General features: G+C 43.2%; 1 protein-coding gene across 2 annotated transcripts; it reads right to left on the bottom strand.

The window, feature by feature from the left end:
• Positions 1–9,579: 9,579 nt before the first annotated feature.
• On the bottom strand, positions 9,580–126,025 carry ATP11C (ATPase phospholipid transporting 11C (ATP11C blood group)). 2 transcript variants are annotated; one of them, XM_077827241.1, is made up of 30 exons: positions 125,473–126,025; positions 82,957–83,076; positions 76,894–76,983; positions 65,329–65,409; positions 64,105–64,212; positions 61,075–61,203; positions 58,639–58,742; positions 57,863–57,913; positions 55,710–55,774; positions 53,991–54,072; positions 53,273–53,423; positions 52,059–52,256; positions 48,989–49,150; positions 47,847–48,001; positions 46,876–46,947; positions 45,503–45,576; positions 42,792–42,895; positions 41,573–41,754; positions 39,854–40,117; positions 39,222–39,396; positions 37,613–37,715; positions 35,229–35,374; positions 34,681–34,740; positions 32,921–33,048; positions 29,728–29,863; positions 28,265–28,330; positions 27,117–27,220; positions 22,790–22,943; positions 16,439–16,543; positions 13,281–13,414 (listed from the first exon to the last, which is right to left on the bottom strand). In XM_077827241.1, the coding sequence occupies exons 1-29, from the start codon at positions 125,497–125,499 to the stop codon at positions 16,445–16,447; spliced, it is 3,390 nt and encodes a 1,129-aa protein (XP_077683367.1). In that variant the 5' UTR covers positions 125,500–126,025; the 3' UTR covers positions 13,281–13,414; positions 16,439–16,444. The 2 variants fall into 2 exon arrangements, with proteins under 2 accessions (XP_077683366.1, XP_077683367.1); XM_077827240.1 differs by lacking the exon at positions 16,439–16,543 and having other exon boundaries at positions 9,580–13,414.
• Between the last annotated feature and the right edge of the window lie 1,700 nt (positions 126,026–127,725).

Below are 127,725 nucleotides of genomic sequence, written 5' to 3'. Positions count from 1 at the left end.
CATCTACATTTTCAAAGCAGCATGTTCGATCTGAGCTAGAATTTTGTCCAGCTCTGTTTAAAACCAAAGTCTTTTTGTATTTGGTAGCCGGGCTCCAGCACGGTTGCCTGAAACAGAGCTGGAGCAGAATTGTTTGGTCTCAGAAACATGTTAAACCAGCAGTGTGCTTTAGCAGCTAGGGCTGACCCCTGTCAGCTTCTGTGATCAGATGTCAATGGCTAACATCCTGCCAGCTCATGCAGATCAGAGGCTACTGTGATGGGATACTCTAAAGGGAAACAGCTGTTTTAAATTATGTCGATTTCCCATAAAACCATAAAATATCAGAGTTGGAAGGGACCTCAGGAGGTCATCTAGTCTAACCTGCTGCTCAAAGCAGGACTAATCCCCAATTTTTGCCCCCATCCCTAAATAGCCCCCTCAAGGATTGAACTCACAACCCTGGGTTGAGCAGGCCAATGCTCAAACCACTGAGCTATCCCTTCCCCCTTTGGCCTAGCCCTTTGCCTTTCAGCATTCAGGGCTAGTCATTATTTAGGCAGGCTATCAGATTAGGGTGCAAACTCTGGCAAGAGTCATATTTACAGGGCTTCCATGGTTGTTTAACATTTGTCTAATTTTATAAGAAAAATTTCCCCACAAATGTCGTAGTTTAGTTACCAGTTCAACCAATGCTTTCTCCTTGTTTCTAACACAGCAGATGCCATCCTGGCTGTCTCTTCTTTCTCATTGTTCGGCTAGAGGTATCATCACTGATGTCAGGACTGTGCACAGTTCTAGCAACAGCATGAAATCATAGTTGCTGCCCAACAAGCAGAAAGAGTGCAATGCATGGAGTTTGTGTAGGACCTACCAAAATATGTTTGTAAAAAAATTAACAGGGAATTGGTCAGAGAATGATTAAGGGGAGATTCATCCATTCAAATCCTGCCTAGGCTGGTAGAGAGATAAAATGTTACCAGCTGCTGATTGGGGATAGGGTGGATCTAAGAGAGTTGATGATCTCAATACAGTTCCAAAATTGATACACATCGCATACAAAACAGTCCACTCTTATTTGACATCAATTTCCTCTTTAGTGACCGGTCTCAGCAGAGAGGCCATGAATTAAAGGAGCATGGAGATGAACCCATGTTCCCATCCTAGGGCAGTCCCTGCAGGTCAGTCTGACACTGCTTGCACAGCTGTTGTATGTTATGCAAAGAAAATGAGCATGTCAGGTTCCAGCAAGGGTTAAGTTAATACCTTGTGTAAGCATTCCATCTCTAAGGGGCTTGTGTGTGAGAGGGTGCCCTTACTTGTGAATGAAGAGTATCTAATTTAAAAGGAGAGAGATTTAGAATCCACGAGCCTTCAGGTAATACTGCGTTTGCGCTAGTCTTGGGCCTCCACTCTGGGGTTCTCATTTAAAAATATCTTTCCAACGTGCTAGGGTATTCCACACTAAGGAACGTTTCCCAGATGGGTTCAAAATGCAGATTTGCCAGGCAATCTAGCCCCTGAGTCAGATTCTCTCTCCTACAACAAGGTTATAAGACCACTGTCTTGTTAAGGATGTTTTCAGTGATGCTTTAGTGTTTTCCCTGGGAAATTAACTGCTGAGCCTTATTTCTGGGGGTTTTGTTTGCTTGTTTGTTTGTTGGGGCAGTGCAGGGGCTGATATTTCACAGTCAATCAGAACACAGGAAGCGCCCCTCTCTAGTTCAGTGTGTTGTGTAATTGTACTTAATTTTTTAACATTGACACGACTGACAGCGAACGCCAACCTAATAGTTCAGTGAATGGAGACTCCTGTCTGGCTGTGGAGTGCTGGATCTGTTTATGTTCTTCAGGGCCTTCAAGGAGAGGATACACTCACCTCTTCTAAAGCAACCCCAGCAATTGCAGAGTGGAGGGAGATTAAAAATAGTCAACGCATGCAAAGCTAGGGACTCAGACATGGTGCAGCTGTCGAATAGCCAAGGAGCTGTAGATCAATAACTTATTGCAGTAAAGCCATTGCCCCACTTCCACACCACCTCAGTTGATGCAGAGATTAGCAGCAGCCCCTTGCTGTGTGATTGGTTTCAGAGTAGCAGCCGTGTTAGTCTGTATCTGCAGAAAGAAAAGGAGGACTTGTGGCACTTTAGAGACTAACCGATTTATTTGAGCATAAGCTTTTGTAAGCTACAGCTCACTTCATTGGATGCATGCAGTGGAAAATACAGTGCGGAGATTTTATATACACAGAGAACATGAAACAATGGGTGTTACCGTACATACTGTAACAAGAGTGATCAGGAAAGGTGAGCTATTACTAGCAGGAGAGCGGGGGGAGAAAAAAATTTTGTAGTGATAATCAAGGTGGGCCATTTCCAGCAGTTGACAAGAACATGTGAGGAACAGTGGGGGGGAATAAACAAGGGGAAATAGTTTTACTTCGTGTAATGACCCATCCACTCCCAGTCTTTATTCAAGCCTAATTTAATTGTGTCCAGTTTGCAAATTAATTCCAATTCAGCAGTCTCGCGTTGGAGTCTGTTTTTGAAGTTTTTTTGTTGTAATATTGCCACTTTTAGGTCTGTAATCGAGTGACCAGAGAGATTGAATGTTATAATTCTTGACGTCTGGTTTGTGTCCATTTATTCTTTTACGTAGAGACTGTCCAGTTTGACCTTTCTCTTTCCTTTGACCAATGTACATGGCAGAGGGGCATTGCTGGCACATATCCTATGGGTAGATGTGCAAGTGAACGAGCCTCTGATAGTGTGGCTGATGTGATTAGGCCCTTTGATGGTGTCCCCTGAATAGATGTTCATTCTACTTCACCACAGAAGGTGTCTCTCTGCAAGTGGGAGCCGCAGGACATGGCTTGACTGGCTCAGCACCCGAGAGTTCTCCTGCACTGACCTCCAGTATTTTGTGAGATGCTGCAAATGTCTTGGTGTCTATGGCCAGCGTTTAGTTACACATGCCCAGGCACCTAGCGACATTGATATTGACCAGTTCTGCTGCCATCAAACCCAAATGAGAAAGCCCAGTAAGGGCAAGCTCTTCTAAGCCTGAGCCATCAGTCCCGGCTCTTTTTTATTGGATACAGATACCTTCGCGCCACCCCAGGAGACGTCAGCAGCCAGATACAACTGACAGATGCAAAGCATGTAAGAGAAAACACTGGGCACAACTTCCATTCAGTGTCCAGGGGGGTTTCTGGTGAAACAGAAGGCAAGGTTTGCCCATTAAGGATTTAGTGTTTAAGTGTTGCATGGGTAGCTAGACTGCCATGCAGCCCTAGCAATGTAGCCATGTACAGACATGATTGGCCCAAAATATCACGAGCCAGTTTCCAGGGGAAACCTCTTATGCGTAGGTCAAAGAACACACAGGTACACCTTTTCCTCAACAGTATTCCCTCACATTGCTGCATTACAGCAAAATCTTCTCTTTTACATACTGTAGTTATTTTTCAAGCCCTCCATACACTTGCCATCTCTCCAGCACGCTGCGGCAGTGATGGATTTCCAGAGGAGGCAAAGTCTGGGTTGATCCTATTTTGCACTGGCTGATGAATGGACACTTAAACAGAAGCTACCAGTCCTGTTCTTCTGGCTGAAGAGGCTCTCCATCCCAGGGAATGATCCCACAACATGCTAAGTGATATGGTGCTCAGCACCTTGCAAGATGGGACCCCTGGGATGATGTTCTTCGACTGCATTGGAAGGGAACAAGGCTCCACAGGGAGCAAGACAGATCTCATTCCCTTGGAAAGGTTATGTTAGAGTTTCCACAAGACCCCTCTACTTTCCGAGTTTTATTCCATGTGGGCTGACAGCAACAGACCATCGGGGAGTAGGAGAATTTCCCCATTAATTTAATAATTTCAGCTCATACTTCAGTAAAACCCAGTTCTGACAAAGGCCAACATAGCCTGTATGGGACTCATGCTATTTGGTGAAAAAACACAGCAGAAATCCCTGTTCAATCAAACAAGTCGCTCTTTACATGTTGCCTTTTAAACAAACCCAGACATGTAACTCCCCATGCCACTGTAAGCTCCTTCTGAGGCTGATCTGAAGAACCAGAGACCGTTCCCCAGCATAGCTCCGTTTTGGAGCAACAGCCATTCTCCCTCTTGGAAAGGCTTCAGTTTTTATCGCTCCCGCTTCTGACTGCTGCTCCTTCCAACTGTGTGGCCAGGCTGAAAAGCCAGGAACTCAGATGCAGAATTTCCTTTCAATTGCCCCAGCCCCTCTGCTCTGTCAGAAGCTGCCCTGTTAGACCCAGAGAAAAGCCTGCACCTAAGGAAGAAATCAATTGGCTGAACTCTCCGCATTGCCCTCTTCTGCAACTGGAAGCCTTAGGCTTCGCCTGGCCCAGGGAATTTTGGCATGCTTATCACTGAGTGGATTCCCCTGGCATGCTGGTAACTCACCACTGTTTCTACACACAGCACTGGTCCCAGTAGAGCACAGGCAATTGCACTGGGCTCACCACCCTCATCAGTCTCCACTAGGCCGGATTCTCTTTGTAAGGGATAGCGATAGACAACCCCTCACCCCCACGTCCTCCGAGCATCCTCCGGCTGTGCCCAAGTCCCTGTTCACAGAACTCCCCGATCCGCTATTCCCAAAGGAGCAGTCCACACCAGTTTGTTAGATTCAACTCAGAATCACCACATCACTTAACACATAGCGCTTTATAGAGACAAGAAGAAGTTGTTTATTATCAAAGAACTGAGATTCGAGTGAACAAGAGTGAGAATACTGGAAACAAGTGGTGACATATAAAACAAAATCGTAACACACTTTCTAGAGCCTACACATAAACAACAAGGCATTCCCCTATCTCCTACAAGATAGCTTACCCCTGTCATTTCCCCAGGATTTTCAACCAGTTTGGCTGCAGTCCCTTCTTATGAGATCAAGGCTGCTGGCCGCTTGTCTTGACAGATGGACGGAATGAGGGTGTGCCTCTGTATTGCTTAGTTGTACTCCCAAAAGTTCATTGTCCTTATGTAAATAGGGCTCTCTCTCTCCTGCTGGGTCACTTCTGCCTGTAAATTTCCTCTCTTTGCAGATTTCACAATCCTTCATTAGCATTTGACTCATATAGTAAATGGAGGCCCACTGTGAACCAGACAATATTTAATTTACATGGAAGCAGGCAGCTAGAAACACAATTCTTGCCTGAAAGAAAACCAACTTTTTACCCTTCAGGTGACCAATCTCGTGACAGACCTTAAGAACATATTTTTCAGTGTATACACATAACTCCTTATACAACATCCATTTTGCCATTATTATGACGACCAATGGGACAGAGGCTTTCATCAGAGCCCCTCCATGACATTCCTTTGGTGAATCCAGAGTAGCCCTCTGCCCGTTGGCATCCATGGTCTTTGGGTCACAGTGACCTATGTAGTAGTGGGGGAGACTGACGCCTCAGTCCCATCTTGTGCCCTTACTGTGACAGCTGCTGAAGTTTAGGAAGCTCCAGCTACAGTCCCTCTACCCTGGTTTCCAACTAGCAGATTCACATAATTCAGGAAATCAGTTGCTACGTTCCTGTTTATCACCCCTATCTCATCCACAACCATTGGTTCTGTACATTGGTCTCTGGCCAAACCCCAGCCCAAGGCCTTCCCCAGGTGAGCATTAGCGGGTTTAAGGCCCTGGGATGCACACATAGATGATGGCTTATTTGATGCTGGTGCTCCCTAGGAAAATATCCACAAGCACTAACGGCCCCACAGAGCAGCAGGGCAATCTAGCACTTTCACGCCCAGAGCTGGAGCGAAGAGTTTATATTTTAAGCAATCCTGGAAACTGGAAAAACAGGTTTAGCTAAATTTAGTTTGGAACTGACCCGAAGTGAAAGGGATATGTTCATTGCTGGTATAAGTATATTGACATCAAAGAGCTTATACCAGGGATGAACTACCTTTTACATACCCAGCAATTTCAGCAGAGTTTAAAGTGCATCAGATACATAAGCTCACTTGTCTACAGTTTACCAGTGTCTTAGCAATAAGTCAGGGGACAGGGACACTACCTGGTCCCCAGTGAACAAGAGGCTAGCTTCAGTTCATCTTCCCTAGAACCTACCACAGAGAAGCAAAGGTGAAATCCTGGCCCTACTGAAGTCAGTGGCAAATAACCATCTGGCCACCACACCTCACACCTTAGAATCATAGAATATTAGGGTTGGAAGGGACTTCAGGAGGTCATCTAGTCCAACCCCCTGCTCAAAGCAGGACTGATCGCCAACTAAATCATCCCAGCCAGGGCTTTGTCAAGCCTGACCTTAAAAACTTCTAGGGAAAGAGATTCCACCACCTCCCTAGGTAACACATTCCAGTGTTTCACCACCCTCCTAGTGAAAAAGTTTTTCCTAATATCCAACCTAAATCTCCCCCACTGCACCTCGAGACCATTACTCCTTGTTCTGTCATCTGCTACCACTGAGAACAGTCTAGAGCCATCCTCTTTGGAACCCCCTTTCAGGTAGTTGAAAGCAGCTATCAAATCCCCCCTCATTCTTCTCTTCTGAAGACTCAACATCCCCATTTATGAAGATATTGAACAAAACCGGCCCCAGGACCGACCCCTGGGGCACTCCACTCGATACCGGCTGCGAACTAGACATGGAGCCATTGATCACTACCCATTGAGCCCGACAATCTAGCCAGCTTTCTATCCACCTTATAGTCCATTCATCCAGCCCATACTTCTTTAACTTGCTGGCAAGAATACTGTGGGAGACAGTGTCAAAAGCTTTGCTAAAGTCAAGGAACAACATGTCCACTGCTTTCCCTTCATCCACAGAGCCAGTTATCTCATCATAGAAGGCAATTAGATTAGTCAGGCATGACTTGCCCTTGGTGAATCCATGCTGACTGTTCCTGATCACTTTCCTCTCCTCTAAGTGCTTCAGAATTGATTCCTTGAGGACCTGCTCCATGATTTTTCCAGGGACTGAGGTGAGGCTGACTGGCCTGTAGTTCCCAGGATCCTCCTTCTTCCCTTTTCTAAAGATGGGCACTACATTAGCCTTTTTTCAGTCATCTGGGACCTCTCCCGATCGCCATGCGTTTTCAAAGATAATGGCCAATGGCTCTGCAATCACATCCGCCAACTTCTTTAGTAGCTGGGGTAAAATCTTTTAAGTAGCTGGGGTAAAATCCCGGCCCTGTTGAAGTCAATGGCTAAGGCGTTCAGCTACAATCTTGGAGGTTGTAGGTTTATGCCTTATTGGATCGCATATGGAAAGGCTGCTCCAGTTCATCCAGATATAAAACTGGTACCTGGTCAATAGGATTAGGGAAGTCAAAGGCAATTGGATGTGATGCCGGCCACATCACTCCTTTGCATACCAGCGGCTATGGAAACTGCCATGCTTTAAACCGCATCAGCCATCTGTGGCTTGGGGCAGACTGACGTAAAGAGGGGAGGCTAACCCCTTTGGGAAGGTTGGACTCCATGCCCGAGGACTGAGTTGGAACCCTGCTTAGGTTCATTTACTTTACTTTCTTGTTATAAATACTAGTACATGAGGGGGGGAAATATGCTGTTGCAGTCTGCAAAGTCTTCTGCTGCAGAGTCAGCTCACCACTTTAGATCCCACTATTTCAAAAGTTTCAAAGCGAGCCTGAAATCAGAGTGTAATGTTTCCACAAGCAGCTGCAGGAAGGCCACCTTTTCTCTCTCTCACACAGATGCACACGGAGATGCAGATGGATGTTTTTGCCCTTATCACACTGAAACAAACAAATATGGAGTGAGGGGTGTGAAGGCCTGGTGTATATGCAAGCGGGCTTTGACGTTTTGAAAACTTGACCTTAAAAGTCCTTATTAAAAAAAAAAGAAAGGTCTGAACATTAGGAAATGCCCATTATGTCTCATTTCGAAAACTTCTCCAATTCACAGAGTTAGAATTTAAGGCCAGAGAGACCACTAGATCATCTGGTCTGACCTCCTGTATTGCACAACCCACCCACACCACCCAGCACCCCAACAGCAAACCCAACATCAGAAATAAGAGCAACATAAATGAGACCCACAGGAGACCAGACTATTATGTGCCCCAGGCACTGCATAGGAGGGACCAAGGTGCACCAGTGCCTGAGGCCCCCGCAATAGCAGGGAAATGATTAAATGAGATACACCCAGAGAATCCTGGCAAGTGACCTGCACCCACATAATGCAGAGGAAGGTGAACACACACCCCCGCCCCCCCCCGAGGGTACCTGTCAATCTGACCTGGAGGAAAATTCCTTCCTGACCTCACATACGGTGAGCAGTTAGACCCTGAGCATGTGAGCAAAAACCATCCAGCCAAGCACCTGAGGGGGAGAACGCTCAGTACCCCTGCCCGCCTTAGCTATTAAATAGATATTTTAAACGTTATCCCGATGGTTCAGAGTTTTCTGAAGTATTTAGCAATTCACATAAGTCTCACACCACTAACTTTACTCCCCCTCTGTTCCTGCCACTCTTTATAGCCAATTCAGATAAAAAGCCTTTGCAATTGTTCAGATCATTTTACCTATCACTCAGTACAGTATAATATACAGTACAATAGACTATTAAGATTCTCAACATGTATATTTGGTTTCCAATAGTACATGCTACTCCATAAAGGTTAACTTTAGTTTTAAATAGCTCCGCCATCTGTCCTGTGATGGTTCACAGGAGCTTAATAATTAAAGAGGCAGAAACAGAATTTCTCAAACTTTTTTTTTTTGACAAACATTTTGAGTCAGACACACTCATCTTAAAAATAAACACACACAGTGTGTGAATTGCTCCAACAATTTGTAATGACACTGAATTTCATTAGCACAAATCCTAACCTGCATTTCATCAACTCCAGGCAGTTTAGAGATCGGGCTCTGATCTTCTCTGCTGTGCTTGTAGCATGGAAGACAAGATTGCTGGGAGCTGAAAACCAGCTGATAGTTTCAGTTACTCCTTACCCAAGTCCCCAGTATATAACATTGTGCATCAAGGCCAACATTTTCACACTTGGTGCCTAGCTAAGCGGTCTGATTTGCTGAGGAGCTGAGCAGCTGCAGTTCCCACTAAGTTGGACCTTTGGGTGCTCAGCACCTCTGAAAATGAAAGTACTTGTGCATCTAAACTCAAGCACCAAGGTTTTTACATTTTGACCAAGGGCATTATTTGTGGATTGGGGATGTGTGTCCACAGCAATAGCTACAGATGTGCAGTGTTTTATTTATGGTTAGTAGAATTACTATTTAGTGGATTGACAAAAGATACAGTAAGGTAGAGGCTACCTACTCTTCCCTTGTGTGTCATTCTTGTTGACTGCAGTGGGAGTTGCCCATGGAGAATTACGTATGGCTCTGTTGACCCAATCCAGTACCCACTGAAGATAGTGGCAGTCTTTCCACTGACTCCCACAGGGGTTGGATCAGGCCCTATGTGAGGAATAAAGCACTGTGTATTACGTGTAACCGACCACACCTCTCCCCATTTACCTCCTGCATTAAGAACTGCATCTTTTGCTTCTATGATAAACCATTTACTTGCTCCTGCAAATGAGGGTTAGGAGCATCCCAGGAGACAGATGAGGCAAAAATATTAATCAGAACAACATACCAAAGTTTATTGATTACTTCAAGCAGAAGTTTCTGTAACGAAAAAGGGCAAGTTGCATTCATAAAAGATAACATTCACATTCAATATCTGTTATATAAAGCAACACATGTATAAAATTGTATTTTAAGTGGGGAGGGGAGGAAGTAAGTTTGCAGTCCCCTTTTTTTTTTTTTTTTTTTTAAAAGAAGCTGAAAAATGTTTCTTCTCATCAACTGTGTTTTAGATACACCTTTTTATATGCAACCATATTTAAAAAAAACCCCATAGCTGAGAAGTTGGATGAGTGGCACAACAGTGATATTAATTATATCTTCCACTGGTAGGTAGGTATGCAAATTTGTATTTCAATTTGTATGTAATTCCTGACAATTTATACTATCCTCATACAAAGATTAGTTTATGAAAATGTTCACTAGTACTGCGAGCGAGTCTAGTTACTTTTCTTAACTTTCTGTGTCACTAATCAGTGTGATTAATCTGCAGGGAATTGTTAGAAACACTAACCGGTTTCCTTCAAGATTTTCCATCTATAAGCTCTGACTGACCTTTTAGCTCATTACTGAAATGTGCCGTAACAATACAACTTGTATTGTTTTATATGAACAACAATCACGATATTACTGTGTTACTGACAAATTATTGCCATTCTGAGCTATCTAATCTTTGGCAGGACCTCAGCTGCAGGACCTCCCTAATTCCAGAATTAATTCTTCTGTTCTCTCTTATACCACAGGTCCCCAAGAAGCAACAGATGTGGGGTTTGCTAGTTTTGAATCCGGAGGGTCATACCTTTACCTGGTGTACATCAGCATAGCTCTACTGGAGTCCGTGGACCTACACCAATACACTAGCTAAGGCTCTTGCTCAAGATAGCCAACCTGCATTTCCAACACTCTACAGCTGGTCTTCTAGAGGTCTGGTGTTAATTCCAGCCCATCCTTGTGGATCCTCACATCAGTTTTGGTTTCAGATGTACATCTACAGTGAATGGTTCACTCTGCACCAGAATTAATTATTTGGAGATGGAAAGAGAAAAATTTGGTTCCAATCAAGCTTACTCTTAAAATGCAGGATAGTTATTCCCCCCTTCCCCTTCCATCAGTACTCCTGAGCACATGCCGCAATCCTGCTCTTGCTGAAGCCAAAAGGAAAAATTCAGCTGGCGTCAGCCGGAGCAGAATTGGATCCCAACAACGCAGAATGCTACACGAAACAAACCAGGAGGGAGGCGGTCCGCGTCGGACTTGGAATGGTCTCAGATCATTGGAAATCTGCCTTTCAGTGCCCACATTTTGAAGATTATGTAAACATACCAACAAACAGAACTGTGCATCGAAGCAGAAAGCTCAGAGTTGGCGAACAGACCATATTGTCAGTGTATCGGGTGGATGTGCCCCTCGTGCTCGAACGTGTAGGCACAACATGTTAGCCATCAACACTGGTGACCAGACAAGAGCTAAGGCTCCCTTCTGGTCCTGTGCGACGAGCCAAAGGAAAAAGGGCCTTGGTTATAGGGACTATGAAGGGGAATGCAATCCCCGCCCCTGTCCTCAGCAAGGAGGGGCTGAGCCGTGGCCACTTTTGCCGTGAATGGGGCTGAGCACTCCCCCATCCATGCTGGGTCTTGTGGGTTGGACACCCCACAGCTCCTGAGGCCTGCTCACATTTCCCCCCGCCCCATGTTGAGTAGCACAGAGCAGTCAGGACGTGCAGGGGTGGCAGAAGCCTCTCGCATGCAGTTTCCGCTCCTTCCCCTTGCTTTCCATGAATGGCAGGCTTTGTGTGACTGCTTAGATATAGATGAGGGTTTGCCTGCAATTACTGGGGTAGGGGGAGAGAACTCGATCCAGCTTCCCCTAAGGAAACGTCCCAACTACTTCAGAGGCAGCAGGAGAGAGGCCAAGAGACTGAACAGCAGGTCGGTGTTTTTTAAAACCAAGGCTATTACCAGGCATAGAATCAGGTGTGCGGCTTTCTGATCACAGAAGCGCCAACTCCTTTCCAGGTTTAGAGTTTCCAAACTTTTTGAAGGGAGGGAAGGGAAAATCATTTTTTGCAAAATTCTTTTCTGTTGTTCATCGATATTTCATGGAGATGGGAATTTTCTGTCCAGCCCTAATTTCTAGTCTCTCTGGGCATGAACAAAGCAAAGCCTAAAGGTAAAATTGTCAAAAGTGCCCAAATCCCACTGACTTGCAATAAGACTTGGGAGCCCCAGAAAATGGGACTTACATACCTTGAAAATTTTTACCCCAAGTCTTTTTTTTCCGCTTTATATGGCACAGGGACACCTGGGCCATACAGGATGATGGGGGCGTCAACCTGGTGGAAAAATATCATTCAAAAAATAAAATGCCAATTGCACTTAATCTGTGCTCACTCAGGACTTTTTATAATCATAGTAGTATTGTTTTCCTGCATAATAAAAAACAACCAGAAGTTGGTTGCCCAGCATTTTACCTTTATGCTGTGCACACGTGGCATTATTAAATCAACATCTTAACCTGCAATTTTTAAAAAAAAATCTGCGGATTTTAGAACCCAGTAAAATGTTACTCAGAGAGCCAGATGCATTTATTCACTTATTTTTAAACTGACCTCCCCTTTTGTTGATGCAGATCATGAAGATTGCAGATTTATCTGGTATTATTTGCAAGCACAATCAATGTCAATGGGTCACTTAAGGCCCGGTTGTGACTACCATTCAGGTCTTGAAGGTGTCGAAACAACTGCAATTACATTCACAGAAGTGTGAGCATAACTACAGAGGCCCAGTTAAGCTTGGGCTGAAAACCTGCCACAACAGAACTTTTATTTAAGATTCTTTCCTGACTAAGGAGATTTTCATGAGTAATAAAGAAATTCTGTGTATTTTCAATACAGAAGGGGAAAGGGTTAGTTATTATGTCTTCCTCCTGTTCCAGAAACAAATCTGGTAACGTGGAAAAGAAGTCCTGCCATATGAAAACTCTTAATTTCTGAGGAGCTGATCAAAATATTTGTTCAGGCTGACACATGCTTCTGCATTTTAATAAACAGAGAACATTTAACAGCTCTAACCCTGCTGTTCGCAACTGGACATTTCATGCCATCAACAGCTCAGTCTGTCAATATTTTCAAGTACTTCTGCTGCGTGGATTTAAATGCTGAACTTTTCTAACAATCACTTCCCGGCTTCAGCTGCTGGTGCACAACTCTCACGAGCAGCCACGGGAGCTGTGCAAGATGACAGAATACGGTTCTAATTTCGGGTCCAACCCAACTTCCATGATGGGAGCCTTTCCAATGTCTTCCACGGGAGTTGGACAAGACCGTGATTAAGCAGAAAGGCTGTGCTACTTCTTTGGTCAGGCAAAAGAATAAGACTTTAGTGGCCATTCACTGCTGTTGGATGAATCTGTAATGGAGGAACCTCCTTCTATTCAGTGGGCATAAGGAGCATCCATGTGTCTCTAAAGTTTCTATTGTTCCATTTTTATGGAATTCTAGATGTCCTTTTCTCCACTCCCGATTCCATGGACTTCTTATGTCCCAGACTTTTCTATTTTCAGACTTTGAAAAAATAAGGGCCGCAGCTGCTTGGTCAGCAAAGCTGCTTACAATACGTGTCATTTTAAAGGAGAACTGTGAGTTCAAACACACGGCTTGTCCTGCGGCACGACAAGGTGCAGTGTTTAAAGTTGTTGCATTTGAGGTACCCTGAGATGGTATTGTTGTGTCAAGTTAGTAACAGCGTCTTTGATCTTCATTTCAGAAATGTATCCATTCTCCATAGGTTTGTAGGACAATAGCATAGGCAGATTAAAGGGTACAGTCTGTAAAATTAGAAGGGAAAAGATGGTTTACTATAATCTTTACATTCCAAAAATCATAGTTGTGTTATTCTAGACAGCCAAGTATTAGAATTTGCTAGGAGAATAACAGGAATGGTGATAAAAAGACAGTGATAAAATGCCAAACTGCATTCACAGTGAAGGGGAGTGAGTAGTGTGACAAATGAATTTGCACGGTTTTGAAAACGCTACATTAGGTCAAGGATTAACTTCTGACTTGCTCTCCCCTGGGATTCTCATACTAATTCAGTCCAGCTGCACCTGGCACCACACTGATTTGTGAAGGGAACCGATCACATCTGATCTGATGTTAATGCAGGCAAATATTTACCAAGAGAAACTCCTGTAATCTAGGAAGGATGGGATCTTTCCCAACGAATAGCACTTAGTAGACTAGGGGGAATTTCCTCCCTTTTTTAAAGTTGATTTTTTTCCTGGCTGCTTCTGGTCTAACATTACACATGTGCATAGAATGCACAGCTCCAGTCGAATAGGAGGAGAAAGAGGCTGATATCCATCAAGAGGTGTAGAATAAGGCACGAAAAACTCACTGGCTAGTGTATGTGACCTGAAAAGCAGAACATTTAGGAAGCAATATGCTTCCCAGATGGAAAAAATATTGCAGCATTTAACAACTGAAGAAGTGCGTAATGTCTCTGTGGGAAGATCCTCAGTCAGATCTGAGTGATCAGATGGCTGAAGCTGGCTACAGGCATAAATATTTGACATGCATGTAACAACCCTTTTCCATAAGACTTCTCCCAAAGTAAGCAGCGTGGCACACAATTTAACAACCACAGTCTGCTGGGATTGGAAACTGGGCTTCCAAGTAGCTGACATCTTGTTAGCAGGATTCCTAGAGCAACCAACTATGCAAAACGTGAGGCTCAGATGATCAAGCCATCCTTTGGCTGCTGGGTGTCTGCAACACACTGGTGCTCTGATGGGACAGGGGCTACTGCAATATCAGGGTTGCCATCACTGCTTCGGTGCTCCTGCACTGCCCCCAGGTGAGTGGGGAGCGCAGACCTTCTGCAGAGGCTGTATGCCTCAGGGCGTCCACACAAAGATGGGCAAATTATTTGGACCAATGATGCCCTCAAACATGAAATATTTTTCATGGATTGCTGAAAATGTGGAAACAGCCTGTTTTCACTAAGAATTTTTGGAGTGGAAATAGGTGCATTTTTCTGTGCCTCAAAACCGTGATAACATTTAAAAACCTAGCCATCTCTATGGAACCTGGCGTAAAACAAAAATCTGGGTGGCAGAGAACTGCCCCAGCTGGTGACACATTTCCTGCAAAATTCAGCCAAACACAGTGTGACTTTGCCCCACTCACCACTGCAGTTCAGAGAACACTCAGGGGTGCAATGGGATTCCAACTGACTAGCAATGAGATCAGCAGACCTCCGGGCCTAGTACATGTGAAAACCTCACCCCAGAGCAGCCTATAGTCCTGTCAGAGGAGGTGTGCCATTTGCAGGTCTATTTATTTAATCTGGTATGCTGACCAGGCTGCGTGGTCTATCAAAAGAGGAAAAAAATTAAAGACAGCAACCGAGCCAAATGAATCAGACTGCTTGAAAATAACAGCATGCAGCATCCCTAAGTCCAGGAGGTTGTAGAACAAGGGTTCTCAAACTGGGGGTCAGGACCCCTCAGGGACTTGCAAGGTTATTACATGTGGGGTCGTGACCTGTCAACCTCCACCCCAAATCACACTTTGCCTCCAGCATTTATAATGGTGTTAAATATATATTTTGAAGTCTTTTTAATTTATAGGGGGGGGTTGCACTCAGAGGCTTGGTATGTGAAAGGGGTCACCAGTAAAAAAGTTTGAGAGCCACTGGTGTAGAACAATCACGGAGTTAAATGGAAGTGACATTTTTATTCTTAGGGCTCTGTTAATAAGGGCATTTATAAAGGGCAGCACCCTCCATTTTTAGCTCACTGGTAGACTTATAAGTAAGCAATCTTTCATTCGGGACAAGACCCCCTCCTTCCTCAAAGTAAGTGTCCAAGCTGGTACTGAGAACAGCAATCCTTGTTTCAGTACAGAACAGTTACACTAAGGAGCAGCAGGGTTAATACTTGGGAGTATGAACATCCAGACTAGCACAAATATTTACTAACGAAGACCAGTAAAAGTAGGCTTTTTAACCTGGAATCTATTTGCCTCAATGGCTCCCTTACTTGCAAATTTATATACAAATACCTTAGGAGGAACAAGAAGACACTTGTAGCAAGGTTGCAGCTTTGTGCTGGCACCTGGCACTGCCTGGCTATGTGACATTTCTTCTAAGTGTGAATGAAATTTGGCACTTTTATCGATTTCTACAGCTAGAGGCATAGAGAGTGATTCTAAATATGATAATTAAAAAGCCAAACATGTACTAATAGTAATTATATGTCTATACACACACACACACACACACACACAAACACAAAGTGTGCTGTACATATAATCAAATACAGTACATGTTTAGATTCAATTCTGTTCACATACATTAACATTTCTTTCTCTAATTCTGACAGAAAAGCATGCACTTACAAAAAACCAAACCCATAACCTTTGAATTGATCCAGATGCAATAATGGAATAATTTTAATCATTGGGATTTGGACATTTCATTACAAATACATGAGTATTAAAGTTTTATGATCACTGTTAACATAATTTACTGACTGTATGTTCAGTCTCAGTTGTCTCAATAATTACTGAAATAAACTTGGCTTATGCCAATTATACTGTGCATTTTAATTACATACAGTGGGAGCTTGGAACTCTAAAGAATCTGCACACATCTACTGAGGTTTAAAAAAGTTGTTTAGATAGCTCCAAAGATTAAAATGTACACCAAGCATTGCACCTTTATGTTTTGCAAAGACAGGTGCCCCACACCAACAACTGAGAAGATTATAAAACCTATATTTTAATTGATTTTTGGAACATTTGGTTAATCTGTGCCTTTAAAACCATCCCAATTCTTTTGGACAGGGTACCTGTTACTATACATTAGACTCGTCTGAGAATGTTCTTAAAAGAAGAGGTCTGACAGAAGGTCTGGACGACAGTGAATCAGATTCCTTCCTATTGCTCAGTTTTTTCTGTAATAGTGAGGCAAAAATACTTAAAGCACATGAGAAATGTTTATCTACCCAGTGGTGTAACAAATAAAAGAAGTCTTATTGAATCATTCTGTAAGAAAACTTTAAGTTAAATAATCAAAAAGACTAACCCAAGACATGATTTATAAATGCCAAGATTATGAAATATTGGCCAAATTTTTCAAGTATGAGTGCCAAAGAGTAAGGCACCTTTGGTGAATATGAGTGGTGTGTGCCACAACTTTGAAGATCACCCCCGCTTATTTAGATGCCCAGTTTTGAACATCCAAGTTTGGAAGTTTCTCAGAGAGGGAAAGAATCCATCACCCTCTGCAGTAGTATTTTTGGACACTGAGAAGTATGTGGCAAACACAGCAAGGTGAAAATGAAACCAGCTAGGAACATGCATAAAATGCTCTGGTATCTTACCATCCCCATAGAGAGCAGCTGCAATTGAGAATTGCACTCAGCGTAACTGGTACAAAATCTTTGTTTATTTTGTCGAAACTTTATAGCTTTACGAATAGCAAAATACATTCTTTACTGTCATGTGAGTAAATATTGTTTTGCTAGCCAAAGGAATGTGTTCAAGAAGTTACTGCTAGCCTACGGAATTGGCCAAGTGCGAGATGGACTGTTTGCACACAAATCAAGTAACTGGGAGCACAATCAAAATAAAGTAGATTTTTGTTCCCATGTTTCGAAGAATGCTTTATCTAACGCACTCAAACAGGCTCTATGGGGGAAAAGTGGGTATGTAAAGACAGGGAAAGATCCACAGTTATTTCTCACAACTCCATGAATTTCCATGGAGCTGCACTGGTTTACACTAGCTGACAATCTGGTCCAAAATGCAGATTGTAAGTCCCCTGAGGGTGTAACCTGTCTTATGTCTGTCTGTCTGTCAAGCACCATGCACACCTATGGGTCGTATTAAATAATGAGGATGCATGCAACAAGCACAGCTGAGCTGATGTGCAGCAAGTTGTTGTAAAGCTTTAAATAACGGGATAGCGACACCAAAGGGAAAGGGGTAGACAAAATACATTTAAATGAAAAGGTACCTTTAAAAAACCGTTTATTGCACAAGCAGATCTAAAAACCACAGGTTATCATGGTTATGCATTCGGAGAAGGAAAAAACAGCAGCACAAGCAAACCTGTACTGATTGAGAAAGGAAATCACCTTATTCATTCCAAGAAAAGCTGTGATTGCTGGAAGTTTGAGAGAGCATGAAGATAGTGGATGGTCCTGAAGAAGGAAGGCGTTTCGTTACCTAGTTCGCAACAGCACAAAAAGGTGGAAAATGGCAGCAGAGAGAGAGAGAAATGCAGAAACCAAAAGAAAACATGAATGCACTTTGCATTTCAAAACACTTGCACAGAGAAGCATTGACAAATACAGGCCGAGTGAATAGCAGTGCACTGAAGAGAAACATTACAAAATGGGATCGCTCCAGGGGAAATCCCAGCATGGATTTTGATGGGGTCAGGATTTCACCCGCCATTTTTCAAAGGAGAGACAGGAGTCACTGCTCTTGCTATTCAGACGCACTGGCTTTTGAAATCTTAGCCAGCACGTTGGAAGTTTAGGCACCTGAATAAGTGGATTTTCGACCGAAATCAGTGGAGGCTGCGGCTCCTCGACGCCTTTCAAAATCAGGCCATTTACTTAGGCGTCTAGTTACAGACACAAGCGTCTAACTTTAGACCCTCATGTCCGAAACTCTTGACTACAATTTAGTATTGCTCCTTGAAACATAATATCTTGAAACCCCCATCTTGTCTTTTTTATGTACATACACACCGGGGTGGCCAAACTTACTAACCCTCCAAGCCACATAACGACAATCTTCAGAAATTCGAGAGCCGGCACACAGCTGCCGGGGCTCGAGGCTTCAGCCCCACTCCTGCTGAAGGAGGGAACCACCGAACTACTATGTTGGATGGTAGGTGTCTTGCTTGCCTGTGTGAGCACAAGGGATGAAATCCTGTCCCCAGTGGGTACATCTACACTGCAGACGCGAAGCCTGGGCCCTGACTCAGTTTGAGACCAAGCTCCCCTGCTGTCCACACCCAAATCAGTCTGACGTGAGTCAGCGAGCAGTCAGAACCCAGGTTCTATGACCTGGCTAGGGCACTGGGTCAGTCCAAGTCCTGGTGTGATCTGGGTCCAAGCCCTGTTATTTTGCAGTGTGGACGCAAGACAAGCTGCAGACCCAAGTCGGAAGGGCTGCATGGTGCTATATGGATGTGTTAGCACAACTGTGAGACCTGGGTCCAGCAACTGTAAACCCAGGTTACAATGCAGCGTGGGTGTTAAAGCACAGGCTTGGATGCACCTAGTTCACAATCCCAGGTCCCGCAGTCCCAGGCTTAAAGTGCAGTGTAGACACACCCCAAAGAAGTCAACAACAGAACTCCCAATGACTTCAGAGGGGCCAGGATTTCACCCTTGGTGAGGAAGTTCTAGCCAAATCAACAGTGGCCCGGCCACAGCTTGGTCAAGGACGCACCTTTTACGCACAGACCAGCCAAGGGATTTTCAATGACTAACTTTTGGGACACAATGCAAAGCTGGAACACCACCCCCCCCCCACCAAACTCTACCCCAGAAGGAAATCTTGGCACCAGACTCCTGATCTACTAGATGCTGTCACCTAAGTGCCTACAAGATCCAAATCCTGCTCCCACTAAAGTCAATGGGATGAGGTTTTAGACCCGAGTGTCTTTTCAATCACCAGACTCATTATACCACATATCTCCCACCTTGAGGAAACTTCCTCACCACCACTGCTGAGATTAAACCATTCTTTTCCTTTGAAATTGGCTCGTCTAACTTCCTAGAAGTCATTAGGTTATATTTTTAGCGTCTTAAACAAAAAACGAAAAAGAAAAGAAAAATTCTAACATGGTGACTCAAGGTCTTAAGAATTGGATGTCACCTACCACCAACCAAGCTGGTTAGCCTTCCTTATAAACTGAAGGGAACACAGGATGAGGACAGATTTTTAAAGAAGAGTCAGATACTGGGTTTCTCGTCTTTGTTCTGACCCATTAATGTTCTCAGAACCAATGTAATAAAGAGTTAAAAGGAAAACAAACACAGGCTGTTGAAACCTGTCTGATAAACATAACAAAGATTCCAACAGTTTTCATTGCTTATAAAATTGAACACTAATAATTGGTTTCACAGATTTTGTTATTTCATAGGCACATGTATTGCACTATCAATATTGTGCCAAGGGAATCTAGCAAGTGTTTTAAGGAAACATCTTTAAGACTTTGATATTTTTAGATCTAGTTAAATACCAATTTTTGGTCAAAATACAGAGACGAGAGGAAAAAAATTACCCTGAAAGAAGTGCATAGAGCTTACAGTGAAGTCATACAGGATACCAGAGCACCATGAGAAAAATCTCTTCTTCCTACACTTCAGTATTTGAAAGTAATTTTACGATTTCATTGAACACAAATTCTGATGAAACTTAATGTAACCATTTATGTTTTAAATGACACTAACATTCTTTTACATTTCGGGTCATTACATTACTAATGACTGCTTAGTAACCTGCTGCTTAGAGATGTGCAAACAGAACGTTGAACCTAAATTGCTAATATACCCCCTCTGAAAATAAATACATGAGTTATGGGAGGAACACAGAATGACAGGCTAAAGTAGCTGAGCATTAGCAGGTGTTAGTAAAGGAGGAGGAGGAGGAGGAGGAAGTGGTGGAGGTGTAGAAGGACGCGGCTAAGAGCTCTGATGTGATGTTGCAGAGATGTTTTTAACGACTGCAGAAGCACATAGCAGGGAACATGAACTTTTCATTTTCGTTAACATAGAATCATATGACTGGAAGGGACCTCAAGAGGTCATCTAGTCCAGTCCCCTGCACTCATGGCAGGACTAAGTATTATCTAGACCATTCCTGATAGGTGTCTGTCTAACCTGCTCTTGAAAATCTCCAATGATGGAGATTCCACAACCTCCCTAGGCAATTTATTCCAGTGCTTAACTATCCTGACAGTTAGGAATTTTTTCCTAATGTCCAAGCTAAACCTCCCTTGCTGCAATTTAAGCCCACTGCTTCCTGTCCTATCTTCAGAGGTTAAGAAGAACAATTCTTCTCCCTCCTCCTTGTAACAACCTTTTATGTACTTGAAAACTGTTGTCATGTCCCCTCTCAGTCTTCTCTTCTGCAAACTAAACAAACCAATTTTTTTCAATCTTCCCTCATAGGTCATGTTTTCTAGACCTTTGATCATTTTTGTCGCTCTTCTCTGGACTTTCTCCAATTTGTCGACATCTTTCCTGAAATGTGGTGCCCAGAACTGGACACAATACTCCAGTTGAGACCTAATCAGCGCGGAGTAGAGTGGAAGAATTACTTCTTGTGTCTTGCTTACAACACTCCAGCTAATACATTCCAAAATGATGTTTGCTTTTTTTGCAACAGTCTTACACTGTTGACTCATGTTTAGCTTGTGGTCCACTCTGACCCCCAGATCCCTTTCCACAGTACTCCTTCCTAGGCAGTCATTTCCTGTTTTGTATGTGTACAACTGATTGTTCCTTCTTGCACCATCTTCCATGCACTTTCTAACCACAGCTGTGCTGGCTTTCAATGTTGGGGAAGTAGGCAAAGATAAACTGGTGCTTTTCACCAACATTCAAAGACAGTTACCACCTTTAAAGCTTGCAGCAGACAATTTCTATTTTACAAACAGCCCCTCCCACCACTCTTCCCCTTCTTTTAGCAGAGTGAGACTGGCCTTCAGGAAAAACTGCATCATGCATGGGAAAACCCAGTGTCTTTCTTGAAGAGACAGCAGGTAGTGATAAAGAAAGAGGACAGCCTGGTGGTTAGGGCTCTAGGCTAGGACTCTAGAAAACTGGGTTCTAATCCCAGGTCCACCACAAACTTCCTGTGTGATCTCGGGACAAATCAGTTAGCCACTGTGTCTCAGTTCCCCAGCTGTAAAACAGGCCACGGGGATTACAGTGGATGAGAAGCTGGATATGAGTCAGCAGTGTGCCCTTGTTGCCAAGACGGCCAATGGCATTTTGGGCTCTATTCGTTAGTAAGAGCATTGCCAGCAGATCGAGGGATGTGATTATTCGGCACTGGTGAGGCCACATCTGGAGAATTGTGTACAGTTTTGGTCCCCCCACTACAGAAGGGATTTGGACAAATTGGAGAGAGTCCGGTGGAGGGCAACGAAAATGATCAGGGGGCTAGAGCACATGACTTATGAGAGGTTTCAGAGTAACAGCCGTGTTAGTCTGTATTCGCAAAAAAGAAAAGGAGGACTTGTGGCACCTTAGAGACTAACCAATTTATTTGAGAATAAGCTTTCATGAGCTACAGCTCACTTCATCAGATGCATACTGTGGAAAGTACAAAAGATCTTTTTATACACACAAAGCATGAAAAAAATGGGTGTTTACCACTACAAAAGGTTTTCTCTCCCCCCACCCCACTCTCCTGCTGGTAATAGCTTATCTAAAGTGATCACTCTCCTTACAATGTGTATGATAATCAAGTTGGGCTATTTCCAGCACAAACCCAGGGGAGAAAACCAGGATTTGTGCTGGAAATGGCCCAACTTGATTATCATACACATTGTAAGGAGAGTGATCACTTTACAGAAGCTATTACCAGCAGGAGAGTGGGGTGGGAGGAAGGTATTTTTTTCATGCTTTGTGTGTATAAAAGATCTTCTACACTTTCCACAGTATGCATCCAATGAAGTGAGCTGTAGCTCACGAAAGCTTATGCTCAAATAAATTGGTTAGTCTCTAAGGTGCCACAAGTACTCCTTTTCTTTTTATGACTTATGAGGAGAGGCTGAGGGAAGTGGGGTTATGTAGTCTGCAAAAGAAAAAAGAGTGAGGGGGGATTTGATAGCTGCTTTCAACTACTTGAAAGGGGATTCCAAAGAGGATGGCGCTAGGCTGTTCTCCATGGTGGCAGATGACAGAACATAGAGCAATGGGCTCAAGTTGCAGTGGGGGAGGTCTAGGTTAGACATTAGGAAACACTATTTCACTAGTCCTGGAATGCGTTAGCTAGGGAGGTGGTGGAATGACACAATGACACAGGAGTGACACAATGAGAGACAGGGAGCCTCTCACTAGGTGCAAATGGTGCATTGCTACCCTGAAATCTCTCAGGTGTTTAGAAGAACGGACGCGCCTCTTCCAAACAAGGGAAGTGTTGTGGTATATTCTCTCATTCCTTACCTGATGGTTTTTCCTTTTCGCATTTTTAAAAACTACTAGAAGAATCTCCGGGAAAAGGCTGATAAAGATAAGGAGAATTATGGCCAGCCAGGCTGAGATGGACGTCACCATATGAGCAAATATAAAATACATTCGTTGCTGCTTCAAGAAAGGCCTGAAAGAGAAGGGATACAAACAGGTTCAGACAATACAATCAGCCACTGCAGTTTTCCAGCGAGGTGAGATTCAAATGAAGATTAGCACTTTCACGGGACACATTTTCATACGGAGGAGGAAGGGGGATGTCTACATGTGTAAAGAGGGCAGCGCTTGTGCCTGCAAAGATCCCTGTTGCCGCTGCTTTTATTTTACTCTCTCTTCTAATTCTCATCTGGCTGCTCCGCAATCTACTGAAACTACTCTAGAAGCAAATAGTAGCTCCCTCCCAGCAAAGGCTTGGAGCTTCTTTTCCAATGCCATCCTCCAAGCCGACACTATTTGTCACAGTCACTCTCCAGCTCCATCCTTGGATTCTCTCCTGATTCTTCTCCTCTTGCTTCTACATCAGCAACTCCTTCTCTGCTCTGCTGCTGTGTGTCTCTCAGACAGTCAGCTTTTGCCCCTACTTGATGTAGTTTCAATCACCATTATCCATGCTGAGGGCTCCTGAATCTCCCTCGCTATTCAGTCTCCCACCTTTGACAGTCCCACACCTCCTGCTGGCCACCCTGTGTGGACCCACAGCTTCCCCCTCCTCTTCTCAATCACAGGCAGATGCGTCACTGCCCTCCCTGGAATGTGATGTTTTAGGGCTTGTCTACACAAACACTGAGTCTGTGGCAAGCTGGGGTTTGAATCTGCTCCCACACTTCAACTGCCTATGTAGACCCTGCTGATGCACATTAACAGTTCATTCGTGCCCTTTGATCTAGTCCTCTTTGTAAGGAAAGCAGATAAAAGCTCAGTAATAAAGAGTTATTGCGCATTGCTGGTATGGGGTAGATTCACAGCCCAGCTTGCCGTGAACTAAATCTTTGGGTAGACGATCCCTTATTCAAACTCTTTCCTCTTCTCCATTCAGACAGGCCACCTAACCATGTCTGTTTTCCCCCTAAAACCACAACTCTAGGTGCAGCCCTTCCCTCTCCACTCAGCAGCTGAAGCCCTTGTCCAGGCATTCAGTATCACACCTTCCTCCTCAACTCCTGCAACGCTGGCGTCCATCGTCTCCCTGCCTTTCATCCTACTCTCCACCAAGCCAGCCAAAATGCTGCTGCCAAGTCATGCTCTCCTGCTACTCTGACCACATCACTCCAAGGCCCTTCTCAGCCCCGCTACTGTCTGCACCTCAGCTCTCATGAGTGTTACTACTCTGGCCGCCTGCTGCCTTAGATGTCCCTTCTGTAACCGTCTATGTCTCAGCTACATATGTATCCGGGCTTTGCTTGCAACACTCTGCCGTTTTTCCTGTTAGCCGCCGCCACCACCTTCTCCTTCAAAATCTCTCCTTCGTGCTCTGTTTCTACCAGTGTAAAAACAGACTAACTATTGAAATCAGTCGTTTCCCCTGATTTCAAGTGGTGAAACTCAGAAGAGAACTCAGCGAGAGGGTCTCTTTTCGTTACCTCTCATCCTTCCAACAGACAAGCTAGATCAGGTCAAACATCCGTTAAATGCACCAATGTGCGTATGTTACATTCAGATTGTGCTGGAGTCAGAACAGTATTTTTGCAGCTGGCCAGAAACTCTGGGATTATGTAAAAAAAGTTAATCCTGAATCTATTCCAACTGCTTGTTGGAAAACGCCCCCCAGGCAGGGATTACTGCTCTCTAAACACACACAGTTTCATCTTACATTGCAATCACCTCATGCATTTTCAAAACATGTTTACTTCGGCTTCTCTTTGAAGACATTCTCAATTACCTAACTAAACAGTAGCGCGTGTGTAATAATTAGACTCTTCGGAGAGCCATCGCTTGTCATTTTTCCTGCCTGTTTTTCTCTCCTACCCCTATTCCCTTATTTTCCATCTCATTTTTGACTGGGGGGAAGAATTTTCAGAAGTGCCCAAGTCTCAATTTCAAAAGTAGGCACATGGGAGCCGAAGCCCATTGGCTTTCAATTAAATGTAGAGTCTAAAGAGCCTATAGTATTTTGAAAAGGAAAACTTTGAAAATTTTATCCTGATCTCCACAAGGCCAAATCAGCTTTCACTGCTTTTAAGGCTTCCCCCATATGTCATCTCCTCACTATTTCTCGGTCATTAACATTAGCTATGATCTTAATCCCTGAATATTAAGAGCAAGGCATTTTGATGCCATCTCTAAGAAGCAAAGACAAACACTGACTTCTGAAATGAGGTTTTACCTTGTGTAGTCTGTACAGTAAAATGCACAGAACATTAATATTAAGGAAACTATTATTGAGAAAGGTTACCCAAAATACATCATTTTACCTGAAACTTGGACTCAAGAAGAGCTTTCTGGGATGGCTTTTAGTGGTGGAAGTCCAGAGACTCAAGGCCCCCAGAGGGTTAACTGTATCTTTCCACCTCTCCTGATGACAGAGGGGAACCGACAGATGCATGGGAAGGAAGCCTCATACATAAATGAGGACAAGAATTCTAAAGCATCAGTTGTTTAGCATTAGCTCAAAATATTTAGCTATGCAAAGTAAATGCTCCAGTGGAAAATTCATGAATTTCAGCGTAATGAGATAGCTGGTAAGATTACAGACAAACATCTGTTTAACATCTTAGAGTCCAGAGCAAACGATGCCCGTAGCCCTGAAAGTTACCTGAGCTTGTTTGTTAGCAGACAGAGACTGAAAAATGGACCCAGCGCCTACTGGCTTGTGGGCAAAGCCTACAACTCAGGGTGCTGTCCCTACCAAATAAAAGAATACAATGGCTGAGTGCTGTTTATTGCAGGGGGACTCAGTCTGAAGCATATTAAATAGAAAGTTGCCTAACAAGTTTAGTTTACTCTGGTTCACCTGCTTTTGTTAGACCCGTTGGGTAAAATCCTGGCCCCACTGCAGTCAATGGGAGACAGGCCTGTCTCTTCCTGGCTGCATTCCACATTTTCCCCCTTACGGGGTATCACAGAGTATCAATTCCTGCATTATTTCCGTTGTCTGCTTCCTCTGTTCTCCTTCCCCCTCTACTAGCATCTTTCCCACAGTGTGTGCTTCATCTCCATTACTTTTTCTCTCTCTCTCCCTCCATGTCACCCATCCACCCACACAGCGTTTGAAATATTTACTAGGACAAATTAAGATGATGGCCTTAACATCCAAGAATACCCCCAGGTAAGAAACCAAACCCCCTTCTTCACCAAAGCTCTTGGATTCATGCCAACGTGTCGTTTGTTTGCAAGCTCCATCTTTTGTAGACCCCAGCGAATAGGTGTCTGATCAATCCAAACTCTTCTGGCCACTGGAAGGGGAAGGCCCCCATTCCCCCACCTTCCCTACCCCACTACACATGACCCACAGCTCCCTGGTTGCTGCTCAAGTAATAGTGGTCTCCACTAACCTACCTACTAGCTTTCCCTAAGGAGTAGGGAAATTAACCGGGGTCTCTTAAGTGACCCTGTTTCCCACAGGGAACTCACAGTAGCAGCAGTGAAAACTGACAAGATTCAGCGTCAATTTCCACTTGGTTACAGCATGGGAAAGCCATGAGCAGCAGCAGCATTAGAATGGTCTGTCTGAAGACTGAGGAAGACAGCTCTGCATCATATCGCATGTGAAAGGTTAGGTTTACAGCCAAGGGGCTAGAAACTCCATTTTTGTTTTTAAAGGTAAACTTTGCTTCTGTACAGGTTGATAGAAAGCTGTTCCAAGCAAGTACTATCACCACAAGCAAGTGGCTTTTACAAGCTCTGTTAATACACAGTAAGAGTTCCTTGACTTATCTCAAAGGATAATGAATCACTAATTCCACCATCACAAAAACAAAACAGAAAACAAAAAAACCATCCCCAGCAGTTAGGTATTACTGCAGTTGCCATGAAACAAAAAATAAGACAGTTTCACATTTGGAAACCATCATCTAAAGATGTTCATTAGCAGACGTACCAACTTTAAGCTCACTCTGCTTCTTGGTGATTTTCTTCCACGCAGTTTGCACTATTTGCTGTACATTAATCAGCATCTGATACTAAAACTACTTACTGATTTTAGGGATCTACCATTTTAGATTAACAACATTTCCCACCCACAATCACTGGATTCCTGCAGTCCCATCACACCCATGAATTCGGCCATCTCTTTCACACAATGCAAGCACTGCACATTCACCTAAAGACAAAACAAAAAAATCACTGAAAGAAGAAAGATACTTGCCAAATGATTCCTCCCCAAAAGAACGAGAAAAAGACATAAAAGGCTAAGGAGCCCCAAATCACAAAGTGGTTCATCCAGGTCCAGAATCGAGTATCTAACGCTAGCTATATAGGTGAAAACAACAAATGGAATAGTAGTTAGTTACAAAGTGTATCTCCAGTGCCATATATATCACAAATTTTCTTCACATGCAGTAGAGAGTCTCCTTCCATTCATGTAGATGTCTAAATTCACTAGTCAATTGTCTCTTACCAAAGGTTCACCAATGAAAAAACTTGATCTGCACATTGGCACAACACAAACAAAAGACCCTCTCTGATGAGCTTTAAGTCATCACTGAAAGGCTTCACTGAAAAAGCCTGACACCACTCCATATTCCATCTGGGAAATGACTGTGTTGTGAGTATATTCTTCCCACACGCACCACTTGCTCTTCTGAACAATGGGTCAGAAAACTCTTGTAAGGTCTTTGGTGAAGGGGCTGCATCTTCCCTAATGATGCCTGGGAATTCTGTGGGGAACAAACCGGTGGCTGACGGATGTAACAACATGATGCTCTCTTGCTTGAGGTAATGGACTGGCAGGCAGTAGCAGACTCAAACCTCAAATCGTAATCTAACCATTACAAAGGGACAAAGACTGACCCTTTGCCAACGCAGGCTGTATATAGCACACAGTTCACTGCACCCTGGATCCTTGATAAAGACTTTGGGTTCTACTGCAATACAAATGATTAAATTATTATGATTTGGCAAGTGTATTTTTATGGCAGAGCTCCAACTCATTGAAAAATACTGGAGCCAAGACTGGGTAAAGAAAATTTTTCTGTTGTATCTCTCTCCTTTCCTGAGCTGAAAACCCCAGAGGTGAAGGTAGGGAAGAAAAGGCAATAGAACAAATTCATAAGTACTAGGGGAGAGAACAAACCCACACATGAAAAATCTAGACGAGACTATAATTTGTGAGAGATACATTGTACAGTAAAGAAATGACGGACATTTTAAATATACATAAGAATTGAAGATCCAAAACCTTAAGGAAATAAATGTCACTGGTACATTATAGCATAATTTTACACTACCGAACACACAAATTTATTTCCGCTATCATCTTTCAATGGCATATTGAAAATAAAGGAAAGTTCTAACCTTCAGAGTGACGGTGAACACTAATATAGTGAAAACAATAGTTCCAAACGTCCAGTTCCCAAAAACCTGAAAAACACATTAATCGCCATATGTATCTCTTTGTCTTGTTGGAAAAACAAAACAAACTACACAATTAGTAACTAGAGTGGGTAAAATTCAGTCGAGTGACTTATTTTAGAGTCATCTATACAAAGTTATGTACCAGCATATGCTCTTGTAAAGCTAGCTGCCCATTACAATATTCCTATGCCATGCAGTACCATACAAACAATTAACTTGTTGTGACAGTAACAAAATCTTCTACCGACAGCCATGTTTATCAAGAACGTAAGTCACTTGGACCACCTGTAGTTAGGTGATTTACTCAGTTTGTGCTTTCTTATAATACGGAACCCATAACAGTAGCCGTACTTTTCGTGTAACTTTGTTCCATTTGCTGAACATACTGATTGATATTTTCAAACTAGAATATTCTGAGTTTGCTTGTTTGCAGATACTAGTGACTACGCACAACAAAGAAAAGCAGATACTGCATATATATCCGAATGATGGCAATGAATGGGACAGATGCTTACCACAGGCTGTCAAGATCTGAATGCATACATTAAAACAGAAAGTGAAATGCAAAAGTTTTAAAAAATGCAAAAAAATTAAAGTTAATAGGAGCGAAAAAGGATTCAATCGAACATACATGGATATTATGATTAATTGCTGGTAGTAGTCCTTACAGTCCTAAGTAGTTACAAAACAAGACATACCCACTTAGCTCGTTTTCAGAGAGTCACGCAGGCTCAGCCTCTCAAATCATTTACAGAGCATACTAGCGCAAAACAAATTCATTTGAACAGAACAAGAATGATAATAGAAAGTCACCCTTGACGTACGTACGGGTGTTGCAATTACTGTACACTGGGTTAACTGTGTTATAAAATGAAACTTATAAAACTTTTCCAAACATTCTATGCATACGTGTTTTAGATCTACATGAAATCAACCCACAATCCAATAGCTTCTCTCAGAATATCAACTGTTGAAAGAGCTCCTTTGGCATGGTTAAGTTTCACGACAAACCAAAAGGTTTGAAGTTGACGGGCCTCATCCTGCTATCATTCTGCACACAGAACTCCCCCTAGAAGTTTTGAGCCAAGTCTAAGCAGGAGATGGTCTCATGGGTTTGACAGCAATCACATTTGTATATGGGGTTGTTGTACCTAGACAGCATTTCTAAATTGTTTACATGGCAAGCTGGAAGAGGCTTCACATACAGAGAATAAAAAAAAAAAAAATCTTTCCTAATTTGGTTTACAGATCTAAATTATTCCTGCTCTACTAAGGGAACTCATGACTCCATCATAAGACAAGACTCCAGACACATTCCACTGACTGATACAAACACATACTATACAACGTGTACAGAAACACACACACTAATATACTCAACGGGTTTATTTTTATTTTTTTACCTTTCCATTATCTTCTAATGATGAATTTTGAAAAAGAAAGTAAACTCCAAAGAAAAACACAAGTCCTTCAAAGGTGCCTAGAAAGGTCCAGTATAAGAAAGGCTTCCACTGTAACATGGCATTATCGGAAATTTTCCTGTCAAGAAACAGAGTGGCATGAAAAATCACTTTCACTTGTTCAGAGTCTTTCCACTGACTTCAGTGGGGGTTGAATCAGGCCCTTCATTTTGGTGGCGAGATTTGTGTGACACAAAAGTAAGTGTCTCACTCTCAGGAGAGAGCACAAACTATCTGAGAAAGCTATGACTGCTGTGGCTCAGCATATTAATGCATTTCCCCCCTTTCACTTTCAGAGAAGTCACTTCAAACCCTGATGCAGTCCAAACTGAAGATAGTGGGTTGCGCTATTATTCTATTCCCATGTTACAAAACTACTGCACAACTTAGCACCTGTAAATTTCAGCAGCTGAATTTTAAAAGAGGGCAGTAATAAAGGAGTAATTGACATGATCAAATGAATTGCTAGCCTCTCGCCATTTGGTACTGCCTAATCTACATTTTTCAAAAGGTAAAATTTCCTCAAGTTCAGAAACATTAATCCTAGATATTGTGGAGCTAGCGCCTTTCCTTTGTTAAGGAAAATGCTCGGGCTGACAGCAACCTGCTGAACTGTATGTAAAATGTACATGAACATGGGGGATTTTGTTGGGGCGGGGTTAATTTAGATACGAGATCTGGCACTTAAAACAACAGTCATTACAGGGCTCTGGGACACTTTCACAGATGGCTCTGCTGATGTTGTTGTAGAAATGAGCTCCCTCTGGTGGAATATCTCAGTGTACCATTTCTTCTTCTCCATTTCCAAAGAATCCCAGAACAATGCACATATACTAGAGGAACGGAGAGATTCCAAGCACTGCAGGCTTTGATTACTGCCATCTATAAGTAACAGTTGCTGGATAGAAAAAAAAACAGGTTCTCCTAAAATCTCTAGGAAATATACCCCCCCATTCAAGAGAAGCTTTTATAGTCTTTTTATTATTATTATTATTGCTGGGATTTGGAGGGTTAGCTGGAGCTAGAAAAAACAGAACAAAAACCCAGCATGTAAGTGAAAAACAGCAACTTCCCCACCCCCCTCCCCTTATAACGATAAATGTATTACTTCGATTTCCAGCAGGCTGGATTCTGCAAACAGCTGTAGCACTGAACTATAATTATCGTTCACAACACAAAAAGAACAGGCGTACTTGTGGCACAAGTCCTCCTTTTCTTTTTGCGAATACAGACTAACACGGCTGCTCCTCTGAAACCGTTCACAACCCAGAGGCTTACTTCAGTCCCATTATGATGTGGCAAAGGCAATGCAACAATAAGCCGAAAGAGGAAGACGTTCTGTAATTTGTGTTTCCGAGAGAAGGTCGTTCCGTAACAGGGCTAACGCTTGAGGTCAGGGAAAATCAACGGCGCTTCTTTCCTGCACATTTTATTTTGTCTTTGCATGGATGTCCTGCAGCGCTTTTTCATTCACAGGATTTTTATAAAAGGAAAAGGAGGACTTGTGGCACCTTCGAGACTAACCAACACAGTGGCTCAAAATTCAAGCTCTGCAGAGCAGCCACTCGGCATTGCCTACAGCAGCTGAGCTGCAGTCGCTTTGTAGGCAGCCACACAGGCAAAGTCACGAGGGTTCAAATTAGAGCCAGCTTCTTGTAAAATTAATTTGTTTTTCTTTCAGGCTCGCCTCCCTTTGTATTCTCACCATTCCCTAGCCGGTCAGGTGAGTGCATTTGCTACACAGTGTTCAGCAAGGGTCTAAAAACATGCCAGGGTGTTTTGCCAAATGGAAGGAGGGTAGCAGAGGACGTTTGCCAGTCAGACACTTGAGCACCTATTTCAAAAGCAGGCAAAGTCCACCACAGACGTTTCCTTTTTGAGATCTAAGGCAGATTACATTCTGACTCCACACGAGTGCCTGGTGAATAGTGATAGCTGGCTCCTGTCTGGGACAGGGCTGTTGGCTCGAACAGGCCGCTGCTACCATGACAGATGCCAGCCATACAGCTTGGCGCACTTTCCTGTCCTGCACTAATACCACAGTGACAGACACAGCGTAAGACCCCGAATAGAAAAGAACGGCGCAAGCCTGAATTTGTTTCACTCTAAATGCGGATGATAATCTCTGCAGTTTACTTGGGGGCATGGGCAACCGGAAACCTGGGATCAGCTGTGTGCTGACAGTATGTTAATAAGAGAGTCTGAGAAAAAAGTGCCTCCTTTAGCCAGTGATAAAGGGATGGCGACAGGTGTGTGTGTACACTAGCGGCTGGTGGAGAGGAAGGGGAGGGAGGGAGGGAGAGAGAGAGAGAGAAGATTGGAGAATCTATGCATTTGGTCTCCCATGAAAAACCATAGGCTCTCTGACAGCCTTTACTAAGGAAGGTGGCAACCCCCCAGAAAAGAAAGACTTCTATTAACCAGCACTTTTCCCTAGCAATGTTTATACTTTGTTCCTGAAAGCTATTGTGGGACCAAAAGTCTTTGGCATTTAGCACTTGAAGTGCGGATTAAGGCCTTGTTGAGGGAAATGTAGGAAGACATGGGGAGGATTGGGAATAAATTAACACCGAGTACGGATCTAGCTCCCTACATGCCAGACTTTCAGAAATATGCATCTCTTTGAGTGAGTGCATCTCTTCTCTCCTCATCATGACATGCCTTCCGCACTCCCATCACCTGCTCGCATGTCACTGGCTGACTCAGGAATAATACCCACTTTGTACAAGACACGGCAGTAGAGGGGCATGCTTCCTAATTTCCCTTTCCCATGGAAAGTGAAATTGCAGTCATAGCACGGCACACCTTTGCACCAATACAGCAATGAGCTTCTGCCTTGTTTAAATGTATTGGAGAATGCTACAGTGAATAAGGGCCCCTTCAAAATGGCTACAGGTAAGCCACAGGACCTCAGAGTAACACGCTAGTTCCAAGACTCATCTCAAGTGACAGAAGGACCTGAGCCTTTTCGGTACTCTTCTGTTCCCTCCTGCCACTTCGCAGAGGCGGGACCGGAGTGTCTGGAGATCAACAGTGTCAAACGTTGCAAAATTAATCTTACTAACAAGTCTTAATCTCTGCCAGAAAGTTAATGGCAAGAGCATGCTGGGAACTTGCAATACCCTTTGTTACTTACATATACAATCTTGGATCTGAGGTCAGAGTTTCAATGTTGATATGCTGCTCCAGTAGACTGTAGGCCAGGATAGGTAGTGATGTGAAGCAGATGTTGTACATTGTAAGGTAAGCAGCATCATACAGAGGCTTAAAAAAGGCAGAAGGGAGTGAATAATATTAACAGAAATGTCCCCCTTTACTTTAAAAATTTCCCACTAAAAAGAGAAAAAGCTTTCCTATTCTTACCCTCCACACACACAGGACAGTTCATACTCTTGTCAAAGCAACAAACGAATGACTAATTTAGCCCAATTCATGCTTGAAGGCAACAGGGTTAAAGGCAAGTTGTATTTGCCTTTACCGCTGTTACAGTTTAATGACAAAAGTCCTGTTTCTGCCCCAACTGAAGTCAAAAGGCAAATTTCCAGCAAGCTTGATGGCTGCTGGATCCAGTCCAGTGATACTTTCAGATTCCAAATTTAAAATGGAGGTTCCTTCTGTTAATCAAACACTCCCCTGCAGTCTCATTCTTCACCTTTAATATGGGAGCTGGAAGGTCTAGTATAAAAGCAACTCGAAAAGAAGTCTAAGAGTGATGTGGCTGTCATTCTGAGTATTACCAAGAAGCAGGGATCTCAAAAAGACAGTGGCTGAATTTGTATCAATTTAATACAGTCTTTCAGCCAATTTCATTATGTTCCCAGTCTTTTCGCTCAGGTTCAATGAGGGCCACTGGAAAGTTGAGCTTGAGAGCATACATGGGAGGCTTTGTCAGTGAAGCAAGCCTTTTTAGGTTGTAATTAAAGAGCAGTTGAGCCCATGGGATTAACAAATTAAAGTGGCCTGGTTAAAATCTTGGACTTATTGTTTTAGGAGTGCAGCATGGGAAGGTAGGAGGCAAAGTGATTTTAGAGCAGCCACTTCCTACCTTGTCAACAGCTGCTCTCTTGTTTGGATTCTAATTAATACAGTTGAGACCTCCTAAACCACTTTAACAAATGCACATGTTCTGTCCTCGGCACCTGCTCTCTGAAAGATTCCTTGTTAGACTACGACCAAGAAACGCCTCTTTTTGTTTCAATGGAAGTCATTTTCTAATTGCCTGAATGGTTTTGCTCTTCCTTCTGATTGCTCCTGGGGCAACCCAGAGACAACAAACAAATGCACAAATGAGCACAGGAACCCCAAACTGTTGTTCCAAAACCTTTTTTGTTTTTTATGTTGGTCACATCATCCCACCTGTCACAAAGTTCTACACAGCTGGGCAAAATGTTCTACACAGCTGAGGCACTCGTTTGGACTTGTCAAAGACAGGTTCACTATTTTATTTGAGACTAAGTCCTCAACGGGTTCATTATTTTAAAGCTTATTGTTAAAAAATAAGCTCCTCTACTTAGTCCTGTAAGAGACATTTTTAGTACAAGGAGATACAATACTGTGGCTTTGTTCTTTTATAAAATAGAGGAAGTGACGTCAACATGAGTTAATAGCAAGACTTTCTAAAAACGTTCTCTTTTTACTTTTGGAAAATGCCCACCTGTGCATGGTTGGAAAAAAAAAAAAACAGTTTGGAAATTCTTTTTTAAACAAAAAGTTATACCTCAAATATTTAATGTTCCAAATCTGTTGCTTAGCAATTAGATTACAGTTCCCATTAAGTGGCATCTTTGATAAAGTTAGTTGGAGAGCACGCAGGATAACAAAACCAAATCTCAACTATGGAATTTCACTTTCTGACAGTTTGGAGTGTGTTTTTATCAACTTGTTATTGGAACATACCTGTTGCGAGAATCCACAGAAGAACTGGTACAAAAATTGTGGTAAAATGAAGCAAAGGTTCTAGAAAAAGTAGAGACAGATTTTAGTAGAGAAGCATCTTGTGTTCTTAAGAGCCGTTTGATTTTTAAATATAAATCTGAATTATGCTTCACATTTACTGTATGATCATATAGAAAACATTTAAGGCTAAAAATTTGGCTACGAGACATGAAGCTAATACTACTTGGATTGTAAACTCTTTGGACCATCTCTTTGTTGCTATGGAAAGACAAACAATACAGCTTTAATATTTACAGTGGGCACTGTGTAGAACACTGGAACAAGCCCTACAGCAGAAGATTAACACACAGATTGTGTACAGCCCGTAACTGTAAGACATATATTACTAACTATACCACTAATGATGTATTTTTTTAAAGCTACAAAGAAAAATGAACTACAAAAAAGTACTACAAAACAAACTTTAGTGGGCTTTGCAATTGGTCAGGGAAAATGCCTGAGTAGTGTTCAATGACACAAGCTTTGTTAGCTGACTGGAAAATTCTTACCTTATAGAAGAAATACTGTACAAGGTGTGCTATTCTCACATAATATAAATGCCCGTGTCCTAGTAACAATTTTCTTAAATGCTTAAACCTCGGCACAGCATAGTCACTGTTTCTTGCTGCCTGACGACCTTCTTTGCCTTTTATACCTGAATGACACATAAATGTGGTGAGCGATTGACAGGGTGCTGGAATTTAGATTCAGACCAGCCACTTGATTTGCCAACACAGTTTAACCTTCCAAACGACAATAAATATATAAAAAAAGACTTGCCGATTTCATAACGTTTATATGAAGGAAGCACTTGTCACCTCCCCCAGGATCCCAAAGTGCTCGGCAGACTGCCATTCAAAACAACAGTGTCATTCTGGGGTGGAGATCACCAGACAGGTGAACTAGGAAGTAAAATCCTAACTCTCCAAGGATCATTACTGTCCTTCACAACAGTAAGGTCTTTTATTTTGAAGTTCTTATCCAGCAGGCCCTAACAAAATAAACTGCAAGGAATGGAGTTTATCAGATGGTTAAAGAGTGGGAGTTGAGTTTTGCCTGTATCCTTGCCAGCATTTAAACATGTAGTTCTATGCATTCTAGTTATTTCACTGCAGATACTTAGAATACTAAGCCTTCCCCCCTTATATAGCTGAGCTCAAGACAGCTGATTTTGTTCAACTGACAGGTACATTTAGTGAGGAAGTCATTTCAATGGCCAGGAAGGATGACCCCATCTTTTCTCTTCCATCCTTCCCGTCTCAGTGACGGTCAAGTTCTCTAATGTTTCGACTACCTCTGGCAGCATTGGAGAAAATCTCAGATTGGTTCCAACATGAGATCAGTCATAAGAAAGGGGCGAACACATTAACATAATTGGAAATCAATCTTTGGAAAGTAGATTTTGATCCACTGTGGTGAATTACAACCAGCTGTAGGCAGCAAAACAGCATTCCAATGAATTTACAAACATCCAGTTAAAGAATATAGGCCAATTTCAGCACACCTGGGCTAATCAGGTGCTAATCCAATTAAGTTTTCAGGCCCAAAGCTAGCAATGATGAGAAGAGTAGAGAAAGTTATACATTTGGTTTAACCTGGTGTCCAGTCCTGTTTCCACTGCCATCCACAGCAAATCTCCATTGATTTCAAAAGGGGAACAGAACTGGGCTTGAGTGGGACACAACAGGAAAAGCCAGAGAAAGGTGCAAGAAAGCGGGAATGAACCAATATTATCTCACACCTTCATCACTTTGACTGCTACATTCCCTCCTTGCAACAATTTGACATTGAAATTGCACTCATTTTATACTGATTGCCAAATTGATGCGAAAGCATTATTTTGCCCCTTAAATCTGCTGTCTGACAAACTGATCCATGCAATTTGCATGACCCCTGAATTGGGCCCTGTATTTTCTGAATGGAAAATGTAGCTTATTTACTTATAAATCGGCATCTTGCTTTAAATAAAAGTTTCCCATGTACCTCGAGCAAGCAACAAATATTTTCTTCGGGAGGAATCCTGGCTATTTTGAAGTCAATGGCAAAAACTCCCATCGGCTTCAATGGGCCCTGGGTTTAACCCTTAGCATTCAGAAACAGTTGTTATATTTTACAATCCTGTAATCTAAACCCTTAAGAATTGATTTCTCATCTTGCAAACATGGTACAGGCAGAACATGTTTAAAACCTTTCATTGGACAGCTCTCTCATATTTTCAGCAGTGGGAAACTGGACAGGCATTCCTTGTTACCAGAAAATCCCTGGCAAATCCCTGTATGCTGCACGAAGAGTGTAGAGCCATGTGTTTAAAGATACTTTGAGTGCATCAAGGATCTAGCATCAATGCTTCATGGGTCTGATTTGGCTCCTGCTTTATTCAGAGGGAGTTTTGTCAATGACTGCAATGGGAGCAAAGTCAGGACATGTGAAAGCGAAGGCGTGAACTGAACAATGAATAGGCAAGGCTGTAGGCTAAACAGACTTGGGCAAAGTTTTCAGAAGTGCCTCTGGGGCACTAATGGGTCTGATGCCCTGTTTTACTCTATATCAAGTAAACAAACCATCAGCTTCTACATTTCCATACATTATTTTCCAACTACAAGGCTTAAAGGCCATAGTACATTCTATCTATTTTGTATTTTACTTATTTTCTTCTTATGAGGAGGCAGTGTGGCCTAGTAGAAAGGGACTCCAGAGACCTGGGGTCTATTCCCAGCTCTGCCATTGACCTGCTGGGTCACCTTGGGAAAGTCACATCCCTTCTCTGTGTCTCAGTTTCACCATCTGTAAAAAAGGGCTAATGATACTGAGCTCCTTTGTGAAGCGCTTTGAGAGCTATTGATGGAAGGAGCTGTACTAGAGTGAGGTATTATGATTTCCACACATTTCTCACCTATTCCAACATGTGCTTCCAAGATCATGCTAACATCATTGGCACCGTCTCCTACTGATAGTGTTATTGGATTGCCCTTGGTGTTTTTCACCATTTTAACAATCTAAAAAAATTCAAATACACAACAGGTCAGCAGAAATGTCCAAAGAGTCAACCGTTCTTTCAAGCACTCTTGAATAACTCAGCACATACAGTACTGGCCAGGAGCCAACAGCCTCACAAGTGTTTTTTCTGGTTGAAAAAAGTAAGTCAGATCGGCTTTTCAACAAAGTGATTCAAACTAATTCACACTGGGTTGAGATTCAGTGCAGCCTTCATTTTAAAGCCTGTGAGCATTTTCTAGTTGTCCTAAAAGCCCACCCAACTACATCCAATTCCAGTTAACACAATCCAACTGCGGCCAAGCGAACTGCAACGGGTCTATTTTTTTCCCCTCTTTTCCCTTTTAAGCAGTTTAAGATCGAGGCCTGAAATAATCCCACTGAAGCCAATGGGAGTTTTATCATGGTCATCACCAAGAGCTGGCGATGAATTAACTTTGTAGAGCTGAAATGCCGGGATATAAATTAGTGGTACCCTTCCTTCCATTCCAAATGTCAGACTCTGCCCTCAGTTACAAGGAGGCGACTCCCACATGTGGCACTAACTTATGTCGCAGCTGGTCACATCCTATGTACCTAGAGCAGTGCAGGAAATACACGGTTTATGCCCTTTTTGACACTTTAATCAGCTGTTGAGGAGAAGTCAGAAAATCCGGTTCTCAGAGCTTGGAATGGAATTAAATAGATTAGTCTGTCCCTTTATTTATAGGTGAGTTGAACATCAAAGCTTTTACAAAAATAGTTTCAGGAAACAGTCTGTAAATCTATGAAAGACAAGATTGTGGCAGAAATACACCACAGCACGGAAAAGGCTCCAACACAGCCAAAAAATAAAATAAAGAAAGAGTCAGGTAAGTGATTTTTGTTAAATTTCATGATTCAGGAGACAGTCTGTTAAATCAAAGTCATCAGAGGATTTATAATAGACTTGCTGAAATACCTCTGGTAGCATCTGTCCTTTGGAAAAGGAAATCAGATCGCACTCGCTGAAGGTCCAGTTGCATGGTACACATTTTTCATACTTACGTGATTTTTTCCTTTTTTTTTTTTTTTTTTTAAATTAAGAGGTTTTACTTGTATACAGCAAGACAGCTTCACTTTAAGGTACAGAACAATTGCTTCTCACATCAGAGTAACCACTTAGCCTTGTTTCCGGTGGGAACCTTTTGCATCTAGAGCAAATACATTCTGGAGCATTATCTGTGCTTAGGTATTGGAAGACAGCTGCTGGCCCAGCTTGCAGCCTGTCAAGGAGCCAAGTTCTGCACTGACTTATAGCCCGTGCAACACGTGTCCAGCACCTCTGAAAAAAATCAAACCACTGTGTATAGATGCCTAAATATGGATTTTGGAGCCCCTCTATACACACGGAGATTGGAAAGTTTGGAGCTATGATCCAAATTGCTTAGTTGTTTTAACTACTGAAGTGTGCTGCAAGTAACACTCAAAACAGCATGTAGCCGCTGCCTCCTGCAAAATGAGCCCATCAGCGTACCGATAGCACCTACCTGGGCTTTCTGCAAAGGAGCCATCCGACAACATAGAACTGCAGCACATTTCAGGCAAATCTGTAGAAAAATGCTTTTGTAATTACTGGAACTGGAATCCTGGGAAGGATTTAATATCAGCGACAGCGTCGAGCCATCTACAATCAGTCCATATTCTTGACTCACTGTCCAGCTTCTATAATACAAACAGAAAAAGACGACTTGAAAGTCTGAGCCTTACAGTTCAAAGAAGTCAATTTAGTCGTTTCTGTGTTATCTGAGCAAGAAAGAAATGGTTTCTAAATGTAAACAGGTCTGATTGCTGGAGGTGAGTGTGTGTGAGCATGCGCACGCTCAGTTAACTCAAACGGCTTGGATTTAAAAGGAAAAACAGGGCATGCCCAAGTACTGCACAGTTATGTTTGAAAAATAGGAAATAGGAAAGCTGGGGACTGTTTGCAGGATTGGGGCCTCTCTGCCTATAATGTGATCCAGGTGAGGGACAGTCATCCTCCCAAGCAGTCCCCCTGAAATCCAGAGCTCTTCCCCTGCATACATGGAATTGCAGGACCGAGGCAAAAGGACCCTTCCTTCTAAGCATCTTCACCGAGGGCAGTTATCCAGACATAAACTGCCCACATGCTCTCTCGCACCTTTTAAGCTTTCCGCTATTTTTGGAGAAATCCTGCAGCAGCTTTTTATGATACTCTAACAACAGCTCGTGTAATCGATCCTCTTTCCTGTTGCTGTCTCCCATCGTTTTTACGGTCAGCTCCAGTAATTCGGTGTTTGTCTGGAAGAGCCTGGAGGCATAGCAGGTAGATTTTGCAGTTTCCATCTTGTCCCCGGTAAGCACCCAGACTTTCATGCCTGCTGTTTGCAGGGCCTCGATGGTTTCCGCTGCGTGCTCCTGAAGTCTGTACATTGAGGCAATACATTAGCCATCTCATTTACCTTAAAAATACCATTTCTCCTCAGAATTCATTGAGAATGATTTGTGCATGTTACAATGAGCCTGTGGAGGATCTAGGTCTGAAAACCATCAGCCTTTACTGCCTCAGATAAATGACCTAGAGGCAGCAGCAGACAAACAACCCTAGCTGCTAGAGGGGGACAAAAGTCCCACACTACGTGAGTATGGCTTACAGATTGCTAAGCATTTCCACTGGGAGCAAATAAACCCACATGTTGTTTACCAAAGAATGACTTATGTACCAACCATGTCATCTCTAGCTAAAACCAGCATAGTACTTCGCCAGCACAGTACGTCACCAGCGGACGTTAATACCACCAGTGCTATGTATCACACTTTGCACGTGGCTGAATTAAAAAACCCACCCAGCAAGGCAGCTTTCAGATAAACTTTAAACTGAAAGAAGTCTGACTCTATTGCAGCACCCTCTGAACAAATTCCTGTAGGAAAGTAGGCAGGAGTTTTGTGTGGCAGAGTGTGGGGTAAAGTTTGATGGGCAGTTAGACCCAGGATGGGCTTCAGGAATGGGTCCAATAACAATACTTTTCACGTAATAAATCCTATTTATTTTAGCAAATGTTAACCATTTAATCCACAAAAGCTGACAGCTTTCCTCATTTTACATTTGGGAAAGATGAGGGAGAGATGTTAAATTGTTTGCTCTAGGTCACAGAGGTTACATCTATATGGCAACTCCCACCCCTACCTCCCCTCCCCAGAAAACAGGCAGTGAGTCTCATAGCATGGAGAAGGGGGCGGGTTTCAGACCCAGAGCTCCAGCTAAAGCCTGAATGTCTACACAGACTCATGCGACGTGCTGCCTTGAGGGGTTCTTTGCTGTGCAGGCACGGCCAGAGGGATTTAGGGTTAGAGCCAGGATTAGAACGTAGCAGTTCCTAGTCCTACATTCAGTCACTTCACCCAACTCTTTGACTAGTGCCATAAAACGCAGAGTGAAAAATAAACGACAGCCTAATTTACACATACAGTTACTGCAACTGCACCTGAGTTTGTATTGGTTTGGTACATAAATTAGGGGCACAATGCTGCATGCTTTTCTGAAAAAGTAGGATTTATTGATTAAAATGTTAGAGTACTTACTGTTTAAACCAGTATATTTTTAGCAAATAGGGAATTGGTTTTGGGACGTGCCAGGAAATAATTGCTTTAGACATTCTGTCTTCTTCTTAGGACCAGCACATAGCTTTCAATAAGCACCATAGTGGATTGTTACGGCACAGACCGCTGCTCAATGGTCTCACTTTGGTCGTTCACCCACCCTTCCCTCGTTGTCCTGAAATTACTCTCAGGGTAATTTCAGACTGAGGGAGATACAGACTACGCTATTCTGAACAGCTACGGCATTCACATTTCATCTGCTTGCTTGCCACCGTCTTACCTGTCTTCCACAGCAGTAGCCCCAATCAAATGCATGTCGGTCTCTATGTCATCAAAAATCCTGGCCATCTTTTCTTCTCTGTCCTGTAGAGCCATTTTTGCTTCACTGAGCTGTCCATCAATTTTTTTATAGTCCTCTTGAGTTAGTTCTTTGAAGGCCACACAAAGAGTTCGATATCCATCCTTGAAACAGAGAAGTGGATATGTGCACTAAAAAACACCTTTTAAACAGCCCCGACCATAGAATTTTCACTTTCTGCTTCTACAGGTCACTCAGTGCCTGCAACGATTGGGTCCAATGTTAGAAGTGATTCTACATCTTAAGGACCATTTCCTCTTTGTTTATATATTAATCTCCACACACGGAAAACCTTGGACATGGAACATCACAATATGTATTATAAGCCGTGGAACTGAGCATCTTTAGCAGTAATAAGGTCACGAGAAATACGAAATTGTAAAACAAGGCTGTTTTAAAAACCACTGCAGTGTAAGAAGAAGAGGACCAACCAGAAGAGATAAGAATGAATACTAGGACTCATCTACACTACTCGCTGGACAGGCGGGCAACGATTGATCCAGCGGGGGGGGCCTCAATTTATCGTGTCTCGTATAGACGTGATAAATCGACCGCTGAGCGCCCTCCCTTCGACGCCAGTACTCCACCAGAACGAGGAACGCAAGCGGAGTCGATGGGTGAGCATCAGCTATTGACTTACCGCAGTAAGTAGATCTAAGTAAGTTAGATTTACGATCTAACTTCATGTAACTGAAGTTGCGTATCATAGATTGACCCCGTGCGGTAGTGTAGACAAGCCCCTAGTCTCGGCACATTCAGAACTAACTATAAACCTCTTCTCTCAATATAGCTCAATTTAGATAAATGCTTCTCAAAACAGCATACACACAAAACAAAACTAGAAACTGATTCAAGGATTTCTCCACAAGGCTAGCGAGGAAAAAAAAAAGAGAGAAAATGTTATTGTTATTTTTAACTCCTTGGGAGATGATTAGATCCTTCAGGATTCAGGATCATATAAGCAGATCAGAAATTAAATGAAGTTGGAAGCCAGAAGAACAGAAAAGGAAACAAGTCAGATATGGACTTCAAAACAACAAGAATTAAAGCTCACATTTTCCTCAACCCAAGGTCAGAGCTTTATCTTCAGAGAAAGGCTTTCTTCCAACAAGGACAAACCTAGTTTCGTGTACATGCTTACCATTGCATTACGTTCTACGTGCACCTTAGTTTGTTGTATTTCATCTTGTTGTACTCTTGGAAAAATAGAAGAGTCTGCTCCTTTACAGAATAGGAGGAACTTTCCTAAAACAGAATTAAAAAGAAGATTGAAGCATTCAAAATGTGTCAAGAGATTTAAAGGCCATTGTCTTCAATGTGCCGTAAACTTAGATGGAAAGAAGAACTATGGCAAGGTTACAAATGAAGCTGTTATAGGCAGGGCTGGAAATGCTATTAAGGTTGCCACCTATTATTAAGGATGACAAGCCCCAGTATAAGACCACGCTTTCAGCTGCTTATAACTTTGCCAAACGCTAACCATCTGGGCTGTAATTTTCCAGGCTGTGGGTGTCTGCCTCAGGCTGAATTTTTTGACGATTTTAGCCATTTCTGAGAACGAACGCTCTAGTGCCTTTGGAACAGAATCTGTCCCCAATGATTCTTTCTGCACTGGGCACACTTCAGCCTGAAGCTGAGCATCACCTTGCTTGCCACTGCAGCTCTCTGCTGCTATGGGCCATGCCAGGTCAGCACTGAGAGCAGGGAGCCCCCATCTTTCCGATGCTCTCAAAGCCCCGCCCTGGCTGGATGTAGGCAGCATGGAGGAGCAAGTTGCCTAATTTGAATCCAGAGCGGGCAAGAGCCAAGGGTATGGGGGGAAAAGGGAATGGGACAAATTAGGTCACCTTAATTTGACCCTCTTGTGCGTATACATTATGATAGAGCCTTTAATGATGTGATCACATATTTTTTCCACAGGACCCCATCTGTATTCAGTGCATGGGACCCTGCTATGGGGATGAATCAGGGCTGTATAGTGAAGGAGGCTATTGTTTGTAGGTTCCCTGTTTCATTGGTTACAGAAGCTGGAAGGGGTGTGAACGAGGCCGGGGACTGCAGGAAGAGACAAGAGGGTCTCGTGGTTAAGGAACTTTAATAGTGTCCTGGGGAATTGGGCTCTACCCTGTCTCTGCCATCATCCTAAGTGATGCTAAACAAGTCACTGAAACCAAGCTTTTCATAGGTGGTCACAAATTGCGTGTTACTTATTTCCTAGATGCTCCATCTGAGATCCTGGAGCTTGATTTGCAGAAGAGCTGAGAACTCATAGCTGCAACTGAAGCTAATGGGAGCTGTGCTTTGGACATATAATGGGCTATATAATGCTGAGTGCTCTGAAAAATGAGGCCTTATGCATTTCATATCAGGTGCCCAAAATTATTGGACACTATACTCTCTGTGTCTCAGCAGCCGCAGCTGTAAAATGGGCTTAATATATCCCCTCATCTCACAGGGGTGTCGTGAGAATAAGTTCACTAATATTTGTGAAGCACTCAGGTACTCAGCGATGAGCGCCATAGAAAAGCCCACAAGGAAATTATTAATTCTGTATTCACTCATCCTGGTGGTCAATCAATTACAATTCTGTAAAATAAACAGGGGCAAAAATATATGCATCCAATCATAAGAATATCCAATCACAGGAGTTTATATTAGAGATTTGCTCTAAATACTTCAATTCAGCATCTTATAAATGGTTTGGAATGTATTCTTTTTGATCCTGCCATCTATCAGCTGTTTCAGATGTATTACAGTATTCCACATTCTATGTACTCAGGTCTCTGAGTTGTGGTGCAGGTGGATGCATGCACATGTATTATAAAGAGGAGATATTAACAGCTCTGAGGACCCATTTCTATGGCCTAACCAAGTCAAATCAGTTCCCAGGGATGTATATATCCTTGAGTTATTTAGTTGCCACACAGATACACTGCAACAAATTCATGCCTGGTGTAACTTCACTGATGTCAGGGTTACACGAGGGCTAGATTTGGTCCATCACAAAAATGGACAAACGGATTGAAAGTCTTAACAAAGTTAGCATGCGTGGCAAGCAAACCCCACTGATAAATTAAAGATCTGGCATTGATAATTATGCTTCCCCCAAAGCTATGCCATAGCACCTAAAAACCAGCACAACTTCAGCTTAAAATAAAAAGCTGGTGGAGTTAGAATGTAGAAAAGCATCTGAAGCCACCAATTTCTAATTCTTTGGGCACTTTTAGATCTCTAAAAGCAATTTTTTTTAAAATGACCAATTGGATTATTTTTCAAATCCATAAAAGAAAATAAAAAATTGTCCTTCCTCACTCAGATCCCTTAGTTTGGGCTCAAATGGGGCACAAAATTGCATGGTCATGTTACAAAGGAAATGCTGGCAAATGCCATATTCCGACAAGACTGACATTTTTTTTTTTTTATAGAGCAGCAGAAGCATGTCAGAAAAACTGCACCTCGCTAGGACTCTGCAGTGGGGTTTCCTGTAGTGTTAGCGTGGGCGTGCACAGTAAAGGTCTATCATAAATCCGACCACTGATCTCATTAGCTCACTTCAAGGGCCAAGTTCTCATATGCAGGTGCCTCTGTGCTTGTAAAATGTGTACCAGTGCAGTGGGTGCATGTACAAATCAACAAAAAGCACACGCCATTACCAGATTTGCATGTGCAAATGAGAGATTTTTGGACGCTCAGGTGGCGTGCAAGTGAATTTTGCAGGTGAGGCTAAGGCCCATGAAATATAACAGGTTAGCTTTTCTGTGTTGTAATGGGAGGTCTTTAATACATTCTCAGTACAAGAGTAAATGCAGACATATATTTGATACACAGTGGTACCCACTGTTTTAACAATACCTGCACTGGTTTTCACAATAACACTCATCCGGCGGCGGACAGGATCAAAGTTTAATACATGAAGAAGCCGATACCTTTAAAAAGGAAAGAACAGAACTTAGAAATGTGAGGAAAAAAATTAAAAATGATATTCAGTAAAAGGTTGTAAGCTATAAGAACATATTAAGAATGAACTGCAGAACTCTCTCTATGCCAGACTACAAGTATCAGGTGCCAGCTGACCAGTTTCCTTATTAAAGATATGGTATAGGTAGTCAAGCTACAAGTCATTTATACATGATAGGTGAACAATGCCCACTACCATCATTAAGAGCCACGTGATCAGATAGAGCGCACACAACTGCTGGGGCATTTCAGGGAAAGCAGGGCTAAGTTATCGTTTGCCTGAAAAGAATGCACATGGACATATTATTTTCATTTTCTTTAAGACAGAGTCGCACTTGGTTTCAGATGCTTGTAAATTTAACAAAGCTGCCGCACATGCATTCACAGAGTATGGAGATTCCCTGTAGAAGTTGTTTATGGACCATTTTCTTGATGCAAGGCTGATGTGAACAAGCAAGATGTATGCTTGGTACATGATATCATGCTTGGCTGGGGCTCTGAGATATGCGACTGGCAACCACACAGCACCAGGTTGGTTGGAAGTGGGAGAAGCTAGTTAGGACCTTCATGAGCCAGCTGACTGCTCAGGGGCTGAAGGTCCTGACTGGAACACCCAGCTGTCAATCAGGGCAAGCAGCCTACTAGGTTGGCTGAACACCAAAAGCAGTAAATAGGAACTCTGAATCCTCCCTTCGTATGGAGAAATTCAACATGAAGAGAAGTTGCTAATAAGACAAGATCTAGGAGGGCATCTGGATCAGGTATCTATCCTTCAAATGGTGTATATCCCTTGGGGTTTACATGAACAGTTGCCGCACGGTAAGGCCGAATTATTTTCAGTCCAAGAAGGGGTTAGGGTTGGAGCATGTTTATGCAAAGATTTAACTTTGTATGGTTGAGGTTTATAGTAGCATCAGCTCTCATACATTCACCATCTAGGAGGTTATCGCAATAATTCACAGATCCAAGAGAGTTTCCAGGTTTCAAACCGTGGTGCAGGATATGGTCAGACGACCTTGTTTTAGGCTTTGGTTGATTTGTTATTCAGCAAAAGCTGCAACCAATTTAACCTCTCAGCCAATTCTCTGCTGCCAGGTGCTCTGTAATTCGGACCGGCTTTCATGCAGAGCAGCAGTGAGTCTGACAGCCTGTTGCGTTGTTTCCACCCTGCAGCATTTGCCGTTTTTCCTGAGTTTAATCAGCTGGCACTTGGCAGATTGTTCAGTTAGCGTGAGCAATATTCCTCACCACAATGCAGCTGCGCTTACTTTTCGATTTCGTTCTTTTGGTTTTGTACTTTCATGAAATCATTTTCATGTCCTAGAAAAGTGAAACCATACCTGTCAACAAACAAGAGGACAGAAGGACACTGAAAACACTGTTACATAATTTACATTTGTAACATTTTCATTTCCATATTCTGAAACATGACCTGGGCTACAGAATTCAGTCCATGTATTTCAGTAGCTCACCAGGCTATTCTCTGCGTTTCCCGACTTGTACAATCTTAAAGAGATGTGGATCATACCCTAGAAAACTCTGAGGTCTCTATAGGCCACGTGAATTAACACATGTGCATACTGTGTTACATTTATGGCAAAAATAGATCTGCTAGGTCTGCTATTATGCCTCCAAATAGTAATAAGGTAATACAAGTACATCAGAAAAGGCTAACAAAGGTGGCCTTCATAGGGGCTGCTTTGTCTCCTGCCACCCCAAAGAAAGAAAGTAATTTTGCTTTGATACACATGCAGTATTCATTGACTGCTTCTTCTACAATGTAACAGAATGTCCCAGGGAACTTGGATAGAGTATGGCTCTGTTTAATCAAGCAACTTGGGACACCATTCTACTTAACAGAAGCAACAACATACACTGTGACGTGCAAGTTATGATTCCCAAACCTTTGCTTATTGTGAAATTATTCAGTAAAGATAAAAATATTGATTAAGCACAACTCTACTATGGGCCTGATCCAAAACCCACTGAAGCACAAAACTCATTCCACCCATGGAAAGACTCCTGTTGACTCCAGTGGGCTCTGGACCAGGCCAGACAAGAGTTTTTCCCATTGTGCTTTCTACACGCTACAGTTCTCCTTGTCAATTACTGGCCTATGAGCATTTTATTATGAAAAACTCATAGGGCAACTTTTGGGTTCCATTAAGTCGCACTCAACAGCACAAGTTACAAGAGTAAGAAAAACCTTCAGTTCTGAAAACAAACTCAATGCCCTTACTTTTTGGCGCCTTTTACCAAAGCTATTTCATCTGGTGAAGAGGAGATATAGGTACTGCACTCCTGGTTTACTATCAATCCATCCACATTGTCTCCTTCTTTGATTTGAACTGTATGGCACAGACACAAAGCACGGAGGAACAGCTCTTCTCGACACTAAGCAGAGTCAAAATACAGGAAATGAGTTAGTTAGCGTCTTTTCCTGCCCAGAGTACCAAACAGGATTAATTTTCAGTGATAACTAGAATAATGGTTATTTTTACTTAAGCTGCTGAATAATAACTACTGGGATTTGGTCAGAATTACCAACCTTTTAGGCTGGAATATTCAAAGGAACCAATGTAGGTTTGGCACCCAAATTCTAACTCCGTTAGCCACCTTTGAAAAATCTCACCTTTAAATGGGAACTTCATTTACATGGTGTCTTTCATCCCACAGTACTTTAAAAATGTACCTACATACACCACCACTGAATTGCCTCAGAGATGGAGAGTAGCAACCAAACAGCACAGCAGCTAATAGGATGGGAAACTGAGCCAAGGACATTGAAGCAAAGCCGTACTCTTGCAAAATGTGGCCTAGTATTTTTAACGGCCCCACAATCAGAAAGGAGCTCTGTTCAAATGTAACAGAGCACTAATTCATTTTAGCAGGATGCAGGGGTAAATAAAGATCAAACAAGGCCGACAAAAAGATCAGCACTCTGGTTCAATCATTTATTTTATTGCAATGCATGCAATGCTTCTAGTTCTCTGCTGTGATGCCACTGTAGCAAAGCTAAAACTTGTCTTGGTTAGACAAAGGATAGGATCGATTCCTGAAAATGGGTATGTGCTCTCCCCTGTGCTTGTCATTACTGCTACACAAACTCAAGGTACAGTGTCCAAGAGTAATAGCTAAAGCTGGAACCTAAACCAAACCCTCAGATCCAAACCCTCCTGAACTTGGGGGATGGACAGAGGAACCCAGTTGTTCATAGTGTCTCTAAGTGTCTCAAACGTGGGTTCTGAACACTGCCAAATTTAGAGGCGTTCAAAACCGGTGTCTGAATTTTTACACTTGTGCCCATCTCGAGTTATTGTTAGCTCTCAGAAAATTGGAACAGAGAGTGAAAATATAGAAGTTACCGAAGGCCAGTTCTACCTTTAGTGCTTTCCCATAATATGTCATGGGTCCGTCCGTGTGAGAGAAACCATCCACCTCTGACATTCTGCCGCTGTACTTGTGCCCATCTATGCAGCACTCAATGAACTTCATGCTGTTTTCAGTAAGGGTTCCAGTTTTGTCTGTGAACACATACTCGACCTAAAAGAAAGGGAGAAAGTCACTGTTGTACTTTTTCTTTACTACATTCCCAGCTTTCATTGCTGTCTAAAAGAAAGAAGCTGTGGCAGCACTGAAAATAGGAGAATAACTGGCAACTTAATTAGTCAGACCTGATCCAGGAGAGAACCATTGGCACTTGCTTAACTTGGACTTCAAAGTTTGGAGCAAGGTATATTAATACAAAGAAAAGACAATATTGCACCCATTCCCAGAACAACTTCTCTGCTTCCAATTCATTACACAATTGCTCTGTTTAGTTTTTACAACTCTCAGAGAACCTGTCTTATGGCCCTTGATTACTCCCCCTCAACCATCTGTTCCCCCAGCTAGTCTCTCTCAGATGGTGCTGTACATAGCACTGAATCCAATAAAGCAACATATAAAAGACCAAAATTTAGATTTTTTAAAAAAAAGTTTTGAGCAAACCTATTGATCAATACAAAAAGTTTCCATTCATTTTTCCAACCAAAAAAAAAAAAACACAAAGAGAGAGATTCCATTTTTCTTTTAAACAAATAAACATTCCTCTGCAGTGCCTGAACTCAAATGGGGAGGTACCGAGAACATGGAAATAAGAGGGATTTTTATATCAAAGAAAATGGAAATTGATTTCACTGATTTTCACTGTCCCGGCTGAGAAAAGTGCAACAAGGAACCACATAGTATAACACTGCAGAGAGTAAACTGTATTTTGAAAAGCACAGCAGTTACTTAATCAGCACTAGTAGTACAAACCCATTTGTTTGCTTTATGGGAGTTTTATGTTGACAATGCCAATTAAATTAGCTAACAGTTGTTCCAAATTGAATGGTTTCAGAGTAGCAGCTGTGTATCCACAAAAAGAACAGGAGGACTCGTGGCACCTTAGAGACTAACCAATCTATTAGAGCATAAGCTTTCGTGAGCTGCAGCTCGCTTCATCGGATGCATCAAATTAAACGTTTTCTTTACAGGAACAAAAGTAGGGTGTGCTACACTGCTGTGGCTGACCAGAGTGAAACGTTAGCTACTTAAGAGTCCCAGCAGAGCAGAGAAAATAGTAGCAGGACAGTTGCATATCAAATGCATGCAGTGAAAGATTACCACTTTCCTCACTAACCTGCAAAGAGAAATCTTACAGAGAATTTTAAATTTTTAATTAATTTCATGAAAGCAAACAAATTATTGACATGCACTTAGGGTCTGACATTCTTCTGTGTGGAAACAAACCGCACGATACAATTTCTATTGTACATGCAATTTATAAGCTCATCTAGTTTTCAGAAGCAAACAGTAGCACACTAAACCTAAATTACCACCAAAAATAGTTACACAGTTATGTCTTGACAGGTAGACGAGTGATTAGCAGACAGACAAAGGCTTTTAATTAGGGAGAATGATTAACTACTGCAGCAGGGACTTTCTAATGATTTTTTAGAGCTGCTGAAGGCTACAGTGCTGACACAAATACAGCAATCAGGTCTCTCTCTCTCTCTCTCTCTCGCTCCAAGGCCAAGATTATAACAGGGTTCAAAAAAGAAACAGATAAGTTCATGGAGAATAGGTCCCTCAATGGCTATTAGCCAGGATGGACAGGCATGGTGTCCCTAGCCTCTGTTTGCCAGAAGCTGGGAATGGGCGAAGCGGATGGATCACTTGATGTTTACCTGTTCTGTTCATTCCCTCTGGGTCACCTGGCACTGGCCACTGTCGAAAGACAGGACACTGAGCTAGAAGGACCTTTGGTCTGACTCAGTCTGGCCGTTTTTATGTTCTGTCCTGCCCTGCAGCCACATGTGACTTCTCTTTGTTTTAATTAATTTATAGAATAATGTTTTTAACTTCTACTTTAGATGTTCTCATTAAAAAGTTAAGGTTAATCTGGTACAGTGACAACAGAGCATGATTAAATCACTTCTAACAGACTTCCTCTAACGGTACCCAAAACCATAAAAATGGCTCTCAACCTTCCCAGACTACTGTACCCCTTTCAGGAGTCTGATTTGTTTCACCTCTCTTAAAAACTACTTGCTTACAAAATCAGACATAAAAATACAAAAGTGTCACAGCACACTGTTACTGAAAAATTGCTGACTTTCTCGTTTTTACCATACGATTACAAAAATAACTCAATTGGAATATAAATATTGTACTTCCTTTTCAGTGTTTAGCACATAGAACAGTATAAACAAGCCATCGTTTGAAATTTTAGTTTGCACTGACTTCACTAGTGTTTTTGATATAGTCTGTTATAAAACTAGGCAAATACCTAGATAAGTTGAAGTACTCACTGGAGAACCCCTACAGTACCCCTGGCTGAGAACCACTGCCATAAATCCTCTACTTGGATCAACACTCCAGAGCTTTTATGCCTCTAGATTTTGGATATGGGAGCATTTCCCCAAGCATGCAGAGGTTTCTAGGATGGTGAACAGAACCAACAGAAGGGAGGGAATTATATATTGTATACAAATCTAAATCCACACAAATATTGCACCAGAGCTTCCTATCAATAGGAAACAAAGCAAAACAATGTCATCTGTCTCTCTAAGCACCAATCAATGACAATTGTTTCCTAATCAAAGCACAGACAGAAGATGAACCTACTCTACCCACAGCCTTTGTGGGCAGGCATGGGGGGTAGGGGCCAGTATGCCTCTATGCTCCAGTGATTCTTGGCTGCTAGAACAGCCCCTGGACATGGAAGGCAGCCAGATGAAACTAAACGCAGACACAAAACTGCTCTAAGTAGCACCATGGCCCAAATTAGCTTCAGTTCTGGCCCACAAGTTCTACAGGAGGGATTTCACTACAGCTGTTTTAGTCCACGGAAGAGTTGCAGCTTTACCATGAGACACTGTCCATGCGTCCAATTTTAACTTGGCACAAATAGGGAGCATGTTCTGACCTGACCAAGTTCTTCATTGAGGTCCGAGGTATTCACCAGCGCTCCTTCCTGGATTTCTTCATCATACATCTCCTTATCCCAAGCAATAAAGAAGGAGCCCAAGAATTTTTGCATTTCTACAGTAACGTACATGGAGACCGGGATAATGAAATTGAACAGAACCATAAATGACAGGAAGTCTGTGAACATTCTTAAGATCTGTAAAGGAAAGGAAAAAAAAGGCAGTGTGTGCCAATCTGATATCCAGTTCAGCCAGACACAGATATAATCGACAACAGCAAATTCAAGATTCTAATTAGATTTTCTTCTTCAGTGGTGAAAAGAGAACTCAATATGAAAAATAAAACTCTAGAGAAAACTAAGGGTAATGGACCAAATTCTGCTCTCAGTTCCATCTTGGCAACCTCACTGACTTGCATGGAGTTGTAAAGGCATAACCGAAGAGAATTTGGTCCACGATGGCATTTTATTTACAACCACATGGATCATCTAAGAATGTTCCATCCAAACACAGTTCTGTAAATATTACAGGCCTGATTCTGATCTCACTTTAAAAAGTTTAAATCAGGAGAAACTGCTCTGACGTCAGGAGTGCTACACCACCGTACTACTGGTGTAAGCGAAATCACAAGGAGGTCTCCTAAAACTCTGATAGTGAATAAGGTAAGTTGAGACACAAAGCCAACGTTTTCAAGCCTGGCTACCGAAAACCTCAAACACCTACATCCATATTTAGACACCGAATGAAAGTGGCCCCGGTCTAAATTTATACATTCAAGTTTGAAAACTGGCTGGAGTTCAGATATGCGTCAAGCATCTGCTACTGTGTTTAAGTATATCTAGGTGGCCAAAATTCTATTGATCTGTCTTTTGCCAGCAAATAAGAGGCAGCCATTTAGAAACACAAATAGTTGGCACACACGTTCTGTAGGAGAAGAACACCACTACGTGAGCAGCTTTAGCATCTGAGTCCTCCTCAGCTGCGTTTTGCCCAACTACTCCCAAGCGTTCTTGCACATAGGTAACAAGAATGGCACGTAGCAGCTAAGACAGGAAATAATTACAAGCAAAAGAAAAAAAGAGCTAAGAGATTGACAGTCCTTTCCTTGGTATGTATTCCAAACAATATGCAGGGAAGACAGGGGTTGGCAGATTAAACAAAACTGTCAGAATAAATAAGGCTGGAGGAGATCCTGAAACGCAACCCCATTTACCTTGAACGCATCTCTTTCCTTTTTTGTCTTTTGGTTATACCATGGCTCATCATTAAATGGATTACTCTGCCAGACGTATTTCAGAGTGGTGCACACCGTAGCTTTACTCACTAAGATGCATAAATACACCATCAAGAAGGCGTTGATTGATCTGAAAAATAGGTTTATTTTTAAAATCCATGCAGCTATTTTTAATATTCAGTCAGGCAAGCAATCAGGGTTAGACTATTCTCATTTTTAAAAGGGAAACTCTAGAGTATTGCTTTTGACAGGCCTGATATTTAGGGTCAAAACCAGGATTTTTAATACTTCTCACCCAATAAAGTAAAGCATAAGCCTGGAGTAATACTTTTTAAAAGCTCTATTAAGTGCTGTAGCTTTTTAGGAGACACGCTTAACCCAATATACAGATTTTGGAGGGAGGGATAGCTCAGTGGTTTGAGCATTGGCCTGCTAAACCCAGGGTTGTGAGTTCAATCCTTGAGGGGGCCATTTAGGGATCAGGGCAAAAATTGGGGATTGGTCCTGCTTTGAGCAGGGGGTTGGACTAGATGACCTCCTGAGGTCCCTTCCAACCCTGATATTCTATGATTCTATGATTTTCTACCCAGTGTATCGGAACCAACAGGCAGCAAATGATGGGGTTATTTCTGCACAAGTGAACTCATAAGGAAACAAACAGTTTTCATAAACTTTTCTCTTTCTGAAGCTCACTTACTTTTCTACAGCTGAACGTTTTTGTGATTTTCCTTGGTAGTTCAAAGCCATTTTTGTTTCCATTCCAGTATAAACCGCAACCCCTACAAAACATTAAAGCATTGCTTGTAATAGTTCCCTTTCTGAGTTGCAAGCCTACCCCTCACTTGTCAGTGAGGGATATTAGCGTTTGCACAGTGCTTTAAGATTCATTATCCACAGACAGAGGTATTACCCAAGTGTTATGCATTTTATTTAAGCAAGGAACCCCCAATGGTATTGAATAATGCTAACACAAGTGCCACAATACATCTTCTGAACGCTGATGATAGGCATGAACTCCTGAATAGTTTCCCAGAGTATAATTTATTTCTGTATAAAGTTTGTTAAATTTAGCAAACACTTTAATCTATCACAATTGCTTGTACAAACTGACGGCGGGGGGGGGAGAGAAGGGTAGCTTCATATAAGTGTATATGTGCGAGGGTATTAGTGGAATTGGCAAACAAATTTATTGCAGTACGGATAGTTATTTTGAAAAGGCCTGGGTGAGGGGGAGAAGAGAAGGAGAAGTAAGGAGAAAAGCAGATACAGTACAAGATCCACTCAGAATGTGATATTGACAGTTAGCATCCTGTAAGTCTAACTGCTGACAAAAGTAAAAGGAAACAAGTACTGGGAAGGGGAGAAAAAGAATCTCTGAAAAATCTAGACCAAATTCAGTACTGGTGTAAGCAGGTGCAAGTCCACTTCACTTCAATGGAGCTACAGCCATTTACACCTTGGCTCAGTTTTAGTTCCCTGAAGGATAGTGGAACCATTAGCAGTAAGCAGCACGGAGTTTATAAAGGATACATTTTTGCCAGACAGACAAACTTCACTGCTTTTTGGACAGAATTACAGGTGTTAGTGGATGGACATAAAGTACTGGGTGTACGGCCAATAATTTTCATAAGGGACTTGCAACTTGAGACACTTGTAAAGGGGTCCCTACATGGCAGTGCTGAGATGGGCCTCTTTAAAGGTGTCACAAATAGATCTGAATGAATAATTGATTTTTTTATTTTTATTTATTTATTTATTTATTTATTTTTGGTTTGGGAGCTGAACTGAAAAAATCTGCTGTGATTCAAACCCAAATCATTCTTCAGAAATATTTTGTCCATCACAAACTAAAAACAATTCATTTTGAATCAACCAAAACATTCCAGGTCAATTCAAAAGTATTATGTTTTAATTATTTTGAATTTACAAAAACATTTTGGTCAACTCAAAATAGAACTTTTTATGGGGTGGTTAGGGGGGCAGATTTTCATTTCGATTTGGCCCTGTTCACACACATACACACACACTTTTTTTGAAATTTGAAAAACAATTCAAAAGTTTGGGAGCCCTGAAAAACAGCATTTTTCAGCAAAAATTCTATTTGCCAAAAAAAATTAATTAAAAAAAAAAGTGCCCAGCTTTAGTTTCAGGATGGGCTCTCAAAAAGCACAAGTAATTTCTGAAGATCCTGGTCAACATATTCAGATTTCAGTTAAACACCTGACACGGCAGCTCATGAAATCTTACTCTCAAAATCAATTCATTAACTTGTGTGTGAGCATGAGATATGTACAGAGCACTGAAAGCAGCAATGTAGATAGGACTTTTCCATCACTAGATGCTCCGACAGACATTTAGATTTGTTTGCTGACTTCATTCAGTTATCCATCAGAACGATCAATAAAAAGCTGTTCACCATAAATCTTCTTTGTATTTTTTAAAGTAGAACCCTTCAGCAGCAGGCTTTCGGGACCCAAAGACCTAAACACGGGAAGAGTTATAGTATCAGATTGCTTACAAACAATTTCATTCCACCTTGTGTATATTTTATACCCACAGTTAAAGCGAAAGTTTGGTTTTTTCTCTTAAATAAGGGATTAGTTTATTCTGACTGTATTTTTGCCTTCACATCTATATTTACATTTGTGGTTTCTTATCTCTTATCACACAAAGTATTACTAGTATTCAGACTCTCCAATGTCTGACTCATTTCAGAATTCAAGCCGAGATTTTCAAAAATAAGTACCTAATGCTAGTGTCTAAAACCCATACTTAGAGACCTAAACAAGTGGACTCATTTTCAAGAGTGCTAAAAATCGATGCTGCTGTAAAATGTTTTACTTATTTTTTTGCTCCCATGTTGCTCAGTGTGTTCTATAATTTCTTAAAAAGAAAAGGAGGACTTGTGGCACCTTAGAGACTAACCAATTTAAGTGAGCATAAGCTTTCGCGAGCTACAGCTTATTTATTCTTATTTCCCTTCACGACCGCTTGCCATTTCCACTTTTAATCCTAATTGGGTAGCAGAATTTTTAAAGGCGAGAAAAGTTTGTCAGGTTTCAAGCATCCCTCAAAAGTTCTGTATCGCAGTTAGTATTTGAGACTACCATTTCTCTCAACTTAAGAATCTGAGGGGCACATCTGCTGGCACCTCTGCTCGAACAGCAAGAAAGATCACAGGCAGGGTTAGAGGTGGCCACTTGGTTTTCAAAGCCCTCCTGTCACTTTCTGTGCTGTATAGGAGGTCAGATTAGATCATCACAAAGGTCCTTTATGGCCGTAGAATCTATTACTATCTATTATCTTGTAACACTGTCCAAAACTCTTGGGTTAACAGACATGCTTGCTTCCATTTCCATCTGAAATCTATCTTTCACTGCTTCTTGGATTAAAGTTTGATCTTATTCTCTACTTTAAAATTTGGCCCATTAATTTTGCAGCATTGTTGGTGAGTTGGTGCTTTCTCCTGTGACATATGTACAAAGATGTTAGGATGAAACATGCTTTTATAATACACAGCTGGAATAAACAGACTAAGTTAGTCATCTCTAGACCTTCTAGTGTGTCTTTTTCTTTCTGTCTGTTTGTAGAGTGTAATCTTATTAAGGCAGGGACTGTCTGTGTTCAGGCTTTATACAGCTCTGAGCACATGGCTGTACTCACTAAATAAATAGCAATAGGAAAAATAGTTTTGCAAACTTACGTACATATGTTGCTTTGAAAAAAAAAAAAAAACATTTTGTGCACAGAAACAGCCTATTTGAAAGACACACAATCAAAAACCTTCCCCTCAGGAAATCTACATTCTCACCCACCCTCTATTGTGTCCCAGTGATGTAGAAAATTTACTGGTCACCCAAAACACGGGCTGCACCTAATTAAAACCCGAGCTCTTCGGCAAAGTGAAGGGTGGGTTTGCTGGAGCAGATGTTGTGAGCACATGCCCAGTACATCACTCTTTGCTTCTTCTGGTTCTGTTTTAGCAAGTCAGCTGGAGTGAAACTGATGGGGGATCCTGCCCTCCAAGAGCTCAGAGAGCAGGGAGCCTGTCAGTTTCATTTATCTGCCAGCTCACAAGGATGATTCCAGCAGAGGTGACAGAGGATGCAGAGGGTTGCACATTTGCTCACTTCCTATAAACTCCCATATCAGCAATCCCAACAAACCCAACATCCTGGGGCATTTGTTGGAGGCTGTCACAGCTGAAGGGCAAGGATTTTTAAGAGGGCCTGCTGCCCTCATAAGAACGGCCCTACTGGGTCAGACCAAAGGTCCATCTAGTCCAGTATCCTGTCTTCTGACAGTGGCCAGTGCCAGGTGCCCCAGAGAGAATGAACAGAACAGGTAATCATCAACTGATCCCTCATTCGGAATGACTGAAATTTTCTCAAGTCACTAGAACACATAAAACCAAACTGCAAAATGAAAGAAGAAAGGTAGGATAAGGAAGCTCATATTTCAGATCCATTAATCTCCACAACTCCTCTTTGATAAGCAGGATGCTAGGATCTATCAATAAAGAAAACAACCACCACCTGCAATTAGTAACAATGAGCTAAGTGAACTAACCGGGCTACAGGCTCCTGGTTACTTCTGTAGATGTTAATTCTTCCAACAAATCTGTGATCAAAATATATAAGAGGACATTTGTTAACTAATGTTTGCTGCATATTTAATTACAAGGAGCCATCACAAACATAAGGAATGTGTCACAACAGGCAAGTGGGAAGAAATGAGCAGGTTAGCACACAACAGAGTCTTATGCTCTTAGAGAGATGGAGCTTTGGAAAGAACACATTACGCAGGTCATGATCCAACAAAGTACTTAAGCACATGCCGAGCTTTATGCGTGCAAGGAGCCCCATTGACTAGAATGAGGCTGTTCTCTGCACCTTGCTGAATTCGGGCCAGGGCGCCAATGGCTTTCCATCCTTAAAGTTGTTCAGGAAGGTAACAAAGACATGTTTCTAAGCAGGCTTACACCCAAGTTTGTAAAGGCATATGGGCTAGTGACACTCTGGTGCCCTTGCACCTCCCAGGGCAGCTGCTTTGCCTAGAAGTCAAATTTCCAGGAAGCTTTGCCGGATGGCTCAGTAAATTCTCCAGGAACATCTACAAGTGTTACCATAAAAAGGCTTTCATTCCTTGTGGACAACATGATGACAACCACTCTTTTGAACTCCAAATGCAGCCTATTCAGCTGGAACGAGAATTCAGTGGCTCCCTTAAACTATGTTAGATGGGTACCAACGGCGCTATAGTTTGCCTGCTCAAAGGACACCAAGTGATGGACCAATGACAAGGACCAGTTGAGTACCAGGAGTAGTGGCTGTTCCCGTACTTACTTGTAGAGGTCAGATTGAGGCTGCTCACATTCAATTGTGGCAGTAAGGGAGTCGATGTCGTCGTCTGTCCGGAGCCCAATAGTATCTCGCACTGCGTAATGAGTCTAGGTGGAGAGAGCAGCAAGAGCTATTACAGAGTCACACAACTCCACTGAAGCACAAGAACAGAGAAGGTCTTTGCTCAATGAGTAGTTATAGCTCAATACTTAAAACACTGATGTACAATGAGGCTTGTCTTAAGCGACCACTCAAGTAACCCATCAGTTGTTTAAGACAGGGCAGGAGGACATGGGGTCTTCTAATGAAAGGCAGAACAGGTTGGAATTTAATATGCTTAGGAAATACTTTGGACTGGTCTGGTAAGACAGAGGGTTACTTAATAAGGGAGGTCTCTTGTACCTGCCAATAAATTATGAGAAATACTCCTCCTTCAGGGCTGTCCTAAGGCATGCTGAACTCCTCCAACACCTGTTTACTTCAAGAGATAGCTGCAACAGCTCAACAGGTGTTCAGCTCCTCTAAGGAAATTGCCCAGTTCTGCTTCTGAAGGTAATTAGAAGATAGCTCTGCTGCCAGGGGAGCAGGAACAGTATTGACAGAACCAAGAGCTATTCTTAGCATCAACTGCTGTGCAAGTTCCTTTCTCACAACTAATTGGAAAGCCTGGGAAGACTCCAATTCGCTATTTTAAAGTTCTATTTATAAAAATGACTTAGAGTTCTAAATTTCAGTCAGCAAGATATATTGCCTCAATCGGTCTCCATAAACACATTCACTAAAAAGCTTTCTCACTTTTTAGCCTTGCATTCCTCTTCCTGCAATTGATGGTTATAGTTATAGTGCACAAATTATAGGAGGGAATTAACAGCATTTTGAATATCAGCGTTGAATGATTTTATAGTAGAATGTCCGTGTCTTACGTCAAAAATTTCACACCCCCCACCCCCACAGGACAAGTAAGCCTCAGTTACGCTGTTCTGCCATTTTCCCCACTCTTCTCCCCTGCCCCCCCAAACTCTGAGTTTTCTTCTTTGTTATATCAGCATCCAGGAAACAACCACTGATGACCAAGCAGAAACAATATAAGATGCTTATTGTAGAACCTTAGTGTCACATGTCAAATGCTCAAAGTCAGGGAATGTGTTCCGGTTCTGAAATTAACTTAGCCATGTTGCACATCCTTTTATATTTTATGGCATACATTTGAACCTGCTTTAATATAGGAAGGCTTACTTTAGGGTTGTGGCGCTTGAAAGCTCCACTCCTTTTTGCTAATCTATCCACTGAGGTTGGAGACCCAGTGCTACTTGGCTTGTGAAGTTCGTAAGATGCACAGGAGAAAGGCTCACTACTGCAGAGTTGGTGAACTCTATACAAGCAACAATATTTCAACACAGAGATCAGCTTCCATGCATACATTTCTACATTACCTAATGGCTATCAATATAGATATTAGCCATGGACCTGATCCAACACCCTCTTAATGAATGAAGATACATACGCCCACTGATTTCAGTGGGAGTTGGAAGGAATTCTACACTGCTAACATTGTTCCACAGCTACCAATGTTAGTACAAATTACTCCTGTGCATGAGTGAAACCAAGTTTTCATATCCTTAGAGGGGGGTTTCAACTGGGGGCGGGGTGGACAGGGAGAAAGGTAGAGGGAATAAATTAGAGAAAGAATTCATCCTCAGTGAGGCCTACCCAACTGGTACAATTTCAAATCTCAGAGTTCAGCCCTTTTGACTCATGAATATGAAAAAATACATCTTAAAATTTTCTGCCAATGGGAACAGAGTATATTTTAAATGACTAGAAGGCTTTTTCTGCAAAGCAATCCGGAACAATTCACCTATGAGTTGATATCAAGCACGAGGAATCTCAGTCACAAAAAGGGGAGAACTACACATAAGTGCAGAGAGAGTGAAAGCACAGAATTATAGAGTGAAAGCCCTGATAAAATCTCAATTGCAAAGGTCTCTACAGGTGACTGCTATAATAACCAGCTGAAACTGCAGTGATCTATTTACTAATTCATTAGATCTTTCTACATGGTACAGAAGATGAAAGTGGTAACCTTCTTTAGCAGGATAAATGATACAGCATGCAGATATATCTGTCAAGACCAACACAGTTTGGAACAGTGCCATTAGGAATAGTTACTTAAAACACACTGACCCCAAAAAATCAAAAAAAATCCATAGAGCACTTCAGCATTGAGTAACTGGATGAGAGAGGTTAGGAAATGGAAGCTAAACACAACCAATTCACAATCAGAATGTGTGATCCCAAAGCGTTCTCAAACTGAACTGGCAGACACACAGGCTGACTCAACTGCAACTAAAACAAAAAAAACCTGAGCACAGAGGAGCCACTGCAGTGCATTAACTCTGCACTCTAGACTACTGCCTGAAGTGTTTTCATTCTTGTTACCTTGAAATTCGACTCGCCATCCAGACTTGCCGTCGTGACGTAACAGATCCCATCGTCATTACTCGATGCCAAGAATATCAGATCACAGGGGAAGGTTTCGTCTGCTTTCACTTCTACAACGTCTCCAACCTGGAAAGAATGCAACTGTGTTTTTTTAATGATTCATTTAATCAAGCCCTGAAGGAGATGATTGCGGATTAATTGGTTTATCTTGTTTTATCCAAGTCTAAAAGAAAGGAAAGATCCTCTCCGATCATGGGAATTTGAAGAGCTTTTTAAGCTTACCACGAAAAAAGTACAGCAATTGTGCAACTATCCCAGATGATTTGCCATCCACATGCTAGAACCGTTGCTCAAAGCTAATCATCAATACTGCATAATGCTAGCAATACGCTACCTGCCTGTCTTACTCGGTCTTACAATGTTTCCATATTTAACAACTTTCACTCACTTCAGTAGGACCTCTGTGGAGCGACGGTTTGCAGGACAATGGAATTTTAAGTTTGAGGGCCCTTGGAAGGGGTTTAACAAAGCTAAGAAATTATTTCAATATAGAGCAGAAATATTTAGTAATGTAGTCTGACTACAGATCTTGGCTTTTCTCCTTTAATTATCTGACAGTACACTTGATGATTACCCACCAGAGCCCTTGTTCATATATGGAGCTCACACACATACCCTTCAACTAGACTTTCAAGTGGAAAGCTTTTTCTTCGGTTACGACTATTCTGTAGCAGCTGATGCATATACTACGTTTCCTCAATACCTAGCTTTGGAAAATACTTGTTACTGGATGGAGAGGACACTGCATCTGCTGTGAGGAGATGGAGCAGAGTGAACTTTTCTTTACACTTGAGATAGTACCCAAATAAGTAGCATTTTTTAAACGTATATTTTCTTGATTTTTCTTCCTTTCATTTGTTGCTGAGGGACTCTGAGCCACGCGCTTGACAATGTGTAACAGAACCCTCTGCTCAAAGACCTCACACCTCCCTCCGCCCCAAGAGGAAAACACAAGTCTGACCTTAAGAGCCCCTCAATGACAACTGGCAAAGGGGTCACTGGGCTGTCACGGTAACTCTTGACAGGCCTGACAAACTCACTACACCTAGCATCCTGTTTTCACAGTATTTCTCCATAAAGAATGTCATATGAGGTCTACAATGAAAGCCAGGCTCATAGTGGTCATTAACACTGAGGTGAAATGTCTGTACAAATGCCATGGAAGAAGTTATGTATACACAGACTGAAAATACATTCCTAAAAATGTCTGAATCAAGACGGGGTTGATAAACAGGATTCTGCCAAACAAGGACGTATTATCACCTGTCTCCCTTGGTCCACATGTAAATTAAGCATTGTAAAGCAACAGAATGGAGGCTCCATTTGCATATGAAGTCAGTATACCAAGGAATAAACCCCCCGGGGGTCATTCTGATGTGGGTGACCAACAATGAATTTTGGGGATATAAAGGGAAAGGCAAAAGGAAACCTCTTTATCCTGTACCTAATGAAGTGCAATTACATTCATGAAAATGAGATCCCAACCTGCCCTGGCTGGAAGCATTGTAAAGGACCTTTGGGTGAGAAAAGATTGCTTTTAGACTGGTGGATAAATTAAGTTTAATCTCTAGAAAGCATGTATTGATTTTGTTTCATATGTAATCCATTATCCTTGCTCACCATCTCTTAAATCTTAGCCTTTGATAATAAACTTAGGCTTGTTTTCACTATACATATATATCTTAGTAGTTAATCCTCCATGGAACCAAACAAGCTGGTGTGTATTCTGTTCCTCTGGGGATAGCTTACTTGGTATTACTGTGGCTTTGTCTACACTGGCAATTGAACAACAAAACTTTTGTCTTTCAGAGGTGTTAAAAAAACCAAAACCACACACCTCCCAAAAGACAAAGGGGGGGTTGGGGAGTATTTTGTCAGCAGGAGAGCAGACAAACAGCGGCTACACTGCGTGACTTTTAGCGGCATGGCTGTAGCGACAAAGCTGTGTAGTGCAGATATAGCCTGTGAGTGTTCAGTGGAGAAGGGACAGAACGCTACAGGGAGACATTTCAAAGGGGCCTGGGGACTAGGTACACCTACTGGTAATCTGCAAGGCAACCGAAGGGCTGCCATAGCCCAGAGGAGAGAGGCTGAAGAGCTGGTGGCATCAGGGAGCTGCCACAAGAAAGACTCCCTCTTGCTGGAGGCTGGGGATAACAAGGTGACTCAGTCCTGGGCACCCCAAGAACTCTACCAACAAGCCACTAGCAAGTATTTGTTCTTCCAAACAATTCTATCCCAATATTAGAGCACCAAGGATAAATCTCCACCACAGATTAAACGAACCATCCCAGCTCTGTAAATTGAACTTGTTAGCTAGGGCCCCTTTCTAAGCACTCAGGATCATTCTCTCCCAGGCACTCTGGTCCAGCTCTGCCCTCCGACAAACAAAACTCCCTCTGATTTCAACCGGCGTGGCACACCTGTATCCAAGTGCAGGACTTGGCCTGAGAGATCAGCCCAACTCAGCAGGAACGCAGACTAGGGTAATAGACACCTCCTTACAATTTCACATAAAAATGTATAAAGAAAGTAGCCATCTAGCATTCTACAGTGAGAGGTGATAAATCAGCTAAATCTCTGCTAGCAGACATCTTCCCAGACGTCCTTGGGAAGCTAGGGATAAAGGAAGGACTGCCTGTTCCAGTCACAAATGAAAAATTATCAGAGATAAGTTACTCATCAGCCCCACCAGTGAAGTGCATGCATGGTACCCTTTCAAAGAAGTGATCAGACAAAAGACAAGCAAGCACCTGGTTATTAACTTGAATGGCTCGTAAGGTTTCCAGTCTGAAAACATACTGAGGTTTAGGGAAGAGGATGGAAAGGAAAAAAATAACAACTGCAGAATTAGGCCCTTAGCATAGTCAAGTATTCAGCCATCGCGTCAGATTCTGCTACCACATCAATGGGAGTTTTCCCCAATGTCTCACAGGTGCATCTCTCTCTCTTTCTATTAATGGTTACCTTGATTTTTTCGCTGTGTTTTTTCACTTGCTTTGCATTTTCAACAATGAAGACGCTGCTTTTATTTACTTCCTTGTCAGCTCTGTGTCTCAGCCAGTCCTCATAGCCCTAGACACACCAATATACAGGTAACACAATCAAGCCCAAGTGGTGAAGTAAATAAATAAATAAAGTTGTAAGAGAGAGGGAGATAAAAAAGCGAGTAAGTTAAATTGTCATCGGAGCTCCTTCATGCATGCCAGAACATCGACCAGAATAGCTCTGATTGAACCAAGTTAACTTTTAAAAACTTCAGCTATACATTTGACAGATTCAGAACAGACTAAAACACCACATACAAAACAAATCTACAGGCACTGCATGCAAGAAACATCTAAATTGCTGTGACATGTTTCTATTATTCTCAAGATTGGCAAGAATATGCTGATAATGTGAATAATATGCTTAGTGCCCCATTATTCTCACTTTTCCAGTCTAACACTGGAAAAGACTTTCTCTCTCTTCAGTCTCACCTGAAGAATACAAAAGCCAGATTCGGATTTCACTCTAGAACTCCCTTCCGCTCCTCAACTGATTCCCTTTACAAAAGTATCAAATAATGCAATTTAAAAAGGGGTGTATAGGGTTAATTTTTTTTTAATATTACTCAATGAAAGAGGTCTACAAATGTTCAGGACCAGAAATTGTTTGAGTGGAACTATTCCAGTTTTTCCATTGACGTCAGAGTAGAAAAGAATCTGGATTTACATCATGCTTCTGTAACCTCCAAATCAGGCCCAAAGTACATTTTAAAAAAGGAAGAACTAAAATTGTAGGAGTGCAGTGAACGTAGAGGTAACCATCAACAGCAAGAGCTCATAACATGACTTTAAATAAATACACACACACACACACAGAAACAGACTACAAAAGTCATACCGAAAATGAGAAAATGCAATCATAAATCTACAAAAATTGGACAGAGAACTTAGGTTCGGCACAATATCCAAACTTACTTTTTTATTTCTAAATTTAAGTTAAATAGATTTCACCTTGGTTGTGTTTCTCTAACCTTGGCCCTCTACTATTTCAAATATATGTAGAGTCAAGTCTATATGTCTTTATATGCCAAATCTCTCTCATTCATTCTGCCATGAACATACTTAAAAACCCAAAGCAAACACACACACACACCTGTAGCAATTTGGTGCTCAGCCCCATGCCCTCATGAATCGAAAACATTACCTGTTTGATAGCTGTAACAATAATCACAAAGAAAAGCGGAAGTCCACTGGTTATTGGGCTGGTTGGTGTATCTACTATGACCTACAGAGAAAAATAAATAAACTGGTATTATAATTTTTTGTGGGAGTCACTATCAAATGCTATCGTTAGATGATTCATTCAACACACTCTGTATTAAGTAACACAAGCCCCAAATATGAGCATGCTCGGGAGGAGTGGGCACTTGGAGTGTATGGGGGAGATTTACATAAGCACCTTAAGAATTGAGGTCTACAAATCCCACTGAAAGTCAATGGAAAGTCTCCTAAGTGACTATGAAGTTTTGATCCAAAGCAGTCTGAAGCAGTTGGACGAGTTTCTGTATCAAACTGGGCCTAGAGAATGCTGTCTGAAAGCTTCTGAGTCACGCACCTTTGTGGTGGGCCTAAGCAAGGGGCATTATGGGTTCAAACCAGAAAGTTACCATGCACCTGTCTACAGACACACTGTATAATCTGCACCAAACATGGTCAGTCTCGGCCTGAAGATCGAACAGCAGGGCCAGCACTGCATACCATTTTTAACAACCACACCATGGACCATTCTCTAGTACCATCAATAGAACCCAGACTGTAATTGTCAGAATGAACTAAGATGCATTTTCCTTGCTCCTCCTATTGTGATGGTGTCTAACTGGCCTGTTCACAAAATCCAATCATCTGCAAGGGGAGGCCCGGCTTCGAGGGAGTTCTACATGCATGGACAGGGCAAGTAGGCTGAGTGCCACTGACTCTTTCCCCACAGTGAAGGGCAAGTGCCCAGAGGATCCACTGGTTGGCTCCTTTAACAAGAGGGGAGGGAAGGAGCAGGAGGGTCGGGCATGGAGTGGGAATGGCAAAGCGAGGCAGGTCAATATGCCCACAGCGGGGAGCAGAACCCAGCCAGCCCTGTGAAGTGGCCAGCTGCGAGGGAGTGGGGCATAACGGAACCAGATCACTGTTCCGGCTCCACTACACCACTGTCTCCAACCCACAGCTCCTTTCAAAGGATGGGATGTGGATTCAGAAGCAGCAGTCAAGCCTTACAGGAGGGCTGGGTAGGCCACATTAATTTGATTTTTTTGTGGGACAGAGCTATACCTGGGGGTCAGAGTTGAATTCTGGAGGGAGTGGCAGGGTGTGATTTATTGAGGGGGAGAGTGAAACGTTCATGGATTTGGGTGTGAAGCACAGGAGTTTCTCATTCAGGCTTAGTGCATGCATAATGGCTGAGTCATCTGTGGGGACTAAATCCAGGACCTCTGGCTCTAAATGCATAAAAGCTGCTAATGCTAGATCCACAAGACCAGGTCAATTAATTCAGATGCAGTAGAAGAGACTCTAACCTATACCTGGCCCAGCCACCGCATTCATATAATCGTTATAGATCTTCTGATTCTATGAGCTTCCTAGAAAGAGACTGCATGAAGGTTCGAAAAGCTGTGTAAGCACAGGAAGAGGAGAGAGCAATTGGTTTGAGATCATCAACAGAGTTTGGCAGAGTTGTACCTCTCTTTTCTGCCCTAGGATAGCTTATGTGATGCAAAGAGCAACACGAAAGGAAGCTGCAGGAGTTATGTGGAATAAAGAAGTAGTTCACAATCTTGACTTTGAAGAGGACAGTGTTCTGTTGGACACAGAGGACAATGGCATGAAAAAGTCCTCTATGACAAACATAAGACCACCAAAGTAGGAGCAGGAATCAGCCGAAAGAAAACCAAGGCCAGGATGATCTCTGAAAGAGGAGTCTTCAGTGACGGTTCATATGTGACTGACAGTGAAGAATACAGTGTGGTTTATGAGTATGTCTATCTTGGAAGCACAATCAGTGCTGACAGCCACCTCCACTATGAGGTAGAAGCAAAAACTGGGAAGGAAAGTGGAGCTTTTTGGAGACTGGCAAATATTTAGAAAAATAAGGAGATTCACACAAGAACCAAGATAAAACTATACACTGTCATTGTGAGAGCCACATTCTTATATGTTTCTAAATACTAGAAGCCCAAAACAGGCAACTTAACACATTCCACCAGATATCTTTGTGGGGAATACCTGGGGTCTGTTGGTGGAATAAAGTATCTAACGATGCATTACAGAGGACTGGCCAACAGACTGTAGAGGCAATGATTTGAGAAAGAAGGGTGAATTGGTTTGGGCATGTTGTGAGGATGTCAAAAAACTATATTCCTAAACAAGCCCTTGATGGAAAAGAGGAAGGCAACAGATGACATTTAAAAAAAAAAAAAAAAAGTTGAGAAAGATGTCCCTTTCCTGGAAACAGTGGAGCAAGAAACATGGAGGTGGAAACCCTCACGTGTTCACAAGGCACGAGAGGACAGAGCACCACGCCGTGTTAGTTTGGATTACACTTGGATAAGTGGATTTCTCGGACTCTAGAAATGGAGTGCAAAGTAGGGATATCCCCCCACCAGAATGCTGGAGGTCCGAAGATTCTTTCTTATTGCCAAAACAGCTGCTAGAGAAGATTAAGAGACAAAGTACTGGACGAGGAAGGGTGAAGCAGCAAAACACAAAATATAGAAAATACAGTTTAAAAAAAAAGAAAAAACAGCGACAGAGAGGTGGTTATTCTGGCTCTTCTCAGCCAGTGAAGATGGAGACAGTCCAGCAACCAAGAAACTGTCTTCAGAGAGAAGACAGTGCTGGGCACAGCAGTTATTTGCTCTTAGAGCTGGGAGTCACCTCTACAGTCCTAGAGACAGAGCCAGGCCCTGGAAGGTTATCACTGGCCCTCCAAGATAAAGGCTAAATTTACATTAAACCAGTTTTTCCTGATAAAATAAATCCCTGGACAGAAGCATAAGCTCAGAACGTGACCCTGAACTGGCACAAGAGGAACGTCACATTTTACCTTCCGAGGCCTGCAAATCAGACTGAATCATGAAAAGAATGATTTAAACATGGCACAAAATCCAGGACTTGTCTTCACTGCAGTGTTAGCTCAAGTAACCTACCCTTGAGTTAATGCCTCTCAAGTTAGCTAGAGGGGTGTGGTTTTTGTAAATGTGAAATAACACAAAATTCACCCCTCAGCAGCAGCTGGCCAGGCTTGGCTCTCCACTCCAGGCAGTGTGACTTGCAGCACTGCTCAGGCTAGCCCAGGCTCCCTGCTGTCATGACTGGAGTGGGGAGCTGAGCCGAGCCAGCCCCGTGGGACAGGAGCCACAGGAGTTGTCGCTGTGGGGTGAGTGTGGGGTGGGCTCTCTCTGCATCCCCTCCCAGGGCCTCCTTCCTCCCAAGGGGCAGGGACAGAACCCTCCTCCCCCACCCAGGGCTACCCATCAGGTCACAATACCCAGCGTGGGAAGCTGAGCCCAGCCAGCCCGCAAGGGCAAGCACTGCAGGGTGAGCGTGGAGTGGGGCTCACTCTGTGGAAGGGGGAAATATATAAATGGAGATGGGGAGGGGTCCCTCGGACTAATGGTTTTCAGGGCTAATGGGGACTGGAGCGGGTGAGGTTCAATAGGAGAGAGGGAACAATAAGAGGGCATGGGAGAGTTAGAAAAGGAAGAAGTCAGGGTTGGGAAGAGCCATGATGTCCCACGGGGTTTGTGGCACTGAATGGGGATGGAGATGGGAGGGTTATTTGGGGGCTGAAGTACTGGGTAAATTTCAAGGGGCAGGCGACCATAAGTAGCTGTCCAGGGCATTTGGGGGTGGCTAAGGGGGTGGGGAGTTTGCACCTGCACAGATGTATTTATAATGTGAGTGGTTCAACGTCTTGTGGAAAGTCACTGACATAGGTTTGGACTCAGATACCAGAACGTTAGCTTATCCAATACCATTATTTGTGGCTCATGTACCCTGTGGTTAGTGTAGGCAGGGGTTGTGTAGGCCAGTAGTCAACAGGCAGACCGCGGGCCAAATCCGGACAGCCAAACACTTTTGAACAGACCACAAAATCTTATTATTTTTGCATTATTTTCTCTGGAGCCTGGACCCTGACTATACCTTGACCAAGAAATCGAGACCTTGACAAAAAATAATTGACTATTCCTGACGCAGATTGTGACAGGTTTTTTTGTTTTTTTTTTCCAGAGGATACATGGATTGTAAGACAACAAACCACGGAAAGAGAATCTGTAGAGAACTCTTATGTCAGCTTTTAATTCCTAAAACCTTTCAATACCACGGAATAACACCTAATAAAATCATGTAATATACACAAATTGGGATTTTTACACTGTGTTTATTTGCACATGGTCATTTGAGGTATTTTATTCATATAAATGTAATAAAAAGAAATTCATTTTGTTCATGAAAAAATATTGTAAGAACAAGAAATTCCCCAAAAATAAAATGAAAAACGATTGAAGAATAAAAAGAGTTTCAGAAGGCTCTAAAAGTGAGAGCAGCCGCACTGCAAAATGTTACGGTGGCACACAGCAATCGGATTAGCAGCACAGAGGAGCTGTTTCCCTGCTGCATTATTAGCTTGAGTGTCAGCAGTACTTCAGCTATAACCCACACCTCCGGGTGGATTAGCTACGTGGAGTATAAAACACCACTTAACTGGTGGGTGTGGATGGGAGTCGGGTATGGGGCAACACTCTGCGTACCTCGAGCTGACACTGCAGGGAAGACAAGCCCGTAGCAAGGAAAGCACATAGCAGGGCAGCTTTGAGACCTTAATTAAACAGTAGGGGAACCCTAGAGAATGGGAACTATCCATTTCTATTGACCTTATCATGATTCAGCCCAGTTTTTAGGGTATAGGAAGTGTGTGGTCATTGAAACAGGTTTATAACTAGGAGAAATTAAAGGAATCAGAAAAACTAAAACCACAGCAACACTAAGATTTGGCATTCAGCATTGGTTACATACTCTATGCAGAGCTGTTTACAGAATAGCCGGATTGGTTTATATGCACTGCTGCTGGTGATGTGATGGGGGCATAATCAGACAGCCGAACGGATGCTGCATTGGGGAAGTGAGTTTGGAGTTCAGACCAAACGAGTTCTAGAATGAGAGACAGAAATAACTCTGAGCATATTGTACAGGTCCCTAGCTGTCAGAGACCATAATCAACAATATAGCTCCCCCAGAGAGCACCTTAAAATGCCGGGGGCCGAGGGGAAGCATACTTGGGCAGACCGCTGCATTGCAGGCACAGAGTTCCCAAACTAGCATACACTACATGAGTCATCCTATTTCAGGGATCCCGCCGATTGTGGTGGGCGGTGAGGCAGGAATAGGGATGGAGGCAGATGTACTGGGTGACAGAGGAGAGGGAAAGCGCAAGGGAAGTTTACCAGAAATGCCTCGTATTCATATAAACAAAAAGCCTCTGTTTTGCTGCATCTATTGGTGTTTCACTGGAGCTCTCATGAACAATAGAATCTGTATTCGTCGTTTTCAGTTCTTTGTAAAAAGCTACGTTATGCACAAAATGTTTCTTATCTGTCCCCAGGAAGCTGTTTTGAGACAGTCAGCACATATTAATCCCTGGAAATGGCCTTAAACTGTGATTTTTGCACTCTTTATGCAAAAACACCCCTAACAGAGACAGAAACGGTCCTGTTTGTAAGAAGCCAAATTCACACCACATCATCGTACAAGGAAAGCAATGACGACACCTGGCCATCTGAATGTAGCTAAAGTATTTACATTTACCAGTGGTAAATCCTAGACGGCTAGGGACTTTCAGAGATGGCAGTTGCGTGTTTGCGTGCACACAGGGCCAGTTAGGCATCTAAGGTATGTCTGCGCAGCAAAAGCTGTGTATGGACTAACCCACTTAGTTAGCGTGAATCCGGCTAGCCCAGGTAATAATCGTAGTGAAGATAACCCAGCGTGGGCTAGTGAGCCCAGTGTGTACCTAGGGGCTGTGACAGGATTGTACTACCTAGGCTTTAGTCAATGGTGTGCTGTCTTCACCACTTTTGTTACCTGCACTAGCTGGATTCAAGTAGCTCAGGTAGGCAAGCCTGAGCATAGCTTTTACTGTGTAGACATACCCTAAATGACCATATTTATGAAACAGGTCATCCCCCTATCGCAGAGAGTTAATTTTCAAGGTCTGCCTGCCCCCAAGCACAACGGTACAGTTGTTTTTAGTAAAACTGAGGCCCTGTGAGGTAAAGCTTTGAGCACATATAAACGTATCGTGCCTTCTGCTATTCCCACAGCCACCGACCGTAGAACCTCAGAGTCACAAACACCTTGGGCAGGGAGGTTGTTTGAAACTCAGAAATGTTTGTAACTCTGAACAAAACATTATGGTTGTTCTTTCAAAAAAGTTTACCACTGACCATTGACTTAATACAGCTTTGAAACTTTACTATGCCAAAGATAAATGTTGCTTTCCCTTTATTTGTTTAGTAGTTTACATTGAACACATCACTGTGCTGTATTTGCTTCTTTCTTGTCTCTACTGCTGCCTGTTTGCGTACTTCTGGTTCCAAATGAGGGGTGTGGTTGACTTGTCAGTTCGTAACTCTGAGGCTCTACTGTGCTAAGAGCTTGCCATGATGCATACGTGAGCCTATTTTGGTTATATTTTTGTTCATATAGATCAGGGATGGGCAAACTTTTTGGCCCGAGGGCCACATCTGGGAATAGAAATTGTATGGCAGGCCATGAATGCTCCAAAATTGGGGTTGGGATCCAGGAGAAGGCCAATGGGAGCTGCGCGGGCAGGAGTTGGGGTGGGGGCAGTGTGCAGAGTGGAGCCTGCTGTCTGCCCCTACACATAGGAGCCGGAGGGGGGCCATGTTGCTGTTTCCGGGAGCCATGTAGAATGGCCCCTGACCCTGCTCCCCAGCTGGAGCGTGGCAAGCCCCAGACCCCGCTCCCCAGCAGAGCTTGAGGATCGGATTAAAACAGCTGGTGGGCCGGATCTGGCCCACACACCGTAGTTTGTCCACCGCTGATACAGATATTTCATAGGGGAATTTCCATATTATTACCATATTCCACATACATCCCCTGTAGTACAGTCTTCCCTTTTGTGAAACCCACAGGCAAACTTTTGAGACAAACACAGCAAAATAAAGATAGAAACAACTTCAGAATAAGCTTAACCTAAGACACTTGCCTTATAACTAGGATCCAGCAAGCAGTTCAACCTGCATCTGTATTTAGAACAGGACTTCAGCAGCATAGTCTGACTTCATTTTAAAGTAACTGAGTCCTGCTAGTATATTAAAGTTTTTGTTCATCTGTTGTTTCTACCCAACTGAATTCCACAGTTCAGGAAGCACCAGACCATTCTCTTAGTCACTCAGAAGTATTTTCCAGTTCCTAAGCTGCCTATCTCCTTCATTTCCCCATGTTGTTAAAAAGGTGCTGATTATAAATATCCAAACTCAGCTTTATTTGCAGGAGTTAATTTGCTTCAGAGGAGCAATTATCTAGATAATGGTTTCAGTAGATGAATCCAGGGAATGCCTTATTAATCAATCAAGCAACCAACTAAAAAGGTATTTTCATGACCGTATATTTCATGTGTGTTTTCAAGCAAAGAAACATTCCCTCCCCAACATGGACTTGACCCTGAGCCACTGAAGTCAAAGGACTTTTGGACACAAGGCCTCAGTGGGAGCAGGATCAATCCCAACACAGGACTGAATTCAACATATAATTCCTCTGCACGCCTCACTCAAGAGTCTGCTGAACCCTTCACTTATAAGGGAGCACTTAGGGCAATTCCATTCATTTAAAGGATCAAGGGTCTACCTTGAGAAATGCCATTTATGGCTGAAATGTTGGTGTCGATCAAGTTAACGTATGTTTAAATGAATGGAATTGCCCTAAGGGCTTATTAAAGATAAGTGAAATCTTCAGAAATTCCAGAAAGAAAAGTGCCTGGCAGCTGTCTGTTAGTGACCTGTATTAACAGTATCAGGTGTGTTTTTGATCTCTAATTCAATATGTGGGTTGTTTTCTTACTTTAAAACACAGTCACAGTATTTGGAACAAAAACAGAAAACAAGAAAAATGCTCTTTAATCCATCTGCATACAATCAATTTCATAGATAGATCCCTCGTCTATGTCTAAAAGGGGTACGCAACTGAACTGCCAGGAAATATGTCAACGTCACCCAGCTAGGTGACTAGGTACACTAACACATTCAGTTATTTCAGTCTCCCCAAACCCCATTAAGAGGGGCAGAAGATAAGATGTAATACTGTGACTTCAGACTATCAGGTATGCCGGAGGGACATTCTGACTTCGGCACATTACTCTGGTACATATGCAGGCCAAGTTCACTTCTGACAAACAGGAGTGGTGCCAATGAAATCCAATGGAGATGAATCAGCTAACCCCAGAAGTGAGTTTGTCCCTTTGTGTAAAACAGGCAACATTATGCACAGCCCACAGGAATTATGTTGGGATCACCTATTTCTGCAGCAGTCACTGAAATCTTTATGGCTGAAGTGGAGCATTACGCTTTATAACAATTTACAGGGCATCCAGTTTTTTTAAGCTGTAGCATAGCCAGATGCTTAAAAACCAGACACTAAACGACCAAGGGGAGATAGCAAACAGGGGGCTGCAAACATAGGAGTTTTGAGACAGAGTTTGTAAGAGGAAGAAAGAATAAAATCACCCTGGTTCGAAAAGGCCCCATTGCAGGTGCTAACAGTGCTCCTGGCTTCTCCACCTGCACCTGTGTCTAGACAAAGAATCCGCCTATACCTAGGTCCTAGTGTGGGTTTGCAGAGACTGTGGCCTGCACTTCCCCAACACAGAAAGCCAGGCTGGGGAGACCACCCAGGGCGAGAGGTGCCTACTCAGGAGGCAGGCAGGAGACCTACAGGAGGAGGGGACTAGGCTGAGGAGCGTCCATTCACACAAGGAATTCATTGAAAATATGCCTATGGAGACCTCCAAGATGGAGGGAGCAATCCAGCTCGAGAGGACTGCAGCAGTACCATCAGGGAAGGACGAAATGGCTCCTTCACGAGGAGGAAGCTGGCTGCTGGCTACTTCCGGCTAATTCCCATGACTGGAATACTGGTACAAAGGGGACCAGCTTCTTCAGGAAGGACAAGCAGGGGGGAAAAAAAAGGAGGAATAGCAAAGATGTATACACGGGCACTGAGGTTGAGACAGAAGTGGAAAACAGACCTGTTGAAAGTCTCTGGGTAAGGATAAAAGGGGTAAAAAACAAGGGTGATGTCATGGTAGGGGTCTATTATAGACCCCCTAACCAGGAGGAAGAGGTGGAAGGATCTTTTTGTAAACAACTAATCAAATCATTGAAAGCACAGACTTGGTGGTGATGGGGGGACGTCAACTATCCAGACGTCTGTTGGGAAAACAACACAGCAGGGCACAGATTATCCCACAAATTCTTCGACTGCATTGGAGACAACTTTTTATTACAGAAGGTGGAGAAAGCAACTAGGGGAGAGGTTGTTCTAGACTTGATTCTGACAAATAGGGAACTTGGGTTGGGAATTTGAAGGTGAAAGTGATCATGAAACGACAGAGTTCATGATTCTAAAGAATGGTAGGAGAGAAAACAGCAGAATAAAGACAATGGACTTCAGCAAACTCAGAGAACTGGTAGGTAAGATCCTGTGCGAAGCAACTCCAAGGGAAAAAAAAGTTCAGGCAACATGGCTATTTTTAAAGAGACATTGTTGGCGCTTGTGCTTTTAATAATCTCAGTGTGTAGGAAAGATAGGAAGAATACTAAGAAGCCACCCTGCACTAACCAGGAGATCTTCAATGACCTGAAATTCAAAAAATAGTCATACAAAAAAGTGGGAACTGGGTCAAAGGATGACATGTATATGTACTATATATAATAGAACCACCACCACAAGCATGGAGGGATAAAATCAGAAAGGCCACGGCAAAAAATGAGATTAAACTAACTGGGGACATAAAGGGTAACAAGAAAACACTTTACAAATGCATTAAAAACAGTGGAAAAACAAAGGACAGAGTAGGCCGAGAGAAGACTGAGTGGGGGACATGATAACAGTCTTCATGTATGTAAAATGTTCTTATAAAGAGGAAGATGATAAATTGTCCTCCTTAACCACTGAGGACATGACAAGCAGTAAATCTTTAATTGCAGCAAGGGAAATGTAGGATAGTTATTAGGAAAAACTTCCTAGCTGTCAGGATAGTTAAGCACTGGAACAAATTACCTATGGAGGTTGTAGAATCTGTCCCTGGAGGTTTTCAAGACCAGGTTAGATAAATACCTGTCAGAGATAGTCTAGATAATACTTAGGTCCTGCCTTTTGTGTAAGGAACTAGATGACCTACTGAGGTCCCTTCCAGTCTACATTTCTATGATTCTATAGATAATATTAATAAAAGTGAAGTATAGAGGTATCAATCAACTTAACCCCTTAGAGGACTGCTTTATTGCAGACTACCGTATGTAACAGATCTAAGATTTAATTTACTAGATGACTGGGCTGAAGTTTTGCATATCTGGTTTTAACCAGTCAGTTAAGTATTTTTTAAAAACCACAATGTTCAGTTATAAAAAAGAGGGAAATATACTTCACTGTGTTTCATCCAAATTTTACTTAAAAAAAAAATCCTCTTTTTTGTAAACATATTTTGGGAACTTCCCTGATTTTTCAGCTAACGTAACAGAAAATGAACACTCACATTTGCCTGCATTTACCCTAATCCCAAAATCAATGCCCTCTTTACATAGAAATCAGAGCAGAAAAAAAGACTAATCTTATTACATCACGTGTATGTCTGTAATTTAGTACGTATAAAATCTCTTTACAAAAATCATACCCTTCTACATAAGCGCACACACTTAGTAAATGCTCATCTGAATAGTAAAAAAATCCAAATGATGGACTGTGCACCTCTTCTGGCTTTCTTGAAATCTACACAAACTGTAACATTACCAGGCTGCTTATTATATGGAGAAAAATGTATGGTAAGATGGGAGAAATAATAAAAAGAGTACAAAAGAGTTTCAATCCTGCAGCCATTAACATATGTTTTACTCACACAGGGTATGTCTACACAGGAGCTGGAGGTGAAATTTCCAGTTTCAAGGAAAGGTACCGACACTAGATCTGACTGAGCTAGGGCACTAAAATAAAAGTGTAACGACAGTCTAGTGGGAGGGGCTAGACTTCCTAAATATGAACTCATCTGAGTATGGTATGTATTTGAGCAGCTAGCCCCTCCCTCTATAGCAGCTACATTTCTATTGTTAGCATGCTAGTTTGATCAGAACTAGCACGAATATGACTCCTCGAGATGGAAATTACACCTTCTAGCTCCAATGCAGACATATTTATGAGTGATCTCCTGGTGTACTCCTCCCTATAGTGTTAATAGGGCCCTTAAATTGTAACAATAGTCATCAGCACATGGTCTGAGATGGCCCCAGAAATGTTACCAGTTATGGTATTTTGAATGCGTGTGCAGGAGACAAAACATAGCTACTAAAAAAAGATGTCATACGCACCAGTAAAGAACCAGTCTTGAGTCTCAGTCCTTTATGAAGTTGTGTTTAAAGCTTTGAACAATTGGTTTAAAAAATAATAGAAATGTTGCAAAACTTTTATTATTTAAAAGTGCCCTTACCTGCACAAGGAAAATGATAAGGAAATAAAAGTTGGCAATTCTTCTAAACTGTTCAAATAGATTCTTCGGAAGAAAATTCCAGACCGTGTACTGCAGGGTGAAAGAACAGAGAGATAAGCTGCGCAAATATTACCAGCTCACAAATGTTCAAATGTCAACAGAACCAAAGATCAACAACCCTCACAAAGCTTAATTTACTCAGGGATTGAGAGTTAAAGAAGGGGAATATATGTTTAGAAGTTTCCTAAGAAATAAGATTTAGTTAATATATATATTAAAAAAAAAACGTCAAGTAGTTATATTGGATAGATGTATCCCTGCTATAATTTTACGGATGTTATACCCAGGACAGATTTGGCCCAGGGTGTTAGTTCTCTTATTTTTGAGCCTCTTCAGAAACTCACAATAGCACTAAGCAATTCTAACGGCATTTTTTAACGTGCCTATCAGCATTGTATCTAGGCTCATTAGACTAAGGGGGCACTTTGTGAGTAGCTGCTACATGAATGCACAGGGGGAAACAGCCCAAGGAGTCTTCCTCTACTGTTTCTCTCACAAAGAGGCCAGCCATCACTGAAGTCATACGTTCTATGGCATCAGGGACAAAGGATTCTTAACCCTTCTCCAGCCGTCGATGCATTAAAAAGGACAGGCAGAGCAGCAGAAAAGTGCCCTAAGAGCCGTGGACCCAGTCAAGGGAGAAATCCCCCTGGGCAAGGACTGAGGAAAATAGCTCCAGGTTGCCTCTTTAAACTCAGCAAAGGAAACACCGGGTGTGATGCTGGGGGAAGGGCTGCTGGAAGTAGCAGAGCTGTGGAGGGTCTAGGGAGCACTGCCACCCACCAGGGACAAACTGCTGTAACTCCGCCAGGTCCGCAGGTATGTCTAAATTATTCTGGGGCCACTTTGACCCCTGCAGAATAGGGGAGGCCACAAAGATGCGTTGCAACTCCATTGAGTGGATGTCTGGGGCCTTGCAGGCCTGTTTTCCAGTGGAGGGGAAACCTGCGGTGCGGTGCGGATATATTCGAAGATGAACACACATACAGCTGTCCTGAAATAAGACGGTCAAACAGCACGCAGGGCAACGCCGCCTTTCAGGAGTCTCAAACCAACATCCAGGCCTGGTTCACAGAGAGCAGCAAAATTCTCCTGCTGCTTGCACAGCGTCCAACCCCACCCCTGGGACCACGGTTTCTACACAAAGACCTCACTAACAAAAACAGCACCACCATCACCATGCGTCTGCCCAAGACTGACTGACTGCTTGCACATTAAGAAAGAACTTGGAACTCTATGTCTAACCGTGCCACCAGCAGGTTAAATCCAATTTACCCCCTGGGCTATGAATTCTGGGCTTCATCTCTTAGGAGGTGTAACATACAGAGTCTTGCCCTGTATTCCATAACAAAGCTACTTGAATTCTTCAGCACACTGGGAAGGCGGATGAGGAAATTCTGCAGCAGATCTGGATAAACTCCAACACGGAAGTTTTATCTGAATTAAATATGAACGAGAACACTGTTCCCCCAGAGTGATTTATTTTATATTAAATTCAGCTCGTTTTTAACCTTAAGTTTTGGATTGTGTCTGTATTGCAAGTTTTTGCACTGACAATGGCCACAGCATGGTAGAAGTTGGTGGGGGAAGAGAGAGGAGGTTTTCATAGCTGGGTGGGCAGCTACTGGGACTTCTGGACCATGGAAGTAGCTCGGGATGGTAGGATACAGACATTAGCTAGATGTTGCTACTAGAACATCAGCAGTGAAATAGTTAAAGGAGCATCTCCAGTGTGCCTTATTGCCACACAACCGAAGAGACAGGTGGCCTACATCTAGGGTGACCAGATGTCCCGATTTTATAGGGACAGGCCTGATATTCAGGGCTCTGTCTTATATAGGCGCCTATTATTCCCTATCCCATCCCGATTTTTCACACTTGCTGTCTGATCACCCTACGTACATCTACAAGGACAGTGGAAAAATTAAAGCCATGCTCTGGACCACATGCTGCCCTTTATTCATCCACACCCATCCCTTCCTCTAATGTCAAGTGAAGCACATGGTCCCTCTGATGGGCAATAACTTCCCTATAATTGCACTCCTGTCTGTGTGAGGCCAACACACACATCCTCATAAAAGGCTGCAGTGTAATAGGACTGTAGCCCCTGAGACCCACACTGGGACTGAAGACAGACATATGCGCAGACTGACAACCACCAGATTAATTAAAAAGAAAAGGAGGACCTGTGGCACCTTAGAGACTAACAAATTTATTTGAGCATAAGCTTTCGTGAGCTACAGCTCACTTCATCGGATGCATTCAGTGGAAAATACAGTGGGGAGATTTATATACATAGAGAACATGAAACAATGGGTGTTACCATACACACTGTAACCAGAAAGAAAAGGAGTACTTGTGGCACCTTAGAGACTAACCAATTTATTTGAGCATGAGCTTTCGTGAGCTACAGCTCTGATGAAGTGAGCTGTAGCTCACGAAAGCTTATGCTCAGATAAATTGGTTAGTCTCTAAGGTGCCACAAGTCCTCCTGTTCTTTTTGCGAATACAGACTAACACAGCTGCTACTCTGAAACCAGATTAGTCGTTCGCTGCCCGACCTTGAGTCTAAGGTTATTGCGTAGAAAAACTCAGTGAGCTTAGAATTAAACTGGTTCAACAGAACAAGTCTAGCTCTGACAGATCATAACACATTGGAGCTAAAAGCTTGGGTATGGAATAGACTGCGTGAAACTTCCGGGACTTCACTAAAAAGTCAATATTTGCACCCCCATTACAATTCTTTCCCACAGAAAAGCCTAAGTAGCTGTTTGACTCCTATATCGCACTTCCTCTTTCCACAGGCAAGAGCAGTGCCAGTTGTCACTTAAGCTGAAAAAACGTCCACCTTCATCTCTGCCCCACCCCACCCCCCAAAATCAATTTTTTTCCCCCTTTACTCTTTTCTGTTCGGCCTGTGTAGCTTGCAGATGGAAACAAACAGTTTATGAAGTCAGCAGCAGAGAACTCTGCTTCTCCAATTGTTCTGGAAGACAGAATCACAATCAAAAAAACCTGTCGCGATTTCACTAAGTTAACTGAAGGACGGGTGGGGGGCAGGGTGTGCAGGAGGGGTGATTTTCTAATATTAGCTGACACACCTGCTTCAAAAGTCAGGTTAGTCCTAGTACCACCATGCTTCACCCAACTACCATTCGAACTCTAGCATGAGAACGAGCCAACGTTCTCATGAACATCTGCAGTTGGAGGTGAATGTGTTCTGCTCATTGGAAGGTGGGGGTCCGTACTTCCAGATTACGTACAATAGTTTTAGCAATACAGATTGAAAGCAGGCATCATGCATCAGACAACACTGAAGCAGGAGGAGGGTAGGGAAGGTTATCAATGTTGAGGTCTTGTATCTTGCAAGTTATCAGAGCTAGGGATGAATGCATCATTCAGGAAGTGCCCTCGGTCCAGCTGTGCTATTTTGCCACTGGGCACAAACATAAGAACTGCAAGTCCTGAAATTTAGACTAGTGTCATTTTCAATCCCTGGCTCCTTTGACAGACTACGGTCTAGATTTATCCCTGGCTAGTTTGCTGAAGACATGCACTAGTGTTGGATCCCAAAGCCCTCCCACATGGGAGTAGGCCCATTAAAAGACTAACCAAAAAAAAAGAAAACACCACACACCATACCTATTCCTGTGTTCAAGGGCTATAGGATAAGATTCATAGTAAATATATCTAGGGATATTAGTGCCATTTACTTGATTTGTGCTTAGCAAAAAAAACGCTTCAATCCTATGGTATAATGGACCTTTAACTAAAATTAACAGGCTAGAGCCTCGCTTCATTGATCATAGCCGCTAAAAGGGCTCCTCAGGGATTTAGCTGTAAGTCTCCTTTGTGCTGCTGACTTAGCAAATGTCAAGATCTGGCCCACTGGGTTTTTGCACTTCACTAAATACAATTACACAACAATATACAACATAACTCCATGTTCCTTCTTCTAACTTTACACTTTGAAATCTGGCTTTCTTCATGGACTTATAAACTAGAGTATTGTCTGGATTCTAATTTTTCCAAAAAAAAAAAAAATCAATTATTCGCAAGTTGACACCCCCTCCTCCCCACAACTGGAGGTGGTTAGGGGAAAGAGTACAAAAATCAATGGGATTCATGCCTGTAAATAGCTTTTAGCGCTGCATGGCACACGTCAAAAGGAAACAATGCTCAAATAATGAAATTTTTCTCTCTGCTGTGAAGATAATCCCTTAAAATCTTGAGACTCCATACTCTCGCTTTTCTCTCTTTAAAAAAAAAAAAAAAATCAAAGGAACTGCATACATGTTTGCTATTGGAATACTGCCTTGTTGCCTTCCTTGCAACTGGGTTTCTCACCTTTTTTTAGGGATGAGAAAGGGAGAAGATCACTGGATCATTTGTTTTGGAAAAAAATAACAACATGAACTTTAAAAGCAAGTATAAGAAACAAAACTGGTCAAACAGATGAACTTTCTGTGTCCTTTAAAACAACAAGTCCCTTTTCCAAGAGTCATGCTGACATCATTAAAGAAGGGGAGGAGGAGAGAGGGGGGAAGGAAGAGTCCATGTCTACCAAATATAAGAAGGACAAAAATCAATAGGGAAATAACTTTAAAAGAATCAATGGAGTTTGACACAAGATTAGTGTTTTTAAAATAATTCTAGTATTCACTAAAGAAACAAAAAAACCCAAATGGATAGTCCCCAGTGGCACAATCTTGCAGACCTAATGAAGAAAAGTCAAATGGAGTTTACCAAGTCAGCCCGCAGGGACTGGTCCCTAGCACAAAGTCAGTTCTGGTTCTAATGCAGACATCAGAGGGACATAAAAGGCAGCAGACATTTAAATTGTTTGGAGTAGAAAAAAAAAAAGCCAACTGTAACCTTTAAATTATAAAGTACAGTATGACTAAAGTCTGTAACTATATACTGGGCAATCCCAAAACCACCTTAGTAACAAGCTAAATATACATTCACCCAACTAGCTTAACAATAGCTGATGCCAGTTGTCTGACATTGCATTTCAATTTTTCCAAGTCTTTTGAAATAGCTTGATAGATGTCAAGTAAAATAAAATCAACCAGAAGGAAGATAGGTATCATCACATTGTGTTTGCAATAGACAAATGCTATATTAATAGAGTACTGCATGGTTTCCTCTTTATCCAATGGAAAGGCCAAGTGTTAAAATACACACTGTACTAAGTTATTTTTGTCCTACTTGAAAAGAAAAAAAAAAAAAATCTAGAAGCACGACAGTTATCTGTCCATTTTTAAAATAACCAAACAAACCCCAAACGAAAACCTTGTAAGTCACCAATCACAACAGATATGGTCTTGCCTTTATATTTTCACTCTCCAAACAATGGAGACCCAGAAAACATTGAAGCAGGTACTAATCTTTGTGCCTCGATATTATTCAGCACACAGAGCGGGAACTCATGTGTGCATTCACTCAGTGGGCATTAATAAGGAAGTGTATATACAAACCAGTGGTTTGGTGCAAAATGAGCTTCCAAGCTGCTTTCAGATTGCACCAGGTAGATCATAAAGTAGACTCAGAAGGAGGTATCATAATATGCCCATGTGTTACTAACAAATGCAATTCTAACACCATTTGCACATCTCTCCTAAACCCAGGTGGGACATTTTGTGCAAAATTAGAGAGCAGAACATAACATTTCATCCCCAACCTCTCAATAGAGGGGTTCAGAGAGAAGAGTCTCTTTAATACAAGGTACGTGATTTTAGACTACCACCCATAGTCCTATTAGATTAACAGTCTTGGTTATTAAAACTCCTACCGCACCGGCAATGGAACAGCTGAACACTGGGGCAATTTCTTCCTGCGAAGAGCATTTTAACTACTCAAGTATAGATTTCTGAGGTTTTAAATGTCAGGAAGCCACGACTGATGATGAAATACAATAAGGTTGAGGAACAGGAACAGAAATTTGCAAACTTTCCAGCTGATTAAATGACCATAGTGCAAGGATTAAAAGAACCAACTTACCTTGGATGAGACAATTCTATTATCACAGAATTTCTGCTCGACGTAAGCATCTGTTTCTGAAACTGGGCGGTGGCCAACAAACACGGTGCGTGTACCAACTCGTTTCTCTTCGCCAGCGCACTGTCAGAGACAACAAGGTAAAGGCAAGTTAAGTCCCTGGCTCTCAGGTTCACACATTTCCATGCCTGTGTCCAGATAACAAGTTCCACATGCTTCTGATTCTGATGGCTCCCACACAGCCCTTCTAAACTTCCATTGTCCTGGGCTCTCTCATTACAGCGTTGAATGGAATGAATGCAGTGTAGAAGTGATTATATTCATGGTCTCACACAAGGGGTAATTATTACCTTTCCAAATACCAGAAGACCACATTTACACCTTTATCAGCCTTTCCTGGTCCACTGCGAATGCCTAAGATATGTATGAGAGACAAAGTGGGTGAGGTAATAATCTTTTATTGGACCAACTTCTGTTAGTGAAAGATACCAACTTTTGACCTTACAAAAAGCTCTTTCACCAACAGAAGTTGGTCCAATAAAAGATACTACCTCACCCACCTGGTCTGTCTATTCTGGAACCAACATGGCCACAACAACACTGCAAATAAGATAGGTAAAAAAGCAAAGTTTTCCTCTACATCTGAGCATTTCTATTAGTGGCTGGCATCTCTCAAGTGGAAATACTCCAATCTGCTTGAGTTGCCTTAAACTCCTACGAAGAAGAAACCTTTCCACTTTCTGCTTCAGGAGAGGGGAAATACACTTCAAGGGCTTTGTCAGTCATTGCCTGGGGCTCCTTAATGGGAGCTATTTTGAGCTTCTGACCTCTGAACACCAACCTTGAAATCTCTTCTGATCTATGGCCAAGTCATTTCTAAACATTTTTGGATTTGTTGTTTCTTTTTTAATCTTCATATGTTCCGCTAAAACATCAGTGTGTGAATATTTAAGAAAAATTCTTCTTAGAGCTTGTCTACAGAAGCACTTCCGTTTACGGCAAGATTGGGTATAAATCTACTCTGAACACAAGGCACCTGTGTGGACTCTGCTGCCCTGCACTAAAAGTCCCCTAGTGCACTTTCATCTACTCAGGGTAGAAGCATCTGCAGTGCGCCAAAAAGGCAGGTGTTAGCTGTATTATTAGAGTGTCAGGAAAAATTAATTATTTTTTTTTCTCGTTTAAGCATTCAGGTGCTCAAGAACATTTCAGCTGGGTGGTGAGCACAGGCAGAGAAACACAAAAGGGACTCTCTACCGTTTCAAAAGGAAAGGTTACATTACAGAGATTTTTAGGATGCAATGCTAATCTTAACTTAAAGTCTCAGCAGACAAAAAAATATTGTTTCCAGTCCTTGGAGGTGGAAACCATTGAGGCATGCTGTGGCAGGCACGGTGAATGACGGCAACACAATTCGGACAGTCCATCTGCTGGCCAGGAGGATCATACCCACATCTATGAGCTAGGATATCAGGACACTGGAGGGCCAGTCCAACTGGTATTAACCATACCACCGAGTCTTGAGATTTTATCACTAGTCTCAGCATATTTGGGGTTTATCTTGAAGTCACAGCTCCCGGTGTCATGTGATTAAAAAATGAAAGTGGAGATAAAAGTACATTTCTAGCCTTCACGTTTTCAAAGGACAGATTGAGAATGTGGAACTCTGGAAGCTGAAAATCCCAAAGGAAATTTTTTTTTTAATCCTTTTTTTTTTTGGTTAATTTCAGGAGTTTAAAGCCCATTATGATTTTTGAGGCCTGACTCATCCTATTACAATATTGGGTGTTTCCACACTTCCTGTGTCAGGTCTCTCAGGTCCATCTTTGCATCTCACATGTTTCCCCTCTAGTTGCACTTCTCTCCTTCTGTGCCATTCCAGTTGAAGTATGTTTTCCTTGACGCCTCTCTGTGCTATTCTCCTCTTTAAACACTGCATTTCCCACAGACGAACCCGCCTGAATGTGGAAAATCCATTCTGCTCCCAGCCCCGGTTCAGGAAATCACTACTAAATAAGAGAACAGCTCAGGTAGTCATCTGGAAACACTCCCATGTAATCCCAGTTTCATGCAGATAGTTGTAGGATTCACGCAATCCCATAGTTACACTTTAAAGCACTACATCAATGTCATGAGGCTAAAATATGGCAGGCAGATTTCTTTTTTTAAACCAGAGTGAGATGCTACAAATGAATTTTAACCCACTGTCACACCTTAATTAAAGCCACTCGACCGATAGCCTTCATAGTAAAGAGAACAACAGGACTGCAGGGTATTTATAAACATGTCAGCAATCTAGGTCAAACGTGAAAAGAATTTCTCTCATAGTTAAAACAGACCTGTTACGCTCTCTCTCTCTCACACACACACACACACACACACACACACACACACACACATTTCTCCAACCAAAACCAAAGAAAACTCTGATGAAAAATATTTGGACCTGGAAGCACAAAAAGACCTCAAAATAATAAATTAAAAAAAACCCCACACATTTCCAGCAGGATATTAGTACTAATTGTTTGCACTGTAGTGGTTCTCCGAGTCTCCAGTGAGGATCAGGGCCCCACTGTGATAAGAACTATATAAACCCACAGGAAGGCACAATCTTTGCTCTCAAGATTTTACAGTCTCCTTTGCAGATATGCCCCACTTGTCTAGTGGTGAGAAAGGCATGAGGAGACAGCCAAACCAATTACCATTTCATATTCTGAAATATTTGTGCATAAATCAAGATCAAACACTTAAGAGTCCCACTGCCTTAAATTTGCTGCTGGAAGGAAAAGTCAGAGGGTTAGCTACAACTCAGTCACCAATTTCATGTACACACTTGGAAATTAATCCAGAATAAAGTCGGGTGTGAATTTAAAGTGCAATAACTATTCCAGAATAGCTCCCCCTGTGGATGCTCTTATTCCAGAATAGTTTCGCGTAATCCTCTTTGAAAGCATATTAAGCTAAACCAGCAAATGGCACTCTCATTCTACACGAGAGCTATTCTAGAATAGCTATTACAGAACAGTTATTGCAGTCAATTTCCAAGTATAGTGACAAATCTTGCATTATCTTTAATTTACTTAGTCTTTTCAGTTCTTGAGGGAATATGCAACTACATGCAAGTCTTTTTAATGCAACGAAGAACGAACTAAAGATAATATATGTAGAAGGCAAGGAACCTGAAAGCTCATTTAGTGAGAAGAGCAACACTACTTGGAATAGCTCTTATAAGTTAAATCCCAACCAGTTTTAAATGACCTTGACTCAATTAAATAGCAGGAAAAAGTGGCTTTTACAATTTTGCAATTAATATTTGACAGCTAAATCGATACATTACCACAATACAAATATATACTGGGTATTCGTTTGTATGATATGGAAGACACCAGTAACCTGTAGCCCTCAGAAATTCTCTACTTGAATGTGGAAAGCATTGGATGTGCAGTATACTGTTGGGCTGACACATTTGCAGTGGCTTCTGATTGGCAACCACACGCAAGCTTCCTGGATGATTACAAGTGACCATTTTAGAACAAACCACAACAATTTCTTAATTAGGTTCCCGTCCTTTCTAAATTCCATCTCGCATGCAAGATTTTCATTCATGGACTACACGGAGAAACTTACAATTGTGTGACCTTGAGAATTCTGTTCCCAGCAGTACTAAGCTTGTAGTTTATCTCCTGGGGTCTCCGAGTCTCTCTTTCTTGGTACTTAATGCTATGTACTAGGAAATTTTAAAACATGTTGAAAACCACACTGCTATGCTCAGAAAAGCAACAACATCATCTTCAAAGCCACTTTTCTAAAATAATCAGAGAGCAGGAAGTATCTGCAAGCTGTACACCAGGGCAGCTCCAACTGAAACCAAGACAGGATGACTAGTTTTCTACTCCCAACAGCCTGACACGACTGAAAGGAAGGAGCATCTTTGCCCAGAGACTGATGTGCCTACCAGACTCTAAACCCAGGGGTGGGCAAACTACAGCCCGGGGGCCGCATCCAGTCCTTCAGACATTTTAAATCGGCCCTTGAGCTCCAGCTAGGGAGTGGGGTCCAGGGCTTGCCTCATTCTGCACATGCCAGGGCTCCGTGCAGCTCCCAGAAGCAGTGACATGTCCCCCGCTCCACCTCCTATGCATAGGGGCAGCCAGGGGGCTCCGCACATTGCCCCCGCAGCTCCCACTGGCCAGCAACTGCGGCCAATGGGAGCTGCAAGGGCAGCACCTGCAGACAGGGCAGCACACAGAGCCACCTGGCCGTGCCTCCACAGAGGAGCGGGAGGAAGGACATGCCACTGCTTCTGGGGGCATCTTGAGATAAGCGCCATCCGGAGCCTGTACCCCCTGAGACTCTCCTGCGCCACAACTCCCTGCCCCAGCCCAGAGCACCCTCCTGCACCCCCAAACCCCTCCATCCCCAGCCCTACCCCAGAACCCACACCCCCAGCCAAAGCGCTCACCCCCTCCCGCACCCATCCCCCAATTTCATGAGCATTCACGGCCCACCATACAATTTCCATACCCAGATGTGGCCCTCGAGCCAAAAAGTTCGCCCTCCCCATTCTAAACAGTAGGGATTTGCCTGATTCTGCAGAATGCTTTCCTGACGCTGTCAGAGTTTCATTTTGAATGCACCTGTATTCCTCCTCCGTGATCCCTCAAGGACACTCATTTAAGGTTTCCAGCTCTCAGTCATCACCTCTTGTGGGTGGAGACTTGTGTCCCTCTTCCTCCAGCCTGGAATTTTAAAGCTACAGAGTTCACTGCCTTACACTGCGATCCCCCAGCAAGGCAGTCTGTCTAAAGGCACGTCTCCCTCTAAGGGCTGTGAGCACAGTACTGCCGGCAGTTAAAAGTTGCCACACGGCTGCTCCTAAGCAAGCACCTTTATTCTTAAGGCAAAAGTGTTCCAGAGAAAACAGACTAAAACCAATAAAAGTTCCACCCCACATGCTAAAAGCTAACCAGACAACACCCATCGGTCTTAAGGGGCCCTGGTAGGCCAAAGTCTTTCCAACCCTTCCACAAGGGATGGGTCCCTTGAACAGCAGGTCCTGCCGGTTTGCTGCATCAGAAAGAAGGCCCTGAGTCAGTTTAAACCCAGCTTTTTTTACATCAAAAGCCCTTCCGTTGTTGGTTGGTTTCTGGGAAAAACAAACAGTCTGAACCAGTCTATGCAAGTTCCCGCAGAGGGTGGTATCTCTCTAGAGGTGTTTTACCACTAAGTCCGTGGTTCTCAACCAGGGGTACATGTACCCCTGTACTCCAGGGGGTACGCAGAGGTCTTCCAGGGGGTACAGCAACTCATCTAGATATTTGCCTAGTTTTACAACAGGCTACATAAAAAAACACTAGCGAAGTCCGCACAAACTAAAATGACGTTTATACTGCTCGATAGACTATACACTGAAATGTAAGTACAATATTTATATGCCAATTGATTGATTTTATAATTATATGGTAAAAATGAGAAAGTCAGCAATTTTTCAGTAATAAGTGTGTGCGACACTTTTGTATTTTTACGTCTGATTTTTAAGCAAGTACTTTTTAAGTGAGGTAAAACTTGGGGGTACGCAGGACAAATCAGACTCTTGAAAGGGGTACAGTCGTCTGGAAAGGCTGAGAACCACTGTCCTAAGTGATTCACTTTAATCACCTCCCACTGTTTTAGTTCTTGAAACAGTTGTGATAACCACTCTGCCCCTATGGAGTAGGCCACAATCATATATAAAATACCTGGCTCACAGGGATAGATGCACTTAATACAATATACTTCCCCAAAGATACTGCATTTGCTTGCAGTATCTGTCACAGGTCTAGACCACTTTAAAACAGAAAATTAAGGGTATTCACATGTGTAGCCTGTATAGAAAGGGTCTTCTCAGATTTTGCTGAATTTTCCAGACTCAAGGCTTGGATTTTAAATTAATACAGAAACGTTTCCAACTTTTGCTTGAAGGAATTAACAGCCAGAAAGGCGAATATAGCACTCAGATACCATACAAACTCCTCTCACTCTTTTTAATCCTTAGTTTAGGTTGTTTGCTTTGAAACTCAACCCAACAATGCAATACGTTGCAAACATGCTCTCTGCTGCTGCACTGGTACATAGCTAACACGCTCTGGCTTCATGGCCTAACATTCCATTCAGCTCAAAAGCCCCTGCTGCAGGAAACGCTTCTCAAACCACACACAAATTCCAGACGCAGAAAAGGCACTTGGAAAACTCACGCTAGATTAGCGGTGTCCAGCATTAGCTAGGATCTGAGGAAAGCTTGCAGCATCAATGGCTATTAGCCAAGATGGTCAGGGATGCAACCCCGTGCTCTGGGTGCCTCCAAGCTCCGTGTCATTTAGTCCAGATGCCGGGACTGGATGACATGTGATGATGGCTCACTCGACAGATTGCCCTGTTCTGTTCATTCCCTTGGAAGCATCTGGTACTGGCCACTGTCGGAAGACAGGATACTAGGCTAGATGGACCGTTGGTCTGATCGTGTATGGCCGTTCTTATTTAACGTAAAAGCCAAAGCCACGCACACTGAGCAGCGCGGATGAAGTATGTCTCGGACACCAGCGATCCCTCTCATGCTCACCCCACTTACTCCCCAATGTCTCCCCACCTCCGAAACCACACATGGGGTCAGGGTAAGGCCAGGATGTCAGAGAGCTGCTCTGGGAGGCTCCTGCGCAGCTCCTCAAGTTGCCCCTCCCCATGCTAGCAGAGGGGGAGATTTTGCCCTACCTATGAAAACTTACTTGTAACTGGATCCATGGGAGTTCGAAAAGGTGGGTTTTCACCCGGGCAGATGTGCCCACACACCTCTGCTGGAATGCAGCTTAAATGATCAAGATGAACTAACAATACAGGCTGCCTTTCTGTGAAGAAAAGAGCTGAGTGAAACGTGCTCCAAAAAATACCAAGGGCAGCACACACGCCCCAAGCCTGGCTTCCGAGCCTAGAGAGCATTTACAGAACGATCAATATAGCGCCTTCATTTTTGCAAAAGCCAACAATTGCAGCCAGTATCTCTACGGTTACATAGTACATTCCATCCTCAAGCAGGTCACCAGCTATCCACTCTGAGTTTCACGTGCAATGCAGCACTGTCACCTCTAGCAAGAGCTGTGGCTGTCAGACCTCTCTGGACTGCAGAGCATGAGAATGAGAGAGAAGCCAGGAAGTGAAGATTACTGCATTGAAACTAGAGAAGAAAGCAAGGCCACAGACAAGTCTGTTGTACTGACAAGGCAACAGCAAGCACCACAAACCTGAGATCCTGGAGTGAGAGGCAGAGCCATTCACACAATGCCTTCTAAACCTGAAGAAGAATGCTGGACACTAGGAAGCAAGTCCCACAGTCTCTTTAAAGGCTCCAAGAGGGAGCAGACTGGAGCCAAATATGGTTTGCTAGCATCTCTTTAGTTCAAGAGAGAGGAAATGAAAGCTTCCTGCACTGCCAGAAATGCACTCAGGGAACTCTAACCAGGATGTTGCAAACTTCCCCAATCAGAAAAAGAAACAATGAAAAAAAAAGGAAAAATCCCACTAACATTTTTATGAAACATAAGAGGTTCACTCCATAAGCATAGCCCTTCCTTGTTTGAAGAAGGAATAACGTACGAAGCACACAATTCTCTAGTTATAACAAAGACCATGTCTACCAGTTAGACAGGCCTGCCTCTTCTTCACCAGTCTGCATTAGTGTCAGTACTGAGTTTTTCAATTCTGCTTTGATTTTTCCTCCTCAATTTTTTCAATTGCAACAGCTAGTATAAGCATAAACCCCCTGACTAACCTGCTGCACCCCAGAGATCTGGGCAGAGAATGCCACAAGGAGGAGAAGCTCTGCCATTATGTGGTCCAACCAGCCTTCTCTTCCCAGCCTGGCTTGTCCTGCTTTGCCCACTTTCTGGTGATCTTCTGCACTAAAAACTCACTCTATCCCACGAAATTCCAAGGCACCTGACAATATAGTATGTCAACACCAATAAAGACACGCACAGAGTGTAAAAGAATAAATGGACACAAATCTGACAACAGGAATCATAACATTCAAAAGCCAGTAGGAGAACATTTCAATCTCTCTGGTCACTCAATAACAGACCTAAAAGTGGCAATTCTTCAACAAAAAACCTTCAAAACCAGACTCCAATGTGAAACTGCAGAACTGTAATTAATTTGCAAACTGGACACCATCAGATTAGGCCTGAATAAAGACTGGGAGTGGTTGGGTCATTACAAAACCTAAACCTAATTTCCCCAATACTAATTTCCCCCCACTGTTACTCATACCTTCTTGTCAGCTGTCTGAAATAGGCCACTCTCATTGCCATTCAAAAGTCATTTTTCCTCCCTTGGTATCCTGCTGTCAACTGAATTGTCTCGTTAGACTAACTTTACGCTTGGTAAGGCAATTCACATATTTTCATGTATTTATACCTGCTCCTACATTTTTCCACTCCATGCATCTGTTGAAGTGGGTTCTAGCCCACGAAAGCTTATGCCCAAATAAATTTGTTAGTCTCTAAGGTGCCACAAGGACTCCTCGTTGTTTTTACAAACAGTTGGGCAACCCACCGCAAATTATTCTGATTTTCCAGTTAACATGTAAGCGAATGCACATACAAAATCTTCTATGTAACTAACAAAAGTTATTTGTTCATTTTGCTGTGTAAATGAAAGCTGCTATTTTGACAATGGCACTAAATACTTCATTATTTTACAAACCATATTAACAGGTTACTGACTAATTGGTTGTGAAGGCTTAAGGAGACCTTAACTACAGTGTTCTCAGCAATTTAAAAGCAGAGGCTGCTGTTTTTGTGTGTAATATACACATTAATATGTGTATATTAGCAGAGAGAGAGCGAGAGAGAGGATTTAGGGATTTTTCTACTGTATTTAATCAAGATTTAGATTTTCCTATAAAAACCAAAAAGAAAATACATTGCTTATCTATGAGTCAAGCGTCAGTCTCATTGTCTGGTGGATCTACCTGTTTTTTCCATGTATGAAAGGCTAGTAATCAGCATGGGAGTTACTATAAGAAATGTCACAGCTTCCCATGGCACAAGGCTCCTCCACAGAGGAGATGAATCACACAATTAGATTTTTCCACTGGCTGCATTATCACTCTCTTCTGTAAGTGACTGGATGTTTGCAGGAGAGGTCAGGGAACAGGACCTCCTGAATATTTTTCAGATTTATCTTGCACAGGTAAGCAGTGACAGATCAAATGTATTTTTATCTAAAGAGCATGGAAGCCCGGATTGTGTGGGGGAGGGGGAGAGATGAGTCTGGGGGTGGTCACTTCATCATTCCCGCAGAAAGCTTAGGGTAGAAGATTATGCTGTCTGTTAACATGATATTGCATGCATTCTCTCCCTGCCTGCTGGAAACACCTGCCCAACAGGGAGTGCATGCAGAGGTCCTGTTAATGCTTGGATGCCAGGAGGATCAGAAGACACTGGCTGTGCAGATGTACTGGCCCTCCGTACAAGGGTTCCAGCAATCTGTGGATGCCCCGAGATCCATGGAACCTCACCACTGACCAAGGGGAAAGGGCGTCTTGGCAAGTGAGGAAGATCAAGCACCCTACCTGCTTCACTTGAGGATGACCCCCACTCCAAGGGATCCCTCTTGAGATGTTTCAGGGCCACCACCAGCGCTCACTCCACATTCAATTAGTCTCTACTGTGACTTATGCTGCTACCTGTAGACCTTCCAACAAAGCTGCACTCACAGTTGAGCTGCTGGGGATCAGGACCACCCCAACCCAGAGCTGCAGGGCTCCACATAAAGCCGATGCTCAGTGGGTTTTGAGGATATTAGAGGTTTTTTAATCAGGTTCTGATAAAGCAAAAGCTCTTTCACAAGTGTCGTGCAAACGGGGCTGGAGGATTAGGAGTTATTAGGCCAACATACATGTACAACGTGGGAGGTCTCAAATTACCCCAGCCTCCTCCTTTGGCTATTACAATGCCATTTGGACAGCTTCAGCCTCTGTACAAGGGGTTGGAAATAGATTGCATAAGCTTATGATACCTATGCTGACTTGCAGTATATTATTCAGCCACTAGATGTTGCCACTTGCTGTAGCACATATGCCAGAGAGGGTACTGCTCCTGGTCAACAAGGGAGACAGAACTGGAACTCAAGCTATGTAAATTTTCAAACAATTGTAGATATAATTGTAACTGTTTTCTACAAATCAAACGCCTCCTATTAAAGAGGAGTTGTGATTCCATAGATCAAGACACAGTTAGAGTGGCTTTGTGGACTCCCCATGTCCCCAAAGCCACCTCCGTTGAGGAGAAAACTTGCAGGAAACTTTGAGCTCAAGCCTACAGACTTTTATTCACTCACAGGGTTTCCTCCAGATAGGGACAAGCTGGTCCTATAATAATGAGGTAACAGAAGGACCAGAAATATGTGAAAATGAGATGGGAGTGAAGACAGAAAAAGGAAGAGAAACTGGGAAAGATGAGCAGTCACTTAAGTCTCACTCTCACAATGTAGGACATTCCCCTCACCTCAACAGACCAACAGCCCTTATGATGCACAAGACCAAGAAATGCAGGAACACATCAGACAGAAAACAAAAGCTTAGAATCTATTTCAGCTGTGTTCCCAAACAATTATCCTGTCTTCTAAGCTTATTTTAAAAAGCCTATCAATCCATCTGGAGGTCTTATTCTATGCTCACAGACACACTAATCAACTTTCAAACTTGAAGTTCAAACTACATTTAGAGTTCAAAGGGCTCCTTTTAAAAACATCAGCCTAGAAACAAATACCAACTGTATTTTAAGTATTCACTCTCCATTTGATATTTTAAAAGACATGAGTGTGCTGAAGCTGTTCCACTAAGAGTCTTTATGTTAGTCTGCCCTTCAAAATCCACCCTGTGAAAGGCAAAAAGAAAAGGAGGACTTGTGGCACCCGAGAGACTAACACATTTGTTAGTCTCTCAGGTGCCACAAGTTCTCCTTTTCTTTTTGCGGATACAGACTAACATGGCTGCTCCTCTGACACCTGTGAAAGGCACATTTTCAAAGCCATGCACAGAAGTCAGATGCACAACTCGCATAACTCAACAATGTGATCTTTTTGCCTAACCCCCCTCACTGCTTTGAGTGTGTATTACTTAGCTGTATATATTACAACAACACCAGAGCACTATTGCTACAATGTATCACAGTTTCCATCATGTACAAATCAAGATAAGCATTTAAACAGCTCTCTCCCTCTTTCCTAAACTTCTCTTTTAAAATATTTTTGTGGATTATTGCTGTGTTTCAAGTGCCCGCTTTTGCAATAAATTACAGCTTGGGCATAAAGCAACTGGAAGTAATGGACTTACTGTACAAAGTAACCAGTTTTGAGTTCCAAACCCTCATCTCCTTTGGTAAGCCTATGAGAGGACATCAGCAGAGCAAAATGTCAGGGTTTATGGTTTTCTTCAAATCATTTAAGGGTTGTGGGGTTTCTTTCCCTGCATAAGACAAAGGATCAAGTATGGTTGCTGATAACACGTATAATAAATGGAAAATTAGCAATTCCTATGTCAGCCAATGGAGGCACTGAACCAGGACTCGGGTTCAATCCCTCATTCACTGGGGGGCAGAGTGGGACTGGGTCAGGTGGTGCTCCCTCCCCACCCTCCAGGGGGCTTGCCCAGGCCCGTCACAGACACACACACAAAGTTTGGGGACCACTGTGTTACTCTAACAGAAACAACAAGTGGCGGCTTTCCTGAGGCTCCAAGCAACAGAAAGAACCACGTGGGGAATATATTTGAAACAACTAAACTAATCAAAACAACTTCTAAATTCACCACAGCTGTCTCTTCACTCCACAAGGTAATCACAAACAGCTGTCCTAGAAAAGGATCTAATGGGGGGGAGGGGGGGAACAAAAAAACCCCAGACATTTTAGAAAGTGAAATATGCTAAAAACTGAAGATACTTACAGAGCACACAACATTACAAAGCTTTTCCCCAACCGAAGGGAGTTGCAACCTACCCTAAATATATCCAAAAGGCATAGGAAATATTAAGTCAAGTTATTCAGCTTCGAAGTTTTAGGCCTTGTCTACGCTCCAGGGGAAATTCGATCTAAGCTACGCAATTTGAGTTACGTGAATAGCGTAACTCAAAAAGACGTAGCTTAGATCTACCTACCGTGGGGTCCACACTACGCGACATCAACAGGAGATGCTCTCCCGTCGACTTCCCTTACTTTTCTCGATGAGGTGGAACACAGGAGTTGACGGGAGAGCGATCTGTAATCAATTTAGCAGGTCTACTGCCGATGCATCGATCCCCTGGTAAGTGCAGACAAGCCCTTAGTCTAATTACCCTTGTATCGTTGCATTTACCAACTGATGCAGAAGGGGGAAAAAAATTTTTAAAAAATCAACAATTAAAGAACACGCACGCACACACATGCACACGCCCCCCCTAATCTCCATGGCAATTTTCAAAAGTCAGCTGATCTATAGCAAACTAAGTATCGGGGGGTAGCTGTGTTAGTCTGTATCCACAAGAACAATGCGAGTCCGGTGGCACCTTAAATAAATACTTAACAGGTTTATTGATTTATTTATGCGCAAATAAATCTGTTCATCTTTAAGGTGCCACCGGACTCCTCGTTACAGCAAACATGGCTCTCTGTCTGAATCTGTTTTATTGCCACATTTTATCACCCCATTTTTATCATACTGCTTGTAGCAGGTTTTTACGTGACTGTTTGCAGGCAGTTACTGTTCACAGAAGTGGCATTTTAATTAATACCTGACTGCAACACTTCTACAAAACGTTTAGTAATTAAGTAACTAAACAGACTATTCTTACCCACATGGACCATAATGTCAGCCACAGTTCCTGATTTATAGAGAATTCCATAGCTTTTAAACCAATTTAGCTTTGACACCAAACAGGCATTTGATAAAATGTGAAAATCCAGGGAAGCAAAATACTGGTTTTAAATTATTAAAAAAAACCCTAGCAAAATCAAAAGGAAAACAACCTCTGCACAAAAGCTGAGCAAAGATCAGTGTGGTATGACGCGAAGCGCATTCAACTAAACCAAATGCTTTCCAGGAGGAGGGATCATTTAAGTAGGGACAAGCTGGAAAGTTTTTCACTGTCACTGGAGGGTATGGGGTGCTTTGATAGCAGATTCTAATTGAAAGGTTGAAGTCCAATGCTTTAGCAGAGCAAAGCTGGAGTTTTAAACAAATATCCTTTCACCTGTATTCAGGCTCATGCTCTTCATATAATTTTAGCCAGAAAAATATAGCCAAGGTTGCAACAATTGTAACACCAAATGCAAACAGCATTATATAGAATCAACTTCTTTTAACACAGGTGGGGGGGGGAACCAATCAGAATTAGTTATGCGGTTATCATCATAGGCCACCATAATAAACAGATAAATAAAATATAGCAGGGAAAATATATTTCTTACCCAGAGTGAGGATAACAAGGACTTTTTTATATGGCTTTTATTGTGAAATATATCTCAATAACATTGTGCTAGCAAAACTTATGAGCCTGTTTGCAATCTCCTTCAAACCACCTTAAACTGATGTTACTCCACAGATTTTGAGAGAGTCATTCTTGATTCCAACAGGCCTTATCACCCTCAAGGTATAAAAAATTCAAAAGTCTGACTGTTCCAGGCTTATTTGGAAGGGATGTCCATTTCTGCTAGTGCATGAAACTTAATACAGCTGAACTGTAAAACAGCCATTTACAGGCCGCCCATCCAGGGCAATCAGGCAGGGAGTTCAATTGTGGCCAAGAAAACAGCTTGCAATAAGTGCTGCATGGTTCAGACTTCACCTGGAGCAAGTTTCCTGTCACCTCCTCCGCCCACTGTCCAGTCCTAACTAACCTCTAGCCTGTGCTTCTGATGTGATCCATTTTCCTTGCTACGGATTCTTGACCCGAACTTTGGGAGCAGCAGACAGGCCAGTGAGCCAGGGCAGGTGATCCCAGGGGCTGGGAAGGGTTCTGGCCAGGGAATCCAAGAAAACATGAGCGAGGGAAATCTTACTGGCTGCAACAGGTGAGCGAGAGGTCTCAGGGAAGGGAATGTGCCCCAAGATCATGGGGAGGAGAGGAACACTGGGTTTGATCTTTTTGAGGGGGGCTCAAGAAGAAGGCTGATCTACTGGGGGTAGGTAGGAAAGGATCAGTGATTCTCTTCAGGGCTGGGGGGACAGGCCTGAGAAACAGGGAAAACTAACCAACCAAAAAGCTGTAGTTTTTGCCAACAGGTTTTTAGTGCCGTTAATGAACCCTCAGTGCTTTGAGGATGTTTAGAAACACACACACACACCCCAAGGGGCTTAAAACACTCAGCCAACTTCATCCCTGGTGCAACTCCATTAGTGTCACTGACGTAAAAGCCAGGAATGAATTTGGCCCATCCATTGTCCTCATGCTCTTCCCTCCCCACCCCACCACTATCCGTTGTTTTCACAGGATGGACCCTTTCCCCAAGTGTTCTCCAAAGTGAGACATTACTGTCACACCACCTCAGCTGCCTGGATGGCTGGGCAAGTCTTTAGTCCTTGGACTGTCTGCATAGCCTCTCCCTCTCCTGTAGAGGCAACAAGGCACACCGGTAAATAAGGCACTGAGCCTGCAAACAGAGGAGATACGTGCAGATTTGCAGACTTGGAATAACATGTAATTGGTTAACTAAAACAACAACCTGGGTACAAGGAAATGGGAACAGAGCGTTGGTGCAATAAGTCAGGCAACATAACAAATATCCAGTGCTTTTCATCAGCAGATTTCAACACACTTTCCAAAGGAGGGCCCCATTGTACATCTGGAGAATCTGAGGCACAGAAAGGTGAAGCAACTTGCCCAAGGTCATCCAGCAGGCCAGTGGCAGAGCCAGAAATAGAATCAGGGCTCCTGAGTCCCAGTCCAATGCTCTATCCACTAGGCCACGCTGCCTCAAATAAATGCTTTAAGGAAGGGCTGTTCTTCCTTTCAGAAAGGAGGACTTTTACACGGGGAAAAAATAGTTTTAATAGCCTGAGATTACAGGAAAAGTCAACTTGGAAAACAAAACTACTTAAAGGGAGGGGCAGGGATAAAACAAACTACAAAATTGGAACAAAGAACTTGACTGAGCACAACCCTTCTCGTTGCCAAGAAGGATCAGCTGCTCGCCAGGCTCTAGAAGGGGAGATGAACCCACTGAGAGCAGTTTGCATTCTGATCAACAGCGAGCGCGCAAATGATGAGCCAAGCCTTACGCTTTGGAGACTTCACAGTGACCTGGAGGGAGACCGTGTTTCCTCTTCTTGAGGGTTTGGCTCGGCCATCTGATGGCCCTCCTGATACGTGCAGTTGAAGTGGAAGTGATCCATGCCATGTGCCTGGAAATAGTCTCTCAATCACAAACAAAGCGCTTTGATTCAAGCTGCTGCAAAGACAACTAGACTCGCAAAAGGAGACTACGGCTAACGGCCCTCAGGTCTCCCAATGGGAGGAAGAGTCACTGGGGCACAGTCTTACTGTAACCCCAAAGGATCCCAAAGTGCTTTAGAACTCCAGGCTCACACAGGGCTTAAGAACGCCACACACCAGCATGCCCTGGAAAGGGATGGGGAGGGAGAGAGAGAGAGAGGAGGAAGTGGAGTACAGAGATCTTCCTTCCTCCCTCCAGTTCAGAGACAACAGGGGTAGAACAGAGGTGGAAATGATTCTAGCTCTTTCCCCCAACCCCACCTCAGCAGCTAAGCATCTTTGGAGAGGACAAGAAGAGAGACGTCTCAGCCAGCACATAGATGGGGGCAGCTCAGGGTAAAAGAAAATGCTCCTCTCCTCTGCAAGATCGAGGGATAGTGCCCTGGGAGAGATCCCAGCATCCTTCGCACTTACCAGCGGCTGTGGACGGTGGGGAGGATGGGCTCCTTTCCCTGGTAAGGACCTTCACTGGTGAAGCCTCCACCAACACCACCTTCCTCTTCACTACTATGGCCCCAGAACAATAATTTCAGAGATGACCCGTCTTTAAATGCTGCCCCGGTGAAGTCCCACAACCGGGGAGGAGACTGAAAAGGGTTTTCCCTGACACGATGTACCAAGCGGGATCAGAGCACAAACCTGTGACCTGAGAGGATCTCTGGATTTGTACTTGTCAATGGTGCGGCCAGGGAAGATGAGCACGTGCCCTCCAAAGCCTGCAATACCCAGGAGCAAAGACCTAGGAATAACACAACCTGGGTATCGACACAGCTCAGGACAACGATGAACCATTGTTTCTCCCTCTGTAGAACCATTGTTTACGGTTCGATTTAGAACTCCAGCGTTAGGCAAGATTAGAACCACCCCATCTCACAGCATATAATGCATGGGACTGTGCAGAAACTCCAGACTGACATTCAGTCTCTATGCACTCATGATTATATGCAATACTGGGAGCTCAGCACGTTGTTAAAAGTTACCAGAAACTCATGTGATTGCACACGCTCTTCTCAAAAACACTTACGAAAAGCAAACCATCAGGGCTCCATGGGTGGTGGAGACAGGAAGCTGCCCCTTTAACCCGAGTTTTCCGCCACTAAATGACATTTAGGGCAGGATTCACTTCCGCTCCGTACGATTAGAGCAAATTGCAGCTTCACGGCGTAGTAGGGAGACCAAGGCATGGAGCCGTCACTGAAGAGAGCAGCACAGAACTTCCACCCTGTGCAAATGCTCTCAAAGCCAAAGGGGGTGAAGCCGAAGCTCCCTGCAGATTCCAAAAACTACACTTGAGGCGACACTCCCCAAAGCCCAACTCTAGGTATTTTTAACTCCTTCCACGCAAGACATTTTGAGCTCCTGAACAGCCCAGCAATACAAGAGCAGGAAGCGCTGCGTGTGTACTTCTCTGTTTTAGACAACAGAACGGAGGAGTCTAAAGAGAGCGACAGTGGGAAACTGCTCTTCACCAACAACCCTGCCACACTGCCCACAACTGCAGTGTCAGGACAGCTGTGTGTTGCAAAAGCCCATCGCATCCGTTACCACAAAACCAGCCACAGTCCCCAGAGCAGACACTGGGATGTTCTTCATTAATTCCTGCTGTTACATGGAAAACGCTGCTCATGCTGACACAGATGCCACGGCGTTTTGAATGAACACACTTGGACTCTTTCGCCCGTCCTGCTGGCTGGCTTGCTTGCGAAACCCAACACTTACATCACAGTCCAAGTAGCATTTTATTTTATTTTTGGCAGCACAAACTAAAAAGTTTGACCGCTGTGTTGACAGTATATGAAGCTCGGTGTCACATGACAACTTGAGAGACAAGAACTGAAGCTGGGTTTTAAAGAGATCCTGAAGGATGGATGTACAGAAGTCATGAAGAAAATCTAATGTGGTCTCTTCCCTTTTCAAAAATCTAACCCCCTTCATGCTCAGCTCACATCTCCCACTGCAGCCATTTGCAGGCTCCCTCGGAAATCCAATAAGTATTTCCAAGAAAATCCAGTGACTTGATCCAACAAAAATGAATGCAAAGTGGCTTGGCGGGGAAAAAAGTTCCAAGTTTGCAATTATCTAGTTTGTCTCATCTGGAATGGCAATAATCTGCTGGGTTTTCAGTCCCTTCCCAGTTCTTTGAGAGCCTAGAGTTCTTGAACTATAAAAATACAAAATCTAAACATTCTGCATGGGATTCTGGTCAGTTTTTACTCAAATCTCTTCCATCTACAGCCATCCTCTGCTCCTGTCTGATTTCTCCACATTTGAACCAACAGGAATCTAATCTACCTGCATTGCCCAGGACACGGTTTGAAACCAACTTTGTTTCATCACCTGGAGCAGTTTTCTCCATATCCCATCGCCTGGAAAGTAGCCATACTTCAACCAAAAAAAACCTCCAAAAACACTTCTACCACCCAGAGGCAAGGTTGTGACCTGTCACAGTCAGCTGGTAAAGAGAGACTTGATTTTCAGAGCCTCTGACAACCTGCAGTAAAAGCACTTTCCTCAGTAATCTGTTTCCTGATCGAAGGGCTTGATCCCAAGGCCACTGAGTCAATGAAAACAATGAGGAGTCCAATGGCACCTTAAAGACTAACAGATTTATTTGGGCATAAGCTTTTGTGGGTAAAAAAACCCACTTCTTCAGATGCAGGGAGTGAAAATTACAGATGGAGACATTATACATGAAGAAAAGGGAGTTACCTTACAAGTGGAGAACCAGTGTTGATAGGTCCAATTTAATCAGGGTGGATGTGGTCCACTACCAATAACTGATGAGGAGGTGTCAATACCAAGAGAGGGAAAATTGCTTTTGTAATGCGCCAGCTACTCCCAGTCCCTATTCAAGCCCAAATTAATGGTGTTAAAATTTGCAAATGAATTTTAGTTCTGCAGTGTCTCTTGGAAGTCTGTTTTTGAAGGGTTTTTTTTGCTGAAGGATGGCTACTTTTAAATCTGTTATATAATGTCCAGGGAAATTGAATTGTTCTCCTACTGGCTTTTGTATGTTACCATTCCTGATGTCCAATTTGTGTCCATTTATTCTTTTACGTAGAGACTGTCCGCTTTGGCCAATGTACATGGAAGAGGGGCACTGCTGGCACATGAGGGCATACATAACGTTAGTAGATGTGCAGGTGACTGAGTCCCTGATGGTGTGGCTCATGTAGTTAGGTCCTCCAATGGTGTCACTAGAGTAGACATGGGGACAGAGTAGGCAACAAGGTTTGTTACAGGGATTGGTTCCTGGGTTAGTGTTTCTGTGATGTGGTGTGTAGTTGCTGGTGAGTATTTGCTTCAGGTTGGGGGGCTGTCTGTAAGCAAGGACTGGCCTGCCTCCCAAGGTCTGTGAGAGTGAGGGATCGTTTTCCAGGATAGGCTGTAGATCGCTGATGATGGCCAGTGGTGTTGTGTTATTTTCCTTGTTGGGCCTGTCCTGTAATAGGTGACTTCTGGGTACCCGTCTCACTCTGTTAATCTGTTTCCTCACTTCCTCAGGTGGGTATTGTAGTTTTAAGAATGCTTGATAAAGATCTTGCAGGTGTTTGTCTCTGTCTGAGGGACTAGAGCAAATGCGGTTGTATCTTAGAGCTTGGCTGTAGACAATGGATCATGTGATGTGGTCTGGATGAAAGCTGGTGGCATGGTAGGGAAGTATAGTGGTCAGTAGGTTTCCAATATAGGGTGGTGTTTATGTGACCATCACTTATTTCCACTGTAGTGTCCAGGAAGTGGATCTCCTGTGTGGACTGGTCCAGGCTGAGGCTGATGGTGGGGTGGAAATTGTTGAAATCCAGGTGGAATTCTTCAAGGGTCTCCTTCCCATGGGTCCATATGAAGAAGATGTCATCAATGTAGAGCAAGCAGAGGAGGGGCGCTAGGGGATGAGAGCTGAGGAAGTGTTGTTCTAAGTCAGCCATAAAAATGTTTGCATATTGTGGGGCCATGCGGGTACCCATAGCAGTGCCTCTGTCTTGCAGGTATAAGTTGTCCCCAAATCTGAAATGGTTGTGGGTGAGGACAAGTCACAAAGCTCAGACACCAGGTGTGCCGTGGCCTCATCAGGGATACTGTTCCTGACAGCTTGTAGTCCATCCTCATGTGGAATATTGGTGTAAAGAGTTTCTACATCTACGGTGTACACAAGTTACGTTTTGTTTTTTTATTACAGCTTCAAATCAGCTGCCTTCTGGGAAAGAGAAGAGATAGCTGGCTTCAAAAGTTCGCTATTTTATTATCTTATTTCATTAGCATTTTCAGTCTGTGAAAAGGAGGCCCGAGTCTGACCTCACGGCTGTTCTCCAACAGCGCCAATCCCATGGCTTCAATGGACTCACGCCCAATTTACACCCATGTAAGTGCAAGCAGAATCAGGTCAAGCCCTGCTATATTTAGTTCCAAGTTTCAGTTTACTGCAAAAACACCACACACAAAAGAGACGCTTTTCACCCTTGGGCTGTGAGACTGGGAAAGTCCCCGTGCAAGCGCAAATTGGGATGAACGAACTGAGAAATGAGCATGATTATGGTACTACACTTCAATAGTTGCAGTAACACATGGCTCACTTCATTAACCAAAGCAGGCTAGGGTGATCTAGGGAATCAGCACTTAAGCAATTAATTTCTTGCTTGAAAAAAAAACAACAACAAAAAAATACATCCCAGAAAACATGGACTTGTTAGTTAAAGTCATTCTAGTTCACCAACCACAACATTTCTACCCCTTCAGCCCCAAACACGGACTCTTTTTCCATAATTTTCCACAGCCAAAGTCGGCACTTATCGGAGACCACGTATTTTGTGCCTGCCTACCCCAGCCCCGAATTTGTCATAGTCCATTTATTTCCCCTGTTAAGCAACCAAAGTTTCTTATCTATTAGCTGCTATGCAAAGCATTTTATTTTACACAGCTGGTCTCAACCTTCAAGGCAGTTTCAGTACAAAGCCCAGTGAAAAGAGCAGAAGGGGAAACCCAGCCTGTTACGAGATACCAGCCACCCCTCTCTCCATTTCCACCCCCACACACGCACACACGTCCCAGGAACCCTCACTGCTCAGTCAGTCCGAAATTACAGCATTCTAAGATAGCTATGTCTATTTACACGTACATATGTGAAAACCAGTTTTCAGAGTTTTCAGAGGCGCTGAGCCCCCAAAACTCTAGCTGCAGGCCACACAAGTTGTCTGTGCTCAGTATCGGCCCTGGGTATCTCAAAAGTTGGGAACCCCAAATTAAGACGTATTTGAAAAGGTCGGCCTAAGTCACTTTGATAGATTGGTCCATCAGCCCTCACAGAGACAGTGCCGATCCCAACACATCATTCATGTTGTTCTAGCCAGTCCTTCAGCCACCTGGTGGCCAGGCTGTCAGTGGCAGTTGGCCTAAGTAACTTGCTGAAATTCATGCAATAAGCCTGTGGAAGCCTAGGGAAATTATCCAAGTCTCCCAGCTCTCTTCCACTGGATCATTACTTCTCTACATTGAGGATCCAGAAAGTCCTCTATACGTACAGCAAGAGCTATTTTATAGGAGTCGGTTTAGAGATGCTTGGTGCAGGTTTATGGCAAAAGCAGTAGCTGTCTGTGGAGGCCAGTATTTGTATTACTGGCCCAAAACGTGGCTATGACTAACTTTGCTCACGCTGGGTTTAACTTCACTTGTGTACGTCATGGAATCTCCTCCGCCACGATACATAGCTTCATGTCTGGGACGCTGGTGCAAGACAGACTCCCTAAACCTAGTGGCAGATGTTCTCCCATCCCCTCAACGATCCTACTATTCCCAGGACGCAGGGCTTTTCTTCTCAAAAACAGGTCTCCTAGTTCCTTCTGAAGATTTATTTTATCTCTCTTTTTAGATAGTGTGGGGAAGTGTCTAGGTTTCAGGGGACACCTCAATTCTTCACATCTGTCAGGTGGACATGACCTCTTTCAGTTCAGACAGGAAGCCTTCAGCTTCCAGTGACAGAGCAAACTTCCACCAGTCATCCCATTTCCCCGGCAATAATTTAAGGCAGTGGTTTTCCTGGCAATAATTTAAGGCAGTGGTTTTCCTACCTCTCCCTTCTGTGAGCCTCAGAGAGAGAGTTATTCTCATCCATCGATCGCCTTCCCCAGTTGGTTCTCAACGGGTTTCACTGGGGTTCTCATGCAGTGACCTACTGAAGTGTCCTGAATCTATGCCACAAATATATTAGTGATCAGCAATTGTATCAGGGCAATATCACACTGTAAGTAGCTCAGTCAGAAGAGAGGAATTTTGCACTCTACCTCCCGTTGTTTATCCTCAGGAAATCCTTTTGGCTCCGGTTCCTATCAGGCTGGCTAAGGCAGCTGTAAGCCATGCCCAAGAGAAGACACATGACCTCATCTGCCTCACCAGAAACTGACAAAGCCACCAAACTGAAGAAAAGCAGCTGCCGAAGAGCAGAGACTGCACCAAAGAGGAAAATAAAGTCACCCACAGGAAACCTAAAGACTGTGTTAGCCTCAGTCTAAAGGCAATAACCTAGTGGCTGCTTCCAATCTAGGCACACGGCACTATTCCCATGTGTAAATGTGCACCATGTGCAAATGCTTTGGACATGAAAATTACCACCCCTCTGCCACCAACTGGCCTCAGTACTATACAGTCCTAAGAGCTTCTTTCACTGCAGCAAAAGCAAGGGTATTTCTCGTCTTATGTGCTCCCCTGTAAGGAGAGCAAAGGTCAGGAAACCTCTCAGAAAAGAAGTGGCCAAACCATCTACCATGACACTGGTTACCTGATGAGATATACCAGAGGAATCAATCCATATGGCACAGTCAGCTTCCTCCATACACTCCCACGAGCTTTGCTGAAGCTTATCTTTCTGGCGAGGAAATCTAGGCGTTTCTTGGCCCGCAATTCATAAGACAGAAGTTTCTTGACACCAGACTTCCCTTCTAGTAAGATCTGAAATTACTGGAACATTTCATTGATAACTGGAAAGTTCCATTTCCATCAATTCAGTTTTGTTTAGGGAAACAATCTTTCTGGAAGTACTGAAAATGAGCTAAATTTTCAGATAATTCAAATGGGACAAACCTCTGGACACAGGGTCTAATTTCAACACATTCACCTAAATGAACATTGACATGGTCACTTGGAGGGAGGAGAGGCGAAGGAAAAAACAAACAAACAAACAACAATGAATGGTCTGCTCAACAAAGCAAACTATGTCTAGAATAGCAATAGTGAATTTTCTACTTGGCTTTACAAAACTTGTTAGAGTTTGCCTGCTACTGAGTGGAAGTTCACAGTGGAATACTAGGCAATTAAAGTAACACTTTGACATCAGTGGAATTGTAATGAAAAGTAAAATTTAGCCCAAGAGGTACAACTCTGAGATGTAACATCACTGCTTGGCCTAACAAGCAAGGAATAACATAGCCTTGTCCTAACACTGCAGAGAGCCTTTATATAAGCACGATAATCAAAAATATTTTTGATTATTATTTATAAAATGGTTATTTTCTGTATTATTTCTCAGCTCTGCATTGTTTTTTCTTAAACCAAAACAGCAGACACAGTATAATCAGTGCCCAGCCAAACTTACTTTTGTTACTTCTGACAACCAAATTTCTAGTTTTGCTGTCCAAAAGTAACAAAGAGAACCCTGGACTTATTAACCTGTCTACTATTAAGTACCCTAAAGATATGCTTTGTTGATTTTTATTTCTCATGCCACAGTACAAGGAAAGAATGTGAACTGCAAGAGCACATGGCCACAATATTACCATCATGCAGTTAGACATCTGAACACAGTCACTGCAATAGTCAGGAAGCAAAGAGAGAGACCAGTAAACACAAACTCCTTTAGAAAGGTTCTCTTCCCATAGTGGCCTCTGTTTCAGTGGGATGCAAATTAGTTACACAATTTGGGTCCAATTCTACAAGCTTGTGTTCATGCAATAGTCGCCACTGTTACCAACAGGAAGGCTTGTTTAAGTAATACTTGCACCAAACCAGCCTGCAGGACCAAACCTTTATGCTGCAACGGTAGTCGGTAGAACAAATTGTACCCTTGTTTCTCACACACACTCCCATTGACAAAAATAGGACTTTTGCCCAAAGATGAAGCAGAGTTATTTACTGAAGCTACTAGCATTCTTAAAAATCCACAAATATAACTGATCCATTTGGACAGTTTAACCTCTGGGCTGCAGTTTAATGTTTTTTATTCAGTAACAGGCAGCTCCTCCTACAAGAATAGCTAGTATATTACACTCACAAACGGCAACTATGCATAATTCATTTTGTCCTCTTTAAGAAGTTAAGCCTTTCTAATTTAGTCTTCATGAACTGCATCGCTGTCATTGATTCACTATTTCCTATTTGGAAAAGTCAAACTAGTTTTAAAAGGTTAGTCACAGTACAACATTAACAGCTCTTAGCAAGTTGCTTACACACATTTTTTAAAGTGCAAGCCTACAAACATTTCCACTCAAAGTGCAGATCAAACTCGGAGCTGACACCAATACAGTGTTTGTAGAACAGAAACCCTCAAAACCACTCCCAGCCGAAATGCAAAACCAGTAACACTATAAGCAAGAGCTTTAGCTGTGTCCTTTGTTCTTTTCCCCACATTATATCTGTATCTACCCTTTTCACCGTCCAAGCACTACAATAAGAAGTGATTTGTGAAACAAAGTTCTGACTATAGGCCCAAATTATGTGTTTGGTTACTCTGTAATCTGAAGCCACTAGGTTTGCAAAGTTTCAGAGTAACAGCCCTGTTAGTCTGTATTCGCAAAAAGAAAAGGAGTACTTGTGGCACCTTAGAGACTAACCAATTTATTTGAGCATAAGCTTTCGTGAGCTACAGCTCACTTCATTGGAAAGCAGAAACAGGACAGAATCTCTCTAGTGGTGATGCACAAGTCAGAAAGAACACACCTTGACTTTCAGGTCACATAGTTTCCTGAATTAGCAGGTATAAAATACCACCTTTGTTTGCACATAGCAAGCATGACCAGGAGTCACAGGGACACACACTAATTTTTGCAGTCATTTTCAAATTAGAACTGCTCTTCAGATCATTTTAATAGTTGTGAAGCTTTTGTAGATTCAAAAACATAAGGCAGCATGCACCGTATTTAGATCCTCCTACACACCAACTGATAGTTTTAGGCATATTTATGTGCGAACAGTGGGTTTTGATTTTGTATACCATCTTTTATACCGAAAGTATTTCAAAATACTTTAAAAACTGAATGAATTGGCTTTGGGAAGTTAGTGGTATCTCCCACAACTCTAGATACAAGATTAAAAATACATCATCAAATTCTGTTCATAATTACTCCTAGGCAGCCCACTGGAATCAAAGAGAATCACACAGGTACAACAGCAGAATTTATCCGACTGTTGCCAAACTACTCATTATCATTTTAAGGTAAACCAAAATGTTTTTAAAGCTATTAAGTCACTATAATGGTAAGAAAGTATTTAATAAAATATAGGAAAGATGTTTTGTAAAATACATTGCTAATGTTATCTTTTCTTTCTGCAGGTCACCTTAAACAAAGCCAGAGCTACAAATCTTTACTAAGCCAGTTTGTCAGAAGCAGATTTAGTCCCAGTGCGGTCTTAACACCTAGGTTTCCCACAGAGTTACATTACAATCTAATCCTTCCTAATGCATCTGGATTTCTTATATTGTACTGGGAATGGATCCAGAAACTACAAGCTGATCTGAATGCATTAACAAGGACTGGATGAGATCTTAGTGTTGTTACTTAATTAGAATGAGATCTTACTGGTGCAAACAAACCCAGGTTTCATCAGCAGTAATATCATAGAATCCAACATCACTCTGTAAGAGAAAACTAAATTATGTAGGATTCCTATGTTTTATCAGATCCAGTGCCCCTTATGCCAGTCATGTTAGTTATGTTGGGGTTTAATACAACCCAGATACAAGCAGAGAAAGCACACTAAAGCACACTTTTAAATTTGAAATAAATAAATAAATGTACAAACTGATCTTCAAAGAATGCAAAAGCCCCAATCCTGCAACTGGATCTACATGTGCAGGTTATAACAAACAGATGTGGAGAAGTTAATAAAGCAAGGCCTGGGCGCCCTTGGTATTTGCACATTCGAATACCAACTGCATGCAAAAAGTACAGCAATTTCAAACACCAAAGAAGGCATTACATTGCGTATGCACCTTATTTTATAAAGATCTAGCTGCAAACATCTACACCTGGCCATACCAGGCAAACACCATACATTTATATTACTGCCCCGGTGGTCTCTTCTAAGGCTGTGTCCACACTGACAACTGAACGACAAAACATCTGTCATTCAGAGTTGTTAAAAAACAAACCAACCAACCAACCAACCCCAAAAGACAAATGTTTTGTCCATGAAAAGTGCAGGTGTGAACAGCACTTTGTTGGCAGGAGTGCTCTCCTGCCGACAAAACAAAAACCGCTCGTTGGAGGTGGACGGGTTTTTTTGGCTACACTGCACGCCTGTTAGTGGTACAGCCTGGGGGCCGCAAGCAGGACCAGTATTAGACTCACTGGGCCCAGGAAGAAAGCCATAGCCCCGCCACTCAGGGCTGAAGTCCGGGGCCCCAAGCCCTGCCTCCTGGGGCTGAAGCCGAAGCCTTTAGCTTTGCGGGCCCCCGTGGCGTGGGGCCCCAGGCAATTGCCCTCTTGCTACCCCCCAACGCCGGGCCTGGCTTTTATATGCAGAAAACCTATTGTTGTGCCACAAGTCAGCCATGGAGTTTTTAGAACACGCTGAGGGTGGGAGAGGAAGGGGCTCAGGAAGAAAAAGGTTGAAAACCCCTGCTGTAGACTGACCCTCAAGAACCCTAAGGGAGGGAAGGAGAAATAAATAGACACCAGCAAACTAGCTCTTCAGTTTTATTGTTTTTCAAGACTCCTCTCAAGTCTTTGTGATAAACATGAAGATGATGCAAAACTGCTACTGTAACTTAGCACCTCTAATGCCTGTCCTAACATAGTCAAAGGGTATAAACGTTACAGCCTCAAGGTCAGTATTCATTCATCATTGGCCAATCGATGGCTTAAAAACATTCAGCACTGGGAAACTTGCCTGAGCACGAGAAACAGGAGCCCCATATTTCTGCAGGCACACCATATACCTGGCTGCAACGATTCCTCCATCAGATACTTCTCACCGTGTTCTTAAACCAGACACGTAGCAGTGGAGGGAGGGAGTGCCATGGAGACAGGTCTACATGTATGGGTGTACACACACACACACACACACACAATCCCCTAGTGGCAGATAGATGGTCATCAACCTCTTCACTAAAGGAGCAACTTCCTTCCTACTTTGAAATCCTTCACTCACCTGCCTAAAGGGAGTGGCAGGATTGAAAAGCCTTGGAGGCCCAGTCCCTGCACTAGCCCTGACCCATCCCCATGGCAGAGTCATGCTCCCACTGGCTCCCTGGGCAGGTCCCCAGTGTGCCACCTCTCTATACGCTCACCATGCGCCTTTTACCACAACCCCTTTCTGCTCCTTTCCTTTCTTGTTCCTCTCCACGCCTCCCAGCGGAGGGGGACGAAGGCCCTGAAGAATTTTATATTGCTTTCACCCGATTAAGCCACTTGCAAAACCTGCCAGGCAAGAAACCGTTCCCTTGTCCGTCCGTCCGTCCCCCCCCCCGAGACCTTGGAATGCAAAACGCATACTTTTCAGATGATCCACAATGAAAAACAGGTTTTGATTTAAATAAATAATCAGGCTAAGGAAAAACAGGCTGTTTTGCAATGTTAAAAGAAAAGGTGCCTTCCAGTAGCATAGGGTTTCCCCCCATGCTTCGGAGCATATATTTAAAATCTGGTAGGAAGACAGTCTTTATGCCAAGGATGACAAGTATCAGGGGGTAGCATCTGAAGAACTCGGGTTTTTACCCACGAAAGCTTATGCTCAAATAAATCTGTTAGTCTTTAAGGTGCCACCGGACTCCTTGTTGTTTTTATGCCAAGGATGTGCCTTTTGCTGTCCTAGAAGAATCCACTGAAATTTAGCCAACATATAATCGTCTCATTTGGAGGAGGTGGGAAAAGCGGTTGGGGGGGGAGGGGGGGAATGTAGTTTGCAACTTCTTAGAATTTAGTAGCTGAAATCGCCACATGCCCTGGATCATGTACCCGCACCTCAAAACCCCTGAGGCTGATCAGACTGCACATGTACAATCCCCACAGGGTGACGGAGCATGCCCCAGCACACACCTACAGGCGTACAAAAGGACCTTCCCTGTAACATTCCCAGCCAGGGTGGGGCCATGCACATGAATTGGGGTCCTGTCTCTCCAGTACTCTCAATGACCTCTCTGCTGGCACCCAGGCAGCGTGGAGGAGTAAGCCATCCAACTGAAACACAGAGTGAGCAAGAGCCAGACTGGGGAGATGGAAAGGAGTGGACAGACAACCTGATGAGTCGTGGAGTGGTTGAGCAAGAAGACTGGGGCGAAGATGAGAAACCTGATGAGCGGTGATTGGCTAGGCAAGGAGAATGGGACATTGAGGGGAGCCAGGGATGAGAAAGAGACAGAACAGGGACAGAGATGAGTTTGTGAGGACAGGGCAGAAGGGGGTCAACCCTGGGGGAAATCAGAAGAAGAGTCTGTGCCCACTAGAACGCACCTCCAAAGCCCAGGATGGAACCCAAGATTCCAGAGTCTCACCATTCCTCTGCTGTCAGCAAATACCCGTGAAACCCACTAGCAAAACACGTTACATCCCATTGTAGTGTTCATCCACACAGAAGAGGACAACCAACTACATCTATCAGTTACTCCATCAGCTCAAGTGGCAGGGATCTAGGTGGTGGATCTAAAGGTTACAACCCTGCGGATGTCCTATATGGAAGTCAATATGATGTCACATGACAGAATTTCTGTTTTTTCAGCTTGCTTATTTTAAAAAAAAAAAAATCCCTAGGGAATTACCCAAAAGACTACTTTAAAAGAACATTATTAAGGTTGCAAAGTCAAGCACTCAGAAATTAGGATATGCCAAATTAAGGTTGCCCGTGCAACCTTAATTCAGACTCCTTGTGCGTATGCACTATGGTACAATCTTGAATTACGTGATCACATAATATTTTTTCCACAGACTCCTGCCTCATTTAATACACAGGACAGACATGCTCTCAAAATGAATTAGGAATGTATAGTAAAAGAAATGGTTTTCTCGAGGATCCCTGCCTCATTTGCTGCAGAAATTGGAAGATGTGTAATAAACGAGGCAGGGAATGCAGGAAGTAGCTGAACGCTACTCTGGAGAATCTGATTCTATCCCTACCTCTGACCCAGAGTTCCTAGGTGATGCTAAACAAGTACATCACTAAAACCAAACTTTTGACAGGTTGTTACTGTCACAGCATATTCCTCAGTTTCTGGTTGCCCAACTTGAGACCCTTAAGTGCGGAGAGCTCACAGCTGCCACTCAAGGGGAGCTCTGCTCTGAACGTATAACAATCTATATAAAACTAAGGACTGTGAAAAATCAGGTCCTAGTCATGTCAAGTTAGGCATCTAAAATTAGTAAAAGTGATCCCTTAATCTCTCTGTGACTTGCCCCCCCCCCGTAAAATGAGGATAACAGCATCCCGTCACCTCACCAGGGGGTTGTGAAAATAAATCCACTAATGTGGTCATGAGCAGCATAGAAAAGCCCATAGGAAATTATTAATTCTGCCTTCAGAGCAGGGTCAGAACACTGTGCAGTAGACAAGTCCTAGGGCCACACACTGAACAATGAGAAAGCAACATATTGAACAGTTTTTCATTTACGCGAGCACAGTCCAACCTGTGCACTAAATGAGGCTGTCAATACAATAGCATGTGATCATGTAATTAAAGACAGTCTCAGAAAGCAGATGCACAAGGGGACTGAATTAAAGCAGGAAGCCTTAAATCTGACATTTCCCAACCTTCTGACTTTGCCACTGTAATAATGTTCTTTTAATTTAGTGCTGCGCGTAGTATTGCATATAAATTAAAAACAAGAAGCTACATTCATGCAAGCTCGCAGATAAAAGTCCTGAAATGCAAAGGGTTAATAGTACTGCCGATTGTGTGGACCAAATTCTGCTCACATTACATGCTTGATTCCACTTTGTAACCTCCAATTTGGCCCAGGATCTGTTAAAGTTTGTGTTTAAACGGCCCAGGGTATTGTTTCCGAACCTTGGAATGTCAGTCAAGTCCTGAGGGGGCAAGACACAGAGATAAGAGGGGGGGGTGGGGGAAAGCTGCTTGATTGCAGCTCTACCCCACCCAACCGAAATATGCTTCAGAGTTATCTGCTTGACTCCAGCCCTGCAGCTGCTCCTAATGCAGCTGGCTGTGTGGGAGCAGTTCTTGTGCACATACATGGCTGAAGGCTCGGGCCAGTGGGCTGCTGAACTAAGGAATACCACAAACCTCATCACCTTCCACGCTAAGTGCAAAGCGCTTTTCTTTGACCTCGTCTGCGCTAACACGTATAACAATGTGTGTGTGTGTGTGTGTGTGTGTGTGTGTTACTTTATAGTAGCCCACTCCAGAGCCTGGCAGGTTCGCCATAACGCCATCCAGAACCGCCTGGTGGAAGCCATCACACCGCGCCTGGGAGAGGTCGCCGTGAACTGCGCCATCCCCGGTACTGACAGCCAGTTGCGACCTGACGTCGTAGTCACCGACGAGGCCCAGAAAAAGATCATCCTCGTCGACGTCACGGTCTCCTTTGAGGACAGGACCCCGGCCTTCCGCAAAGCCCGAGCTCCTAAGCTGGAAAAATACGCCCCCCTGGCCGACACCCTGAGAGCGAAGGGCTACGAGGTGCAGATGGACGCCCTGATCGTCGGAGCCCTGGCGCTTGGGACCCCTGCAACGAGCGTGTGCTGCGGACCTGCAGGATGGGTCAACGCTATGCACAGCTCATGCGGCGCCTCATGATCTCGGACGCCATCCGATGGTCCAGGGACATCTACATCGAACACATCACCAGCCACCGACAGTACCAGGAGGTGTGAGCCTGTACGACATCGTGCATCAACTATGGGAAAGGGACTGAGAGACTTTTTCCATTGGACCATATGAACTGGAACCATAAACCCACTGAACATTAAATCCCACCAAATGAGGGTAAATCCATCCTCATCATCGTATCCACTCATTATATTCCACACCTGAACATAGCCATTATATGAACAACATACTCCCATATCTCAATGTCTGTACTTTGACCCGTTAAACTTTTACCCCCAAGCGGGGAGATTGCAGATTATGTATTCCTTACGCCACCCGTTCCTAAACCAAACTTCACACCCCTTGATAATCTGTACCTTATTCCCGGATAACCAGAAACTTCTGTGCTTAAACTCTGTACCGTTTTCTTTTTACTTCAACATTATTACAATATCCAAACCAGAACACTCTCCTGCACACACTTCACCTCCTGGGGAAGAGGATAAGAGAATACGTACATGACAAACATTAATCATGTTGCTTAACATGCTTCTGAAAAGCACTCAGATACTACGGTGAGGAGTGAGGTATGAAAAACAACACAGAACTTTGTCCCTCTTGTGGTGCTAACTCAGCCACAAGAACACGTAATTCTCCCAGCCTCACGGACACAATTGATGCCTTTTCTTCTCTCCACACCCCTCAAACAGCAGTGACTGAAAAAAAAAAAATGAACACAGAGAAAATGCATAAACAGGGGGGAAGGGACAATAACCATACCACGCATGGCATGGTATGGGGCAAGTTGTGGAGGGAAGGATGGGATTGAAACCTATGGAAGAGGGGGCTTCACACACACAAAAATGCCATTGGGAACCAGTGGCTATAGCCAAATACAGCATTCCCTACTCCAGCAAGAGAGCCACCAAAGTCAAAGGGCAGTTTGCTTGCTTAAGGACTACATAATTTGGCCCAGTGCAGAGTTATGCAAATCCACACCAGCAGAGGGAATAATTAAAACCCTGTAGCGTTTACTTGCTTTTAGGTATGTGCAGTAATTCTAAAGCAAAGTTTAAAAAAAAAAGGGGGGGGGGAGATACGGGACTCTCCTCTGGTGAAGGTCTGCCACATGCAAAGTCTGAAGTTGCAATGTTCAGCTGTTGCAAAACTTTTACCTGAACTTTGGTTTGGTTTTTAGTTGAGAATTAGGAGAGCGTGAAGACAAGGCATGAGAATAAGGGGCTTGTCTACACTTACAGTGCTGCAGTGGGCCACTGAAGCACTTAGGGAAGATGCTGCCTGTGCCAATGGGAGAGCTTCTCCCGCTGGGGGAACCCTACTCCACCTCCCTGAGAGGCAGTAGCTATGTCATCGAGGAGAGTGTCTATCCTGGGGGTTCTCAAACCGGGGGTCGGGACCACTCAGGGGGTTGCAAGGTTATTACATGGGCGGGTCACAAGCTGTCAACCTCCACCCTTAACCCTGCTTTGCCTCCACAATTTATAATGGTGTTGAATATAAAAAAAGTGTTTTTAATTTATAAGGGGGGCGGGAGGGGGTTGCACACAGAGGCTTGCTATTTGAAAGGGTTCCAGAGTAGCAGCCGTGTTAGTCTGTATCCACAAAAAGAAAAGGAGGATTTGTGGCACCTTAGAGACTAACAAATTTGAGCTGTAGCTCACGAAAACTTATGCTCAAATAAATTTGTTAGTCTCTAAGGTGGCACAAGTCCTCCTTTTCTTTACGTGAAAGGAATCACCAGTAAAAAAGTTTGAGAGCTACTGGTCTAAACCAGGAGTTGGGTCAGTATAACTGCATCACTCCTGGGTCTAGATTTTCCACACCCCTGAGCAATGGAGTTACACTGATCATACATTTGTAGTGTAGACCAGGGCTTAGTTGAGATGAACCCTTGACTGTAAGTTAAGGCCTCTGAAAATCAAAGGCAAACAGACCATAAATGACCACATCACGGCCTATTCAATTACATGTATTTATGTTAAGATACTCTGACTGGGAATGCTTACACTTGTAATCTGAAGTGCAGGTTTACTTTGCCTCCCACCTCAAATTAACTAAGGGCGTGGCTACGCTTGCGAGTTACAGCGCAATAAAGGAGCCCCGGGCCCACGTAGAGCACTCTGACTCTGCAGCTACAGCGCTGCTGGTCTCCACCTTGAGGAGTGGAATAACCTTTGCTGCGCCCGCTGGAGCGCTGCGGCACCAGTGTGAACAAGGTGTTGCTTTCCTGCCCTCTGATCAGCCTCCAGAAAGGTCCCATCATCCCCTTAAGTCAAGTGGCCACTCTTGTCATTGTTTTTGAATCGCTGCAGGAATGCGGATATACCCTTTGAAAGCTCCGTTTCTGACAACCCACGGCTGCTTATCTGCTCCAAGACAAAGCAACCATTACTGTGGAATGCTGCGTGTGAGAGAGAGGGGTGGGGGTGGGGGAAGAAGGGCGGTCTGCTGCTGTCTGAACTTACAAGTCAGCATGCTGACATGTTCTCTCTCTCCCCCCACATACACACAACACACTCCCTGTCACACTCCACCCCACCTCCCCCCATTTGAAAAGCACGTTGCAGTCACTTGCATGCTGGGATAGCTGCCCATAATGCACCGCTCCAAGTGCCGCAAATGTGGCTACGCCAGTGGGCTTGAAGCGGTCAGTGTGGACAGACTGCAGTGCTTTCCCTACTGCGCTCTCCGAAGGCTGCTTTAACTCAAAGCGCTCTCTGCAGCTGCAAATGTAGCCATGCCCTAAAGCTGCATTCCCAAAAAGCAATGAAATAGTGCTTGCCCTGCCCTGCCTTGCCATCATTACATGCCTAGGGTGCTCTGACTGGCCTCCTACCTTCAGCAGCCCTAAAAGTCCTCTTGTGGTGCAATAATGCACACCCTGGAGTGCCCCACTGCCTTTATTTTTAAAGGGATTCCTGATTTTCTCTCTCTCCACCTTCGCTTACTCCTTAGCGCGGACAAAGTGAAGCCAGCCTGGCTGTGAATCACACATCAGACAGAGTTCCAGGAAAATTCCCATCTGTTACATGCACATAGAAAGCAGAGGGGAATGAGAGGGGAGGAGGCGAGAAAATTGGAAGAAGAAAGAAATAAAACGACAGGGTATCAGAAAGCAATAAAAAGAGACAGCTGAAGGTGAGCAAGACACGCAACATACCAGAGAACCACCAGTGCATCACTCCTGGACATTCATTATTATGGCATCCAGAAAACAAACACATCTGTTAGAACATAATCTATTACTGGGTGCGGACAATGAGACAGCATATGGGCTTTTAACCTGAAAGACAGCAGAAAACTTAACAGAGCTATGCTTCTGCCTTCTCCCAAAATAGCTCAAGTCGACAGACCTTCAGGGCATGCTTCAAGGCCTATTTACGGAGGCTTTTCAGAAGGGGCTGAGAGGAGCATGTTGGGGGAGGCGGGAGGAAAGTTTTATAGGTAGCTGTTGGGCTTGCTGCTGCTTTAGATTGGGTGGCACAAATATTACTCTAAAAACAACAACAAGAATCTAAACTATAAAAAAGAGGCACATGTGGACATAAAAGCCCGGGCTCCGAAGGAAATCTGTGGGCTCTTTGAAAATCTTAGTGCTAAACACGAATTTCTTTCCTAAGTTTTTGAAAGTAAATCACAGAGACGGTTCTTCCCACCAAGCCAGACCACAGATGATCCAGTGATGTTAAGGGATTTACATTATGGTATCACTGGTGTGAAGATGGTCAAACTCTGCGCTCAGTGTCCCGCACGTAAGCCTCGCAACTACTAACAAAACTCCAAGAAGGCGATTTAACTAAACCAATCCATTTGGTATTACACAATGAAATAATCTTCAGAGCACAACTACAGAAAAGTGTAACATGCCCAAGAAGTCCAGGGGAGTAAAATTTAAGACCAAATAAACCGGGGTTGTAAATTACTGTCCACTTATTTTTTTAATTTGAGCACCATTAGCCGATTTAAAAATGTGTATGCCAACTTCCGTACTTTTAGATCTTTCACATTCTTAAGGAGGGTAAGAAAAACTTCAGGAGCCAGATTCCAGCTTCATTTGCAGGATGTAAATTCAAAACAACAATTCAAGCCAAAGGAATTTGCCCACGTTTACGCCTGTGACAATTAGATCAGACAGCGACCTAAGTATATGTTCTATTGGTCACAGGATAGAGAGACACAAGGTGAGTGAGGTAATATCTTTGACTGGAAAACACACTGCTATTGCTATAGGACTTGGGAGGAGACATGGCTGAAAAAGCCTAACCACTGTGCAGCATTAGCTCATTTTAAGTCATCTGATTTGGACAAAAAGAAAAGGAGTACTTGTGGCACCTTGGAGACGAACCAATTTATTTGAGCATGAGCTTTCGTGAGCTTCATCACTCCGATGAAATGAGCTGTAGCTCACAAAAGCTTATGCTCAAATAAATTGGTTAGTCTCTAAGGTGCCACAAGTCCTCCTATTCTTTTTGCGAATACAGACTAACACAGCTGCTCCTCTGAAACCTTTTAACAGATTATATTTCAAGCTGGCTGTATCCCTTAAAGTATATTAACAACTATGTGCATCTGATTCCTCCGTGTACTGGGCCCAATTCTGATCTTACTAACAAAGGTGAAGTCATTGACTTCAGCAAAATCACTTTAAATTTACATTTATGAAATGAAGATCAGAATCCTGAAATTTTCTACTTGCATGTAGGCAGAGTTGTGGAACAGCTCCAAAATAAACGACGTATTCTGACTGTACCCTCTCCCACTACTGGTAGTTAATTTCCTCCCATTCTTTTTAAACCTTACATAAGAATACATCTACAGGAAGAAAACTGAGCCAAGTTCAATAATCAATCTCATTGTTGATAAGGGAAGAAACACTTGTTATATATAAGCTGTAAGATGCATGTGAAAATGGGGTTTTAATATTCATTGCCATTTATGAGCCTCTGGCAGAAGCCATCTAGTTGAGAAGTGACAGCGTCTGTCAGAGTAGCTTTATCCTCATGTCAGACAATCTTCCACCCATTTTAATTGTGTTACTGAATTTTTCTGCAGTGCTGCTGCCATGACGTGCAAGTCTCTTCAAAGACCAACATTTCCAGAACCCACAGGATGGGGCACTGGAAGAGGAGTCTCTCTGAAGATCTCTTTGCAGAGATCCCCACATGTTGCTCCCTCCAGGAATAGGCTATAGGACCGGCCTCCAAATCTAGGAGATCTCCTGGGATCCCTGAGGCACACCCAGGCAGAAGCCCTGCACCTCCACACTAGGTCTGGCAACCCTCCGCACTCCTTAATAGGGACTCCATTTGGCTGCAGCTGCAGCCAGAACCTCAGAAGAACAATGCAGCCCAAGGCTTTTAGTTTTCAATGTTTCTCCCTCTCATGGCCATGCTGCCTTCCTGAGCCTACACAGACAGTTCCAGTGTCTCTGCTGCTGCTCATTGCTTAGCCAAGCAGAGTAAACTAGCAAGACTCCAGCCAGTTGCACTGCTGCTAGTCGGAATCCTGGGACTCAAGAGAATCAGTTTCATGCTGCTACCAGTTGGCAAAACTGAAAGCAGTAGCAAATATAGGAATTACTCATAGTGTAGGCAAAAAGAAAAGGAGAACTTGTGGCACCTTAGAGACTAACAAATTTATTTGAGCATAAGCTTTCGTGAGCTACAGCTCACTTCATCAGCTGCATAGTGTAGGATAACCCAAAAGGAAAGACGGCTCGGAGACAGAGTGGCAGACCACCACCACCTCCCTACCCCCGCCCAGCAAAGCAGCAGCCAGGAAGCTGGTCTCCATTCTCAACCCCTTCTCTGTGGGGAAGACCGGGAGTGAATAGAGAAAGCGCCTTCATCCTTTCAGCACCTGGGGGTAGCGGTGGAGCTTTAAAATTTGTCTCACACCTTCTAGCCAGAAGCTGAGTCAGCACATGGAGAAGGTCCCCACAATCAGGGCCCAGGGACATCTTCCTGGCAGAAACTCCAGCCTCCAGACCCTTCCCAACACCTGGTGCCTCACCATGGCACTACCCCTGGTGGGGCCTCTCCTCCCTTTATCTTTCACACCTGCCTCTAACTAGTAGGTTTAGCTTCCAGCTGGTAGGTACCTTGTACGTTTCTGAGCCCCAAGCCAAGCAGGTCAGAGAAAATTCCATTCCAGGTTTTTCAATCATTCTTTTCCCCCCTTGTGCTTTAGAGGAAGCTTCCAGTCATTTCAGGCTGAAGGTTGCAGAGCAGCCTGAGGCATCCTCCAGTGCTGCGGCTAACACTGCCTAAATCTAAGCACTAAAAACAAGACCATGCTAAGATTGTTTTATAAAAATTTAACTCATTGCACTCATGAAAAATTCACTCTGTCGGAGAGATTAGAGTCTGTCCTTAAGGATGGTGAATCTCAGTATCCCTGGAAGATGTCGCATGGAGTGTATTTTAAAGGTGGCATAGGGAGGCACACCAGGAGGGGGGAAGAGGAGGAGGTCGGGGTTTTTTTAATCTTTAATGTCGTCAATAGTCTAGACATTCTGATTTTTTTGTTTGGGTCACAGAAGGGCGAAAGAATGCTCAATAGTGCTTTACAATATTTATTTGGTAAAAATTACAAACATGACAAACGTGTAAAAGTTAGCCGCCAGTGACAATGCAGGGGTAGACCCTGTGCAGCAGTAACTGGATGAAGTGCAGAGTCTGAGCATTATTGCAGTAGATTGTGCCCGTTTATTTAGGAGTGTAATTTCCAGCACAGTGCAGAGCTAACCGATTGGGATTACATCGGGGTTTATATTTTTATACATCTGTATTGAAGAACTTCTGGAGGCCAAATTATACCTCTCAGCTACAGGTCTCTTGGTCAGAAGTGTAAAATTGTTCCAAAGATGTTGCTATTGAATCACTGGACTTAATTATGTTTGAGGGAGAGTTGAGGGCTATATTTGAGGCACTGGTTTGACTAAGGTTTTGACCGAAGCGTGGCCTTAACACAGCAGCACTGAAAATAATAATGGCTAGGTGTGCACACTTTTGTAGTCTATTTTATATTTGTGCCTGAGACATTGGGTTAACTTCATTGTGCAATAGAAAATACGGTCGGTGGTCACCACTAACATTTCAAAACTGCAGAGACAAAGCTGTTGGCTCTAGTTGTAATGCATTGAAATACATCTCCCAGACCTTGACTTGAATTTAACTCAGCCTTGTGCCAAATCTAGGAATATTTCTCTGCTCGCTCAACGTTTTTGCTGTTTGGCCACATCAAGAAAACTTCTTCTGGAAGAAGTATCCCATCTGCAGCAGCCGAATTCAACTCAAAGCATTCCCTCCCTCCCCCCCACCCCAGGGGAATTTTTACGTAATTAGTTAGTCCTTATGGAACATTCAGGCCAGCTATGAGGATTTCTTTTCTTCTTTTGCGGTGTTTGCTTGAGATTACAGTTCTGAAGTGAAAAGGCTTCTGTCGAGAACTGGTAGACTCTACAGTATCTGTAGGGGCGTTGGGAGTTGTGTTCAGGCTGACTAGCCATTATTAGTTTCAGAGCTGCTGTGTTAGAACCATGCTTCAGTCAAAACCTTAGTCAAACCACTGCCCCAAATATAGCCCTCAACTCTCCCTCAAACATAATTAAGCCCAGTGATTCAATAGCAACAACTTTGGAACAGTTTTATACTTCTAACTAAGTAAGCTATAGCTGAGAGGTATAATTTGGCCTCCAGAAGTTCTTCAGTTCTCCCACAATACACATGTATAAAAATATAAACCCCGACATAATCCCAATCGGTTCTGTTAGTTCTGCACTGTGCTAGAAATTACACTCCTAAATAAACTGTCTACTGTAATAATGCTAAGACTCTGGGCTCCACACAATGACTGCTGCACAGGAAAAACGAGCAATTACAAAATTCAGCCCAAGTAATGAGATCACAATGAAAAGCTCAAAGCAGGTTCAGTGGTACTGAAGGTCTTTAACATACTATTTGGAGACAAAAAGAAAAAGAGTACTTGTGGCACCTCAGAGACTAACCAATTTATTTGAGCATAAGCTTTCGTGAGCTACAGCTCACTTCATCACGAAAGCTTATGCTCAAATAAATTGGTTAGTCTCTAAGGTGCCACAAGTACTCTTTTTCTTTTTGCAAATACAGACTAACACGGCTGCTACTCTGAAACCTGTCATTATATTTGGAGACAAGACATACTTACCAGACCTACTGGCTGGCACCTTTACAACTGCTTTAAATTAAGATGTATATCCACGCTATTGGGATTATCAGTAGCTAACTGCTTTTACAGATGAGACAGGGTCTGTCAAAGCTTAGTAGTGACAACTCTTCAGATTCAGACCCCAAATCTGGACACAGATGAGGAACATATACATTTAAGAACACTGGTGTGCTCTGACCATAAGTAGGCTTGAAAGGATTAGATTTTTGTCAGTGAAGGTCAATTTCACCGTACACATACAAACCAACAAAAAAAATTTCATTAATGATAACTGAAATTGCCAGATAGGCACATTAAGAAAAATGCTCCTTGAGAAATTATTAGAGTTTGATTTAAGGATATTTACTTTACATATTTTGACATGATGTTGACAATTTGAGTTTTAACGGTTATAAGGCTTTAACTTTTTGAATCTCAGCGTCTACTGTCAATACATAAGTGTCTGACACCCACACTTATTTCCCACCACTGTAAAAATATACATTGATAAAAACTGAAAAAAAGCTTAAAATCCATGTCACCCAACTGTGAAAATTTAAACCAATGTTGATCTTATCCGTCAAAATTATTTAAAAAAAACAAAAAATCGAATTTTGCTAACCCTATCCATAATTAAAGACATGAAAAAAAAACTCAAAAAAAAAAAGATTGTTTTTGTTGTTTTAAGTCAAATGAAATCAGCTTATTTTTGTTGTTTACAGGCACTAACATTTGCAATGCAAACACTGCAGCCTTGCACAACTGAAGAAGAATTAGAAGGCGAAACTCACTGATTTAGTTTCATTGGCAAAGCAGAATGAAGTCCCGAGTGTAAAACACGTTAGGTGCAAAAGGAGTAAATTTGATTAAATTCTTTCAGTCTTAAGAACCAAGATATTAGGAATGCACAAGGGTTTTTTAAAAAAAAAAAAAAAATAGACATGCTTTTAATATGACCTCGGAAACACTTATTTTAAACCTTTTTTCCTATGAAGTAATGAAGACTTGTTATAAAGTACAAAAATGCACAGTTCAGGTCCTGCTAACAACCTTAACTCTGAACCCGTAATCTCATCCATCCTGAAACTACAAATTAACACCCCTTTAAAACTTGGGTGAATCGGAGCCCTTTAAATAGGGATCTGTATGTTTAATGTCCCCATCCCACCTGCAGAGGTAGCTTTGCAGAATCTTTCTGAGTACGTGTAGACAGTTTTGACTGAAGGAACCATTCAGCACTGCCCTTTCTGCACGTTGTATATTAATTTATAGTGGCGTACAGGAAATGCAAAATATTACTGTTTTGATTTGGTAGCATTTCACATCCTCTTTACACCAATGTAAATGGCTAGACAAGGTGCAGGACAATGGTGAATCAGGCCCAGAGAGAGCAGCTGGGTACTAGGTCAGAGAACTTCCAGAGAGCCTCTCTTCTGGAAATTGTCCACATTTTGTGACTGTGTCTAGTAAACAGAACAGCTTTTTCCTCAACTGCCTCACTCAGTTTCTCCTCTTCAGCAGAGGTCCACTGACCACTGAAAAATGACCCAAGGAGCCACCATAGTGCAAACAAAGAAAACCAGATCTGCATTTGCAACATGAAACAACCTCTCAACCCCGTGTTGAAAATGCATATCTCCCACACGCTGCACACAGGCTGCTGAGCAAGAAACAGCCGCTGGTACAAATGACAGTGAACCCCCCTGGCACAAACACGTCATCTGTCATCCTCAATACTCAATCCAGAAACAGCCCTCTCCCCCATCAACTCCTTTGATATAAACAAGGCAGAACAATCTACATCATACCTCTCATATATGCAGGGGTTGTAATACCCCACATTGTCACCCCAATACACTTCAAAAAATAAGAGATTATGATACATGCTCACCTTGCTTCTGAAAGTACACGCAAGCCACACAACATAACACTGAGCACATCATGTTACACTATCAGATACCAATGTAAACAAGGAAATCATAAATTCCAACAGGAGGTGGGCATACTGGGTCAGAATTCAGATTTGCCAAAGAACCTTTGCCACACATTTCCACACAGACATGTGAACACCCCATCCCCCCCGCACCTCCGCCAATCCCACTGTAACATTAACTTAGTATTTCTTAGCATTCAAATGTTTCATTTTGTAACTACACATTTCTAATATTTTTTCCTGTACAAGTCTTTAAACCATACTGTCTCTATAACAAAGTTCAATTGGTATTATTTGTTATTCTAGGACAATCTAATGCTGAAAAACATGAAATAGTGACGCAGAACTTCTAGCCAGATGTAAATGGCTTTTACAGCGTTCCAAAACAAGAAAACAATAGAAATTCTCTCAAAGATAAGCAAATATTCACAATATTCAAGGAAAAATTTCATCTAAATATAGCTTCTAAACGTTTCCGTAACAAGTAAACTGTAAAAAACAAAAAAACACAACACCCTAGACCCTGAACAGATCTTTACATCAGATATTGTAAACGGTTAGTTACTCAGAAATTTTCTTCCATAAAGATTTAAATAGTGTCCAGTTCAGGTCCTTTTCTCATCCCTGGAAGAATTACAATCCAATTGCCCACAACTTCAGAGTGTAAGTAATAACGGATTTGTACTCTGCAGAAAGGAACAGCTGTTGCAAAAAAAAAAAAAAAACAAAAAACACCTGGTCTAACAGCTTGCAAAGGCTAATTTGCTCTAGTGTTACTCTGTATTCTAGCAAACTGGCTCCAAACTTACTCACTTTTGAGTTCAGCACTCTGTTTTTACATTTCATGTAAATGTAACTCCTGTTCCTTTTGTGCGCAAGTATGGGTATGCTCGAGGTTCTGTTGCAAGCTTCTGAAACTTTGTTCCTGACACCAGGCAGTGATGTGCCTGGAGGAAAAGCTATGCCCCCCTGCAGCATCCTCGTCCACATTCCTAGATCACCACCAGAGACACACACAGTAGAACATCGGCTAAGGGCCACCTCCAAAAGGCAAGTCCCTGTTTTACATGACCATGTAAATTATCTCCAAGGTTCCTAGTACAATTTTCTCTGATCTTTAAATTCCTCCACTACCAGAAAACCGATTTTTGCTGGTTTGAGGGGAGGTTGCTTAAAACAGGTTTCCCATTCCGGACAGCTTCAGCTCCTTTTGCCTGTCCTGTAAAGTGGATGTACAGCATATGCACATATTAGGCAGTTGCCTTGGTTCCTACTGCCATTAGCCCCATGATACCTGCAGGCATAGCCACAAAGAGATGCAGAAAAGTCCCTTTATTAAGCCTTTGTATTCAGTGTCAGTGACCACTGGAGGTGACCATTTGCTTCTGACAGAGGGAACAAAAGACAGAGATGGCACAGACAATCAAAAGCCAGATTTTGGTCATTATTTCTGCAGGATCAGGAGGAATTATTCACCTGCCAATCCCATCGAGCCTGGTAGGCTACAATCAGCATTTAGGGGGAAGGGAGAGCAACCTGGTTTTTGTTGTTTTTTCCATCCTGCACCGTGCCTTCAGTTTGGTGCATCTGGAGGGGCTATCAGCTCCTGGGCTGAGGACATGCACTGTCCCTTGGCGGGACCGCATCTGGGGGGCTGGAGAAGGAGACATGCGATCAGCCCCTAATCTGGGGCAATGCCCAGTGCCTTCATTTCATTTCACTGGGGGGGACTGGCGAAGGGGGTTGCTTGATCAGCCCGGGAGCTGCGATGTTGCCAGGTGCCTTCCCAACACTGCACCGGGCCCAGAGGCTGGGGGGGGGGGGGCGTGCGCCCCAGAAGCGGTCCCTGCCCCGCTGCGCCTCTGAACAGCGAGCACCAGCCAGAGAACATGGGGGGGGAAGGGGGTACTTACAAAGCGATTAATGCTCCAGCGCAACATTGCGAGGCGGAGGCGGCTCAGGGAGTCAGGCAGCCGGATAGTACAAGCCCCGGCAGGAAACCACTGCGGCGGGCGGAGCAGCGCCAGGGCCGGCCACAAGCTTCCCACCTCCCCGCGCCCCACCACGGTCACCGGCGCGCAGCTCCCAGCCGCATTGCCGCCCCACGCCGGGGGCTCTCCTTCGCCTGCCGGGGCGCCGCCGCTAGGCTCCCCCCGGGCGCCGCCGCCGGGAGGCGGGCACCATGGCCAGGCTGCGCCGGGCGCCGCGCTTGGGCTCCCTCCCCGCCCACCGGCTCGGCTCCAGGGCACGGAGACGGCCCCGGGGACTGAGCGGCTTCTCCCTCCCGCCAGCAGCGGCGGCGGCACCGGACGCCACCCCGGGGCCCCGCTGCCTGAGCTGGGGAGGGGCCCGTGCGCTAGGGCGCAGCGCTCCCAACCTCTCCAAGGCTCAGGGCGCGCAAGCCGCTTCCTGCGGGGAACGCGCCTCCGAGCCCCCCCTCGCTTCGCCCCTGCGCCCAGCCACCCCTCCCCGCTTACTTCCACTTTCTCTTGCTAAGCAAGCGCGCCTCCCCCTATAGCTTTTGTCGGGTTCGTTCTCCGGAGGGGGGCGGGACCTTCCCTCGAGCAGCCTGGGATGTGTAGTCTCCCCACCGGCCGGAGAGCAGCGGCTGCGCCGCCCACGGCTCCAGCTAAGCCCTGGGGCGGGGTTGAAATATGGTTTCTAAACGTGCTCGCCAGGAGAGCTCATGCCGCGGGAGAACACACCGCAGCTGCCGCAGGGCAAGGGCAGCCGCCAGATCGCCTGAGCTTTAGATTATTTTAAAAATAAATACAAATAAACCAACATCATCCTTTATTTCCCCCTATTGTGACCCTCTATGTTGGCAACCTCACTCCGGTCAGCATGGACACGTGGTTCCTGGACTGCTTTGCACGTCTAGAGCCACCACCGGCTGGCTTTACTCGCACAAGGGATGCCCCTGAAGGGCCTGGGTACAAATTATTCATTTATTGAGCACTGCTGGACTGAGTGCCAAACCCTTGTATCGACTATTTGATATTAAGAGGCACAGCAATATCCAAAAAAGTGGAAAGATTACGGGAAATAGCAAAATACTACCAGAAGTAAACTGTTCTGTGTTCTTCATATACCTCAGTACAGTAGAACCTCAGAGTCAGATTTACAAACTGACTGGTCAGCCACACACCTCATTTGGAACCAGAAGTACACAAGTGGGCAGCAGCACACGCGCACACAAACACACACACAACAAACACAACAAACACAGTACAGTGCTGTGTTAAAGGTAAACTTGTTAAAAAAAGGGAAAGCAGCATTTTTCTTCTTCATAGTAAAGTTTCAAAGCTGTATTAATTCAGTGTTCAGTTGTAAACTTTTGAAAGAACCGCCAGAATGTTTTCTCCAGAGTTTACAACCAGCCTCCATTTAGGGTGAGCAGACAGCAAATGTGAAAAATCGGGACAGGGGGTGGGGGGCAATAGGAGCCTATATCAGAAAAAGACCCAAAAATCAGGACTGTCCCTATAAAATCGGGACATCTGGTCACCTTACCTCCATTCCTGAGATGTTTGTAACGCTGAGGCTTTACTGTGCTATCAGTATGGCCTAGTGGTTAGAGCACAGTCTTAAGCACAGTCAGGGTAGCTTGTTTTCTAAATGCTGGCTCTGGCCTGCTGGGTGAATTTGAGCAGGTCACTTTTCCTCTCTGTGCCTCAATCAAAGGGAGATAAGGATAGGGGCCTGCTTTGAGATCTACCGCTGAAAAGTGCTATATAATGATAGTATTGTTATGTGAGTAAAGGATGGCAGGATCAAGCCCTCTAGTTATTTGTTATGCCCTTATTGGTAAAAATATAATCTATAATAATATTATGTACAAATGCAGAGTGTAGGGCCCAGTGGGAAAATGGTATGGGCTCATGTAATTAAAGACTGTATCATAATGGATATACAAGGAAGCCAAAGCAAGGTTGCCCAGGCAAACATAGTTCTAGCATTTCCTAAATTCTGAGTGCTTGAGTTTGCAACTGTAACTTTTTTTAAGATAGTTTTTGTTGTGTAATATCCTGTCTTTTAAAAAACAAACAAACATAATTTCCATCATGTGGAACTATAGCAACTCCCCACCTGGGTGATCAGTGGACTTGGGATCTTTAGAGCCACAGCACATTCCTCTAATATATGACCTAACAGTCTAACTGGTA

This window comes from Eretmochelys imbricata, chromosome 9, assembly GCF_965152235.1.
Source record: "Eretmochelys imbricata isolate rEreImb1 chromosome 9, rEreImb1.hap1, whole genome shotgun sequence".
Taxonomy (NCBI): domain Eukaryota; kingdom Metazoa; phylum Chordata; order Testudines; family Cheloniidae; genus Eretmochelys; species Eretmochelys imbricata.
Note: the sequence above shows the minus strand (reverse complement) of the source record. Positions and strands in the feature narration are given on the sequence as shown.

Excerpts from the sequence above, each read along its gene's own strand:
- ATP11C (XM_077827240.1), bottom strand. The coding sequence starts at position 125,499 with ATGTTGCGCTGGAGCATTAATCGCTTT. Across the intron at positions 65,410-76,893 it reads TTATCATTTTCCTTGTGCAG|GTCATAGTAGATACACCAAC; the intron begins GTAAGGGCACTT and ends TTTTCTCTGTAG. Across the intron at positions 28,331-29,727 it reads CATTAGAAGATAATGGAAAG|GTTTTTGGGAACTGGACGTT; the intron begins GTAAAAAAATAA and ends TGTGTTTTTCAG.